The 124,149-nt window shown below is 34.6% G+C and overlaps 15 protein-coding genes and 1 non-coding gene across 30 annotated transcripts; 8 read left to right on the top strand and 8 right to left on the bottom strand.

Moving 5' to 3' along the window:
- Nucleotides 1–4,667: 4,667 nt before the first annotated feature.
- On the bottom strand, nt 4,668–14,995 carry LOC110619104 (putative disease resistance protein At1g50180). Its single transcript, XM_021762357.2, has 2 exons — nt 11,718–14,995; nt 4,668–5,045 (listed from the first exon to the last, which is right to left on the bottom strand). Exons 1-2 carry the CDS (start codon nt 14,581–14,583, stop codon nt 4,912–4,914), a joined length of 3,000 nt encoding a protein of 999 aa, XP_021618049.1. The 5' UTR covers nt 14,584–14,995; the 3' UTR covers nt 4,668–4,911.
- A 2,844-nt stretch (nt 14,996–17,839) lies between these two features.
- TRNAV-CAC lies at nt 17,840–17,913 on the top strand. Its single transcript has one exon. It is a non-coding gene; the product is annotated as a tRNA-Val (tRNA).
- Nucleotides 17,914–17,959: 46 nt separating this feature from the next.
- LOC110618579 (PRA1 family protein A3) lies at nt 17,960–20,889 on the top strand. Of its 2 annotated transcripts, XM_021761737.2 has the most exons (8): nt 17,960–18,115; nt 18,212–18,383; nt 18,602–18,642; nt 18,736–18,814; nt 20,168–20,254; nt 20,336–20,424; nt 20,509–20,580; nt 20,668–20,889. In XM_021761737.2, exons 2-8 carry the CDS (start codon nt 18,226–18,228, stop codon nt 20,769–20,771), a joined length of 630 nt encoding a protein of 209 aa, XP_021617429.1. In that variant the 5' UTR covers nt 17,960–18,115; nt 18,212–18,225; the 3' UTR covers nt 20,772–20,889. The 2 variants fall into 2 exon arrangements, with proteins under 2 accessions (XP_021617429.1, XP_021617428.1); XM_021761736.2 differs by having other exon boundaries at nt 17,961–18,383.
- A 3,244-nt stretch (nt 20,890–24,133) lies between these two features.
- Nucleotides 24,134–27,009, bottom strand: LOC110618649 (phosphoglycerate mutase-like protein 1). 4 transcript variants are annotated; one of them, XM_021761830.2, is made up of 10 exons: nt 26,864–27,009; nt 26,447–26,525; nt 26,263–26,370; nt 25,504–25,583; nt 25,314–25,410; nt 25,157–25,231; nt 24,952–25,040; nt 24,701–24,820; nt 24,513–24,557; nt 24,134–24,432 (listed from the first exon to the last, which is right to left on the bottom strand). In XM_021761830.2, the coding sequence occupies exons 2-10, from the start codon at nt 26,504–26,506 to the stop codon at nt 24,381–24,383; spliced, it is 726 nt and encodes a 241-aa protein (XP_021617522.1). In that variant the 5' UTR covers nt 26,507–26,525; nt 26,864–27,009; the 3' UTR covers nt 24,134–24,380. The 4 variants fall into 4 exon arrangements, with proteins under 4 accessions (XP_021617522.1, XP_021617519.1, XP_021617520.1 ...); XM_021761827.2 differs by lacking the exon at nt 26,864–27,009 and adding an exon at nt 26,719–26,857; XM_021761828.2 differs by lacking the exon at nt 26,864–27,009 and adding an exon at nt 26,719–26,857 and having other exon boundaries at nt 24,134–24,426.
- A 2,128-nt stretch (nt 27,010–29,137) lies between these two features.
- Nucleotides 29,138–32,084, top strand: LOC110619733. 3 transcript variants are annotated; one of them, XR_006351304.1, is made up of 4 exons: nt 29,158–29,497; nt 29,938–29,977; nt 30,737–31,098; nt 31,367–32,043. XR_006351304.1 is itself a non-coding variant. In XM_043958595.1 (3 exons), the coding sequence occupies exons 1-3, from the start codon at nt 29,442–29,444 to the stop codon at nt 31,970–31,972; spliced, it is 702 nt and encodes a 233-aa protein (XP_043814530.1). In that variant the 5' UTR covers nt 29,138–29,441; the 3' UTR covers nt 31,973–32,084. The 3 variants fall into 3 exon arrangements, 1 of the variants encoding a protein (XP_043814530.1); XR_006351305.1 differs by having other exon boundaries at nt 29,170–29,497; nt 30,737–30,834; nt 31,367–32,058; XM_043958595.1 differs by lacking the exon at nt 30,737–31,098 and having other exon boundaries at nt 29,138–29,497; nt 31,367–32,084.
- A 1,071-nt stretch (nt 32,085–33,155) lies between these two features.
- LOC110619320 (delta-1-pyrroline-5-carboxylate synthase) lies at nt 33,156–42,169 on the top strand. Its single transcript, XM_021762678.2, has 20 exons — nt 33,156–33,641; nt 33,800–33,871; nt 33,963–34,066; nt 34,231–34,333; nt 34,486–34,647; nt 35,455–35,732; nt 36,212–36,362; nt 36,545–36,709; nt 36,917–36,994; nt 37,560–37,649; nt 39,170–39,256; nt 39,377–39,463; nt 39,572–39,668; nt 39,771–39,874; nt 40,031–40,106; nt 40,691–40,841; nt 40,964–41,032; nt 41,250–41,316; nt 41,400–41,470; nt 41,812–42,169. The coding sequence occupies exons 1-20, from the start codon at nt 33,579–33,581 to the stop codon at nt 41,951–41,953; spliced, it is 2,217 nt and encodes a 738-aa protein (XP_021618370.1). The 5' UTR covers nt 33,156–33,578; the 3' UTR covers nt 41,954–42,169.
- A 2,833-nt stretch (nt 42,170–45,002) lies between these two features.
- Nucleotides 45,003–48,777, bottom strand: LOC110618496 (uncharacterized protein At2g39795, mitochondrial). Its single transcript, XM_021761635.2, has 4 exons — nt 48,518–48,777; nt 46,687–47,057; nt 45,536–45,876; nt 45,003–45,442 (listed from the first exon to the last, which is right to left on the bottom strand). Exons 2-4 carry the CDS (start codon nt 46,951–46,953, stop codon nt 45,283–45,285), a joined length of 768 nt encoding a protein of 255 aa, XP_021617327.1. The 5' UTR covers nt 46,954–47,057; nt 48,518–48,777; the 3' UTR covers nt 45,003–45,282.
- Nucleotides 48,778–49,451: 674 nt separating this feature from the next.
- LOC110618510 (CASP-like protein 5B2) lies at nt 49,452–58,253 on the top strand. Of its 2 annotated transcripts, XM_021761652.2 has the most exons (3): nt 49,469–49,898; nt 56,698–56,830; nt 57,858–58,253. In XM_021761652.2, the coding sequence occupies exons 1-3, from the start codon at nt 49,768–49,770 to the stop codon at nt 58,056–58,058; spliced, it is 465 nt and encodes a 154-aa protein (XP_021617344.1). In that variant the 5' UTR covers nt 49,469–49,767; the 3' UTR covers nt 58,059–58,253. The 2 variants fall into 2 exon arrangements, with proteins under 2 accessions (XP_021617345.1, XP_021617344.1); XM_021761653.2 differs by lacking the exon at nt 56,698–56,830 and having other exon boundaries at nt 49,452–49,898.
- Nucleotides 58,254–60,380: 2,127 nt separating this feature from the next.
- LOC110619478 (mannose-1-phosphate guanylyltransferase 1) lies at nt 60,381–63,901 on the bottom strand. Of its 5 annotated transcripts, none has more exons than XM_021762956.2 (5): nt 63,723–63,901; nt 62,237–62,369; nt 61,903–61,965; nt 61,561–61,800; nt 60,381–61,446 (listed from the first exon to the last, which is right to left on the bottom strand). In XM_021762956.2, exons 2-5 carry the CDS (start codon nt 62,345–62,347, stop codon nt 60,775–60,777), a joined length of 1,086 nt encoding a protein of 361 aa, XP_021618648.1. In that variant the 5' UTR covers nt 62,348–62,369; nt 63,723–63,901; the 3' UTR covers nt 60,381–60,774. The 5 variants fall into 5 exon arrangements, with proteins under 5 accessions (XP_021618648.1, XP_021618649.1, XP_043814209.1 ...); XM_021762957.2 differs by having other exon boundaries at nt 62,237–62,360; nt 63,723–63,882; XM_043958274.1 differs by having other exon boundaries at nt 62,237–62,363; nt 63,723–63,880.
- A 1,525-nt stretch (nt 63,902–65,426) lies between these two features.
- On the top strand, nt 65,427–69,461 carry LOC122724008. Its single transcript, XM_043958169.1, has one exon. It carries the CDS (start codon nt 65,427–65,429, stop codon nt 69,459–69,461), a length of 4,035 nt encoding a protein of 1,344 aa, XP_043814104.1.
- A 12,697-nt stretch (nt 69,462–82,158) lies between these two features.
- On the top strand, nt 82,159–85,849 carry LOC110619491 (eukaryotic translation initiation factor 3 subunit G). The gene is made up of 2 exons (XM_021762991.2): nt 82,159–82,541; nt 85,022–85,849. Exons 1-2 carry the CDS (start codon nt 82,196–82,198, stop codon nt 85,558–85,560), a joined length of 885 nt encoding a protein of 294 aa, XP_021618683.1. The 5' UTR covers nt 82,159–82,195; the 3' UTR covers nt 85,561–85,849.
- Nucleotides 85,850–86,700: 851 nt separating this feature from the next.
- On the bottom strand, nt 86,701–90,296 carry LOC110618819 (wall-associated receptor kinase-like 20). Its single transcript, XM_021762074.2, has 3 exons — nt 89,294–90,296; nt 87,991–88,050; nt 86,701–87,881 (listed from the first exon to the last, which is right to left on the bottom strand). The coding sequence occupies exons 1-3, from the start codon at nt 90,105–90,107 to the stop codon at nt 86,818–86,820; spliced, it is 1,938 nt and encodes a 645-aa protein (XP_021617766.1). The 5' UTR covers nt 90,108–90,296; the 3' UTR covers nt 86,701–86,817.
- A 4,299-nt stretch (nt 90,297–94,595) lies between these two features.
- LOC110618597 (wall-associated receptor kinase-like 20) lies at nt 94,596–97,844 on the bottom strand. Its single transcript, XM_021761764.2, has 3 exons — nt 96,940–97,844; nt 96,784–96,843; nt 94,596–95,825 (listed from the first exon to the last, which is right to left on the bottom strand). The coding sequence occupies exons 1-3, from the start codon at nt 97,718–97,720 to the stop codon at nt 94,774–94,776; spliced, it is 1,893 nt and encodes a 630-aa protein (XP_021617456.1). The 5' UTR covers nt 97,721–97,844; the 3' UTR covers nt 94,596–94,773.
- Nucleotides 97,845–99,474: 1,630 nt separating this feature from the next.
- Nucleotides 99,475–105,825, bottom strand: LOC110619415 (ultraviolet-B receptor UVR8). Of its 3 annotated transcripts, XM_021762844.2 has the most exons (11): nt 105,473–105,823; nt 104,695–104,768; nt 104,513–104,597; nt 104,226–104,357; nt 103,916–104,140; nt 103,529–103,765; nt 103,247–103,290; nt 101,859–102,041; nt 101,407–101,497; nt 100,662–100,705; nt 99,475–99,882 (listed from the first exon to the last, which is right to left on the bottom strand). In XM_021762844.2, the coding sequence occupies exons 1-11, from the start codon at nt 105,672–105,674 to the stop codon at nt 99,760–99,762; spliced, it is 1,440 nt and encodes a 479-aa protein (XP_021618536.1). In that variant the 5' UTR covers nt 105,675–105,823; the 3' UTR covers nt 99,475–99,759. The 3 variants fall into 3 exon arrangements, with proteins under 3 accessions (XP_021618536.1, XP_043814502.1, XP_043814503.1); XM_043958567.1 differs by lacking the exon at nt 101,407–101,497 and having other exon boundaries at nt 105,473–105,825; XM_043958568.1 differs by lacking the exon at nt 103,529–103,765.
- Nucleotides 105,826–109,779: 3,954 nt separating this feature from the next.
- Nucleotides 109,780–114,925, bottom strand: LOC110619416 (BTB/POZ and MATH domain-containing protein 3). 2 transcript variants are annotated; one of them, XM_021762846.2, is made up of 4 exons: nt 113,918–114,925; nt 112,254–112,602; nt 111,755–112,031; nt 109,780–110,333 (listed from the first exon to the last, which is right to left on the bottom strand). In XM_021762846.2, the coding sequence occupies exons 1-4, from the start codon at nt 114,298–114,300 to the stop codon at nt 110,116–110,118; spliced, it is 1,227 nt and encodes a 408-aa protein (XP_021618538.1). In that variant the 5' UTR covers nt 114,301–114,925; the 3' UTR covers nt 109,780–110,115. The 2 variants fall into 2 exon arrangements, with proteins under 2 accessions (XP_021618538.1, XP_021618539.1); XM_021762847.2 differs by having other exon boundaries at nt 110,062–110,333; nt 111,738–112,031.
- Nucleotides 114,926–118,638: 3,713 nt separating this feature from the next.
- LOC110619414 (probable methyltransferase PMT11) lies at nt 118,639–123,813 on the top strand. The gene is made up of 9 exons (XM_021762843.2): nt 118,639–119,544; nt 120,063–120,212; nt 120,311–120,581; nt 121,124–121,234; nt 121,470–121,629; nt 122,364–122,621; nt 122,704–122,826; nt 123,079–123,156; nt 123,262–123,813. The coding sequence occupies exons 1-9, from the start codon at nt 118,879–118,881 to the stop codon at nt 123,467–123,469; spliced, it is 2,025 nt and encodes a 674-aa protein (XP_021618535.1). The 5' UTR covers nt 118,639–118,878; the 3' UTR covers nt 123,470–123,813.
- The last annotated feature ends 336 nt before the right edge of the window (nt 123,814–124,149 follow it).

Genomic DNA, 124,149 nt, shown 5'->3' with positions numbered 1-124,149 from the left:
GTTATGAACTCAATATTACAATATAAGAGTTCTCGGAATTGTCAACCAAACTTTCTATTGTGATCTAATGCAAATCTGTCGGTAACATATTTATCAATAGACTGCCGTGGATGTTGTTGGTAATATTTTATCAATAGATTTAAGTTCATTGGTAAATTTATAAAAATAAAAATAAATTAAATATTAAATTCAATAATAGATTTATTAATGAATTTCACATCTGTTATAATTTATTATTCTTTAAAACTTCCTTTAAAATATAAATTTAATTATTTTATTTCAAATTAAGTTGAGATTTGTAATTACTAATTATTTCTTTTTTTAAAAAGATTTTATAACAACTAATTGTAACAAAATTAATTAATAAATTTTAATTTATTAGTACTAAAGATGTCTTTAAAATTGAGAGATTTAAAATTTAAACTCTAATCAAAGTTAATTATATAAAAGAAATTATTATAAAATTAAATAAGCAAAGTTGGATCTGGTGGTCATGGAGATTTTTTCATTTTTTTTTTATTTATATTGCTTTTTCAACTTTTTTCCAAGAGCATTTAGCTTTTCCAAAAGGTATTACATAATAGTAATATTAATGTTTTGCCCTTTGTTTTTATTTAAGTGAAAAAGCAATTAGCTTCCTCTTATCCTTTGCTTAAAACAAATGGAAGGCATATCACTTTTCTCTTCTTTTTCTCTGGAGAACAGAAATACCAATCATAATTTGTCTTTGCCTTTTGGCATAGTGTAATAGAGATTTTAACTGACAAAATTTACAGTTTAATCTCAAAATTTACAGTTTAATCTTAAAATTCTTTGTTTATTCAAATGCCAAGTTTCATGCATAGCCGATCTCTTCCTTGGCCATAAGGTTTTGTGTGGAGCAACCGGTAAAAATCTTTTTTTATACTACTAATTTATAGGTAGGAATTGAACAACCACATAATTTAAAAAATAAACAAGAAAAGAAATCAATACACATAGTTCACCAATTTAGTTACGTTCATACCGATTAAGGATTTTTTAATTTTTTTTGTGAGTTTTCAAATATAATACACTAAGAAAATTTATATATTTCTATACTCAGATAAAATACAAAAAAGATAGCATAGTTTTAAAAAAAATTCGTCTTAAGGGCTCTGCACTAGGTGGGAGGCTCCCGCCCTCTCCACCTTCCGGCCAACTCAGTATAGAGTTGGATTTACGACCGTAGAATATATTGTACAATCCAAAATAAATTATTAGACTCCAATAGAGGAAATTTGATACAGGACTATTTAGACTCCGTCAGGAGTTTTAACCAATATCATTTGGCTAAGACGAAATAAGGGAAAAGATAGGTTAGAAGACGAAAAGTCTTATTGAAATTCCTTAAAGATTGAAAAGTGTGTTTCTAATAGCCAAGGGAGACTATTTATAATAGAAATAAATCCTAATCCTAATAGGAGTCTAAAATCCTAATAGCCAAGGGAGGCTATTTACAATAGAAATAAAATCCTAATATGCAAAAATAATCCTAATCCTAATAGGAGTCTAAAATCCTAATAGCCAAGGGAGGCTATTTACAATAGAAATAAAATCCTAATATGCAAAAATAAAAATACCCAAAATATCCAAAAATAATAATTAAAATATAAAAGTTAGCCCCAATCCAAGTCTGCCGTAAAATCCAAGGCTAGTTGCCCCGTGTCAAAATTGTTCTTAGTTGCTACTTTATGCTGTAATCTTGGAATGCATGTGTATACAAGTCCCTAATTTGTGCAAGTGTATCTCTAAGCCAAAAGAAGAAAGGTACCTGAAACGCTGTAATTGAGAAAAGGGAGTGAAAAGCTTCGCCTCAATGAATATTGAACAAGCTCAAGACTAAGCTCAAGACTTTGTATGTGCTGCAGTTAGCAATAAATGCTATTGATCATCCAAACATTATGGGTAGAGATGAAAGATCCATATTTCTTATGTACCAAAAACAAGAACCTGTCAAAAAACTAAAGCACACCCAGTACTATATGAACATTTAAATTATGCAGCATACCAGTTACCAGTCCGCACTCCCCTGATTGCCTACTGCCACAGTAGACCAGATGCCCCCCCTTGAGAATCTAAAGGTAGTTCATACTACAACCTGAAATTAGACATTAAAGAGAAGTTAACATGCCTAACAGTGAAAAATTTTCCTGTCAGTGAACACGCACAATAGTCAAGACTCTGCATAGGCCGCAGCCAGTATTGAATGCCTCTACTCCTAGATGTATCAGGGATTAAGATGCCCAAGCTCAATGGTCTAAGGTTCCCAGCACCTATCCCAAGTTCAGGTCATTGCTCTTTTCTGTGATGTCAATACAAAGCTGCAAAATTATTTTCCTGTATGAAACAAGAAGCCTGGTTAGGTTGTTCATTACTCTCCCAATGAGTAAGAAAAGTTCGAAGTAATTTGTAATTCATTACAAGAATTCAAGTTCCTGGGTACAAAAATAAAAAACGAACAGTCAACACGTTTAACAACAAAACATATTGTGGGAGCACAATTGCAAGCACAGCTTCAACTAGGCCTAACTACTTGACTAATTTCAGCACATCACCGGCAAGATGTAATGAGCCAGTAATAATGCCCTGATGAATCGGGGTAGACAAAATAAATATTGGTAAAGATATCGCAAGATAATTTAAATGCTTCTTACATGCCATCGCCTTGCTGAAAGAAATTCAACATTAAATCCTTTCTTAGTCTTAGATCGCATCACATCATCAATGCTCTTCTTCACCTATTAGAGAACCATGCAAACACAAGCTGTTCTTAACGCAACCGAGACTCATTCAAACACAAGCCATCGATGGCTTAGGCTTGCCTCGACGACGCCATCAAGGACGCAACGACGCTATCGTCCTTAGTCAGTTGGCAGTGATGTGCCATCGTCCCACTGCAAACTGTTCTGATGATTGAATGTGTTATCTATGAGTTGTTGTTGTGACTGTCGTCTTTCCGCTGTGGAATCTGTTGTTTGTGAGGATTGAATTTGTTAACAGTGAATTCTGCTACTGAGAATTTGTTGTATCTGAATTTGGCTACTGAAAATTTGGGAATCGGAATCGTAAGGCAGGGTATTAACAAAGCGACTTTTCCAAAATGAACCGAACCAGTTCGGTTCTTTTCTCTATTCGGTTTTCGGCTGACATTCTTTATGAAATTGATTTTTTTTTTCAAGTTGAATTCAGTCGGAACCGAACCGACTCCCTTCTTCATCCTGCAACAGCTCACAATTTTCCATTTTTTTTAAAAAAATTTCAGATCATCATTTGCCTACATATTTGAACTTCTATCACGTAAGCATGTTCATCTCAGCTTTACAAAAGCAGGATAAGTAAACAAAATCCAGATTTCTATGTGTACCTGCATGAAATTCTTCGCGCTCAACACAATCAATCATGGATTGATATAGTTATTCTGTGATGGAATACTCGACTCATCGTGGCGGTTGTCATCTTTAATGACAAGAGAGGACCATCTTGCACAGATTCCATGCTTTGAGGACTATGAGCTCCATATCCAAATAAAAGGCTAAGATGTCCATCGCTGTTGATATATGGATCGGGAACAATCTGAGCTCCCCCTTGAAGACAAGAAGAAGAGGCCGAGGGAAATCCTCAACCCAAATGGGCATTATATCTGGGTGTTGGCAAGCTTGGCCAGCGATGTGAGCTGCTTGATTGCCTGTTCGAGGCACAAATGACCAGCTGCAGCTTTGGAGACGGGTTGCAAGAGGCAGACAATATGGCATGGATTCTGCTAAAGATTTATGCAGCACAGAAAAGGTAAGTGTTGCACTAACCCGTGCAGTAAGTTCAACAAATCTTTCTTTGTATTCTAGAAGTTTATCATAAAAAAGATTCATTTCAGGCCTTATGTATAAGTTCATATATCATCTGCTCCATGAATCATATGCCAGCAGATTCGCCAATGGCAGTGGCCATCTCGTGCGTCCGTGGATGCTTGACGCCATCTTCGGGTCTGCAGTGGCACAGGTGTTTGTCAGTTTCGTTCTGCAGTGGCACAGGTGTTTGTCAGTTTCGTTCTGCATCGTTTTCCTTAAAGTTTTACTACACTGGATGCATTAATGGGTCCGGGTGGTGTAGTTGGTTATCATGCTAGTCTCACACACTATTGGTCCCCGGGTTTCGAACCCGCGCTCAGACACTAGACTTTTCAGGTTAATTGGCTTAAATTTTATCCCTTCTGCTATGATTTTCAATTTCTGCAGCTTTTCTTGAGAGATGGCATTGCACCTTCTTTTATTTTCTATTCTTCTACTCCTAATCATTCAAGTTCAAGAATGAATCTCAAGCTGAGGAAATCCCAGCGCAGAGCTGAGCAGAGCATTTCAGTTCCCTGGTATGAAGTGTCCACCAAGTATAGAAACCTCAAATCAGGAAGCTTTTTTAGGATAACTCATAGGATCCATAGTTAACTTGGGGAGATTTGCTGGTAAATTTACCAAGTCGTGAGGAAGGGACTGCGGACTCTTTGGTATTTTTCCAAGTAACTCCAGCTTAGTTAAGCGTTTAGCTAAAATGTGTTTAAAAGTAACTTTACTTTATTAAATGGATTAAAATACATAATTAAATGTTGTAATTGTTAAAATTCATGTGGCAGAATAGAATTCATTTGCCCAGTTGTTTAGCAGCACAAGATTAGGCTGCTACAATTCTGCATTACTCAGCTGATTCTTAACACATTTATTTGTCTATCAAAGTTTTCTGAAGAGCATACATTGGATAAGTAACACAACTGAATTACAATAAAAGAATTTGCATTACCTATATTGATTATTCGTCACAAAAAAAAAAAAAAAACCAAAGTATTCAGGAATAGCTACCAATTCATCAATCATGGTGAGTGGTAGATTGTCATGGGAAGTTTCAGGTTGAGATGGAGGGTATGTGTCTTACCTTCTCAAAATCCTCTCCTTCCTCTCCATTTATGACTCTAATTCTCTTGGCAAATGTTTCTGTCATATTAATGACTTTCAATTCTTGGAGATTAGTGATAGGCGGTTGTCGAAGCCGTCAAAAATAAACCTATTAAACAATCAACAATAAACTTGTAGATAGTGGTAATAGGGTCGAACCACAGAGAATTGACACCAATGATTTTCCTAATAATGACTAGGTCAAGTAAATAACAAGTAAATAAAACAGGGGGGGTTTGAGTTGATGAATTAAAACTAAATAGCAAAAGAAAGCAATAATTTAAAGATGAGTAAATCAATAAGAGAAAAGCTTCTAGTTGAAGTATGGATATTATTTCAGATTGTTTATAATTGATCATTGATTCTTTAACTCTCCTATTTATTCCAATAAATTAGTTTTGGATGTGGAAGACGCTTCTCACAATCCAAATTCCTCCTTAGTTCTAGTTTGATTAAGAAACGTTCGCTAATCAAACACTAATCAACAAGTTGCCAAGGAACGTCCTTGGGGCATTGTAGCATCGAACAACTGTTGACTGCATTAAGACTTAGAGAAACCCAATTCTATCCTTGCCAACCGCGTGGTCAAGTTTAGATTATGCAATTTGATTAAATGTGTATTTGAACAACCTAAGCAATTACGGACCTAAATCATTCAAACAATATTACTTAAGCAATTTAAAAGCAATGAACCCTTATTGATTCTAAAAGCAAAGTAATATTTATGGAAAGCTCAAATTGCATAAATATTGAAAATAAATAGAAGTTTAACAATGGAGATTTAAATCTCCCAATTCATCACAAAATCTGAAATTCACCAACTTCAACTAGAAAAGAAGGAGTTTAGCCACTCATGGTGGACTAAATACACAAAAAGATGAAAAGAAAAGAAAAAGGAAGATGCTGGAGAGTTTCTGGCGAGTTCAATTCCTCAGCCGAAGATGATATTGCTGGTTTGGAGGCTCTCCTTTTATAGCTGCAGAATTTCTCTCCATCTAGGGTTTTGAAATCCCTCTTTGATTTGGTGTTTGACTCCTCTTTTGATGTTGATTTTAATTGCAATTGGAATTCCTTGGATGAGAGACTCTTTCGTGACTCTTGGTTTTGTGTTGGAAGTGATTGGATTGGATTTGGACTTCTGAAAATTCGGATTTCTGTTTTCTGCCCATTTTCCCGCTCTGCTGTAAGTTTCTGCTGTCAAAGTGATTTGCCCGGTGATTTGAGTGTTTTTGGGCAAATCACTGACCCAATCACTTCTCTGTGAGTCAGTCCTCTATGTCTCTGCGAGTGATTTGACTAGTGATCTTCGAGTTTCTTGGGCAAATCGCTGGGCAAATCACTGCTGTCTGTTGCCTCCGGGTTTCTGCTTTAACTTTGATCTGGGCAGTGATTGGAGCAGATTTTCTGGTGATCTTGGGCAAATCACTGGGCAAATCATCCTTTTGTAATTTTTCTGCACTTTTTCTCCCATTTTCCAATTTCTTCCTTTTCTGTAAAAACAAGATAAAAACCATAAATTAAACTAAAAAATGTGTAAATAAGCAATAATAATTATGATAAAAATGTGGCTAAATTATGTTTGATCAAATACCCCCACACCTAACTTTTTGCTTGTCCTCAAGCAACAAATAACTTAGCCAATCAAGCCCCCTTTTTCCTTAGAGCCTAAGTACCACTTAATCAGCCCCCCCTAGACTCCTAATCTGAATTATCACAGTATAGAGTACATGCACTAAGGTCATCCTCTCCTTTCCTTGTTTCCTTTCACCCACCATGGTCAAGAGAAAGGTTTTTGGCTCAATCATGCTTATTCCTCTATGTTAGTTTTAATGCAACCCCTAGGAGTGACTTGCCCCTTTTCTTTATTTCTTTTTATTTTTGTTTTTATTTTCAGCAGCACTTATTCTTATCCTTGCCTGAAAAAGTCACTAACCTTTTTACGCGATTGTGTACATGGGTGATACACCCCCGGTTACTCAGTTAGTCACTTGTTCAAGTGGCTACTAGCTCTGTTCATAGTCTAGACCATCAAAACTTATTTGCTTGAAAAAGTTACTGACCTTTTTACGCGATTGTGTACATGGGTGATACACCCCCGGTTACTCAGTCAGTAACTTCTCCAAGTGGCTTTTAGGCACAGTTCATAGTCTTAGACCATTGGAACAGGTTTATGATTTGTGCTTTGTGCTGGTTTTTCATGATAGTTTGGGCAAATCAACTCATAGGGAGTTACACTAGCTTTGTGTTTGCATGCATTTGTATTTTTATTTCTCTTGACCTTAGCACATTTAAGGATTCAGGAAAAGCAGAGAAAAACTCCCTAAGTGAAGGTAACATACTGTGAATGATTCAATTTAGGCTTAAAGGGGTGGCAAATCAATGGGGTCATGAGATAAGGGCACTCTTTCAACCTTGTTATCTATGTTGGGTAGAGCAATTAGCTACAAAATTCTGTGTGTGTGTGCAAGAAGTGAAAAAAATGTGTGCAAAAGAAAAAATTTTTGGTGTGTGTTTATAGGGTAAAAAGATGCAAAAAGAAACAAAAAGAAAGCAAAAGATAATATAATCAATGCAAAAAGAACCTAACAGTACCCCCACACCTAGTCCCAACATTGTCCCCAATGTAAAATATATAAAGGAAAAATTTAAGAAGGAAAGGGAAAGGGACTTCCTGGCCTGGGGGTGATTTGACCAGTGACTTGGGCAAGCACCGGGCAAATCACTGGGCAAATCGCTATCTGTCACGGTGCTGGGGCAGAAAATGGTCCACCAGCAGGTCCAACAGGTGCTCCATGTGCTGCATCCTGTCTCTGATTTTGGTGAGATGAGCCTCCACCGAATGGTCTTAAAGTGCCTTTTATGTTCTCCAAGGTCCACCCAATTGCTTTTTTGTGCTTCCTTAACACATCAAGGAGTTTTTCTTCTTCTTCTTGGTTGAGCTGGTTGGAAATAATTACTGGAAGTGTATTTCCAGCTCCCAAGTAGTCATATTTGAGGTGGCTAGGCAATGGTTTCAGTTCTGGTGCAGTTGATGTCTGTGCTGATTTCTGCTGTTTGCTGTCTGATTTGGGCTGTGATTTGAGCAGATTTTCTGGTGTTCTGGGCAAATCACTGGGCAAATCGCCCACATCCAGCAAGTTACAGCAGTCTGCTGTTTTTTCTGTTTCAATGATGTTGCTGTCCACTTCTCCTCTCCTGCAAAGACCATCATAAAGTAAATTTTCTTGATCAAAATCAAAAATTTCTTGACTTAAATCATCAATAACATCAAGGCCATAAACAGGAGAAACATCATTGGGGAATTTCATGGCATCATAAACATTAAATTTTATAATTTCCCCTTCAAACTCCATGGTCAATGTGCCATCATGCACATCAATTTTTGTTCTTGCTGTGCTCAAGAATGGTCTCCCAAGTAAGATATCAGAGGTGATGTTGCCCTTATCCTCCTTCATGTCAATCACATAAAAATCAGCTGGGAAGACTAGTTGGTCCACTTGCACCAACACATCTTCAAGCACTCCCTTGGGGTGGACAATGGATCGGTCAGCCAATTGGATCACAATGCTGGTGCCCTTGAGTGTACCTGCATTTAACAAGTTAAAAATAGAAAGGGGCATAACATTAATTGAAGCTCCAAGGTCACACATGGCTTTCTTTATCCCCACATTGCCTATCTTGCATGAAATGGCAAACATTCCTCTATCCTTGCATTTGGTGGGAAGTTTCCTTTGAATGACAGCTGAGACACACTCCCCCACACTTACCTTTTTATTTTCAGCAAGTTTCCTCCTATTGGTGCATAGCTCTTTGAGAAATTTAGCATACCTTGGTATTTGTTTGATAGCATCAAGTAGAGGTATGTTGATTTCTACCTTGCGAAGTGTCTCCAATATCTCTTTTTCCTCTTTCTCCTTTTGGGACCTTGCAAACCTCTTTGGGAAGGGAGGAGGTACCTTGAATTTCTCCATAAGTTGTTGTTTCTGCCTTATCTTGAATTTCTCCATAAGTTGTTGTTTCTGCCTTTGACTGGATTCTGCCTGGTCTGTTGATTTGGGCAAATCACTTTCTGCCTTCTCTGGAGAATTGGGCAAATCACTGCTGGACAGCTTAGTTTGCCCAGCGATCAGGTCAGTTCCTATGAGTGAACTGGGCAAATCATTGCCCTGATCACTTTCTGGCAGAATTTCTTCCATGGTCTGTTTTTGCAATTTTTCAGCCCTATTGTCTTGCAACTCCTTTCCACTCCTCAATGTGATGGCACTAGCATTTTGCCTTGGATTTATCTCAGTTTGGGAGGGTAGACAACAACTTACCTGTGCTAGCAATCTGGTTGTGCTGGATTCTCCAGGGGGCTGGTTTGTTTCAGAAATTTCAGCAGATTTTGGTTCAGTTGGGGCACTTTCAGCAGTTGCTGGTTTATGGACAGCAGCAGGGGATGTAACAGGTACTTCGGCTGGTGCTGATTTGTGGGCAGCAGTGGTTGTGGCAGTTTGACAGCAGTTGCTGTCTCTATTTTCAGCAACTTGGACAGCAGGTACTGTTTTTGCAGCAGGAGCTTCGGTTGGTGCTGATTTTTGGACAGCAGCAGGTTCTACAGTGGTGATTTGTGCCGCAGATTCAGCAGCTTGGTCTGTTTCTTCGTCATCGTCCCATAGATCTTGAAGCTCTTCCTCCCTTCTTAATATGTGCGCGTTCATTGAGTTGACCGCTTGATCCACTTGCTGTTGGAGAATTTTCCCAGAAATTTCCAATTTTCTCACCATCTCTTCAAGTTCCATATGGGAGTTTTGAGGTGTTGCTCGGGCTTGATAGTTTTGGTAGTAGTCAGCCCTTGCATAGCCATAATTCGGATTGTCCCCCCAACTTGGATTGTATTGCAGATCTCTTTGGTAGTCATGGTAGTGGTCTGTCCTAGCATAGCCATAGCTCAGATTGTCTCCCCAACCTGTATTGTATGTGTCAAGGTAGGGATTATGTCTTGGCTGTCCATAGAATCCTTCAAATGCATGTGCTTGTTGAAGTTGTTGAACTTGTCGAGCTTGACTATAATTTCTCACAATAGAGGTTAGTTCTGAAATTTGAGAAGAGAGAAAAGACATACTTACCGTAGCCATGCTTGTAAGGTCTTGACAGTGTGTTCAATTTCTGGATCGTAAAGAAGAGCTTCTTTACGATCAGCCCTGATCATAAAAGGAAAATACGTTAGTTTAAATCAATTCCCCGGCAACGGCGCCAATTTTTGATAGGCGGTTGTCGAAGCCGTCAAAAATAAACCTATTAAACAATCAACAATAAACTTGTAGATAGTGGTAATAGGGTCGAACCACAGAGAATTGACACCAATGATTTTCCTAATAATGACTAGGTCAAGTAAATAACAAGTAAATAAAATAGGGGGGGTTTGAGTTGATGAATTAAAACTAAATAGCAAAAGAAAGCAATAATTTAAAGATGAGTAAATCAATAAGAGAAAAGCTTCTAGTTGAAGTATGGATCTTATTTCAGATTGTTTATAATTGATCATTGATTCTTTAACTCTCCTATTTATTCCAATAAATTAGTTTTGGATGTGGAAGACGCTTCTCACAATCCAAATTCCTCCTTAGTTCTAGTTTGATTAAGAAACGTTCGCTAATCAAACACTAATCAACAAGTTGCCAAGGAACGTCCTTGGGGCATTGTAGCATCGAACAACTGTTGACTGCATTAAGACTTAGAGAAACCCAATTCTATCCTTGCCAACCGCGTGGTCAAGTTTAGATTATGCAATTTGATTAAATGTGTATTTGAACAACCTAAGCAATTACGGACCTAAATCATTCAAACAATATTACTTAAGCAATTTAAAAGCAATGGACCCTTATTGATTCTAAAAGCAAAGTAATATTTATGGAAAGCTCAAATTGCATAAATATTGAAAATAAATAGAAGTTTAACAATGGAGATTTAAATCTCCCAATTCATCACAAAATCTGAAATTCACCAACTTCAACTAGAAAAGAAGGAGTTTAGCCACTCATGGTGGACTAAATACACAAAAAGATGAAAAGAAAAGAAAAAGGAAGATGCTGGAGAGTTTCTGGCGAGTTCAATTCCTCAGCCGAAGATGATATTGCTGGTTTGGAGGCTCTCCTTTTATAGCTGCAGAATTTCTCTCCATCTAGGGTTTTGAAATCCCTCTTTGATTTGGTGTTTGACTCCTCTTTTGATGTTGATTTTAATTGCAATTGGAATTCCTTGGATGAGAGACTCTTTCGTGACTCTTGGTTTTGTGTTGGAAGTGATTGGATTGGATTTGGACTTCTAAAAATTCGGATTTCTGTTTTCTGCCCATTTTCCCGCTCTGCTGTAAGTTTCTGCTGTCAAAGTGATTTGCCCGGTGATTTGAGTGTTTTTGGGCAAATCACTGACCCAATCACTTCTCTGTGAGTCAGTCCTCTATGTCTCTGCGAGTGATTTGACCAGTGATCTTCGAGTTTCTTGGGCAAATCGCTGGGCAAATCACTGCTGTCTGTTGCCTCCGGGTTTCTGCTTTAACTTTGATCTGGGCAGTGATTGGAGCAGATTTTCTGGTGATCTTGGGCAAATCACTGGGCAAATCATCCTTTTGTAATTTTTCTGCACTTTTTCTCCCATTTTCCAATTTCTTCCTTTTCTGTAAAAACAAGATAAAAACCATAAATTAAACTAAAAAATGTGTAAATAAGCAATAATAATTATGATAAAAATGTGGCTAAATTATGTTTGATCAATTAGTGACATATTTTAATCCTTCAGGGATCATCTTCAGTTTCCCCAGCTTTTCTAGACGCAAAATCTTGAGACATGGCAATGCACCTTCCTTTATTTCCCATTCTTGTAACGCTGCAAGCCCTTCAAGTTCAAGAATCTCTAGTTGAGGAAATCCATGTGCAGAGCAGAGCATTTTAGTCCCCTTGTATGAATCCTCCCCCAAGTATAGAAACCTTAAATGAGGCAGCTTCTCCAGAAAACTCATGGGATCTTGCATTAACTGAGAATTGCTCCAAACTAACTTGGTGATGCTTCTTGGTAGATATCCTAAGGACTCTGGATCTTCTGGTATAATTCCATGCAACTCTAGCTTCGTCAAACGTTGAGAACGAGAAAGCGGCTCCAAGTTTGGAAATGAGCTTTGCTTTCCCTGTATTTTCAACGAACGAAGACGACCTGTTGAGAAAATTGGAGATTTCATAACCTTATCAATTACTTTCCGGCTCCCAAACTTGATTGCTAAGTTTTGTAGATTGGTCAAATTCTGCATTGCATTTTTCAGAACTAGATTCTGACAATCTGCCCACCTCAAAGTCTCCAGGTTTCTCAACGTATCCATGTGGCAATGCCCCAGAATATTATTATACAGGTCTATCAGCAAATGTCTCAAATCTTCTAGCTTCCACAGTACTTCAGGCAGCCTGACTAAATGATTATCTCGTACATCAAGAGTACATAGTCTCCTCAGCTTACCTATGGACATAGGCAAAGATAGTATTTTAGTTTTTCTTAACCCAAGATACCTCAAATGAATCAGATCACCAATTTCATTTGGTAGATTTCCAACACTAACACCCTTAAGATTCAATACTCTGAGCATTCTAGACTCTCTGAAGAGATGGTTTCTCTGATCATTTGTCAACCAATACATTTGCTCTTCCGGGAAGTAGGAAACAGAACGAAGGCCCCAATAACTGCCTTGCTGCAATGGTACAGAACACTGTCCAGCAAATTCCGGGGATATTTTAGGATGAATAGCAATTCTTCGTGCCACAATATTCTTGCGGTAGTGCTCAAAAACCCCAAGAAAATTCTCCTCTCTAGCTTTCAGAATACACATGTCTCGCATCAGATCATGAACACGACATATTTTGATGCCTATTCCAGTGTGATCCCTTTGACTAACTTGAATCATGCACCTGCCAACAAGCTCTTCCAGACATTGCTCACCTACATCTTCCATGGTTTCTTCTCCTTCTCTTGCCCATGCTTGTGGCACAAATCCTTCAGCAATCCACATCCGAATCAATACCCTCTTGTGAATCTCCCAATCTTCTGGAAATTGAGAAAAATAGAGAAAGAATGGTTTTAGATAGAAAGGCATATCATGATAGCTCAAAGCTAATATGCCATATACTCCTCCATACTGATGATTTTGTTCCCACTTGACAAATTGTGCATTAATATTTCTGAGCACCGCCTCCCACTCCTTCAATGTCTTCTTTGTTGCCAATAAACCTCCAAGTACAACAACTGCTAAAGGCAATCCTCTACATTTTTTCACCATTTCCCTTCCCAGCTTCTCATGTTCTGGTGGGCAACCATGTTGGATGAGAATAGCTCTTGGGAATGCTTTCTTGCTGAGAAGTTGCCAGGCCTCATCATTTGTTAGAAGAGATGGTTCCACCGGAGTGCTCCATGGATCTGCATAAGAAGCAACTTCTTTGTTCCTGGTGGTTAATAAAACTTTGCTCCCTTTCTTGCCCATTGAAGGAAAAGCATGTTTTAAACTGTCCCAAGCTTCATTCTTCCAAATATCATCAAGAACCACCAAGTATCGCTTACTCTTTAACACTTTGAAAAGTGTTTCAACTAGTTTTTCTTCTTTCATCCTTTCCAACATTGAATTAAACATGGGTTCTACTTTCAATTGTTGCATCATTGATCTAAACAATTGTTCTTCCTCTATCTTTTTCTCTTGTTTCAACATGGATTTGAAAATAGATTCAGACAACTGTTCTTCTTTTATCCGTTTCTTTTGTTCTTTAGACAAATCTTGCACTTTCATTGAATCCACGTCATGTTCTATCCTCTCCAACCTCGATTGAAGAAGTTTCTCCTCTTCCAGTTTTACCAACTCAAATTTGTCCTGCTTAGATGCAACTTCCATCAGAATACCAACCAAAACATCCCTTGTGGAGAATTGCTGAGATAAGAAAGACCAAGAAAAACAATCAAAATGCTGCCTCACATGAATATCATTGTATATCGTTTTAGCGAGGGTAGTTTTACCTAACCCTCCCATACCCACTAAAGAAACAACTCTGCGTTGCTCTTCCTCCATCAATAATTGAGATTTCACATTCCTGATGGTTACCCCCAAGCTAATAACATCATCTTCCTGATCATGTGGATATGATCTTCTCAATCGCCTTTGCATTTCACTTTTAGATCTTAACCCTTCTCCTTCTGCATCAAGTTTGATGCCATAATTCTGCATACTTGCAGAGACACTCACAATCTTAGCTTGGATGGATTTGATCTGGGTTCCAATTTCGTGGAGATCAGGAACTTCACTGAAAATGGAGGTAGTCCTCTTGATAAGCCCACATACCCTTCTTCTTGAGCCTGTTTGAGCTCTGTGAAGAAGAAAGGAGTCAATAACATCATCAGCTTCATATGCAATGTCTCTGATTTCAGCTACCCAGTTGCGAACACGTTCATCTTGATCTTGTTTGCTGTCTGCATCTTGCAAGAAGCACCGAATCCTGTTCAATTCAGTCTGCAACTGCTGAACTTCATCCCGCACGCCATAAAGTAAACTTGCTTCACGAACAAGTACATCAACAATTCTTTCAATGGCAGAGGAAACAAAAGCCTCAACCATTTTTTCTTCTTATAGGAAAGATGACAACCAAAGAGTTGAAAATATCTCCAAGATGACTGATTTGAATGATATGCTTTTGATAGGTATTATTACCTAAGGAATTACAGCATTGAAATCTTGTATATTTCATCTTCTTTCCTATCTTTCCCTATCTGCAACCTTTATTGATTCATTGCTATGAACAAGGGCAAGGAACCTGGCTTTGGAGCAGAGCAGAGAAAATGCAAAATTAAAGTGAAAAAGCAATCAACTTTCTCTTATTCTTTGCTTAAAACAAATGGAAGGTACATCACTTTCCTTTTCTTTTTTCTTTGGAGAACAGAAATGCCAATCATCCTTTTAGTCTCTGCCTCTCAGCAGAGTTTATTAGAGATTTTAACTAAACAAGTTTACAGTTTAATCTTAAAATTCTTTGTTTATTCAACTGCTAAGTTCTACGCATTGCCAATTTCTTCCTTGTTGGCGCAGAAGGTTTTGTGTGGAGCAACTGTTAGAATCCCTTTTCATGCTACCAATTTATCCCACACTGTTTCATTATGCCAATGAAGTGATAGAGGAACAAAAACCAGTTTGCAGTTGCTACTTTCTGCTGTAATCTTGGAATGAATGTGTATACAAGTGCCTAATTGTGCAAGTGTAAAGTTCCTATGGCCTAAAAAAGGGGAGAACCAAGTGGAAGGATACCTGAAACAGTGTAATTGAGAAAAGGGGATGAAAAGCGTTGTCTCAATAAATATTGAACAAGCTCAAGACTTTGTATGTGCTGCAGTCAGCTATGAATGCTTTTGATCTTCAAAAAAGTGGATGTTTCCACATAAATTCCAGATATTCAAATGCCATAATATAATGAAAGGTCCAGATTCTTTTTATACCAAACAAAAAGAAAAGGAATTATATTCAAAAAATTTAAAGCACCTATATAAACATTTAAATTATGTAGCATATCACTTACCAGGAGGCACTCCCCTGATTGCCTACTGCCACAGAAGACCAGATGACACCCCTTGAGATCCATCCCAAGGTAATCCAATCTCCAACCTGAAATTGGACATTAAAGAAAGTTTATGTGCGATAACGGCAGTTAAGATGCCTAGCAGTGAAAATTTTCCAAGTAAGAAGTGTGAATAATGTTAACACTTAAAGATAGCACTTGGCTGTTAGTGAACATGCACAATAGACAAGACTCTGCATAAGCCGCAGACAGTATTGAATGCCTCTAATCCTTGATATATCATGGATTAAGATGCCCAGGTTCAATGGTTTAAGGTTCCTAGCTCCTATTCCCAAGTTCAGGTAATTGCTCTTATCTGTCATGTCAATACAAAGCTGCAAAATTATTTTTCCGATTAGAAACAAGAAGCCTCGTTAGGTTGTTCTTTACTCTCCTAAAAAGTAAGAAACCCAAGCTACCATTTCAGAGATTACCATATTTTACAGGTACGCAAAGCTCACTCCGGGGAACCAACAGTTATAAAAGAAACACAGTTTGTACATGTTTATCCTGATGCAAGAATTTCTACTTAGAAGTAATTTTGTAAATAAAAAAACTCTAGCATGATCAGTCAACAGATTTAACAACAAAGCATATTGTGGGAGCACAATTGCGAGCACAGCTTCAATTAGGCCTAACTACTTGACTAATCTCAGCAGATCATCGGCAAGATGTAATGAGCCAGTAACAATGACCTGATGAATCGAGGTAGAGAAAATAAATATTGGTACAGATATCGCAAGATAAATTAAATGCTTCTTACATGCCATCACCTTGCTGAAAGAAATTCAACATTAAATCCTTTCTTAATCTAACACAAGCTGTTCTTGACGCAATGGAGACCCATACAAACACAAGCCATCGAAGGCCCAGGCTTTCCTCGACGACGCCATCGAAGGACGCAACGATGCTGTCTTCCTTAGTCAGTTGTCAGTGCTGCGCCATCGTCCCTCTCTAAACTGTAATCAGTTGATTTGTTTTAGAACAAACTGTTCTGATTATGGAATTTTTTGTCTATGAAGTTATTGTTGCGACTGTCATCCTCCCGCTGTGAATTTGTTATTAGAATGATTGAATTTGTTATCCGTGAATTCTGCTACTGTGAATTTATTGTATCTGAATTTGGCTACTGAAAATTTGGGAATGGGTAGGATTAAGGATAGACATTGAACACTGATATGATTAATGAATGTTTCAAAAATTTAAACATCAACGCCACCTTATTGCATGTTACACTATAAGAGACACAATTAAATAATTTTATTGTTTTGAATTAATGCGACAAAACTTAATTTTTAAATTAATTAAATTTTTAATTAATTTTTAAATTTATTTAATAAATAAATTAAATTTAAACACTATAATATTTTATTTGTTAAAATTTATAAACTAAATTCATGAAATGAATTCATTTTTAAATTTATGAGCATACTCATAAATTAATAATTTTTAAGTAAATTAAAATAAATATTATAAGAAAATTAACTTTAAAATTGAGAATAATATTATAAAAAAATTAAATTTAAATTTTATACAAATTTTTATGAGTTAAATTTAAAATTTTTAAAATTTAATTTTATATAATTTAATTATATTTTTAGACTTTACAAATATTCAATAGCTAACGGCATTTTTCACAAGTTTGTCCGTAACTTATATATATTTATTTATTTAATTGAAATTATTTAATTTTAAATTAAAACTCATTATATTCCTAAACCATTTGAAATTTTAATGAACTATTCCAGACTTAGCTGGATACCAGGACTTATGGCAAGAGAGAGCCATCTTGTACAGATTCCATGCTTCCAGGACGATGAGCTCCATGTCCAAATAAGAAAACTAAGATGTCCATGGCTGTTGATACATCGATCCGAAACAATCTGAGCTCGCCCTTGAAGACAGGAAGAAGAGGCTGAGGGAAATCCTACCCAAACGGCATTTCATCTTGGCGTTGGCATAGCTTGGCCAGCGTGCGAGCTTCTTGATTGCCTGTTCGAGGCACAAATGACCAGCTGCAGCTTTGGAGACGGGTTGGAAGAAGCAGGCAATATGGCATGGACTCTGCTAAAGAATATATGCAGCAAGAAAAGGTAGCTTGCTTTATTACAAGTGTTGCACTGATCAGTTTAACTCTGTGAATTTGGCAAAGCTGCTGTAAGTTCAATATTTTACAGGTACGTAAAGCTCACATATCGTGCGTCCGTGGATAGCTGAGGCCATGGTCATACCATGGTTTTGAATCGAAGCACAATGTACCAATGGGTCTGGGTGGTGTAGTTGGTTATCACGCTAGTCTCACACACTAGAGGTCCCCGGTTCGAACCCGGGCTCAGACACAAGGCACTAAATTTTTGTACTTTTTGAGTTTTTGGTGTTTGATTGTCTGCGTTCGGTTTTTATCGCCTTTTCTACTTATAGAATAATCAACTGCCCAACAGCGCACGGTTTCTTAATCGGGCAGAAGTCTGGAAGCTTCTTCGTGGTCGATCAGAGCAATTGCAGCATTTAGAAGTTTTCTCATACAGGACGAGTTGCCTCGTTAAAACTCGAAAATTTGTGAAATTTTTTTGATTTCTCGATTTTATTTGGTGCGTCCTGTCCAACAATCTGATAAGCTATAATACTGTTGTTTAGATTGAGAAAGAGAGATGGATTGGGAAACTGTAACAGCTGAAGATCTAATCGGTGCTTTGAAGGAAGTAGATTGGTCTATGCCTCCTCGTTCTGTCAATGAGTTCTTCTCTAAATTCACCATCCCTCGATCTTATCCCAAGTGGAACAGCCGCTTCAAATGCAATCTCTATTAGTAAATACTTTCTCTTTCCTTCCGAATTGCTTTTTTCTTCTAGGAAAGATAGACCCTTTGTATTTGTGCTGAAAGATATTATATATATATATATATTTTTTTTTTTCTCTCTCTTTTATTTGTTTAGTTGCTGTATAATCTAAGGATTTTTTTTTTTGAATTGCTGTTTCGGTTTTATTATATATCTGGGTTTGAGATTTTTTTTTTTTTTTTGGCAGCTACAGGACAAATTACTTCATCTTGATAGTGTTCGTTCTTGGTAAGCAAAGAAGCACAGCTACTAATGAATTTTTTAATTTTGGATGGGTCTTCATCTCCTTAATTAGGAGTTTATTTGTACATTTGGTTTCAGGGTTTGCATGTCTCACAAGGCCGATGGCTATTCTTGCTGCTGCTTTTACAGCTTTAAGCATTGCTTTTTTTAATGATAGGTATGCTACTTTCATTATGCGAATTTTTGGTTGTTTGAGATAGTTTGCTGGGCTAATGCCTCAATTATTATCTGTTCCTCTTTCTGGTTTCAAATTGAGTAATTGATAGCTAATAAAATTACTACTCATATGTGGTAACATGGATTTCCCTTCAAATTTTGTTTGAATTGGGTTAATATCTTCATGCTAGGTTGGATTGGGTATAACTTCATGCTACATGACTGAAATTGATTTTGCTGTAGGCATGGACTTTAGAAACATCCAAGTTGTTACTTTTGTATATATTACCCATTTAATAACATGGATTCAAAATTTTTTTGAATTGGATCATAACTTCATTCTATACGACTGAAATTCATTTTGCTGTTGCATATGAAAAGAACCGGAGACATGGACTGCAGAAACGTCTAAATTGTTACTTTGTATCACAGAACATGTTTGCGTGTAAATTCTCAAGGATTACATCATTGAAGTCTCATGCTTAAAGTGGACACAGAAGATTGGGCATTTTTTTGTGTAGTCAATATAAAGGTGGTGTTCCATGAGCGCTCTAGGTTGAACTTCATTAGATTGGTTGTCTACTTTTCCAGCTTGTAGTCTAGCCATGAGTCAAACATAGGTAACCTTACTTGCAATAAAGAAATTACATTTTCAGTGAAGAGAGAGGCATGGATAAAACAGTGAAAAAAGTATGTTACTAAAACTACGTATTTACTTGGTCAAATGTTCCATTTCGTAATTCTTCTTCTAATAAGGTAACGACAAAGACTAGTTTCTTCTTTGGTGCATGTGTCTTAGGGACTATTCCCCATGTAATTTCCTTGTTATTTTTTAAAGCATGGAAGTTAATCTGGTGACAACCTCTTTGCCTGGAACATGATTTATTGTCACATACAAGAAAATTAGGTTTAAAAAGAAATAATTAGTAGAGTTAAAGAATACAAGTTGTAAGAGAGGATGAGCAAGGGCTGTAATTATGTAAAGAGGTAGTAGAAGCTAGGCTGGAGTGTGTTAAGTTAGCAGTGACTAGTGAGCTGCAAGTAGTTAGAGGAATTGGCGGGAACAATTATTCTTACATTTGAGGGCATAAGTTGTATGAATAACAGCTATTAACTAATGCGAGATTATCCAAGAAAATAACAAAATTCCGATCCTTTTGCTCTCAGCTTCTCTCTATCCTTTCTTTGTATTCTCTACGTTCTCCTATTTCCCTCTCAATTTCTCTAAAACTATATCTGTTATGGCTCAATCCTAGCAGATATGTGTATCACTTTAGTTGGTTCTTAATATATGAAGTGGATAAAATATTTGTTTCCTCTAAAACCTGGTGGGTGCTATGTATTTATTTCGCAGTTTTGCAGCTACTTTCAGTGAAAAAGTAACAAAAACTGTAAGAAAGTTCTCTCCACATTTGGCAGCAAAGATGAGGCCTCCTCACATGTTAGTTGGTGCTTAGTTGACCTTCTATTCTTATTTCTGAAATAGATAGAAATTGTTCTTACTACAATTCTAATTTACCAGGCCTGTCATCCGTGGTCGTCCTTCTGCCAAAAAATCAGTATACATTTGTGGCCAACCTCGTGGGGTGTTCGTCTTTTTATTCTCAGCTGGTAGTTAAATTCCTCCGTGTGTTAACTGGCTGTAAAGATTCTAATGCATGTTGCCTGACCAAATATTTTACAAATGTTTTGCAGCCAGTTTTATTCTGTGGTTCACTTCTGGCAGCGTGCTGTCTGTTTTATGGGCATTTGGGATTGGCATCATTGGTAAATTTCACATTTCCTATGTAGTAGTATTAAATAAGTAAAAAAAAATTTTCAGTTGTAATGAGGTAAATATATTTATGGTTGCAGTTACTGTTATTCATTCAAGTGTCAAAACACCTAATCTGAAGGCACGACTTAACACATTCAGGGAAGAATTTCGTGCTGTGTGGCGCAATTATAGTGAGCTCTGACTTTGGTTTGTATGCAATCTTAATCCTTTCCCTTGAATTTCAGTTAAGCTGCACATATTCTTTGTAAATACTAACAAATTTAAGTCATTCGAATGAAAGACTATTGAAAATTCCTGCATTTTATCTTATTTAATTCATTGTATATTTTTCATTCTCTTTGTGCTTCCTGCATGGTTCAAAAGTTTCCGACCATGCCCTTTAATAGCTTATTAAGGTATTGGTTGGCTTGGGAAAAGTAAACTTATTGGGTTGGGGATAAGTAAGCCAAGAAAGTAAATATTTTCTAGGAAGTGCAAAAGTCTCTATTATTTGGTTTACATTTTTAAGTTAATTTCTTGGAAAGTGGAACATTCTTCGGAAGTAACTTAATTCAGTGAGGCTTAGTAAGTTGCAGTTAAGTTTTATGGATTTTACTAATTTATTCTTTAATTTGTTAAACTTGAAATTATATTATGAACATTATTATCTGTTATAATTTGTAAGTAATCTTATTTTTGTGAAGTTTATTTGTATATTAAATATATTTATATCATATTTTTCAATAAGCAAATTTTTTAAAAATATATACTTTTCACAGAAAATAGAAAATTTTGAATCAAATAAGCTGTAAAGGAAATAAAATTTTTGAATTTAATATAATATTCTTTTATTTTTTTTTCCATTATATCAAATCAGACTTTTTGGAAAGTTCTAGCAATTAACTTTTCTTGTGTTAGGACTTAGCTTGGTATTTAAAGAATTTTTTGATATACAACCTTTTTAAAATTTATTGCAATTTCTATGACCTTGCTTTCTTTGTAGGCATTTTCAACCATTCTAGATTTAATTGGGGTTTTCATTACCAATGATTCTCTCTTCTTTTTACCCCTTTACGAGTAACAAGAGTTCATTCTTCGTCCAATTCTACCTCCTTTCCATTGTCTCTTAGTCTAATGCCCTTAGCATGTGATTGATTGTTAGTCTCGGGTTAAGATGAGGTATGAGACAGAGATGCATTACTCAGGATTTGAATTAGTTCAAAAGACCCAATTTTAACATCATGACAGGTAGGCCCACATGCTGATTGATTCTTTCGATAATAATCATATTTGAAGTTGCAGTTTCTTCATCAAAAGTGACTTCCTCTCTCACATGTATCTCCATAATTTTACCAATCAAGATGAAGCACTTTTGCACAGGATGACTAATCTATCAATGATACTTATAATAGCTTGGATCATTCACACAGTCAGCCTCTTCTGAATGTTTCATTCATGACAATTCGATGAGATTAGCTTGCAGTAAATTGTCCAACATTCCTGGTATATGAGAATCAAAGTAAGGATATTGTTTCTCCTGTCTTTCTTTCAAAATACTCTTCTTTCGACTATAACCCTTGGTAGGAGTATTATTTTTTTCTTTCTTCTCTTCCAACTTGGTATTGGTAAAGAACTTGAATGGTGTTATATTGACAACCATAGATTGTATTTTTTTTTATCAAATTTTGAAGAAGTTTTGTCCCCTTGGCAAAATTCATACTTTTCCTTAGCTTTTGCATTGGAAATCCTTATCTTTTACTATAACAATGTTAAGCTCCATGATATGAGTATGAATAGCTAATTCTTCAAAAGTATCTTAGACTTGATACCTTGAAGAATGTAATTCAACTACTAATGCATGTCTTGTATACATATATCTAAAGAGGACGTTTTTGAGAGGCTATCTTTGCAGTTAAGATTTAAGTTTTTTCACCTATGAATGTAATCTATCACAGGTTTTTCTGCCCATTGATAGATGTTTATGAGCTCAATCATGCTAACAACTTGACATGTACTGTAAAATTGATTGAGAAATTTCCATTCAAGTCGCTCCCAACTGTCAATAGTGCCTGGTCCAAGTTAGCATACCAATAAAAGACATTTCCTTTTAATGATTGAACAAACTGCTTGACTATGAGAACTTCTTCAATATCAGCATTATTGTAGCTTTCCACAAAATGGGCCCATGTCTCAGATTACCTTTATCATCAAACTGTTGAAATTTAAGGGGCTAATAGTTAGCAGACATTTTCATGAGGTTAATCCTTTAAGTGTAAGGTTTAGAGTATGTGTAGAAAGGTTGGGTGATACTTATTGATCCTTGAGGATCTCCTTAATGATATTCTTGAGTTGGTTTAGAGGAATAGAGCCACAACAACTTCTTGCAAGTTTTTTGCAGCAGTAGCAGCGAAACTCTCCACGTCTTTTTAATGACTTTGGATTTAAGGTTCCTCAACCCGTCTACCTTGCTCATCAAATAAGCAATCTAATTATCTTTCTGTTTGATTGAGTCAACCAGCATCTCTAAAAATATACTCATTTTGGCAATTTACTCTTCTAGAGAGGTTGTACTAGTCGTCATGATGGTCATAGTATCAAATTCCTTAAATTTATTAGAAGTCTCAATAGTTGCATATGACTTTTTATTTGAATTTTCTATGGTAGTTGTTGTATTTCCTTGAAACCACGGAAGTTAATCTCTTGATTCTTCATAAAGGGAAGAGATGAAAGGTAAAGAGATCTCATTGGGCATGCAATAAATTTATACACACAAATTTCGTGTTTGAAATTAAAGAAAAAGAAAATATGAGCAAATATTAATTTAATAAAGAAAGCAAAACTCGATCTCTAACAATGAATTTCTTGATACAAAAAGATTTGATCATTTGATTCTTTCCTTAGACTTGTATAATTGAAGGAATTGAAAAGTTTATTCTTTAATCGACAGAGAATACTTCTTCTTTTGAGAAGTTTAGGATAGAGAATATTTCTTCTTTTGAGAAATTCGAGAACTTGTAAATTTAATAGTCTTAAAACTTGGATGGACGTTTTGTAGAGTTATTTTAGTAACGTATTATTCTATTGATAGAGTTTTTGTAGCTCGAAACTTGATGTTCTTTATTTTGATTTTCTTTAAGAAGGAAGACCTCTCTATTATTAAGGATTTGGAAAAAAGTCTCAATTGGTGGTTGAGAAGTATTACCAATTATTGATTAACTTGTTCTTTCTTGTTCTTTTTTAGTCGTATGACATGACATTTTTAAATTGGTCATGTCATAAATATTTAAATGAATTTATTTAGTGAAATTAATTTAATTAAAAAACTCACTAAATCAAATTTGTAGACCTAAAAAAATGTGGCATTTTATAATTGAACTTATTTTTTTTATTCCTACAAGGGCCTTTTCCCACCCATTCGAACAAACAGTCTCATCAAACAGAAGCAAGGATAAGAAGATTGCTTCCACTTTGCTTAAGTTTGCAGCAAAACTAGCCATCAAGAGCTTGCTTGGACCTTTATCTTCTTTGATTCTCAAAAAAAGGAAATTAATGGGTTCTGGTTCATAAAAAATGAAGCTTCAAGTTTAATTTCATTGATACCTATGCTGATCCACAGCTCCTTGTAAGACTTAGATCAAGGAACTTAGAGTTTTGGTTCCTTTTATTTGAAGTTCAACAAGTGCAACTAAATTCATTATCAATTACTTGGATCAAATTACTTAAAAATAAAATCAAGAACTAAGGAAGGTAAATGACACATGACAACTTCCTGCAATAAGCCACTCTGCAGCATAACCGGCAAGATCATGTCTTAAGCACGTTCTCCGTTACTATCAGTTGTTGGGGAATTCACCATCCTGCACCTTTTAGGATTTGTAGGAAATCAGAAAATTGAACTGTAATGGAGTATCTTCTTTTTTTCAATTCTGTCAAGTATCCTCACCTCTTATCAACCATGATCATCGAACGAAGCTCACAGTTCGAGAATCTAAACATGAATATTTACAGTAACCATTTTGATTAGTAACAGAAAAGCCAGCACTTAAAGAGTAAAGACTCATTTTTATCAGTTAAAATCAGATTGTTAATAATGAAAGGACTGAACAAGCTAATGTTAACAATATACTTAACTCTTTGCATATTTCACTTCTGAGCGAGGGATGAAAGTCATTTCTTATGGCACTTAAAGTATACTGCAAGAACCTGTGATGAGTAACAACTGCAATTTCTGTCTCGTGGCGTGTCTTTAACCTATAGAATAGACATATTGTTTAAGATCCGGTTAATAATCCATATGCCTTTAGTCAGAAGAGAATGTCACCCTGGCAAAGCAGAGACTCTTGTGTATGCTGATAACTTAATCAAGATAAAGATACATTCACCAGTTCATAAATTTCAAGCCCCTAGCAGCAACTTCTTCTTCAGTCTCCCTAACATCTGCTTTCCACAAATTGTCGTCATCGCTTTCTATCTATAAAGAAAATAAAAGAATAGGTGTCAGAGAAAGAAAGAATTACTAATGTTAGCAGAATTATAACTTGAGACTTCCAACCAAAACTAATAACATTTAAATCCTAATTGACTTGCCAGAGAAAAATCGATTTGAGGGAAAAGAGATGAATACTCCCTAATGGTTTTCCTCTTATCGCATGGATGAACTCCCTGCATTGTGGGAAGATACAGAGAAAGAAAAGCATTCAGATTACAGGGATGAGTTCGGTTAATAGAATGTCACAATACATACCGTACGTTCTCGACAAAGTTCAACTGCTATAATTGGCGGGCACTTGAGACCTGATGATCTTTCTCTACCAAAGACTCCAACTGCTGTTTGCATAGCCCTGCAAAATTTTGAACCTTCAGTCACGACAGATCTGTGTTCTTAAAGAATCAAGGAATATCTATCAGGAACTTAGGCTCACGTGAATTAATACCTTAGCAAAGGGGATGTGATGACCAAATCAATTTTCTTTAACAGTCCAGATGCATAAACATGGTTGCTGAGATTGCTGACCTGTTGAGTTAAAACAGATCATTCTAAAGCATTCTTTCGATAGCAAGACAATAATTACTACCAATAAAATGAGAAATGAAATAATGAAAAATAATGGTAGAAGTGCTAAGCCAATCATCAAGAAGTTCTACTGAACCTCCAATTCTGATTGGAAAATATAGAGGATTATGTGCCAAGAACAACACAAAACACAACAACAACCAATGATAATAAAAGCTAAGCCTTATTCCCAAACTAGTGGCGTCAGCTACATGGATAATTTTTTTCCATGCAGTTCTGTTTGGCAGCAAGTCCTCATCAATATCACAAACTTGTAATCTTTGATGACATTTCTCAATAGTCATCTTGGGTTTCCCTGTCTCCTTATACACTCCATCATCCACATGCGAGGGAAGAGATGGTGTTTATTATTTTGCTTAGCTCAATAATTACAAACGAAATCCCGGATTCTTCCATTAAAATAGATACTCAACAATTAACATACTACAATGGTGCATAACTCTACATACGGAGCAGTGTAAAACAATGAAAGCATAAATATTTGTAGTGCAACTGGCAGCTTCATTCTCATTTAGCAGATACAATCCATGGGATGAGATTTCCCTAACCTAATAATAAACTGATGAAATGTTCCAATAGAGAAACAAAATATCAGATGTAAATAGCAGGTAAATCTTACCTGCTCCAAGCCCAAAGAGGAGAGCGATGCATCAAAAAATTCAGGAGATAATAATGCATCATGATCCTTCTTCCCTGCAACATTGTGATTTGCTTGAGCATGCCTCACCTGTAAAAATATGATAAGATCGAATGATTTCAAAACTGCAAACAATAAGAAGAATAATTAACTAGCTTATGCAAACCAGATGAATAATTTTGGAGTGGCCTAAAGGGATTAGACGTTGAGATGTGGTAGAATCCATATCAGCAGAGTACAGGTAGCTGAAAGAGACAAGAAGAAAACCATAGGATTACAAAGCAAAACAAGAAAATAAGCCCCAGTTCTGATTCTATGAAAAAAAAAACTGTAAAATAGAACAGCACCCCATTAAGATTGGAATTGAAACTCACGAACCCTATAATTAAAATTCACGTAACTTTATTTATAAGACAAACTCTCAATATTTTAGCTTACTGAATCCAAGAACAGAAGGGCATAAGATGCCGCAATTTGCAGACAAGAGACAAGCAAGTGCATGTGCTGTGCGTAATTATATTCCTATCCACGCCACAAGTGGCCATTAACAAGCATTAGATGCTAAAATATCGTCATCGATTACCTTGGCTATGGCTCTCTCCACAATAGCATCTCCTCCTACCTTCATTCCATTGCCAGATGAGAACCTCGTTTTGCTCCTTTGTGTTAGTGATGGACAAATGCCGTTAACGTCGGTTGTCGTTGCACGAAAAATATTTTTTTCATTAAAAAGAAAATTAAGTTATTTTTTAAATTTTAAAAAATTTTATACACAATATTATGTATAAATTTATTAATGTGTTTTTGTTTTTTAAATTAAAATTAAAGTATTTTCCTATTTTAAATTTTATAACATTATTACATGTCAATTTATTTTTTTTATTTTTTAACTTAAAAGTAAATAATAGTTATTATTAGTATAGTTTGTATAATTTTTTTTAATAATATATTTGAGTTAATAATATGAAATATAATAATAATCATAAGATAAATAAAATACAATAATAATTTATGATATGATAAATAGTCCTGAAAAATATCTAGTACAACTGTTTATGAATTATTTTTTAAAAAAATATTTTGAAAAAAAATGTTTTACATATAAAATTTATTTTTCATAAATAAATACAATTTAAATCCCACAATTTTTTTTATAAAAAAAAATTTATAAATAAATAAATTATATTAATTTAAAATTAAATCCTCGAACCATAAAATAAAAGGCAAGTAGTTAACGTAGTGTTTGGATAAAGTGAAAGAGGGGAAAAAGGAAAATAACAGAGAAAAAGTGTGCCTGACAAGACATTTTCCCCTGTTTGGATAAGAAAGGAAAATTCTAGAGGAAGAGGAAAATTATTGTTATTTTCCCCTCAAAATTATCCCCCAAATTGGAGAGAAACTGACCAACTCTGGAGGAAAAGTGCACAGTAATTAAGAAATTACATGAATGCCCCTTTATTATTTTTAGTCATAGTTTGAACCTTTGAAATTTTATTTTTTTCCATAAAATATAAATAATTAGTGATTAGATCATTTTTAAAAAAATATAAGTGTGTCTACATATACGTTATTATGTTCAAAATTAAAAATAATTATTTAACATGGACAATATTAAATAATTTGATTATTTTTTAATTATAATTAATATTGATGAAAATATAATTTTTTAATTTATTGTGAAATAAATCATGATTTGAGAAAAATTAAGTATGATTTAATTAAGTTATATTTAAAATTTTTGCTGATGTATTGTTTAATATATAATTTATATAAAAAGACAATTTAGTATTTTCATATAATTTCTATTCATTCACCTCTTTTCAAATAAAATAAAATATTTTTATTTTCCTTTTCACCCTCTTTTATTTTCTATGTATCCAAACATGAGGAAGGAAAATAAAGTTTGTTTCTCTCCTTTATTTTATCCAAAGAAAGTGTAAGTGTCTACAAATTACCATAGATCGCTAAGCCATTATTGCTATAACTTTCATATCCATTTATTATTTCATTATTTTTTTTAGATCTCTCAGATTTATTCGAATATACTTACTATCAAATTAAGTCTGAGAATGCATTACTTCATTATTATTACTACTGGTATTTTTATTTTCTAAACAGAGCATAATGATAATTTTATCATATCTTAAAAAAAGGAAAAATAACTCATTTATTTGTGGAAAATATTTTTTGTTTAAATTATTTTCTATTGTAAATATTTTTAAAAAATAATTTAATTTTTTCTTTAATTATATAAATATTTTTATTAATTAATTTTTATAAAAAAACATATTTTTTTATAAAACAAACATAGGCTAAAAATGAACTAAAATCTTATAAATATAATTCCAAGTACTGTCTATGGGCATATTTATCTCTTTAATAATGTAAAACATTTTCAAATTAACTTTATACTTGAGTTTAGTGGAAACAAAAGTATTATTCTCATTTAATTAAATATTCAATTAATATAATAAATGAACTTGATTCGAGCTTCATCCAATAACTTGGCTTGAATTCATTTTGAAGTCACTGGGGAATCAGACTTGATTACTTTAATACTCAAAATCCCTAATAAAGTATTTTAAAAAATCCCCAAGTTGAATTATCACCATTTTACAAAAGCTAATTGGCACTAGAAATTATTACATATAATGATTTTGAGAATATAAAGTAAAAATAAACAAAATTGTAAAATTTTAAACAAATTTTATTTTAACTAAACATGTCCTGATGGGACCATACTCTCAGCAAGTGTTGAACGGGCCATAAAATTCGTTGTCCAGTTTGGGCCCAAAGAAGACAAATTTTATCCTTAACACGTGGACTGCCCGAGATCCGGTGGGGACCTGCAAAACGGCAAAAGTACGTGACGTTTTTAATGGCGCATGCATTCGTCCTTTCCCAAAGTTGAGCTCGTACGCTGGTCCCTCGTTCGTCGGTCAGTTCTCTTTCGTCTTCGGGTTTCAGTTTCCTTCAAAACCATGAAAGGGCTCCATTTTCCAATCCAATCCAAGTTTTGGAATCTAATCTCAAGATTATTAATTTCTCTCAATTTTATATTACGTTTAATCCGCAATGGCTATCTAAAATCCAAAAAAAAAAAAAAGTAAATAAAGAGTTGCCTTCTCCCTGTTCTCTGTGCTGGATCTCTGACTACATCTATGGAGGAGTCTTACAGCAACCTCCGCACGAATCTCTCTCTCTCTCTCTATTATGTGTATGTACTTTTATCTATTTAGCATTGCTTAGGATTATTCTTCTTGTTTCAATGTTGCTACTGTTATTCTTTTTTCTATTATTAATTGTTGTTTGTTTGGCATTGTGGGTTTAATTTTGAAGTGAACTTGATCCTAATCAATTGCATTATCTGGATTGGTAAGCTTATGATTTTGTTTAGAGAATTCAATATTTTTTGGCTTTTGAAACGAAAGTTTAAATGTGTTGAAGTCAATGGTAATGCAAGGACAAATGCATGCTTAATTTTGGAATTTTGCGGGTTAAAGAGTTAAATATGAGCTATTCTGAATTGATAACTTCATTTTTATTTCTCTTGATTTAAGTGAAGTGTATGAATCTCGTTTATACAAAATATATTGGGGTAATTGGGTTTTTTTGGTAATAATGTGATTTTTCCCTTTTTCCCTTCTTGCTTTATAGGTTGTGGTCAGCGAAGGAAAAAATACCACCGCATATGAAGGTACGAGCTTTTGCTTGTTTGATAAAAATGTTTGTTTGGATGTGTTATTGTAGATTATTAATTCATGCTTAGAAGTTACTTTATTTGTGACCTAAGGTCAAGAGTTCGAGCCACAAAAACAACCTCTCTGCAAAGCAGGGGATGGCTGCTGAGCCCACAAATGTGGGATTGCTTTATCCACTAGTTCACCTTATTTACTTTCTGCACATCATTTTGCAGATCAGTAATATATATTTGAAATTTTATTTCCAAAATAATATTTCTAGCATGAGGTAGCTGGGACTGTGTATTGTTCTTAACTTTCATTATGTTTACGCAAGTACTAAGTAGGTTCTCGAACAACATGCAAACGAGGATTTGCATTAAATTATCTGCAGAATCCTTACATGATATGCACACATCACATCCTTTGCATTATAGATTTTCTTGTTGGCTTCTTTAGTAATTCTTTTAGCTAACATATGAACAGGGCAATTGTTTTGCATTGAAGCATGAAAACTAATAGCCTAATGCAAAAGTTGGGGTTTTGTCATAATGGTTTTGTAGATTGGCATAGTTAGGTTCTTGGTTTTCAATGAAAGGCAATTTTGAGGATACAAGATAGATATGAAACTTGCTCTCTTTGAATTATCAGCATTGTCTAGTTCATAGTTTCATTTAGAATTTTTTATGTTTCATTGAATTTGAAGATTCTTTATTCAAGTTCTTTGCTAGCTAGTGAGAGGATGCAAAATGTTGATTTCTTATTACATATGGCAGATTGCTCTCACCAAAAATGGAACTACTGGAGGCAATTTAACATCTCTTCTTGCCCCTGCAGAAGGATTTGGGCAACAACCACCAAACAATTGAAAATGGTTATTCAATGTATCTCATACACAAAAAATTTCAATGTGGATACAGACATTGTCATAAACAGAAAGATTGATGCAAAACCCTGAAATATGAGTTTGCCATTTTCCCTCTTCTGCTTGCCAAAAGTATTAGAGAATCTTTTTTTCTTATATCTTTAATATGAGGGGGAGGTGGGATGAGGAATGTGTAATTGTGTATATTCTTGAGGAAGAGGATTTGCAAGTGTGACATCAAAGATTATGCGCATGAATACTGTCAGCATAGAAGTTAGTTGCTTCCTAGTTTTCTAATAACTTAAAAGCTTGAAAAAGAAGTTTAACATGAAATTGTGTTGTTTATCTCTTTTCCTAAAGCACCCCCTTCTTTTATTTCCCTTCCCCCTTTTACAAGTCACTAGTGCTATGCCATGGATGAATAAATAAAAAATCACGAGACTTTGGATTCAACAGTAAATTGGGGTAAAGCATGCGTAGACATATTTCTCATCAGTATTCAGTATGCTAATTCATAATAATTTTTTTTTCCATGTGTTAGACAAGGGTTTATCTGGTTTCCACTACATTGGTCTTTGTGCTGGCCTCTCCCAGCAATTGCAGCACCTACCTCATGCTAAAACACACTGAGAGCTTTGCATCTTGGAGCTTTGACGTTGGATATGTAAATATAGCAGCATGCGCTATCTATAGATATGCCATTGTGGTACCATTGGCATTTTACTTCTTGCTTCCATATCTCAGAACAAATGCTAGCCTTGTTCTGTTTTGTTGTATATGGGGCTATTCACTCTTCCTTTTTATTCTGAGCTCTATAAGTGCATGCCACAACTGTAGTGTTCCTTTGATTTGTTTCTTCTGCCTTTTTTTTTTTTTTACTTTTTTAATGAAGAAACTCATTTGTACCATATGGAATATTTTCAGTTTCTGCTGGTTATTCCAGTGGAGGCACTCTGCTAAATCATTATACTCGATGTTGGGATTGACTCGGCATGTTTTGTTGCTGTCAACCTCAAGCCTTGTGTTGATGGGAATCTTTCAATTGTGGTGTTTGCAACAATCTAGCTCTGGCAATCTTCATCAAAGCCTTGTTCTTTTCCTAAGGCTCTTACTCTTACCACGTGCATCTGCAACTTCAAAACATTAGCCTGAGTAATTTTTCTGGGAGATGAGAGGGCTTTTTACTGTTTTAAATTGAAAAAAATAAAAAAAATTTTCAAACCTTGGTTCGAAAAATTTTTTTTTTGAAATCAGGTGAAAATTGAGTCTACTGCACTTGAAAAGTACGGTAGAATCTAATGCATTCTTAGAGTACGGTAGAGTCTAACGCATTCTTAGAGTGTTGTAGAAAAAAATAAATTAAAAAAAATTATATTACCGCACTTCAAAAAGTATTGTAATGTGTTGCCGCACACATTTTAAATTTTAATTTTAATTTAATTAATATTATATTATATATTATTAATTTAATTTATTTAATTATATATTAAATTTATGTAAATATAATTATAAAAATTATATTAATATTAATTATTTATAATATAATATTATATTTATTATATTTATTTTATTAATTATATAATTTAATTAATTATATATTAAATTTATATAAATATAATTATAAAAATTATATTAATATTATTATAAATGTTAGTTGTTTTAATTTATTTATAAAATAATATTATATTTTTTATTTTATTATTTTTATTATTATAAAAAATCTTTAAAAAAAGTTTTTTTTTTTTCAATTTGAAACGGTAAAAAGCCCGAGATGAGAACCCGACACGTTTTCTTAATAGTCTGAGTTGCTCTGGCAGCCTGATACATTATTATTGTTGCTAATGGAGTTGTTGGATTGTGTTGGATATGGACTTAGCTCATAGCATTTAGCAGAAAAAAGGAAGTAGATGAGAAAAGCTGGTTAGTAAGTTCGAGTTTTGCTGTAATTACCCTTTGTTACCAATCTAAACTGCTGTCAGCTTCAATTTTTCCACACTTGAACTTGGCTGTGTAAATATACAAATGACCCAATTTATATAAGCAGCAAATTGTCTTTGTCTCTAAGCAAGCTCATTCATCAAAGCAGACCAATTTTGCCTACTTTTATTCGTATAGCCAAGGTCTTATCATTATCATCATCGATTGTTGTTACTCAATGTGATAAAATTTGCTACGCAGATCTTTTTCATGACAAAAAAAAAAAAATCTAAAACTATCCCTATGCATTGAACCGAACTTGTATCTGATTTGATTCAAATAGATACCTAGTCTTTGAAATTGAAGCATAATTACACCGTTTAGGCATTTTCACAAACAGGTGTGAGTCACAGGTGCGCCCCATCCCGCCACAAATCTCTCTCGGTGACAAGCGTGACGCAGAAATCATAATAAGAGGTTACAGATTCCTTATTCATGGCTGCAGCTGACGGAAGGCCCACAGATTAAAAAATTAACAGAGTGCCACTGTTATTGGTTAAAAATGAGAAGCCTAACGTGGACGCCTATTGAGAAGCCAAGCAAGAAGACGGGACACGGCTCCACGTTTTTCGTCGTTTTCTTTCTCTATATCCATCGCTTCTCTCTGTTCAGAAGCTCTTCACCTCTTCACCAGTGAAGCCCTTTTCAATCCGTATCTGTCTGTTTGTTTTTACCTTTCCCGAGTCCTGTCGTATTCTTAGCCGAGTCCACTCGGCTCTTACCCTTCCCTTCTCTGAAATTCTCTCTCTAGGAGAACGAAGCTCTGAGTTTCCACCATGAATGGTGGCTTGGATCGGTCTCGCGCTTTTGTCAAAGACGTTAAGCGTATCGTTGTCAAGGTCTCTCTCTCTCGCTCGCTCTCCCTCTTTGTGTGTGTATCTCCATTTTCTTTGATTTTATATTATTTGAAATGAAAATTTTGTAATTGAGCAAATTATAAGGAGGAATGAGAATTTTTCTGGGTATATTTACTGAATTTTAGATTTGGTTATTGAAGGTTGGGACTGCTGTTGTGACTAGAAGTGATGGGAGATTGGCGCTTGGAAGACTAGGAGCCCTTTGTGAACAGGTAATGCTGATAGGTTGTTTGCCTGTGCATGCAGACTGAATTTATTTTGGGAATGTTAAAAATGATCGCTTCTTTTTTCTTTTAAATGCAGATTAAAGAGATGAACTCTGAAGGCTATGAAGTTATTTTGGTGTCATCAGGTGCTGTTGGCATTGGTCGCCAGAGGCTCAGATACCGGAAATTAGTCAATAGCAGGTTCTTCCTCGCCTTCTTTTGGTTCATTGAACTTGGTGTTTGTATAATAGTTTGTTTAGTCTGTGGTAGGGCTATCATTGTTCCATTTTATACAGATTGAAAATAATGATTTCTTTAAGCTATTTGAATTGGATTGTGCATGAAATATTTCGCACACATTGCAGCTTTGCTGACCTCCAAAAACCACAAGTTGAAATGGATGGAAAGGCATGCGCAGCTGTTGGACAAAATAGTCTGATGGCTCTTTATGATACATTGTTTAGTCAGGTGGCTTTTATTATTTGTTCTCTAGTTGATTCTTTTCCCCTGAGCATCTACATATATAATTGTCTACTCTTTTCAATTAACATTTTGTTCGCCAGCTTATCCCCCTTTTCCTTTTTCTAATTTTAAGCCTATCCTGTATGTTTTGGGTGCAGCTGGATGTGACATCAGCTCAACTTCTTGTGACTGACAATGATTTTAGGGATAAAGAGTTTAGAAAGCAGCTTGATGAGACTGTGAAATCACTGTTGTCTCTGAGGGTTATCCCTATATTTAATGAAAATGATGCTGTCAGTACTAGGAAAGCTCCATATGAGGTATGTTACCATCCTTTGTTAACTTTGTTGTTTGCTAAAGTCTCAAGTGCCTCTTATCCTTCCCCTTTTCAGGATCTATCTTTTCCGATGTTCATATGCTTGTGTACGGAAAACTTTCATTATCAATTCCAATATGCAATTCTCAATCATATTAATCAAAGTTAAGAAAATTAAGACTCTTACTTGGGCCAAACACCATGAGATGATAATTGTTCACTACAGATATAACATTCTTAAAGTTTCAGAAATTTTATAATTGGATCCAGAGGTTTCTAATTTATCTCATATTTAGAGCAATGGTAATTTTTTCTTTGAGCTAATCATCTATGAGTGTTATTAGCCATGAAAATCTAGAAATGGAAATTGTAATATATTCTTACCTATTTTAAATTGATTCTTCTAATCGTTTTTCTAATTCTTACTTTTCTTCTTCTCCTCCTCTCTCTCTCTCTCTCTCTCTCTCTCTTGCTGAACTTGAATGCTTCACCTTGTTGTTAATGCCTACAATGGATTGAGATTAGTTATTTTGGGAAGAAATGTTCCTTTTTTTCTTCCCTTCTCTTTCATACATATAAACATTCATTTGTGAACTAGGCTAATTCATGTTTCTCCTTACTTATTCAAGCATGTTTATTCTTTATTTGCTCAGCAAAATGGCAAGCACGTATTTCTTTCCTTGATTTTTTAAACTCTATCATCTTTTTGTGTTTCCTTGATTCTTACCCCTTAAGTCATTTGCAACCTACCCAATATTTCTTGACCTAATGTAGTATATATTTATGGTGGTTATCATGGAAACTCATGCAGGATTCTTCTGGAATTTTTTGGGATAATGACAGTTTATCGGCTTTGCTAGCTTTAGAGCTAAAAGCTGATCTTCTCATCCTGTTGAGTGATGTAGAGGGTCTTTATAGTGGTCCTCCAAGTGACCCACGCTCAAAGCTGATTCATACATACATTAAGGAAAAACATCAGGGAGAAATTACTTTTGGTGATAAGTCTAGGGTGGGAAGAGGGGGCATGACAGCCAAAGTAAAAGCTGCTATCAATGCAGCTTATGCTGGTGTCCCTGTTGTTATAACCAGGTATACTTGTACTCTGTATTTTCGTACATGGTTCAAGGAAAAGAATTTAGATTTTTGTTTGATGTCATAATTTTTCCCTACATTCAAACGGATTGAAAGTATTATAGCATTTGATCACAACTAAAGAAATGCCCTGCCATTACTATGAAACATAAGCTTCATCGTTATTGAAAGTTTCTTTGTTTTTAAAATAGCCAACTCTCTTTTTCTTAAGGCTTGTTAACTTCTTGTTGTTTTACCACATATTGTGCTCTCAATCACATTTGGTGGATGTCCCAATAGAAAAATGGGAGGGAGGAAGGATTGGAAGAGATGTTTGGACATCTTTTTCCTTATTTTTGAAAATTAATGTTTTATTCTGGGAATTTTATAGATTTATCTTCTTAATCCAACTGATTTGAGCGTTTTGCACACTTGATACTGGCTTGAGCTTGTTATTTCCCTGGATATGCAATGATTTCTTGGTTTTCCTTTTGAAGTGGGTATGCTCCTGAGAACATAATTAAGGTCCTTCAAGGAGAGTGCATTGGCACTCTCTTTCATCAACATGCGCATTTATGGACCCCAGTTAAAGACTTTGGTGCTCGTGCAATGGCAGTTGCAGCAAGGGAGAGTTCCAGACGGCTTCAGGTAACAACAATAGATGTCTGATGTAGGCACATACAGTGTTTTTTCTTGTTATAGATATAGGCATATACAATGTTTTTTCTTGTTATAGATATAGAACCTTTTTCCACTTTGCAAATTTACTTTTTTGCTCCTTAACTTTTTAGCATTCAGCAGCTTAACAATGGTAAATTCTTGCTTTATAGGCATTGTCTTCACAAGAAAGGAGAAAAATTTTACTGGATATAGCAAATGCCTTAGAAGCTAATGAACAACTGATCAACGTTGAAAATGAAGCTGATGTTACTGCTGCACAGCTGGCTGGATTGGAAAAATCCTTGATATCACGGCTGGCTTTAAAGCCTGGAAAGGCAAGACACTGCTTGATCTAGTTTTGCTTTATTTGAATTCTCATTAATTTATTTCTCATTATCACAATTGACTTCTGGTTTCTGTCCTGATTGGTTACCAAGTTATGTTGATATTTTACGTAGCACTCCTTTTTTTTTATTTTGTCTTTGTTTCATCAATCGCTATTTCACCTTTTTTGGTTTTGAAAAAAAATATTACCATGACAGATTAAAAGTCTTGCAAATTCAATTCGCGTGCTTGCAAATATGGAAGATCCCATTGGTAATGTTTTAAAAAGAACTGAGGTAATCACTTGTATCCTTTTGGTTTGTGATTTTTTAAGGATCTCCATTCAGGCTTTGGGTATTTTAATGGAGAAAGACGTTTGAGTTCTATCTATAAATGGTAATTGGCACTTCTGGAAATTGAAGTGCCACAAATTAGGTCTTGGAGTGAAGAACTTATGACTCTGTACAAATTGTAAAATGAAATACTGTTTACTCTTGTTTTGTGAAAATAACTTCTATGTGGAAAATATTTTCCAAGAAAATAACTCCTTTCCATTATGTGGTTGCATTGTAAAAAAATAAGGATGCTAATAAATTTATGTATAGAATAACTTCCTTTTCTTGAAAAAAAAAAAGTAATTTCCTCAAAATGGTTTGATTTTCCTTTTGATTATTTGATAGGAAAATATTTTCCGTTAACCAATTTTCCTAAGATCCTTGAACATCAGAAACTGCTGGAAATTTTTTTTTCTGGAAATATTTCCCTTGAAGCAAATGGAGCCTTAAAGTTTTGCAATTAGTTATGAATCACATTGTATTGCTTATTGATTTATGATGTTTTCATTGAATTTTGTATTTTCAGCTTGCTGATGGACTCCTCTTAGAAAAGACATCATCTCCTTTAGGTGTTCTTCTGATTATCTTTGAGTCTCGACCTGATGCACTGGTGCAGGTACATAATACATCTTTGAATATCATTTGCATTAGCTAATAGGATATGTCAATGAGAATGAATTTATGTTTTTTTACTACCATGCGATAATTGTTGGTGTTGGGATGAGGACAGGATAAAGTGAAATTCTCACATTCAGATCTTATAGTTGGTACTCATGTTAAAGATCATCTTGGTTTATTCTTTTCATTTTGTTCCTTGCTGCATGGGTTTGTGTTTGAGTAGGCAGGCAATATTGTGGATGTGTATCTGTCTGCAGGCTGTTATTATGCTGTTGATTTAATAATAAACAGAATTATCAATGTGTTGCTTAAAAAATTGGAGACATGTACCAGCTTATTTATAGTCTTCATACTGACAAATTAAAGAGTAATATTCCACTTTCTTCTGAAGTGTTGAACATTTCATTTCAAATTAAAATAAGGCAAAAGGTTTCTTTAAACCTTTGACAAATTTTCAGTTGCTCATTTAAACTCCTAACTAATCGTTAATTAACAATTAACACTTAAGTATAATGAAAGAAAATCAAATTAAGCAGGGGCAAAACACGTGACCTGCAATAAAGAGACCGTTATCTCTTTCTCTCTCTCTCTGAAGTCTGAAGAAAACTGATGGCATCTTCACTTTCTAGCTTAAACTCTTCTGTGAATTTCTACAGGTTAGTTGGTATGCTTTTTGGAAAATTAAGTGCTTTCTTCAGCAAAGAAGTTGTTTCTCAGTTTCTATGAAGGAAAGAAAAGAAACTGCAGAGAAAGAAATAGAGGAAAATAAAATATATTGTGATTGAAAAGATGAAAGAAATAAAGCATCACTAATAGGACAAAATTCATCAAGCAACTATTAAAGATCATCAATCCACTCAAGTAAAAATTTTAAATTTCTTTTTCAAGGTATGATAATTATAAGCCCCAAAATTGTGACAGTATCAAAAACATTAGCGGGGGCGATCCACTCACCGTTGGGGGAGTAAGGAGCAATGGTGGCTTGAGAACCATGGTTGCCATAGATGGAGATATCGAGGGTTATCGAGGTTGAGGATGAGTATTGCTGGTTGTTGGTGAAGAGGATGGATTTGGCATTTGCAAGAGAATATTGGCATTTGCAGAGGAAATTGGATTTTTAAAGGAAGATTTGAGTGAGAATGGAAATGGCATTTGCGGAGGAACCAATTGCTTAATAACCATGGTTTGAGAGAGGATTGACATTTGAAGAGGAAATGGAGATTTGATTGAGAATGAAATTGCATTGTGCAGCAGGAGAAAGGTGAATAAGCGATCAATAAAGATGGGTAACGGTAGGGTGTAATGGGAATAGACATTTTGGGTTAAGTGTTCATTAATGATTAATTAGGGTTTCGATGGACCAAAAAATTTATTAGAGGTATAAGTGAACAATTGAAAATTTGTTAAGGGTTTAAAGAGACCTTTTGCCTTAAAAGAACTTGTTGTTTGTATATGTTTGCACTATCAGTTCTCTGTATTGGTTTTTTGCTGCTTGTAAACTTTTTATGGTTTCAATAGATATCTTCCCTGGCAATTCGAAGTGGGAATGGGCTCCTTTTAAAAGGAGGAAAGGAGGCCAAGCGGTCAAATGAAATTCTGCACAAGGTTTGGTGCTTTCATGACATGACTACATGATTAACTCTGGAAAAATATAATTGTATTTTATTTGGTGAAAGTCAAACAGAATTATGTCTCATATTTTGTTTTTCTTCATAAAATTTACAGGTGATCACTTCAGCCATCTCAGAAACTGTTGGTGGAGGGCTTATTGGATTGGTGACCTCAAGAGAGGAAATTCCTGATCTGCTTAAGGTGGGTACTCTTCTACAGCCAACTAAATAAAAAATGTGGACTTTTATAATGATGTTTGATACTTAGAAACTAAAACGAAGTCCTCCTTTTTCCTTGATGCATGATCAGCTTGATGATGTGATTGATCTTGTGATCCCAAGAGGCAGCAATAAACTTGTTTCTCAAATCAAAGCATCAACTAAGATACCTGTTCTGGGTCATGCTGGTGAGATGGATTATTTTTGAAATCTTATATATTCAATATGATGCTTGATCAATTCTGGCAATATTATGGATTTCATAGTAAAGCTGTACTTTTGCTACTCAGATGGAATTTGTCATGTATATGTTGATAAGTCTGCTAACATGGAAATGGCTAAGCGCATCATCTTGGATGCAAAAGTAGATTATCCAGCCGCCTGCAATGCAATGGTGATTTTTGTAGCCATGTATTTTATTGTATTCATTTTTATTGCTGACTTTCATGGGTTATAGTTGTGTACCGTGTTTTCTGAATTCACATTTTTGAATGCTCTTTCCTTGTTCATGACTTTGCACATTTCCTTGGCATTGTCTTGCTATACATAGGAAACCCTTCTTGTGCACAAGGATTTGGTACAGGCTGGTGGTCTTAATGAATTGACCTTTGATCTTCGCACTGAAGGTAAGGAGTTTTCCCGGATGAGCAACATCCCTTCATGGTTGTGTTATTTTCAGAGCCTTCACTTCCATTTCTCTTCTGTCAGTATGTTTCTTAGTTCAAAACAGCCTTGAACAGAGGCAAAACATGCGAGCTTGATGACAGTCCAGTTATCAATATACTTTGTTAATCTTTTAGTGGTTAGCAAAGCTTACCTACAATTTTATGATGTGAATTAGATGATATTTTGGGACATATATTTAATGGTTATACAATTACAGGAGGTAGTTGATTGAATTTTATATTTAGGCTGCAGTTGCAGTGCAAGTTACAACTCTCTTCTGCTCTGGAAGACTCATTTCTGTTACTTTGTATATAATGGATAACCAAAGGTTTATTTTCCTTAAAATGGGGGACTCTAATTCAGTAGATTCTAGGCAATATTTGCTTTTATTATTTTTTTTATATCCTCTATTTACTATCCACCACTAATATGTATTGTAAACTTGGATGTGGCTTAACTCTCGAGCTTCTAGAATGAATAATTTACATGATGTACTAATGTTATTCGGAGAATCTGACTATAGCCGACTTTACTTATTTTTCAGGGGTTAATTTGTATGGCGGACCAAGGGCAAGCAAGGAACTGAACCTTCCAGAAGCACATTCATTTCATCATGAGTACAATTCTATGGCTTGCACTATTGAAATTGTTGATGATGTATATGCAGCCATTGATCATATACATCAACATGGAAGGCAAGTTTCAAAAAATAACTAGTCATATTTCTTATTCTTGGATTCTTTGCATATAAATGAAGCTTTGGTTTTGTAGAAGATTTTCTTGGAGATGTTCATATTCTTTCTTAATCTTGTTGCAGTGCGCATACTGATTGTATCATAGCTGAAGATCATGAAGTTGCAGAAGTTTTTCTACGTCAAGTTGACAGGCAAGTATACTTTGCGATTCTTCTGCTTAAAGTTTCTCATGTTCCTCTTTAGTTGTTCGCATGCTTCATGTTCTTCATGTTATCTGGAGGGCAAAATTTAACACTATCTTTGTACTGTCTTTTTATCCAAAATTATTTGTTCCGTGCTAATGGACCATATGTTCTTTCTTTAAAATGGCACATCTAAGTCCTGTTGCTTGTAATTTTATGTTTTCAGTGCTGCAGTATTTCATAATGCAAGCACGAGATTCTGTGATGGAGCTCGATTTGGTTTGGGTGCAGAGGTAAAATATGTTCTCACAATTATTTTGGGCATCAATTAGGCCTTCATGGTTCTCATAATTGATTCACATTGATGACTGAGTAGGTCGGAATAAGTACAAGTAGAATTCATGCCCGTGGTCCTGTCGGAGTTGAAGGATTGCTAACAACAAGATGGTACAGATATCCTTCTGATGTTCATTTGTGTAGTTATGACTTCAATATTCTTGCCATTATCACTGGGAATCACATGGAAAACTCATTCATATTGATAGATCTATATCAAGGAACATGCAGCAGGAGAAATCATAATCACATGATTTCTTTTTCAAAGCAACTAGTTATATAATTTTTCTAATATGCATATCCATTCTTTTATGAGGTTCTTGGTCATTATCTAAAGGAAATTAATATTCGTTTCCCCTAAGCATTCATTTGAGTTTCTTTCTTCCAAAATGAATCGTTTGAGATGAATCTGTTCTGATTTGTAATGTCTATCATCTTACATATGCACGCAGGATTCTAAGAGGGAGCGGACAGATAGTGGATGGTGATAAAGGGGTCATATATACCCACAAGGATGTCACTTATAGTATAGCAAATGGGTGTATACCTCCCTCGCTCCAAAAAGAAGAAAATGGATGCATTCCCACTCACTGAAAATGTTGCCTCTTTTTATTTCAATTTCAGTCAGTCCTTAGCTTGTGCTGCTTCTGAAGTCCCATCTCATACTGTTGCTTCTTGTTCTTGGGCAGTTTACAAGTCCATGTTATTTTCTTGATGTGATTATCAATAATTGGAAATGGCTGTTTTTTTTTTTTTTCTGAAATGAATTGGAAATGGCTGTTTATTTATCGAGTTTCTGGGTTAGCCTTCCTTCTCTTAGCAGGATGGAATCATCATTTTTATACTTTATAAAGATAATTGGAACATTTTGGTGTTCTTAAATGTTCAAGCATTCGACTGTTTGGATTTAAGGCCTAGGCTGTATACAGAATTATAGCCTCATTGATAAAAGCTTGAAGAAGAGGAAAATAGTTATTTCTTGCAAAAAATTGGGGAAATTCACCATGCTCTATTTTCAATTTTTCAATTAGGCTAGTATAAAAATTTAAAAAAAATTCGAGAAATTAAGATTTTGGTAATTTAAAAAAATCAAATTACTGAGATTTAATTTAATTAATTAAAATATTTCTATAAATAAAAAATTATATTCAAAAGTTTTTATAATTTAATTTTGTTAATGATTTACACTTCATTTTCCCGTTGGTTACTGTAGAAAAGATCTAATTAGCCTCATTCAAAATAAATTTCCAAATCAAATTAAGAAAAAACCAGAAAAAAATCACCAATCCAATTCCAAATGATTTTGCTGCCTCTTTCCTTGTCCACTAGGATTCAATTCTCAACTTGCTTGTTGAGTTCTCAACGCTTGTATTCAAGGAAGAGGACTTAGAGGTCCAACAAATTATCGAAGATGAACCTGTTCAATTTATAAAACTTTTGGCAAATCCTCAGAACGGAACAAGATCAAATTCATTTTATTGATTCCTCTCTCTCTCAGCTTGTTTTGATGGACATTCATAAGAAATAAAAAGCAATGGATTTTCTCAGTGTTACTTCCAAAATTATTTGTCATTGCAGTTTGGAAATCCTCTTTATGGCTTTAGAGTAAACACATGGCTTATCCCTCTATTAGCAGCACAATCACCTTAATTTGGTATCTTGGTCTAGTGAGTTCTTGTATCTTGGACCTATGTGCTGCAAAACAGCAGATGAGAGACAGGATAGTGATCGTAAGTCATTCCTTATTCACAACTTAATCATTTGTTGGAATTGCCATTTTCAGAGGCGTTAAAGATGTAAAACATATTAGAGTTAATCCAGATACATAATATTTGGGTGGGAGTAAACATCACAATCATGAAAGATACTTCCAATGCAAGCTCTAAAGTAGACACCAAGATCAATGGATTAGATAAAAAGATTTAGTAAGTGAAACCGACTGAAAGGAATTATTATTGATGAGAGTTGTGCTGCTCATGTAAGTTCTCATAAGTATCACAGGAATGGCTTTTAGGATTTTAATTCTGCTCTAATTATGAATTATAAATAATTTTTTACATTTTGGATGCAGAATGTTATGTTGCCACAATTGGTATTGTTAATGTAGGAGGGTATTGTCGTCGATCCAGTTGGTCCATTTGTTTGTCTCCCACATTTGCTTGGAGAACGACGTGTCCATCATGTGAAAGATCTATTTTTATTTCTTTATTATGGAAAGGGATTTAGGATATTATAAATGTTTCTGATCGAATCAAATTATATCGATTAACAAGAGAAGTTCGTATGTCTTTACTCAAAATTAAATAATAAGATTTTTTTTTAATATAATTTTATATATATATATATATATATATATATATATATATTTTAATCTGTTAAGTTAAAATTTAAGAACATGATGAAAATTTGCTCTAAAAAATTGTGATTCATAATTTTTGAATTAAATGAGAAAAAGAGTTAAAAAAATAAATCAGATTAAATATAGGTTCAAATTACATTTTCTTTTACTCGTTACTCTATGTTCTTATGTCTATATTAGATTCACATAATAACAATCCTTTTAAAATTAGTAGTACCTTTCCTCTATTAATAATATTTTTCAAAAATCGAATATTAATTCTCTTCCTGAAGTGTAGAGGATTTTATTATTATATCTACCACTTGTTGATAGTTTTTTTTTTTTAAATCTTTTTTCTGGTTACTTTTAAAACGAGTGAAAATTATAGTAATCTCTTGGTTCATCAATTTAGTACTTATGGTATCATAAAAGTTCATTTTCATATTCATATTACCACCTATAATCTAACTGATACAATGATCTTAAAAAATCTAAAGAAATAATTCTACTTTTAACTTGAGAAATCTACATAAGATGGCCAAAAAAACTAAAATTGTAAAATATAATTAAATTTATGAAAAAAAAAAATCAAAAGAACTATGCCTATTTATCTAGAAAAAACATTTGAAAAATTGGTGCAGACAAAGAAGGCCTCTCTTATTTCTAGTTTGTCTCTTTGGGTAATAATAAGATTATTTTTAAAAGAAAATTTAAAAATTTTCTAAAAAAACAAAAAATAAAATTTCATGCAAGTTATGGAGAACTAAAAAGATAATAATGAATACTTCCTCTAAACTTTAGTCTTATTAATTATTAAATTAGATATATTACATTATAACTATGGAATGGTAAATTATAAAAATTTAAAGCATTATTATTTAAACTAATAATCAAAATTATTTTAAAATTTTTTTTCTCGTTGCTTTAAACATTTTAGAATATAAATGAAATAATTACATTTAATGCATTTATTAGATTTTAATTAATTATTTAATTATATCCATCTTTGTAATAATTTTTAAATTCGAAAATAATCATTTGTAAGAAAAAGAAATATTTAGTAAGTATTTGAGCCATCAACCTGACTGTTAATCACTTTCTCAAATCATGTTAATGGCGTAGGATACTAGTGCTCTTTATTAGCCCATTATCATCAAACAAGTTGAATAAACTCTGAGCATGCTTTTCAAAAAATTTAACATGACAATTTCTGCAATACTATTCTGTTAAAGAAGTAAAGGCTATGCAGTTGAAGTTTGAAAGCAACAATCTGAAAATAGGAAACCGAGAAAACCTAAAACCAGCTTAAAAGACACAAATTAATCTATAGAAGAATATTTATGCCAGAACAACGTAAATATACTTCCCAGTACTGACGTCATTTCAACATTGGTTCTTGGAATTCAATGAACTTACGATGGGATGCTACTCTACAAGGTGGCTATGGGTGAAGGGTATAAAAGCTGGTTACCATGACAGTGTTTGCAGGGCAAAAAGACTTATGCTTCTGTGAATTTCCTGAGCTTCTTCAGCTGCTCATACAAATTTAGACTTTTCAATCATGTGAAAATTGGTCCCAGAAGATTTATGCTTCAATAAACTTCTTAAGATTCTTCAACCACCCCAAGAATTCTCGACTGTCTTTGTTGATCATGTATTCGTGCAGGAAGTTGGTTGTGCTAGGCTTTATTCCTCTAATCTCCAGGTACTTGTGAAAAGCCTTCCTCAATTTTTCATCCAAGTCACTGTCAAAAAAAATAGACAAGAGAGTCTTGTTATAAAACTGACTGAAGAAAACCCTCACACTGATCACTACTGGTCGAGTAAGTGTAGCTTACTGGAAGTTAGGCCCTGCATATGCAGTTTGATCTTCTTGACTTTCTAGATTGTTAACTGATAAGCTGTCAATTGCAATCTCGTCGGGATAAGCAACGCAATGGAACTCTAGAGAAATTCCACTCCTTTTAGAGACAGTAACAACCAATGGGATGCTAGATCGGGCTGGTTTCTGAATATCATCAATTTCATCATCAATTTCATTTTCTTCCCCTGTAACAAGATCAGGCATTAAAACATCCACCTTTACAAGTTCACCTTCATATTCTCTTGTCAGAATTACAGTTTGTTGCCCTGCATTATCATCAATCTTGAAAGGGAACTCTTTTGGAAGCTCTTCAGCCTATTAAGCACATATCAGAAAACAAACAACACAAATGATCACAAAATGCTATTTTAAATAGGCATATATAAGATTGAATTAGGCCTAGGTTTAAAACAAACTTCTTTCTGAAAAGGACTATGCTTGCTCACCAGATAAGCAAAATCATAAAAATAAAAACTTAAACCCATACTTGACAAAGCTATGTCTAATAGAGTGCTAGGGAAATGCAAATTTCACAAAATTTTTATGGAAGTCAATTTCAGGGACTCCTTTGCAAGTCCATTGTTTGAATCGACAGAAAATGCAATCAATTATAACAACATATTAATTTCTTTAGGAGCCTTCAAAAGGGGGGGATCCTCTCTAGAGGCTTGCATGGATGGTCACCTATCAAAAAAAATGTTCAAATTTCTATGAGATGTAAATATTAAATCCCAAATTTCGATTTCACCTTATCCCTATCGATTATCAAAGACCAATACAAAGCAAAGATTACAGTTCAAAGGTAAGTCCAAACTAAGCTGAGAACTTTGAATTGTAATATTCCAATTTTTTGCAATTCAAGATCAAGTGCAAACACATCATGCAAAATCTCATTTGTTCCCATTTATCTTCAGCAATAGAACACATAATCAAAGATCAATTACATAACTTTCTACCTTTGAACTAAAACAATACACAGAAAACAGAGATAACCGCACAACTGCGCCCTTAAATTGCATAGCCTAAAATCACAGCCCCTTTCATAATTTTTCTTTTAATTCCTTTCATTTTCTAAGCAACAAAACAAAAACCCATAAGCGAGAAAAATCCAAAACAAGTACTTACTCGGTCGTGATCATCAGTTTCCTGAGCCACCTTGATCTCGGAGTCAATGACTCGGAGAAGTAACTCAGTCGAACTCTGCTTCTTAGCATCACTTGCCGTAGAATAGTATTGTAGAACAACAGACGGTACTCTGTGAGAATAACCGGTATGGTTGCTGACTGGGGGGAAGAAGGCAGATAGGTTATTTCCGTGACCTCTCCGAATGATTCGACTCACTACCGGAGCCAAATTGGACGCCGATTTGCGGATAATTGCAGAAAACGCCATTGCCTTCTTCAGGGTTGGGTGTGGAGCCGATGAAGTGAAGCTTTTTAAGGGTTTAGGGTTTATACGTTGAGCTTGCTTTTAGCAGAACCTCTGCAGTATTAATTCTATGGTAGCGAGATAAGTGACCACTACACTGCTGCCATGTCATATTTGAGAGTAAATAAAGAGAATTGCTAGTGTTTTTTTTTTTTAATTTATAATTTAGTTCATAAATATTGTCATTATTAATAAATCAATCTTTATATGTTTTTAAAATTTATTAAAACGTTTTTATATTTTTTTCTCAATAAAATAATTTTTCGTTCTTTTTTATGTTAAAATTAGATAAAGAAGAAACTTAAAAATTTTTAAAATTTAATTTTATTTTAAATAAAATTTTTTATTTAGTCCTTAGATATTATTATTATTAACAAGTTAGACTTTATATTTTTAAAAATTTATTAAAATATTTTTATCTTTTTTTATATCTATTAAAATATTTTTATAGTTTTTTTCCATCAATAAAATAGTTTCTATATTTTTTTATATCTATTAAAATATCATTATCGTTTCTTTTCGTTAACGAAATAGTTCATTCTCATTGTAGTCAACGAAATCTTCTCTCACTGTATTTTTAAAAATCTATTAAAACGTTCTTATCATTTTTTTTTATTAACGAAATAGTCCCTCTCTTTTTTTTTTCTCTCCTCCTAAGAAAAAGAAAAGAAAGGAGGAAGAAGAAGAAAAGAAAGGAGGAGAAAGGAGGAGAAAGGAAGAGGAGGAAGAGGAGGAAAAGAATGGGAGTAATTTAGTTTTTTATTATATTTTTAATAATAAAAATAGATAAAAGAACTATTTCATTGACGGAAAAAAAAATAGAGACATTTTAATAGATTTTTAAAAATATAAAATTTAATTTATTAATAATGACAATACTTAAAAATTAAATCGTAAATATCCCTTTCTTTTTTAATATTTATAAATTTTTAATTAATATATAAAAATAAAATAGTATTTTAAATTTCACTATTTCCTCCAACTTTTTGTGGGGACTAAATCCTTTTTCATTACTTATCCATAATTTAATTGTTTTAATTATTTTTTATGTGGATAAACTTATATATATATATATTCCTAAATCCTATTTTTAAAAAATATAATTTTTAATATATTAAAAGGATATATTTATTTTTTAAACAAATAATAAATATATCTTATTATTTAACCAATTAAAATTTTTTTTTTTCATTCTTTTATTAATAATAATTTCTATTTTATAATAATATGAATATTTCATTATAAAAAAAATATATGAGATAAGAAGTTAGCAAGACGACCTCTGTTTTTAATACAAAAAAATAATATAATAAATTTAATCACAAAAATTGTTAAAGGAAAGGGAAAAAACTATACAGAAATGAATCGTGGAGTAGATTGCCTATCAGAAATGAACACGACAGCACATACGACAATAGAAAAATAGCAGAAACCGAAATAACATTGTTTTTCCGATGGCACATCGACATATGGAATAGCAGCAGCAGCGGCGAGAGAGAGGGATAGAGAAAGCAAGAAGATAACGTACCGAGATAAAAAGGATTGGATTAGTAGAATTTGTTATAGAGAAAGGGAAATCGATCCAAGCTTTCTAGTGTATTTTCTGCTTTTGTTGCTTGGGTATTTGTTTCTACGTCTTCCCCTTTCATCAGTGAGCGTGTCGCACTAGTGAGCTGAACTGACTCATGTACAGGGACGAGGAGCGCGTGCACGCCCATCAAAGCCCACAGAAGCAGGCCCTCGTTGAGCTCTGTTTGAGCCACAGGGTCAGGGTGGCCTTTCTGGAGTGTACAGTGGTTGGTTCTAGAAATTAAGGAATACTGGAGAATTGTCTGTTATTAATTTTAATATTTATAAATTTTTAATTAATATAAAAATAAGATAATATTTTAAATTTCACTCATTTTCTCTTGATTTTTATGTGGACTAAATTTTTTTATTATATTCAAATGTTATTTTTGTTTGATTATATTAATAATATTATAGGAAATATTAATTTTTTTATAATTTTATAAATATTATTAATAATTATAAAAATATAATTGTATTTTAAATAAAAAAATAATGTGGTTATATATTAAATTATAGGTATATATAATAAATAAATTTTATAATTGTAAATTTACTGAATAATAATTTTTATTTATTATAACATTAAGAGGGTAATTGATAAATAATTTGTAACTTATAAATACATAACTTTTATATAATTTTTTATATTTTTAACAATATTATTAATTTATAATATTGAAATTTAAAAATTTAACATTAGAATTCTAGAATTGGCACTGGAACCTAGACTGGCATAAGATTTACAAATTAGATACTTAGTTACAACATTAATGACTTATTTTGTCAATAAAATAATTTATAAATAATATTATTTTGTCAATGATAAATTTTTCTAAAAAATAAAGAATGCAGGGTAGGCATGATAAGCGATAATTAGTAATTTGCCCTATTTTTTATAATAATGTAAATATTGAAAAGCAAGAAATGTCAGTTTTCAAGGATATCAGAACATTCCATAAACAGACCAGAGAGATCCTTAGGAATGAAACCCAAATCCATGTAAATTCCACTTCCACATCAAAGCCTTTGTCCATTGCTTCACAGGAAATAGGTGGTGGTGCTGGTGCTGGTGGAGGTGTTGCATTCATGGAATCTTGTGAAAGATCAAATTGAAAAGCACCCAATACCTAAAAATTCCTTCCTTTTTCAGTCTGTTGTGAAGGGTATTTTATAGAGAGGGAAAGTTTCTTTCTTTTAGAGATAGAGATGAAGGAGTTGTTTGGGAGTCCAGGGAGAGTCAGTGGGCTGGGATTGAGAGTTGGGCAGTTTTCTTTTGCAGCTGCTTCAATTGGAGTCATGGTCTCTGCTCGTGAATTCTTCAACTCCACTGCTTTCTGGTAATTTCGTTGTATCTCGCTTTTTACTGGGTACAAATTAGCTGGTTGCTCTTCGTTTAAGATTATGTTATCTGTTCTAACACATTTTAGCTCGGAATTTATACTGATTCATATATGACTTGCTCAGAGTATCAGTCATTATGCTGATTCATCATAATTGGTCTCTTCTCCTCTGATAATTTTTTGGGGAAAAGTTTTAATATGCATGGGAATCCCTTGTTAATTAGAATAGAAGGGTTTGGTAGACAATTATTTTCTTTTCAACACTATCATAGGATCACATTCAAGCTAATCCCCTTCGTTTGGAATCAAAGATTTAGCAAGAATTCAATTCAATTCAATTCTTTTCCATTAGCTTTGTTGTTTGGAATGGAAGAATTTATTTCTTTTTGGACTTCCAAAATTTCCATTTTTAAAGAATAAGGAAATCATGCATGATTTTGTAAGACACGTGACAGGAGCAACAAAACCTTTTTGGAGTTGTTCCCTGACCAGATGACAATCTATGTCAAGATGCTTTGTTCTTTCATGAAAAACGGGATTGTTAGCTATATGAATGGCTGCTTGATTATCACACCGCAAAGAAACAGGAAATTGCACATTAAATTGTAAGTCTTTTAATATATATGAAATCCATAAAAGCTCACACACGACAGCTCCCATGCTTCGATATTCAGCTTCGGCAGAGGATTTGGAAACTATCTTCTGTTTCTTGGTTTTCCAGCTGATAAGAGAATCTCCTAAAAAAATACAAAAACCGGTAACAGATTTCCTAGAAAAAGAACAAGTGGCCCAATCCGCATCACAATAAGCGGAAAGATTAGACAAGTCGGACGTAGCAGAAAAATATAATCCCTTAGCTGGGTAAGTCTTAAAGATATCTTAAGACATGGCAGGCGGCGTCCCAATGGGGCTTTCTAGGACTTGACATAAACTGACTGAGATAATGAACTGCAAAGTTAATGTCAGGTCTAGTAATGTTAATGTATAACAACCTGCCAATTAGCCGCCTATATTTATCAGGCTCATAAAGTAAATTACCAGTAGAAGGATCAAGATTCAAACCTTTGGGTAGAGGAATAGAAGCATTCTTAGCATGTAACATGCCGGTGTCACCTAAAACATCAGAGATACATTTCCTTTGACTGATGAGAGTACCAGAAGTAGATCTAGCAATTTCTAAACCAAGGAAATATTTCAAATGACCAAGATCTTTAATAGTAAATTTGCAATGTAAGGCACTTTTAATATGATCAATGGTAGGTACAGAATTAACACTTATAATGACATCATCTACATACATTAGCAGGATAGTGAATGTACCATTGTCATCCCGTGTGAAAAGACAATTATCATGTACTGACCGAACAAAGCTCAAGGACTGGATAAAAGATGTGAACTCCAAGTTCCATTGCTGAGAAGCCTGCCGTAAACCATAGAGTGATCGTTTTAACAAGCAAACTTGTCCCGGACTAGCTTTGGAGTAACCTGCAGGAGGATGCATGTATACTTCTTCTTCCAAGAAACCATGTAAAAAGGCATTATTAATGTCAATTTGAAAGATAGGCCAGTTTTTAGAAGTAGCTAAAGCAATAAAGATCCGAATGGTGACAACTTTAGCTACAGGAGAAAATCGATCTTTAAAATCTAATCCCTCTATTTGATTATATCCTTTAGCCACTAAACGAGCTTTATATCTATCAACTTCCCCATTGGGCTTGGTTTTAACCTTATATACCCATTTAGAACCAATGGCTTTTTTTTCCTTTTGGAAGATCAGTGAGAATACATGTTCCATTTTTTTCAAGAGCCGAAAGTTCATGGTCCATGGCTTCAATCCAATTAGGGTCATTGGAGGCTTGAGTGTAAGTGCAGGGTTCATGAATGTGAGAAATTGTATTAAGATAAATGTGATGTGAAGGTGTAAAGCAAACAGACAAACCAATGTTAGGAGTAGTGGATAGATGATTTACAACAAAATCTTGCATCCAAGTGGGTTTACTATGAATTCTGGTACTCTTTCTTAAAGGAAGAGTGGGAAAAGAGACATGTTCCTAGGAATGTGATTGGGAAACAGAACCCGGATGTGGTGGAACCTGAACATTAGAGGAAGAGCTTGATTCGTCATCAACTAAATTAACAGGAAGAACAATATCTGAAAAAGAAGACTCCTGAGAGGGATTATGTCGAAAAGGGAAAGTGGATTCATGAAAAAAAACATCTCTATTAACAAAAATTTGTTTTGTGTCTAAGTTTTGTAATCTATATCCCTTCTGTGTAGTTGAGTATCCAAGGAGAATACATTTGGTAGATCTAGGGTCAAATTTATCCTTTTGAGGGTTGTTATTAATGGCAAAGCACAGGCAACCAATAGTTCTTAGGTGATCATAACTGGGTGATTTATGAAACAAGGCTTCAAAAGGAGTTATCCATCCTAAAGCTTTGACTGGTATTCTATTAATGATGTAGGTAGCAGCCAATATACACTCAGACCAATAATTTTTTGGAAATTGAGCCTGAAACTGGATGGCTCTAGCTATGTTGAGAAGGTGCTTATGTTTAATTTCTACTGTCCCGTTCTATTGAGGTGTATAAGGGCAAGTAGTTTGATGAACAATACCGTATGAAGAAAGCAAAGAAGTACACCTTTTATTAATAAATTCTCCTCCATTGTCGGACCTTATATTTTTTATTTTTGTTCTAAATTGTGTATTGACATATTGAATGAAAGATGTCAAAACAGAATATGTCTGATCTTTAAATCTAAGCATATAGGTCCAAGTTGCTCTAGTCTTATCATCAACAATAGTTAAAAAGAACCTAGCACCAGTGATAGAATGAATAGAAAAAGGTCCCTATAAGTCCATATGCACAAGATCGAAAGGATTGGCAGTAACCATATTACTATTGTGAAAGGGCAATCTGGACATTTTAGCTAGAGGACATAAGGTACACGTGTGATTAGTGTCAACAATCTGCTTTAGCATAGGTATATGAGATATTTTATGACAAGACGAGTGTCCTAATCTAGCATGAATCACAGAGAAACGAATTTTTATTATAGAATTTGCAAGATGTGTAGTTTCTTTATTGCACTTTTGAAGCTCAGCCATTTTTACATTGAGGTTTGGGGCAATTTTATTGCATACAGAGTCAACATAGGACTGGATACTGGAAACAGAGAAGCTATTATTGTCTAAAATGTATAAACCACTAATCATTTTGCCAATAGCTATAACAGACCTATTCTTCTGGTCCTGAAAAAAACAACACGATGAATAAAATTGTATTGTCAAGTTGGCATGCTTAAGTAGCTTGGATACAGACAGAAGATTCATATTAAAATCAGGAACAAGGAGGACATCAATTAACTTCATATGTGTGTTTAATGCAACATTTCCGGTGTGTGTGACCTGTGTGGAAGAGCCATTCGGCAAGTGTACAGTTATTGGAGCAGTAATAGAACATATAGATTTCATATGATGCTTATACGGTGTGTGTGACATGATCTGATGCACCAGTATCAATTATCCATGCTTCTGATCCAGTTATCATAGCACAACAGGCGAATATTGAAGAAATTTTATGAGTAAAAGAGTTTAAAGAGCCATTACCAGAACAATCAGTAGGACTGAAAGAGCTGAAGCCGTTACCAGTATAGTTGGCCGGATTGTGACAGTAGGCTGTGTTTATTGAGGCAACCGTTTTCCCTTTGACCAATCTGCTCATCTCCTGTCGCAGTAGCTCCAGGTTTGTATTGACTTCTTCTATCCTGCTTAATTCATTGGAGGCGATCGGTCCAGCACTTGCCAACGGTGTTTCCGAGATAGATTGTATACTGTGACCTTCAGAATGTGAGATGTGAGCAGTGCATCTCGGCTTGAACGTCCCTGGATTGTTGAATTGCTTGTTTTTGCTCTTAAACCACTTTGGATAACCGATCAATTTGAAGCATCCAGCTCGTGTATGTCCATCCAAATTACAGTAGTCACAATGGCCCTTCCTTGCGTCTTATTTCTTGTAGTCTCGTCTGTTACCTTGAGATCGGATGGCCAAAGCAGCTATCTCACAGTGTTCTGTGAGGTTGGATTGAACTTCTTTCTGAGACTCTACCCGTAGGACCATCGAAAAAGCTTTGTTCACCGTTGGTAATGGATCCGGTAGAAGGATTTGGCTACGAACTTGATCAAAGGTATCATTGAGCCCCATCAGAAATTGCATGAGATGGTCCGCATTGTGAATCTCTGTTGCTAGCTTCTCTGACCCGCAGATGCATGGAGGTATAGGGACAATGTTGGCCAGTTCGTCCCACAGTTGCTTTAATTTGCCATAGTATGTTGTCACAGAGAGATTATTTTGGGAGATAGACGCTATTATTCGTTTGATTTGATAGATCATTGGTCCGTTGCTTTCGCCGTATCGTTCTCCTAGCTCAACCCACAGTTCTCGAGCGGTGGTGGCATAGAGGAAGCTTCCGACGAGGTCCTTCGAAATGGAATTGAGGATCCACGACGTCACCATATAGTCGCATCGTCTCCATTTCTCGTATTCCTCAGATCCGTCCTCAGGCGCATCGATTTTTCCTTCCACGAATGCGAGTTTGTTCTTCGCACCGAGAGCAATCTTCATCGCCCGGCTCCATCCTCGATAATTGATTCCATTTAATTGAACAGACATGAGAAGCATCGCCGGATTATCTGAGTTTTGCAGCATCAAGGCATCATCGACCGTCTTGGAGATCGTCGTAGCCGAATTGCTCAGTGCCCTAGCATAACTGCTTTCTGCCTTTTTTTTTTTTTCTCAAGGAAATATCTGATTGGGGAAAAGAGAGGTCTCGATGAAATGTTTCTGGTCGTGAGGGGAGATGGATTCTGCCGCTTTTGCCTCGTTCTCTTGTGACGATGACTTTCGATTTTGAACCGGAAATTGAAGTAGAAGATGAAGAGGCAGAAACAGCTCAAATTTGAAAAGGATGGAGAAGAAATTCGCCGGTGAAGTTGCAGACGGAAAAGAGTAGAGGAAGCTTGAAGGAGGAAGGAGTTTGGGTCTTCGAGTCTCTGGACGGGAGAAGTAAAGAGGTTAGGTAATTGAAGGCTCTAATACCATCTTGATTAAATGATAGTATCTTGATGATAGTATCTTGACATGTATTGGTATTGTATATTCTGAAGTATCTTTCCAGTACACATACCTCACCTATTTATAGGTGATCCAAGTCTACAAGGTATTTACTAGAAAATACAAGAACCTACTAGAACCTATTAGAAAAATCTCTATACTAACAGACCTGATGGCATTGTACGTTTCCAATCTGGAACATTTATTCAATATTAGTAAAAATGGAGTTGATGAACAGTTAACAAAAAGTAGAAAATGGTCATTTTGCCTTCTGCCTCCCTATCAATATGGACATACCAAATTCTGAAGAGTGCAGGCCATTCAATGGCAGAATCAATTGTAGATGATGGAGAGACAAACAAGAAATATGCTTCACATAAATATTTGATCAACCTCTGATAAACTATTTCTCTGCTAAGAAATACTTGTCTCTCGTCACAATTTTAGAGGGTGTGCTAGCCTGATTGATATTTCATTTTTGGAAGGATGGATCTCTTTATCTAGCAAACTAAGAACGAAGAACAACCATATTATTAGGTGATTGGGGACCTAGGAGGAATCGGTAGCACTGACTAATCTAATACCATAAAACATTTTAGTTCCGGTAACTAATGTATTACCATAAAACATTTTAGTTCTGGTAATTTTTTCTGTTTAATTTTGTAGCGTACTAGCATTGCCAAGTCATATTCTAAATGTATGTCAATTCAGCCTTAGTTCTGGGCACTTAAGCACAATCGGGCAACTAAAATTTTGAACAGACCTCATTATATTACTTCCCTAGCTAGCCAGATAACTTAATTTCCAAGTCCCTGGCATTCTTCTGTGTTAATGACTGGTGCTTTCAGTTAATCTCTATCAATTAACTCTTACATTATTTCTCTGACTCTGCAGAACATCTGGTTTATCCTTGAGCATAGAAAGTAGTGTTTTTTTCTTCCATCACTTTTTGGCCATTCCTGTATTCCCAATCTGGTGGTTTTTGGGTATAAATCCTAACCATGTTGCTTAACCATCTGTGTCTATGGGGTCCAAGATTGTTCCTTTATATGCTTTTTGATTAAAACTGAAGTTTAATATCCATGATCATTGGAATGCTAAGATGTTTGGGTGTTAATTGATGACAAACTTGTATGCATGACTATCCAAATGTATGCATGGATGTATGTTCAAATCTGTTAACAAGGCAGTCTCTGGCTCTCTGCTACTCGTGCATTTGTTATGGCAGAGCCATAACAAGATAGGAAATAGAAAAAATGGGAGAAGGAAATAGAAGAAAGGGAAGAAAGTAGGAAGAATAGAAGAAGAAGAAGAAGAAGAAGAAGAAGAAGAAGAAGGGAGATCGAGAAGGAGAGAGAGAATTAGAGAGAAAGAATGATTGATCTATTTTCAAAAAGAATGCCTCATCCCTCTACAGAATTCAGTATTTATACACTTAGCTAATGGTTATTCAGTTACAACAATCTCAACTGAATCTTGACTATAAAATCCAATGAACATTTGACAACTCAGCTTACATCAACAGATTAACTGAATTGCATAACTTCCTACTCTCAAGTCACAACAGCATGCTGATCTCAATTTTTTTTTCTTTTATGTACTTCTGGTACATTTTCTTAGCAGTGCATCATTTCTTCTATGTGGTGGTACTACAATTTTGATATGTGCATATTGAATTCAGCTATTTGATTGCATCAATGGGGCTTCAACTACTTTGGAGTTTTGGGCTTGCGTGCCTTGATCTGCATGCTTTGAGATCAAAGAGAAACCTGCAAAATCCTGTCTTAGTGAGCCTATTTGTTGTTGGTGACTGGGTAAATATATTTTTACACACTCCTGTTTTTATGCACTAATTTATATATACATGTTTTTTTTCTTTAACGTGTTTATTGCTCAATCCCATATATTAATCACTGAAGGATGGAGCAGCTGCTAATCTAGATTAATTTTTTAAAAACAATTAACATCAAATGGTTTAGGGTATGGGTTTGCTGAATGAATTATTGCACACAAACTTCATGCTCAAGCAAATTTCCTGTTTTTCAAAGTAAGAAAAGCTAAAACTTGTGCATGAAAACAGGATAAAAGTCTTGAATGAGAAGAGGATAAACTCTGCAATCATCTTCTATTGTGTATGCTCCCGTGTGGTAGGGGAGCCTTATCATGAGATCTGAAATAACGAGATAGTTCATTTTTCCTATTTCCCTTCAAACTCACTTTATTGATTTCCCTCAATTAGATGTTTATCAGGATAGACCGCCATCCAAACTATCACCTTATTTGTCTCCTGAACAGCTCTCTTTGATGTTGGCCTTTAAACTTCAAATCAGCAAAAGTTTGAAGATGGAGATGAATGATTGTTTCATTTAGTGTTTTATATTTTTCTGAGGTTCTTGGCTTCTTGATATAGCAGTCAGACATACTTGGTAGACACCTATAAATATGAACAACTTTGGCACCTTTCACAAAATTTCACCAAACTTGTTAGGCAAATCTGGTTATGTGGTTCTTTTCTTTGCAATGCAATAATGTGTCAGAATAAAATTAGTGAAATTTATGAAAATATCACGATGAAAAGAATCCTTGAATTTGAATTATTTGCAAAATCCCAAGTTGTTTGAATTGATTTTGCAGTAATGACACTTTTCCATGTTCCCATTCTCATCTAGTTGCATTACCATGCTGTTCAAGAAGTGGATTTTAATTTTAACAATTGTGTTGCTTCAAAAAATTTGTTAAAATTTGTTAAAATTTGTTTATTTTCTGATATCGATAAATTTTTACTTATTCAATACGTACATAATCAACTAAATGTATTTGTAATGATTGCTCAAATTACAGGTTACATCTCTTCTATCACTTGCAGCTGCATGTGCATCAGCTGGAGTTGCAATTTTGTACACAAATGACTTGCATTACTGCAAGAGACCACCCTTTCTCCCATGCAGCAAGTTCCAAATCTCCATTGCTTTGGCATTCATCTCATGGTTTCTTCTTGCCATATCTTCTCATGTTATGTTTTGGCTTTTGGCCAACGTATGAATTAATCGAATCGATATTCTACCTTTGTAAATATTGCTATTTCTGGAACTCATCTGCTTTTCTTGGTAGCTTCAGAATGATTCCTTTTCAATAGGCCAAGTCATAAGTTTTATTAGTGTCTTATGTTTCAATGGTCTGTTTTGTTGAGTTGACGATATTGAGAAAATTTGAGAGAAGAAATATTGTTTTGCCGCATCTTCTGCTATTTTTAGCTTGCATGATTGATTGCATTTGCATGTGTTGGTAATAAGAAGTCACCAGTGCAACTAGTACAACAGGTAGTCAAGGTTTCAGACTGGTGCTTCCCTGGTTTCCCCTTCCTCTCCCATGTACCCAATAACAAGGCCTAATTGCAACAAACATCCTCACGTTTTTTATTATTTGCACTCTAATCCATTGATTTAATTTTGGCATAAAAACTAATATTTTAAAAATATAAAGATCGATGTATTAATTAAATTAAAATTTGAAAATTAAAAATTAAAGTGTAATTTAATCAAAATTTAAATAAATTTTAGAGAAATTGAATTTGGGAGAGTACACACATCTCATGCTAGTGTGGCATGCCGAAGTCTCTCTCCATCTCTCCCTCACACGCATTAGCGTAAAATTACGATTTAATTTTTTTGGTACAAAAGAGAAAGATGACAAACAAATCGAATCATTATGTGCGCATGATCTTTTTTAAAATGATACCTAATGATTCAATTCTTTTGGGTCTTTTTCTCTCTTATATACTGAAAAAAATGGTGCATAATCCTAGTTTCTCTATATGCTTGGGTCTTTTTCAAAAAATGATGGTACCAAATCCTAATCTATATCTATATAAATATTATAAAACTGCACTTAAAAATAAATTAATGAGTGATGAAGGCTCTCACATTTGCCATGTTGCCTCCTAATTAATGCAGTATTTTCTTGTGTTATTTAATTTGATGTTTGGACGTATTATGTCAATAATTACGTGTATTTATTTTCTTTAAGCATGCTTATACCAAATAATTGGCCTTCCAATTTGTAATTAATCCATTAAGAATTGCAATTTGCTTTGAGTGGCATGGTAGGTAGACTTGTGGAGCCGGTTTTAGCCAGCGCAGCCATGCTTGGCTCCGGAGGAAGTGATTCTTTTGCTCGGCATTGGCTAAGCTTGACTAGTGCTGGTTGGTGTGGAGCGGCGCATCTTTCTCCATGTCTGGTTGATCTGTCTGTGTTGCAGGAAGTAAAAGCTTCTTCTGGCTTGTACTACTTGTATGCCAGACCTTTGGCCTTTGCTGTAAATTGCTCAATGAACTTTAATGCAATGCTAATGCATTTCAAAAAGAAAAATCCTCCCATGAATCATATTCTTTATTTTAATACCGGTATTAGATCCAACTGACTATTAGGAGATTCGAACCAAATCCAAAGACAATAATCCAAAAATTATAACCGAACAGCTTAATCTCCTAAACCTAAACCGTAAATAGAGGAGTCGGACAATAACTCCAAGTCCACATTTGGTCCAAGAGTAGAGAAGCATCAAGTCTCAAACACTTAGACTGAACTCCGAAAAAGGAGAAATCCTGCAATTACTAAGAAACTAATCCAACTTGAATTTCGAGTCCATATCAATTAGGACACTTAATTTATTTTTAGTAAAATAGTTCAGGATCGAAATGGATTTAACAACAGATCTAATCGTAAAAGTATTTACTAGCACATGTTATATAAAGGGCATCAATGTACAAAAACTGAAATACTATTATGTCTAGGGTTAAGTTTTCACAGAGCTGATGATTCGCATCCAGAATTGCAATCAGTGGTGTGAGCAGTGATTAAAGGTTGGAATAGAAAAGCAATTAAGACAAAAGCCATGTATAAATAGGGAGGACCCTTGATGAGACTGCCATTTCTGAAGGAATGAATTTGGCACTACAAAAGCCCGACATTGCCATCAATTTGGGACACCTTTAGGCGTACCTCTCCATGTCGCAATTTCTGTGACTTTTATGATGGCATATTCCCACCTCTCTCCATTATGTTTTTAAGACACTCTGATTCAAGTGAAAGGCATCACTTCATATCCACAGCTTCAATTTTAGGCCCACCATGTGTTCCTCTTGAAACCGCTTCAATGTCCTGACCCACCAGCTAGATCAAGGTCAGAATATGGAAATTCTGGATAAAAACTTCATTTATTTATTTGTATTCACTGAAGGGAAAACGTGACCTATTTCTTCAACAAATTATCACCTTTTAACTCTTGAAGAAACAAGGGACAATGATGAGACAATATGTTCCACTCAGAAATTAGAATGGGGAAATACTGTGTAAATCTGAGAATTACTAAAGAACAAAGTTGATAATTTAGCCACCGACACTTGATGAGAGCCATATTACAGAAATTGTTTTTTAAAAAAAAGAAAGAAAAAAATCCCACCAACAGCAAGAATCCATATTCAGATGGCAGGATGGAACAAAGAATTTGCCATTGATAAATTATAGGAAAAGCCTGAGAATGAGAACATTTATTTCTATGTACATAGCTAAATCACACTTCTCACACCAAGATCAACACTTTGTCTTTGTGCCCTCCATAAATAGACAAACATTCAGCAGCTTGACTCGCATCATTTGAACCAGCAGAAACTGATTTCTACACTTAGAGAAAAGGGAATAACAAAACACATATCATCTCCCTGCCTAAACATATTCTATGGATCGCCATGCTGTTCCCTCACATTACTATCTCTGGCTTCAAAATGCTTGATTTGATCTCTTTGTGAGGCAAAACCACACCTCCATTGCTGTAAATTTCATCGCATACATGGACATCTTCTCCAAGGATTGTCATGTTTTCCACACGAGCCCATTGACCAACAGTGGAGTGCCACCCTATGATGCTGCTAGAAATGCAAGCATGCTTCTTGATGCGAACCCCACGCATCACAGTGCAGCGAGAGAGTCTAACTCCTGACTCAACAACACAACCCGGACCTATTGCTACATCAGGTCCAATCAAACATCCGTCTCCAATTTTGGCAGTCTCATCCACCAAAACATTTCCCACAACATGGGGGCCATTGGCTAACCTAGATGAGGATTTCTTTCTCAAAGAGTCTAGATAGAGTCTCAGACCAGTAATATAATCTCTTGGCTGTCCAATGTCCATCCAAAAGCCTGGGAGGATCATTGCATAGAGCTGTTTATCTGCTGCAATTTTTGGGAAGACCTCTTTCTCAATTGAGGTGGGTCTAAGTTCAATTCGATTAAGAACAGATGGGTTCAACAGATATATTCCAGCATTGATTTTGTTCCCAACAAATATTTTTGGTTTTTCCACAAATCTCTCAACCTTCCCTGTGGATTCTTCCATAACCACCACACCATATTTTGATGGCTCATCCACCTATGATGTAAGGTCAAATGATTTCAATCAATTGACAAATTGTCTTTTAGTTACAAAGCATCTACAGGGAAGAATTTATTGAGTTATACACTAATTAGTTGAGAGGATTGTTACCTTGGTCACCATTATGGAAGCCTCTCCTCGATGGGCTTTGTGGAATTCTATCATTTCTTTGAGTGGGTACTCGCTGATAACATCACTGTTCAGAACAAAAAATGGTTCACCAGAATCATCAATCAATTTGTCCCTAGCCAGAGCCAGAGGACCAGCAGTGCCAAGTGGCTCCGTCTCTTGTGAGCAAGTGATCTTGATCCCTAGCTTAGCCTCAAATTCCTTCAAGAAGTTCAACATTACCTGAAGAAAGACAAAGCAACATAGCCCAACTTCCATTAAACCAAACCACTTGACTTGATGGCGAGGAAAGAGGAGGGAAATAAGGAATCCATTTTTTTTTACCTCTGGTTGGTAGTTAATAGCCAAAACCACTTCAGTCACTCCAATTTCTTTAAGTGCCTCAATCTGCAAGGAACTAAAAGTCAAACCATAAAAAGGAGAGAGAGAGAGAGAGAGAGAGAGAAAGAGAGAGATGCAGACATAATGGTGGTAATAAGTTATTAAGTTCAACAAGAACCTAGACTTCTAAAGATTTAACAAAAGCTTATTGTTTCTCAATTATGGATCTCAAAGAAATGGAAATCAATGGAGCTAGATAACTGAAAGAAATATAAACTTACGAATCTCATTAGACATATATTACAGTTCTAAAGAAATAACACTTGCAAATTTATACCTGATGCAGGATCATAGGTTTGTTGGCAAATTCAACAAGTGGTTTAGGTACGCTGAGGGTCAATGGCCTCAACCGTGTACCAAACCCTCCAACAAGAATCAGCGCCTTCATTGTGGAATGTCTGCTGCTTTTCCTGTGAAATTGAAAAGTCAGAAACTAAGCAGCAGTTTAATAAAGACTAATATTGAATAGAACATATGATATTATCATCAGACAACTACATCTCCTTTTCTATTCATCATAATAAGAAAGCAAAAGATACTCATCAATGATATTTGATTCATATATCTAACAAAACATAAGAAGGAACTCAAGAATTCTCTCTTATGGCAAAGCTGCTAAACCTCAACTAGTAGTTACTAGATACGTGATTGAGCTTGATAAACATTTCATACAGGCAGGAAGAGGAACAATTTCATCACAAGAATTAGGAGATGAAAGACCAGAAAAATATAAAACAAAGGGTGAGAAACTCAGCCATAAACTCTAACATGTGTGTACATAACATAAAATTTAGAGCTAGCAATTCGTGTTCGTAGGTCATAAACAAGCTGTACAACATAAATATATCTGACCCAAACACAATCCGTTGAAGTAATTGTATCCAAATCACCTGGACAACAATTCCACTTTTTATCTATTTAATTTAGAGATACCAGAAATGAAACATAACTTTAACTGTCAAAAAATCAATTTGTGATTAGATCAAATGTCATAGAGTGAAACTAATTACTACCCAATTCTAAAAATGATATGCATAGACACTACTATAAACTCATGATAAAGATAAATGAACACTTCAACTGTGTTTCATTCTGCTGGATTTGGGAAAAACACAAATCTAACACGTACACTGATACGTACATGACCTCTGTGCATAGCCAGCCACTATATCAATATAAATGGGAAAAAAAGAGTAAATCTACATTATTTCTGAGGATAGTGAAATTTGCAAAATGTTGGTAAAAGAGGGATCAGAAAAAGTGAGTGAAGAGAAGGTTGACGAAATGCAGATGCAGAAATAACATGTAAGGCTTAAACCCAAAGAAACTAATCCTGGGATTTTACTCAAATCACTGAAATAATTCCTTCCAGATGCAGGACCCAAAGAGCAGTGAACCCACACATCTGCGAGATGAAGGAAATTTTGTTCTGGATAGAACAGCAGATAATGGATTGCTTCACGGCAGAACAGCTGCGGTAGTGAGCAGCAGCCGTTAAACGACAACTATAAGATGGGAGGAAAGCAATGAACAGTTCTATAGCAACGGCGAATGGGCTGCAGAAAAGAAGATCAAAGGCGAAAATGGGAGAAAGCTTTGGGAATTTGGATTGCTTTTCAGCTAAGGGACTGGAAGATGGGGAGAGGTTGGCCGACGACTACAGAAATGAGAAATACAAGGGACGCAGAAGAAATAAGGAAGATGTTTAGATCTACAGAATCGTAATTAGCAGAACATGATAACCAACATCAAGAAATTATTACCTCAAAATGTCACAAAATCCAAAATTCAGAGTCCCGATCGGAATCCGGAGCGAGTTAGAACGGCCGGAACTGAGTCGACTTGGAGTCTGAAGATGTCTACACGGGGCGTCGGTCAAGAGAAACACAATGGGACTATTTATACAGAGCTGGAAGGAAGAAAAACCATTAACTGCCGTGAACTTGGCGGATGTGAAATAAAAATATTAAATTTTATTTTAAGAGAACTTTCCTTTTTATTAAAGAAATTGCATTTATCCACTTGGGCAAAAATTTTAAATTTACGGAAGTTTCACGGCAGATTCTTAGTTTGGCAGATTCTAGGGAGTAGGTAAAATAGTACGATTTTTTTTTAAAATACTATTTAATTTTTTTTTAAATATAGTTAAATTTACTGATTAATCTCTCTCAATATGTCGAGAGCTTTTTCTCTTGCTCTACGTTAGCAAGTTTTTCCAATCTTATCATCTTCTGATCTACGATTTCCCTTTTTTCTATTTTTTTTTCTTTCTAATCTTTGCAATCTGTTCCTATGGGTAGTGCGGAGGATCGGTTGGTTCAGGAGGTTTATAGGAGATTAAATATAGGAACCAATGATGGGGTGCTTACTTATAATGACCCTATTCAAGCTCAACAACAGGAGGATTCGGAGGCTGGGTGGCAGAATTGTATAGTGGGACGACTATTAACGGAGAAAGTTATAAACTTTCAGATTTTTCAGAATATGCTGGCATGTATTTGGAAACCGGGGAAGGGTATGATGGTTAAGGAGTTGGGAAATAATTGCTATCTTTTTCAGTTCTTTCATGAGTTGGATGTTGAAAAAGTGATCGACGGAGGCCCCTGGAACTACCAGCAAATCCCAATCATTTTGCATGAACTACAACCCAATGAAAACCCTAGGCGAGTGGAACTGACAAAATTGTTAGTTTGGGTGCAGATTCATAATGTCCCGAGTGGATATCAATCTGAACAGGTGGTCAAGGATGTTGGAAATTTTCTAGGAGAATATGTTGCATCTGATCCTAGGAATTACATGCGCATATGGCGAGATTTTATGCGCGTTCGAGTTTTCTTGGATGTACGTGTTCCTATCAAACGGGATATCATTATACAGAGACCAAACTGTCCTGATGTTTGTTTCAATTTCGAATACGAAAGGTTAAACACTTTTTGCTATTTTTGTGGTATAATCGGACATGGCGATAGAAACTGTAAGTTATTGTATGATATGCCGAAGATACCAAAGGAACGCTATCCTTATGGGCCATGGTTGAAAGCAGATTCGAAGAAAGTGAAACACTCTGGTGCTAAATGGTTGCGTTCTGAGAGAGATATATTACAGAGTAGCCGATCCCAAGCTACACCGGTGGATACCGCCGGATATTTTTTTCAACCAGGTCAAACGTCTGCCGGGCAGGGCAATTCAGATAAGGATAACCATATCCCTATCCCAAGTAATCAGGGAATCTTTTCCACAAATAATGCTAATCAAATGGGTAAGGAGGGCGATAATGGCGGGATTGCTGCTCATTTGAATATACAAACGGGTTCGATTTTACTTACGGATCCAAAACGGCGTAGGACTGATGACGTGGAGGATTTGGATACACAGTCTATGGAGGATGACGTCATACCCGAAACAAATGATTTGGGCTCAAAAAACTCTCAACAGGTGGGTTCCGAGTTTGGAATCCACCCAGCAATATGACGACTTTGAGTTGGAATTGTCGAGGGCTTGGGAACCAAGAGACAATTAGGGAGCTTCATGAGTTAGTTACATCTAAGAGACCCAATTTTATCTTTTTAATTGAAACAAAAATTAAAAAAGAACGTGTGTTTAAAATAAGGAAGGAGTTGGGGTTTGCTGGGGGTTTTGCAGTTGACCCGATTGGTATTGGAGGAGGTATTGCTCTTTTTTGGAAGATAGAAAATAATGCACAGTTGCTGAGCTTTTCCAATCATCACATTGATGTTGAGGTTAAGCTAGATGGTTGTACGGGTTGGCGCTTGACAGGTTTTTATGGGTATTCAAAAACTTATCAACGAAGGCTAGGATGGAATTTACTTCGAACTCTGGAAAACAAGTCAACACTACCATGGTGTGTAATTGGCGATTTCAACGACATTTGTTTTCAATCTGAGAAGCAAAGTTCTACAGCTCATCCAACGTGGTTATTAACTGGTTTTCGACAAACTTTAACAGATTGTCAGCTGTATGACTTGGGTTTTGAAGGGGTAAAATTTACCTGGAATAATGGTCGGACAGATCTGACGAGGGAAAGACTTGATAGAGCTGTGGCTAGTAATTCATGGAAAAGCAAATTTCCTATGGCGAAACTGCATGTTTTACAGACAAGTGAGTCGGATCATTTGCCTTTATTTCTTTTTTTGGGCATTACAATTCAGAAATATGTAGCAAGGAGGTTTCGGTATGAAAATGCCTGGTCGTTGGAGATGGATTGTAAGAAGGTTGTTGAAGACGGATGGAGAGTAGAGCAGCATGCAGATATCGAGCATCGCATTTTTAACTGTACACAAACCATTCAACAGTGGGCGAAACATCACCAACAGGAATTTCGAACTCAGTTGAATGATGCAAAACGTCGGATGGACTGGCTTCAACGTCAATCAGCTCTAAATTCTTCAGAATTAAAAAAAGCACAGGAACGGTATAGTATTCTGTTGTTACAGAAGGAAATGTACTGGAAACAGAGATCTAAACAGTATTGGCTTGCTCACGGGGATGCTAATACGAAATATTTTCATGCTACCGCTTCCAATCGAAGACGAAAGAATATGTTCCAGAAGCTGAAAAATGACGATGGTAATTGGGTAGAATGGGAGTCGGGTCTGCCTAATCTGATTCTTGATTTTTACACGAAGCTGTTCACTTCTGAGGGTGGTGACACAGAACCAGTATTAAGATATGTACAGAAGCGGGTTACGGTGAGGCAGAATGAGAAACTGATGACTGATTTTTCTGCAGAGGAGGTCAGAGAAGCAATTTTTTCTATGCATCCGGATAAGGCACCAGGGCCTGATGGTTTAAATCCTGGTTTTTTCCAAGCCTATTGGGAGATTGTAGGTGAAGATGTTACAAAGGCTTGCCTAAAATGTCTTAATGAAGGGAATTCTTTGCCTGGAAAAAACGTGACGAACGTGGTGCTTATTCCCAAAAAGAAAACTCCAGAAGTGGTGGCTGATTTGCGCCCAATCTCGTTAAGTAATGTGGCGGATCGAATAGTATGTAAAGCCTTGGCAAATAGACTTAAATCTATATTAGCTGATGTGGTTTCTGATTCACAAAGTGCTTTCATACCAAATCGGTTAATCACGGACAGCATTATAGTGGCTTATGAATTGTTTCACACTATGAAGCGGAAGACCCAAGGGCTTACGGGTTTTTTATCTCTCAAAACAGACATGTCCAAAGCTTACGATAGAATTGAATGGGGTTACTTGAAGCAAATAATGTTGGGGCTTGGTTTTTGCGAATTGTGGGTGGAAAAAATTATGAGAATTGTAACTTCAGTTTCATATATATTTGTTCGAGGGGCAGAGGAGTATGGTCCGTTATTTCCACATAGAGGGTTGCGACAAGGGGATCCTCTGTCACCCTACTTATTCATTCTATGTGCTGATGATTTATCTCAAATGCTGTCTACAATGCAGGCTCAAGGGAAGATTCATGGGGCTCAAGTTTGTCGAAATGCTCCACCAATTTCTCATATTTTTTTCGCTGATGATGCCCTTTTTTTCACTAAAGCTACTGAAGGAGAGGCGGTACATTTAAAGGAAAGCTTGTTGGCATATGAAATTGCATCTGGTCAGAAGATAAATCTGTCCAAGTCATCAGTAATGTTCACTCCTTGTACACCACAACCGAAACGAGACGTTTGTTGTCATATTTTTGGAGTGCAGGCTGTAGATAATCACGGCAGCTATTTGGGGATGCCCTCAATTATTGGTAAGGATAAAAAACAAATTTTTCAGTTTGTGGTGGAAAAATTGACGAAGAGGATTCAGGGCTGGAAAGCAAAAATTTTGTCCAAAGCGGGGAAAGACGTTCTTTTGAGAACAGTAGCACAAGCAATGCCGAATTACATCATGTCATTATTTCTACTTCCTATTGATGTTTGTAAGGAGTTAGAGATGGTGATGAATTCCTTTTTTTGGAACAATGGCAAGTCAAGCTCCATTCACTGGCTACGATGGAAAAGAATGGTGGTGCCCCAAGCCAATGGAGGTCTCGGATACAGGGACCTACGGCTGTTTAACTTGGCCCTTCTCGCCAAACAAGGGTGGCGGATTTTACGTCATCCAGATTCTTTGATGGCTAAGATTTTGAAACAACGGTATTTCCCTGATACTGATTTTTTCTCAGCTGAAGTAGGTGGAAATCCAAGCCAGATTTGGAGAAGTATATGTGCAAGTCGTTCAATTTTAATGGCAGGTTGTAGAAGAAGAATCGGTGATGGTCTCTCTACAAGGGTTCGAGAGGATCCATGGCTTTTAGATGACAACCCTTATATTCAGTCTGTTTTTTTGGATGATGAGATTCAGTTGGTTGCAGATTTAATTCAGGGTGGAAGATGGAATTCTCAATTCATTTTGAGTAATTTTCAAGCTAGAGATGTGGAGCTCATACAACAAATTCCTTTATCCATGCGCCAACAATCAGACATGTGGTATTGGAATCAGAACAGGCTTGGGGTTTACAAGGTGAAAGAAGGATATAGACTTGCTATAGATGAAGCGGACCATCAGTTTTATTTGAATGATGATATGTGGGAACGAATTTGGAAGGTGAAGGTACCAGCAAAAGTCAATTTTTTTATATGGAGAGTACTTCGTGGGTGCTTACCTTGTAATTTTAATTTGAGGAAGCGTAAGGTTGAAGTACAGGATGCTTGCATTGTTTGTGGTTTATTCCAGGAAACCGAGTTACACCTGCTTCATGATTGTACTCACGCCCAAGCTGTGTGGGTGTCTTCCATAATAGGATGGGAACCCATACATGATCTTAAAATATGGTTTTCTAATCTTATTATGACAGGTACACATACCCAGAAAGAAGAATTATTTATGTTGTCTTGGAGTCTATGGCACAGCAGGAATCAATTATTATGGCAGCAGAAGCATGAAGATTCTTTGGTGGTTCTTCATAGAGCCCGGTCAACTTTACAACAATGGCAGAATGCTCAACTAAAGCCGAAGGAGAATGTAGTGGCATTGGCGCGTAATAGACAATGGATAGCACCAGAAATTGGAAAGTTCAAATGCAATATTGACATAGCTATTTTGACAAACAGCAGGTTCGGGTTGGGTTTTATTCTGCGTAATCATCAGGGGTTATGTGAGGCTGGAAAGATTGAAGCTATTTATGGGAATGCTGACCCAACGATAGGAGAGGCGTTATGTTTCAGAGAAGCACTAAGTTGGTTGAAAACATTGCCATATCATCATGTTACTGTGGAGACGGATTGCCAGGTAGTAACGAAAGCCTTGATATCTCAAGATAATGAGGTTTTATCTTATTTTCAGAGTATTATCGTTGATTGTAAAGCTCTATTAAATGAGCTACCGAATGTGAGTTTTCGTTTTGTGTATAGATCAGCGAATCATGTTGCCCATTGTTGTGCAAGAGCGGCTGGTTCCATGTCTGGTCTTTCTTGGGGGGTATGCCCTCCTAATTTTCTGTATGAGGCTTTGATGATGGATTTTAATAATATGCGCTAATAGCGCGAAGCCAAAAATTTTCAAAAAATAAAAAAAAAATTTACTGATTAATCTCATAATTTTAAAAAAATATATTAAAATATTTTTAAAAAATTATAATTAATATTTTTATTAATTTTAAATATTTATTGCGTGTAATATAAACAAACTTATAAGTAATTAATTTTTTAATTTTAAAAAATATATTAAAATATTTTTAAAATTTAAAAAATCTATTAATTTTGTATCTTTATGAATATTATTTTAAATTTTTTTAATATTTAATTATTAAAATTAATTTAAAAATTAATTAATAATATTTAAAAAAATTTTAATTTATTTTTAAAATTAAAAATCAATTAATAAATTTTTTCATGGACTAAACATTAATATTTTTTTCTGTTTAGAATTTTTAATATACTGATAAGCTGTGTAGGGTTGTTTTTTAATTTATGTAAATTATTATTAAGTTTTTATTTCCATACTTTATTAAAATTAATATTTTTTTCATTTTATTAAATCCTTTATATTTTATAAAATTAAAATATTCGGAATATTTATTAAATTTCAATTCAAAATAATATTCATCAAATTATTTTAACTTTAATAATAGTATTAACTATTTACAAGAGTAAATAATTAATATTATAAAAAATAAATAAGATAAATAATTAAAATATTTTTAATAAAATAATTGAAATTTTGATTTTATAAACTATAAAAACGTTTAAATTAAAAAAACAATTAATTTTGATAAAAATACATGATCTATAAAGGTTATCAAATATTTATTATAAATTAACTACCTATAAGTTAATAGTAATAATATTAATTTTATCTATTTTTACTGTTAAAATATATTAAAAGATTAAATTATTTTTTAAAAGTGTAAAATCAATTTTAAAAATTTTATTTATTATTTATTTTTAATAAAAAGAAAATAAAAAAAATTATTTTATTAATATAAATTAAAAAAATAAAAATAAATTTAAGAAAATTTTAAAAATATAAAAAAAATATTAATAATTATAATTCCTAAAGACTAAATAGTGAATTTCTTGTAATAAGTTAAACGCAAGTGCAAAGCATATGACTTAGTCTCGTTTGTTTTATGAAATCTAATTTTTAGATCAATATTTTTTATTTTTTTATTTTTTAAATTAATAAAATATATTTTCCTAATAAAAAATTTATTTAAAAAAAACTTTACTTTTTAAGTATTTTATTAAAATTTTTATATATAAATTAGTTAATATATTTTATTTTTAAAATTAAAATTAAATAATAAAAATATTTTATATTATTAAAAATATTTTTTAAATATAAATTATTTTCTAAAAAACACCGAAGCTCTCTATAATAATAAGGTAGTGTGCTAAATTTTATTACTTCAAAAATTCTGTAGACTAATTATATGTCTCAATTTAATTGGCATATATACGTGTTTATTTACTAAATAATATGGGAATTACTCGTTATTATTTATAAAAATAAATAAATATATATATTTATATTAATGTGAAAAAAATACTAAAATTCACAAGCTTTGAGTGAATCCAAAATTTTTTTTTATTTTTTAATTAATGATGAGAGTTGGCCACGTAAAGGACGACTTTCAATTAATAAATTATAATTTATAAAATTTTTAAGAAATATAACACGGCTTAAGCTGTTTAATCTGATTTAATTTGATAATTAAAAATTATAATTTATATTATAAAATTAATTTTGAATTACACTCACAGACTTAACCTGATGGTAAGTGCATTTAAATTTCAAATTCGAATCCCTCTCTCCATTTAAAAAAAAATTAATTTTGAACGTTTTGCTTTACCAATCATTTATTTAGAGGGGGAAAAAATGGTCCTGAAAAAGGACGCATATATTCATCTATGGGTTGGCTGGCTTGCGTGGAATTTGAAGACAGACCTTTCTGACCTTGTTGCTGATTACGCATTAACCAATGTATGAATGAAGGAAGGATTCAACCTTTTCATGCAAATCACCTAAAAAAATATTATGAATATTTTTTTATTTTAACTAAATAGTAAAATAAATTACTTTTTTTAAAAAAATATTTCGCATAAAAGTTATTTTCACAAAATAAATGCTTACTAATATAAAGAGAGGGAAAAAAAAACTACCTTAAAAAGATAGGCCATCTTTATTTGATGGCTGTGTAGGAGGTGACGATGGAAAATAAAACTGAAGAATTCGTTCAATCCTCGCTGTACTGCGTTCTACCTTGCAACAATATTTCTAAAGATCATATATATTTATTTGACCAATTGACATGTCTCACCAAATTGGTCCAGATTATGACTTATGATTTTGCACCCTCAACTACATTGCTTTTTCATAAGTGTCCCCAAGTCTTCCTTTGCAAAAGGATTTTTTTAGAAGACTAGTTGATGTTACCTTCAGTTTGCCATACAGAGTCAGAGAAAAGGTTTATCTTATAGTGATGCAGCCTATGGGTTTTAGCATTCGGTTCTCTGAGGCTTAAATTAATAATGTATTTTTTAATATTTAAAGAAGAAAAATAAAAAATAATTTAATTATTTGTTTTTTTTTTAAATTTGGACTTATTCGTTGTTAACTGATTCTTTATTAAAAAAGATATTCTTAGATTTTTTTATGATTAGACATATTGTCAGTGGTTCACTAGAATTTGTTCGGATCCATTGTAAATAGGAATAAGTATTTGGTCGATTTTTTTTGTTTAAACCGAATACTGCTCACTTCTAGCTGTAACCGGATGAGTAGGCTAGATCAGAGTTAGTGCATGAACCTGACCAATCATGTTTGACCATGTTATTATGCATTTATATATAAAATATTATTATAATTTTAATTAATATATGGTTTATAAATTGATTGGTGTATGTATTCAAAGTACTACGAAGTAAGGGTGAGCATTCGGTCGGTTTGGTTTAAAACTGAATCGAACTGAATAAATTGAAAATCGAAATTTTAGTGTTTATAAAAACCAAACCGAATCGATTTTGGTTAGAAACCGAATCGAACCGAATCGGTTTGATTTGATTCGATTTGGTTCGGTTTGATCGGTTTCGATTTTTAATAATTTTTTTATTTTTTACACTTTATTTTTAATATTTTAAAATTTAATTAAAATATTTTAATTTTTATATGATTTAATTTCTCTATATTATTGAAAAAACATATTATTATCACTAATCGGTTCGGTTCGGTTTTTTCGATTTTTTTCTGATCAAAATCGAACCGAACTGAAATAACTGAAATTTTTAAAATTAAAAACCGAACCGAATCAAAATGTATAAAAAAATAAACTAAATTTTTAAATCAATTCAGTTCGATCAATTTTTTCGATTTGAACCGAATACTGCTCACACCTGCTACGAAGCCTTGCTCATTTGCATTTCTTTTTAAAATACTTTATTTATCTAAAATACTCTCTATTTATTTAAAACAAGGGCAAAATATGAAAATAAATATTTTTATTTCGCCCATCAATATTTTAAGTGTTTTTTTTATATATAAAAAATGCAAGATAGCGTGTGATATCAAATTGAGCACACTTCTTTCAAAATTAATTTCAAATTTAAATACAAAATTCTCAATATTTTAAACATTCAATCGTTTGTATTGAAAATAAAGATTTAAATTAATTTATAACTTTATAGAAAAATAGGCCTTAAAAGTTTTTATTTTATTCTTTTAAAAATAAAAAAAAGTATTACTTAATTTCTATAATATAAAAAAATTCACTAGTTGGTCTTTGATTTTTCAGTTTTAAAAAATATATTAATACATTCATAACGTTTTAAAAAATTTATTGATGATCTGAGATCCAGAAAATAGGATTTTATAAAAGTTTTGTGAACTTATAAAAAATTTAGGTTTAGAGGAGGGCAATCCTCCTTTTATCTGTTTTCTTTTATCGGCCAGTGACGTATGACAAACTGTCTATCATTGGACCACCTGTCTCTGCCATGCTGATTCGGGCGTACGAGAATATCATACTCCTGCTACATGCGTAACGGCTTCTGATTCTCCACGGACACGCATGCTGAGGGACCCACCAGACGGATGGGTCGGTCTCCTTCTAGGTTCTGAGCCGGGCCGGCAAATAGGATCAGAGCTGGGCCCCAAGAGGATCTGATCGATGAGCCGTATAGGCTGGACGGGCCTGGTTGAGAAACTTAGACGGAGCACAGTCTCGAGGCTGAGTGGGCCGGACTGGGTCCATGCGGGAGACTTGAGAGCCTCCAGATAATGGGTCATTGTCATGGGCCTGGCCCCAAACCGGGGTGAAGAAATCCAGCGGAATCCAGCGGTCATCAATTTCCCCTTTACCTCCTCGTCAGTTATTACCCGACTGATGAGGGGGTAAATAACGAGAGTTATCATGACCACGCCGCCCAAGGACAAAACTGTTCAAAACATCTTTTCGGCTTTTCATTGTTTCAAATTTCATTTCCTGTCAGTCTCCTCTGAACGTTTGCTCTTCTCTGTTCTACTGCTTTCTTTGCTTTCCGCTGCTCATCCGCCTTAATCGCTTTTCAGGTACGCCTCTTCTTTTACCATGGATAGTTCTAGCCTCCCCGATGTCGTCAACCTAGAGTCTAGCATCACCCCATCCAACATTAGGAGTTTCATCTCCAGGGAATACCTGGATACCCCTCTTTTTCACATCCGGGCTCCTTACCGGAATGAGAGGATCGTTCTCCCTGATCCTTCTCCCCCTGGCCTAGTCGACCCTCAAAGAGACGTCAGTCTGGTCTTCTTCATCAAGCAGAGGGAGTATGGTTTGTCTTTCCCCTTTTCTCCGTTCTTCAACAAGGTCTTTCGGTATTTCGAGATTACCCCTCGAATGCTAACCCCTAACTCTATTCTTTTCATGTCTTCCTTCGAATCTGTGTGTCTGAGCTGGGGGTTCACACCCACGGTTCATCTGTTCGTTAGCTTCTTCAGGCTGGTTAAGGCGAGCCAAAAATTTTACTACTTTGCCCCTCGGGGAGGGTTGTCCATCTTCACGGGCTATAAGGACTCTATCAAAGGCTGGGTAGAGGGATTTTTTGTAACATCCTCTGGGCCCACAACAGTAGATATTGTCCGCTTTGGGAGAGCACCTTCGGCCCATCTTACCCCTCACGGATTTGTTTCTGAGGGTTCACGCAAGCGTCCTTCCCCTCATAACGCGTCTGCTGTGGTCTCTTGGGGCTTGCCCTTATAAGGCGTCCCCCCTCCTTACCTCTTTCCGATGTGGGATACTTTCAATCGGTCAAGGGTTCGAGCAGTGGGGGAGGCGACCTAATTTCCTAAGGGAAATTTGGGCCAAATCCACTTGGGGAAGGATGCGTTTGACGAGAACCCAAGGGGACAAATCCTGCCTGGAACCCGTGAGGGTGAAGGGATGTTAAGAGCTGCTCATAGTGGCTGGGCCCAGAGGTAGGTCACGGGCTGTGAGCGGTAACAGTGCCGTGCGAAAAAGGGCCGGGCTGTTACATTTTTGGTGGTAGAGTTGAAGAAGCACACGAGGTTGGCTTGGGAGCTCGATCTCCCCTGGGAGGATGTCTCTCTGGGTTGCAATGACCTGCCCCAGCTGAGCCTTACCGACCAGGTCAGATTCCTTCGACTGACTTCTATGGATAAGAAGTATGACATCGAAAAGTGCTTGTTCGCGTCCAACCTTCGGGATATTAAGGGCGCGGGTACCTTATTTTATTTACCTGATTTGTTTTATTTTTTTGTTTTTGCTGAGGATTGCTTTTGACTTGTTATGGTTTTGGGTTTTTGCAGCTTCCGAGGTGAAAATGGACCAGATCAAGCCTCCCAAGAATCTTGTACTGTCCCGGGAGAGCATGGACGCCGCTCTAGACACCCTCCTGGCTGGGCAATCAGTGGGAGAGGCTGCTCAAAGGGTGGCCGAAGTTATCTCTTCCAGGTCGGCTCTCCGACCTCCTCCTCCTCCGGCCTCCTCACAAGCTCCTAGGCCAAGCTCCCGACGTAGTAGGTCATCTCGACCCTCCCGCCGCAGCAGATTAAGCTCGGCTCATCAGTCCTCTCAAGCCCCCCGGCCTCGACGTGCCTCTAACGAGGGGACGGAAAAGCTCCCAGGATCATTTCTGAGCTGGCAGAAGACACTAGGCCGGCGAGGTCGGATCCTGCCTTTCCTTCTGAGGAAGCTCCAGAAGTGAGGTTTGAGGCCCCCTTCGTTGAAGAAGAGGTTCCCGAGGTGAGGCTGGAGGTCTCCGTTACTGAAGAGAGGGCTCCGAAAGGAGGAATGGAGGTCATTCTTGTGGACGAGGATGATCAAGAAGTTGCTACTGAGGGCCCTCCTGTCATCGAGAGGGCTGAGTCTGAGCCGGTGGATGAAGTTCTCCCTCAGGGGAAGTTGTTGGTTGCCTCGGAGGGCATGGCAAAGGGGGCTGGGAGCAAGCGTCCTTCTCTCTCCGACGCTCCTGCCCCAGTTCCAAAGTGACCTCGGGCCTCCGGACATGTCGCCCCAGCTCTGCCTCCGCTCGAGAAGAAGAAGACCTCGGTGGTGCCTCTGTTCTCTGCCCCTGATAATGACATTCTTAACACAGAGGACATCACCCATCAATCACCTGCGAGCGTGGTCGTGGAGATAATTCGAGAGCGAATGTTTGGTGGAGTTGCGGAGGCTTCAGATCCTCGCCTGCTGGCTCTCTCTGTCCTCTTGGCCAGCTCTACTCGAGAACAGGTGGCTTTTCGGGCTCAGTCCAGAGATCGGCTTGGGGACACTGCCCGGGAGCTGCTCTTGATGGTATTCCGCCCTCATTTCTTTTCTATTTTAATTGATTTCTATCCATGTTCTCTTTCTGATTATATTTGTTCTTCTCTTTGGCCAGACAATAGGCATTTTTATGGAGATGGATGCCCGAGATCGTGCTCTCAGGGACTCCGTGGACCATCGTATTGAGGAGGCGCGTCTCGAGGAGAACTTGTCGGCAACTAGCGATGCCCGGAGTAATCTAGCCGCGGCCCATGAGCATGCCAAGTCCCTGAAAGCGGAGTTGTCTCACACCCGGAGGGTTCTCAAAGAATCTGACAAGAGGGCAGCTGCAGCTGAGGTCCGCTGTGAAGAAGTCTTGAAGCAGCTGTCCTCCATGGTAGAGACCCTTCGTGAAAAGGACGAGGCTGTGAGCCAGAGAGACGAGGTCCGGCGTCAGTACGAGACCCTAAAGGCTGATTTCGACGGAGCTCAGGCTCATCTTGCCAAAGTGAAGATTCAGATGGAGGAAGCACTAGCTCGGGTTGAGGTTCTCGAGCAGGAGCTGAGTAAGAGTTCTAACCGTATCAAAGATCTGGCTTCAGCGGCAGAGGAGTCTGAACTTCATAATCAAGCGCTCCGTCATGAGGTCAAGACTTTGGAGCACAGATGCTCAGCCCTGCTCGAGGATGCTAGACTCGTTGAAGACAGGATTCAACTCGAGTGTGAGAGGCGTCTGATGGAGTATAAGGATTCCCCCGAGCTGAAAAAAGAGATCGAGCAGGCCTGTGAAGCTTTCCTCCAGGATTACAAGAGTTCTTCTGAATTTAAAGCCAAGGTAGCTGAGGCCTGCGAGGAGCGACTTGCAGAGTTTAAAGCTTCTGACGAGATGAAGACAACCGTATAGAATAAAAGCTTCCGCATGTTCGTCTCCGGATACAACCGGGGATTAAGGACAGCTAGATACACTCCCTCCACCCCGTTAACTAAACTCTGAGTTGTAGAGGTAGACTCTGATGGCGAGGAGGTGCTTTACGGGGAGGACGACAGGCCCTTGCCCAAAGGGGCCTCTCGTGCCGCAGTTGGGTCTTCTGGGGCAGAACCCGAGCTAGAAGATGAAGATGCTGGTCCTCAGGGACAGGAGATCGTGCCTTTCGTAGGCACTGGAGGGTCTGAGCAGGAGGGTGTCGGGCCTCCCATGAGCAGCAGTGTAAATAATGTTAGTGTAGACAGTGCAGATGCTAGGGTAGATGATAATGCCCCTAGGCGTGTAAGTCCTTTAAGGACAGTTTTCCCTCCATCTCGTGTAGACAATTAGAATAGGCTGTAATGTACTTTTCTTTTAATGAAATTTCATTTTCATTTACTGTGCATACTTGAACAGTTCTTATCTCTGCTTATTTTTTCAACTTCATCGGGCTACTCATACTATTACAAGCATAACTTGTTTAATTTGTTAAGAATAAAACATTTAAGCTATTCCCCATAATTTATAAGGGATTGGGCACACAGTCCTTTACTGCTTGCTTTTAAGCTAATCAGGGTTGAAAACTTACCCGAAAACTTGGCTTCTGACTTAATAAATTTCCAATTTCACAAGGGTATTCTTATCTGCAGGCTTTTTCCGAACTGGATTTATCATAAGGATAAGACTCTGAGCTGTGCTCCTTTACGGGTTTTGACCCCATTAGGTCCTCAGCCTGAGCTCGGTTTTTAACAGTTGACCAGTCGTCCTCAATTTTTTTTTCATTACTTCATGCATATGATCTCAGGCGTATAGCCTTTGTATAATCAAAGTAAAATGGATCATGTACCTTTTAAGGTGATGAGCAGGGCTGGCCTTCTTTTTTTTTAGTTCTATTCTGATGAGGATTGGAGCTGGGGCCTTATCTGCTCACGCCATTGGATTTCCTTTTAGTTTATAGGAGGTTTGTTGTCTTCAGTTTGTCTTTGAGCTTTCTGAGCTCGGTTTTCTCTTGCTTGGCTTTCTGAGCTCGTGTTTTCAGGTCGGCACTTTTGGCCTCTTGTTGCCTTTGTCTTCTTAGCTCGGCTTCCCGCGCTGGGAGATCTTGGGGATCCTGGTGTTCTACCTCCCTGAGGTCTCGATGTCTCAGTTCGGTTTATGTTGGTGCCGGGAGATCTTGGGGATCCCTGTCTTCTACCTCCCTGAGGTCTCTATGTCTCAGTTCAGTTTGTGTTGGTGCCGGGAGATCTTGGGGATCCCGGTCTTCTACCTCCCTGATGTCTCTATGTCTCAGTTCGGTTTATGTTGGCGCCGGGAGATCTTGGGGATCCCGGTCTTCTACCTCCCTGAGGTCTCTATGTCTCAATTCGGTTTATGTTGGTGCCGGGAGATCTTGGGAATCCCGGTCTTCTACCTCCCTGAGGTCTCTATGTCTCAGTTCGGTTTATGTTGGTGCCGGGAGATCTTGGGGATCTCGGTCTTCTACCTCCCTGAGGTCTCTATGTCTCAGTTCGGTTTATGTTGGTGCCGGGAGATCTTGGGGATCCCGGTCTTCTACCTCCCTGAGGTCTCTATGTCTCAGTTCGGTTTGTGTTGGTGCCGGGAGATCTTGGAAATTCCGGTCTTCTACCTCCTTGAGGTCTCTATGTCTCAGTTCGGTTTATGTTGGTGCCGGGAGATCTTGGGGATCCCGGTCTTCTACCTCCCTGAGGTCTCGAGGCTGTTAAACCATGCCCGTGTTGGCCCCGAGAGCGTCGTTGGGAACACCTTGCACATCAAGGCATCTGATAAAGTCTGCAATTCCATGAAAGTTTTGTAGTTCAATACGTGTTCCCGGGGGTTCCCAGCTCCGTTATATGCGGCCATAGGCGGCATCATAAATTTTTTGGGAACGATCTCCTGTTGCACCCACATCGAGAAGGGTGAAGAGGTGGGCAGGAGAGTTTGATTCTGATCCTTCGTTCCCAACTCGGCCAAGAGCTGCTCTCTCATCTTTTGCAGCTTTCGGTCTACACTCTCCTCCTCTTGCCTGGGTTTCCTCTCCAGGCGGTACTCCTCTTCCTTCGCTTCGCTTCTCGTTCGCTTGGTTGTTCCGGCAGAATAACTGTCAACCTCATCATTCTCAATCATTTCCCTCGCCCTCCTTCCATGAACTCGAGCCTTCGTCTCTTCCTCTTCTTCGGCTCTTCTCCTCCCGTCTCCAGTTTCTCGGCTGACGGTTTGGAGATGGTTGAAGGTAGGCTGAGGTTCATTGGTCTGGGGCTCTTCTACCACCGGCAACACATTTATTGGGGTATCGAGGCCCCGTTGTTGCATCATCTGCCCCAGCCAGTGGGCTGTGTTTTGTAACTGAAGGGCGATGGTTTGGAGGTCTTGATTGCACAAGGCAGCAGCGGGCACATTCCCTACCAAGCTTGGCGAGGGGTTGAAGGGAATTGGTGTTTGGTTGTTTGGGGTTGTGGGACTGGAAAAAGAAAACTATTGTCCCTCCTGAGCAGAGCTCAGGTCATTAGGGGTGTTGACAAGATTGTTTTCGTTGTGGTTAGCCATCGTGGATCTCAGTGGGTGTTGTAAGAGTGGAACTCCGGCGATGAAAAGATCTCCTTCGTTCCCACAGACGGCCCCAATTGATGATCTGAGATCCAGAAAATAGGATTTTACAAGGGTTTTGTGAACTTAGAAAAAACTTAGGTCTAGAGGAGGACAATCCTCCTTTTATCTGTTTTCTTTTATCGGTCAGTGACGTATGACAAACTGTCTATCATTGGACCACCTGTCCCTGCCATGCTGATTCGGGCGTACGAGAATATCATACTCCTGCTACATGCGTAACGGCTTCTGATTCTCCACGGACACGCATGCTGAGGGACCCACCAAACGGATGGGTCGGTCTCCTTCTAGGTTCTGAGCCGGGCCGGCAGATAGGATCAGAGCTGGGCCCCAAGAGGATCTGATCGATGAGCCGTATAGGCTGGGCGGGCCTGGTTGAGAAACTTAGACGGAGCACGGTCTCGAGGCTGAGTGGGTCGGACTGGGTTCATGCGGGAGACTTGAGAGCCTCCAGATAATGGGCCATTGTCATGGGCCTGGCCCCAAACCGGGGTAAAGAAATCCAGCGTAATCCAGCGGGCATCATCTATTAATTAGCCTTTATATTAGTTTTATTCGTTAAATATTATAAAATTTTTTTAAATATTTTAATATAAAAAAATTAATTAATAAATTTTTTAAAAATATGATATATTAATTAATAAATTTTTTAAAATTATATGAATTAAATAGAACATATTTAATGGCAACATTAACAAATAGGACTTTTTAAAATATCAAATATATTTTAATATATTTTTTAAAATTAAAAGAATAATGGGTAAATTTTACTATATTATAAAGAGTAAATAATAATGTTTTATTTTAAAAAATACAGTCAAATCATTAAAATGAGTGTTGAAGTTTATGTGGTTGGTGAGTTTAGAGGTGGTGTGATTTGCTCATCAACAACTCCTTCATGGCTACTCTTAGCTGGCATGGGTCGATCTCTTCCTTATGAGGGCTAGTTTTTCGATTTTGAAATTTTCAAGGTTTTGATTGATTTTAGAAAAAAAATATTTTTTTTTATTTTTAAAATATAATATAATTAATCAATTTATGTCTATCTTTTTAAAATTTAAAACTTTAATTTTTTAACTTTAATTTTTTAACTTTAATTTCCTCCAAATTTAAATTTTTTTAATCTAAAATTTTATTAAATCAATTATCTAAGTTTAGTGAAAAACAAGAGAGTAAAATATAATTTCAAAAATACTATTATTCTCGTTTTCTCTTATTTCCTTTCTCTCCTCTTACACTTTCCCCTCCTTTCCTAGAGGTGACCACTCTCATCCATTCTCTCGTAGTCATCATCGGCTCATCATTGCCACCATCGAAAGAGAAGCTATTCTTATCGTCGAGAAGCAGCACTCTCTGTCTCCATTAGCTATATCGTAGTCGCGCAAAAGCCCTCATCATCGTTGCTATTCTTATTATTGCCGCTTGAAGAAGCACTCCTGATCATCTTGCTGTCTTAGTTGAAGTTGCGAAGTCTCATCGTCTTGCTGTATTTATTTATTGAAGCCGTGAAGCCTTATCGCTACCGCTTGCTACCTTCATCAAAGTCTCGAAGAAACTCTCGTCATTATTGCCAGTGGGAGTAGCAATGCGAGTGAAAGGCGCAACTAGTGATAGGTAATGTGAACTATGAGTGACAGGCGATAACGCGACGATGGTGGATGGCAGAGGAATATCATTAAGCAATAATGGCGCGAGAGACCTTTGAGTTTGATAAAATTAAATTTCAGAAATTAAAGTGTTAAATTTTAAAAAGAATAATTCGGTTATTTTTCTTGTCACTAGCAACATATTTTACGGAAAACCTTTAATTTTAACAAAATCAAATTTCAAAAATAAAAACATTGGATGTTAAAAATAGATAAATAAATCCTTTGATTATATTATACTTCAAAACAAAAAACTAATTTCCCCTTAATTTTATTTAATTTGTGCCTTTTGTCTTGCATCTAGGTTGTATTGTTGTTTCTTGTACTGCATCTTTTCTCTCTGCTGTTCTTTGGGTATGTGTATGTTCGTTTTTTATACAGGTTTTTTCTCTATATTTCTCTTTTCTCGTTTTGGATGGTGGGGTAGATGGTGCTGGTTGCAGAGTGGTGAGATGCGGTATGGTGAGGCCTAATGCTTTTTGAATTGGGCTGAACTGATGGGAGCTATGCTGGACTTTTAATAGTGGGCTTAAACTTTTGATTACTGTTTGTTATTCTTACTGATCTTAGCCCGTTTGAACCTTATTTAAATGCAAGAGTAAATTAACCAACTAACAACCAACGAAGCTCAGCCCATAACTGAAATGAGGAACAAGCCCAACCCATAATAACCAAGACTAGCCCAACCAGCAAATTAACAAAACCCGTATTGGGTCTAGATTGTGAGGCCCTCTTGGTATAGTTTGTGGCAGCCACTACTATAAATTCACACTCACCACTCAGGCTCGCTCAAACCCTAGATCTCTTAGCGCGAACAATGTCTCTCGACAAATCCGCTCTAAATCAGACCAAGCTCCGGTGGGGTGAGCTTGACGAGGACGACGGCGAGGATTTGGACTTCTTATTGCCGCCCAAACAAGTAATCGGCCCCGATGAGAATGGGATTAAGAAGGTAATCGAATACAAGTTCAACGACGATGGTGATAAGGTTAAGATCACGACTACGACTCGTGTCCGGAAGCTCGCCAAGGCCAGGTTGAGCAAGAAAGCAGTGGAGCGCAGAAATTGGGCTAAGTTTGGAGACGCTGTCCATGAGGATGTTGGAAGTAGGCTTACTATGGTTTCCACCGAAGAGATCCTGCTTGAAAGACCCAGAGCGCCAGGTGCCTTTCTAAATATAATATTTGATGTTTGTTTTAATTTAATTTGTCTTTACTTTGACTGTTTTCGTGCATTGGAAGGTCCCTCTCTCTCTCGCAGTTATGTGTAGCGAAAGTAGTTTCATATGGTGTTTAATATGATTTGATGTGCAAAACATTTAGTTTGGGCTTGGAATTTACGAAATTGCAAATGATAATCGGGTTTGATGCTTTTATGGAAAATCGAGGACAAATAAGATAATTGATATTTTGTTTTTTGGGTTTAGATTTATAGATTGTGAAAGTGATCTTTGCTGTATTGAGTTGGTTGCTTAGATGTTGATTTCTCTTTGGTTGACAGTTTTTAGGAAGTTCTAGTAAAAAGAAGTTTGGGATATTTGGTTATTTTGTGTAGAAATGTATTGGAATTTCTAGAGTTATACATGAGAAGAGTAATTAGTTTGTCTTTAGTTCAATTGAATTCTATTTTTAAAAAAAATTCAATTCAATTATCTTTATGAATATTTACTTGTTTAGAATAATATTTTAAAATGATAGAAATCATTTTAATTTTATTATTTGGAATAGTTGAGAATGTTATGAATGCCCTTGTTCTTATTTTTCCCTTGTTACAAAGAAACAAGTAAACCTTATAGGAGGGATGTTTTGGGTTTTTAATAGATTGAAATTTGCAAAATCATGTCACTTGGCATGAATTCATTTCTTTCAAAATACTTTAAAAAGCTAAAAAGAGTAGAATTCTATCAATAGTATTGAGAAGTGGTCAAATAGATTCCAAATGAATTTAAATTATTTTACTTTTACACTTTACGAATCCACCAATCAGGAACAGGGGTATTTGTGCATAATGAAATGCAGCTGTGTTTTTGCGAGAGAATTTTGATGAAAAACACTCGCCTTATAAGTGAATGCTTTTCATTCAACTATTTCTATTAATATGCAATTTTACTTGTGGACATTAACATGTCGGCCTCTGGGGTTTGAGCATTTTTATGGTCAATTTAATGAAAGTTTGGTGATTTTCCCCCTCCTTTTCCTACTTTCATGTTCTTCTAGCACTGTTTAGTTTTGTTATGTTGTCCGAGTTTAGAGCTTTACTTTATTATTTGGTTATGATATCCAATTTCCCAATCCCATGTTAGCCATGTGGATCATATTTCATGTGAATTGACCAAAACTTACATTTTTGTGGCATCTAATGGTGAGCTAGAAGTTTGGTTTCACTTTTAGGTAATCTACTTTGTAAATGAATTTGTGGGACTCTTGGAATGTTGATGATAATTTCTTGCCCTTTTCCCCTTTCTGTACTGAATTTCAGTGTCTTCTTTGAATTTGGTGTGTTAGGACTTTCGTTTTTCTTTTTTGGGCTAATGGTGGCCAATTAGCCAATCACATATTTCCATGAGATGGTTATTTTATGCGACTGGTCAGTAAGCTCACCAAAAGTGGATCTCTGTTGGTGGCATTTCAGAGTGAACCAGAACTGTGGTTTTACTTTTAGATCATCAACTACATCTCTCAAAATTTTAGTTAGGTCTTGCATGATTAATTTGGTTATGGTGGCCAATTAGCCAATCACACATTGCTGCATGAATTCTGTACAGTGTGAATGGTCAGGAAGCCACCAAAATTAGAAGCCTGTTGGTGTCCTTTAATGGTTATCAAGAATTTTGATATACTCTAGAGGTCATCAACCACATACACAAGATGTTCAGTCTTTTACTGGGACTTGCTTGCTTTATTTGGTTATGGTGGCCAATTAGCCACTCACATGTTGCCATTTGGCTGCTTTGGATGTGAATGGTCAGCGAGTCACCAAAAGTAGCATTGTGTTGGTGGCATTCAATGGTGAACAAGAATTTTGGTTTCACTTTTAGGCCACTAACTACACTCAGATAATGTTCTATCCTAAAATTCCTAGAGGTCCTCATTGAACAGCCTGGTCTTTATATATTTGGTGGAATTGGCAGAAAGGTCTTGGCTGAGTTTATTTATGGAACAAGTGCTGCTTTGAAAAATTTTGCTATGTGCATCTAGCAGGTGCCATTGTACTTGTTGATTTTCCCTCATTTTCCCTCTAGAGGTTCTGCCTTAAAAAAAGCATTTCTTCAGTGCATGAGGTTTCTTCCTCTGCGAGGGTCATATATCATAGGCAGCGCAACTTGAATGACGTGACCTTCTGATCAAAAAGAGCAATCTTATTGTTGTGCCAATGTTGCACTTATTCGACTTAAATATATAACATTACTTAATATTTAGGGTCTTGATTTTGGCCTTCAATAGAACTTGTCATCTGGAAGTTCTCTTTTTTGGAGAATTCATACATTGGCTAAGCATTTGTTGAGGATAATCTCTTGATATACAGCCATCTTTTATTGATAATAGTTTATGTCACATTGTTATATAACTACTATTCAATATATTGGTCTTTCTTGTTCTTTTGCTTCAATTTATTTTATGTTCTAATACTGACATTCCAACAGGTACTAAAGTGGAAGAAACTAAGTTGCCTGGGGATAACTTGGCTCAGTTAGGTAAAGGTGGAGCTGTACTCATGGTGTGTAGAACTTGTGGTAAGAAAGGTGACCACTGGACATCACGATGCCCCTATAAGGATCTTGCTCCACAGCCTGAAGGCTTCATTGATAAACCTGCTGCAGCAGATAATGCTGCTGCCGCTGCTGGAGCCACCAAGGGTGCCTATGTGCCACCAAGCATGAGAGCAGGTGCAGAAAGAACTGGTGGATCTGATATGCGACGAAGGAACGAAGAGAATTCAGTTCGTGTCACCAATTTATCAGAGGACACTAGGGAGCCTGACTTGCTTGAACTATTCCGAACATTTGGTCAAGTGAGTCGAGTTTATGTTGCTATTGACCAGAAGACTGGTGTCAGCAGGGGTTTTGGTTTTGTCAACTTTGTAAACAAGGAAGATGCTGAGAGGGCTATCAACAAGCTTAATGGATATGGTTATGACAATCTAATCCTTCGAGTTGAATGGGCAACACCCAGGTCTAACTAGATAGATAGAGTTGCCCTCTGATATCTTCTGGCGAGATCAGTTTTGCACTTTCCATTCTCTTCTTGAGGCCGCCTTCCTGTTCTCCTGAAGATAAAAGTTATTTATATGTAAGATTGGTTTTATAGGGATCTTGTGGGATCTCAGGAATGAATGCCCTTTCTTTTCTCTCTCTTATTTTTTCTTCTCTTTTGTTTTGTTTTGTTTTTTTTGTTTTTTTGCCCTCATGGTTGGTTTTGGAAATGGGGGCCATGCATTATGAAGTCATTTGGTAAATATTTTGTTGTCTGCATTTTCATCCGAGGTTCCTTTGATTCGTTTGTAGAATGTTGGATGGTACACGGCCGCATCAAATGCTTCGGAAGCTTTTCAAGCCCCATCGTAGTTCAGCACTAGAATGTTAATGGACTATTTAATTAGGATAACGCAAGCTTGATTGGTTGTATGAATCCTAGTTCAAGATCCATTAGCGGATATGATGTAAATCCAGTAATCCACAATATAAATCTGGTTGCTTTATAAAATGTAATGAAGTACAATGTGATTTAGTATTCTATTGCATCATTTAATAAAGGGGATTTATATTTTAATTTTTAAATATTGTTATTATTAATAAATCAGTCTTTATATTTAATTTTATTTTTAAATAAAATTTTTTATTTAATTTTTGAATATTAATATTATTAATAAATTAATTTTTATATTTTTAAAAATTTATTAAAATATATTTATTTTTTCTTATATCTATTAAAATATTTTTGTTGTTTTTGTCGTTAATGAAATAATTTTTCATTCTCCTAAAAAAACGAATGACGATAAAAGAGAAGATGAAGAAAAAACAAAAAAAGAGAAGAGGAAGGTGATGATAATGAAGAAGAAAGAAAAAAATTCTCCTCTTTCTCTTTGAAAAAAAGAATAAAAAGAGAAAAGAAGAAGAAGAAGAAAAATAAAAAAAAGAAGAAGAGGAAGAATCAACGAAAAAGGAGGAGGTGGAGGAAAATAAGGGAGGTAATTTGGCTTTTTACTATATTTTTAACGGCAGAAATAAACAGAATGATTATTTTATTGACGAATAGAAAAGGTAAGAACGTTTTAATATATTTCTAAAAATATAGAGACTGACTTGTTAATAATAGCAATATCTAGAGACTAAATTATAAATCTCATATTAATAATACATTTTATTACATTCACCTCTACTAAGCGTAACCCTATGTTTTATTTGAATCAGCGTACAATGGGAAGGCCTATTCTCGTCAGCTAGTTTTCTACATGATTTGTGGATACTATATTCAAGATGTAATCGATATCCTCGGCAACTTCTTTCATGGAAGGCCTATTCTCTCTCTTTTCCTCCAAACAAGCCAATGCCAATTGTGTTAATGCATTCATGCTATCGAGTTCCAAACTGCTTGATCTTTCTCTCAGCATTGGATCAATTACATCTATCAACCTCCCGTTCTCCGTCATCCTCTGAACATAAGCAGCCAAGTTCACATTATCTTCTCCTCTACTGAAATCAATTGCTCTAAGAGAAGTCAAAAGCTCCAGCAACACAACCCCAAAGCTATAAACGTCACTCTTATCAGTCAACTGAAATTTCCTGAAGTACTCAGGATCTAGATACCCGATAGTTCCTTGTGCACAGGTTGATATGTGGCTCAAGTCACTGTAAGCTAGCCTTGATAATCCAAAATCTGATATCTTAGCATTGAACTTGTCATCAAGAAGGATGTTGCTCGACTTGACGTCTCGATGATATATCGGAGGAACAGCAGAGATGTGGAGGTAAGTGAGACACTCTGCAGAATCCTTCGCGATTCGCAGACGATGTATCCACGAGAGCTGGCTTTTACCGCCAAGTCCTAGACCTTGTAAATGATCAAGAAGGGTTCCATTTTGAATATACTCATAAACTAGGATAGGTTGCTCAAGCTCAACACAGCAGCCAAGTAAACGAACAAGGGTTTTGTGATTGACTTGGCATAGAATGCGAACTTCATTAAGGAGTTGATCAGTGCCTTTAGTGTTACCAATCTTAGCACACTTCACAGCCACAACAGTGCCATCCTCTAGACAACCTTTGTAAACGTCTCCATAGCCTCCAGTGCCTACGAGACAATCTTTGGAGAAGTTGTTTGTTGCTTTCTTTATCTCTTTACTTGTAAAGTGCTTTGCTGCTTTGCTTCCATCTGCACTCAAGATTTCTTCACGGTGTCTGGCAAGACGTTGTTGTGCCTCTCTAATGTGTTTATAGCGTCTGTGGAGTAGAATGCCAATGGAGATCACCAGCAAGAACGTAGCACCAAGGCCGGATGCTAAACCTACAAAAAATTCCACCAGGTATTTTGGGTTCGATACCTTCTTTAAGCAATGCCTCTAATGAATGAATTCTTCCAAATATTTCAAAGTGAAATTAAATTTTGGCAGAACCTGCTATGAGTGGAATCTTCTTTTGTCTACCACATCCTCCGGGACTTTGACACCCACCAGCTGCACAAAATTTCCAGATCCATTTACCACTTGTTTGAAAACTAAAGATTTGAAAAGAATTCAATTCAATTTATTTTATCTCTATTTTTTCAATTTATTTTATCTCTATTTTTTTAATTTTTAAAATTTTTATTTTTAAAAAAGATAAAATCACACATAATTTTATTAGAATTCATTTTTTTTTTTTAGAAATAAATCATAGCATACGAAGAATAGATTAACAGGCTAACAAATGAATTTCCACTATAATACGGAAAATTAGAAATTCTTTATTATTCATTTCTGTTTAAATATTTTTAAAATGTCAAAAAAAAAAAATCCAAACCAATTGTAGACATCTTCAATCTTCCAACAGTTTATTGATTTATTTTTAAAAAATAAGATTTCCTTGCCAAAAGTATTGATATAATTAATGGGTAAATTAGTATATTTTTCATGAAATTTGCTATTATATAATATATAGAAGATTATTCCTATTGTCCAAAAATTAGTAACTTTGATTCTAATGATATTTTAATAGTCCCACATATTACTGCAATCATATAAATAACATAGTTTTCGTTATGCCTTAATCTTTTACATTTTAAACTTTAAAACTTATTGTTTTTTTTTTCAGTTAAATTTACACATTAATATTTAATTATTTGATTATAAAGCATTTTCAGTCCCCTTAAATCTAAAATCTTTTGATAATGTTAATTAAAATTGTTAATTTTATATCAATATATATTAAAAAGATTTGGTTTTATATTTCTTAATGTGGGAGAAAAAGTAAAATGAGGCAAAATTATAAAAGGGAAGGAGTAGTAAAATTAATGATTTGGTCTTATATTTCTAAAATATTTTAATGAACTCTTGTTGTCAATTTTCATGAAATTACTTTGATTTTAAAAAATATATTAAAACATTTTTATAATTTTTTTAAAAATCTAATAATTAATTTATTCATTAAGTGTTTAATTTTAATCTTTATAATATGTAAAAATTCATTAATAATAGTATTTTTAATTTTAAAAAATATATTAAATATTTTTAAAAAATATATCAATTAATTATTCTGTATTAAAATAATTTTATAAATTTTTCTGGTATGTTATATTCAAAATTTTAAAAATATTTAAATGTATTTTAAAGACAGATGAATTCACCAATAAATTTTTCATAAATTAAATAGTAATTTTTTAAAATTAAATAATAATTTTTTTCTTTTTATTATTTTCCAACACCAACAGTTTGAACTTACTTTGGACACAGATTCCCTGGATTGGATTCCACTGAAGTCCAGCCTTACAATAGCACCTCTTTACCGGATCAGCAGGCTTAGGCTGACACGTAGAGTCCACATCACAATCCACCTGAGATTCACACGCTGGTTCCTGAGGTAGCACCCATTGGATCTCCACACCCGGGTTTGGCCACTTCTCTACTGGTGAACCCCAATCCAAACCAACGAAGCTCCTATAAGCTCTACACCCGTTTTCTCGGACCCGTATTTTATGGGCAGAAGCTGATCCGCCTGCTTTGAATGTACAACACAACGGCGTATCACTGCACCGAGAGTACTCTCCTCTCTTAGCATACAAATGGCACAAGCTACTCGCCGAACAATCCAACGGCTGATCGAGTATCGAATCGGAGCAATTATACAGCATGACAGTGTTCTCGCCGGTGATGTTGAACGGCAAGGAAGGGCTCAACTGGATGCCTTGATGGATAAAATCAGATGAAATGCAGGTATTTGGGAATAGATTTGTAGGTTGTATAACCAACCGTTGATTTAATGCGTTGATGGAAATTATCGGATAGGAGTTGTTCAGCGTATTAAAAATGAGTACACCTGCATTGCATCGTATCTTGTATGATTGGTCTCCGCAGGTGGTTTGTGTGCTGAGTGGATATGGAACTGAGTTAGAGCCACAATTGGGGCATTGTTTGGCTGAGAATGCGCATAGAACGACGGACAACAGTAGAGCCGCCGCAAATAAGAGTTGGTTAGATAGTTTTGGCTCCATGAAAATGAAGGCACTAATCAATGAGTATTGTGAGAACACATACATATATGTATATATATATAAAGCCTGAAGAGCATGATGAGCTTAATAACGTTGTTGACGCCATGGTCAAAAGTCTCCATTCAAAAATGGAAAAAAACGCACAAAGGGAAAAGGAGCAGAAAGAGGGGAATGTGGAAGAATATTTAGAGCAGCCACCTAATACAGACTTTCTAGGAAGCACGATTGGCAGTGGAAAATTATGCAGAGCTCTATTGATATTATATATATATATATATATATTCTATTCAATATTTGAATCTCCTAATTCAATTAATTTAAATTTGTATTGATTAAATTTATTAATTTCCTTCATCATTTTTTAAATATTTTATATTTAAAATTTAAATTTAATAAAAAAATCCTTTTTAAAAATTAGAATGAACTTTTTTTGTATTCTGTATATAATAATAATATCCATGAAAAAGTTACACATCAAACGCTATAATTCAAGAGGATTGAATTAAGTTTTTCTTGAATTCATTAGTTGAGTTGGATTTCCATTCTAGAACCAAAACCAATTCAAGAATCGATATTAGTAGGGCGAGAATTTGATCGGTTCGATTTAAAATCGAATCGAACTGAATAAATCGAAAATTAAAATTTTAATATTTATAAAAATCGAATTAAATTGATTTTGATCAGAAATCGAATCGAACTAAATCGATCTAATTCGATTTGATTCGGTTTGAACGGTTTTTTTAATAATTTTTTTATTTTTTACACTTTTATTTTTTATATTTTAAAATTTAATTGAAATATTTTAATTTTAATATGATCTAATCTTTTTATATTATTAAAAATAATATACTATTACCATCAATCGGTTCAATTCGATTTTTCAATTTTTTTCTCATCAAAATCGAATTAAATCGAAATAATTGAAATTTTTAAAATTCAAAATCAAATCAAATCGAAATAAATAAAAAATTAAATTCAAATTTTAAATTAATTCGACTAAGTCGGTTTTTTTAATTTAAACCGAATACGGTTAAAACTCTTTATGTAAACCGAATACGATACGATTAAAACTATTTGGAAAAAGATATTAGTGGTATAATTAAAAAAAATAAGCTCTTATTTTCAAACATTTTTTAAATTTATTTAGACAATAACTTTTAAAATAATATTTCATATTCTAACCCCAATCAATATACCATTTAAAATCATTATAAAGTGATATAAAAGATTGTCTCATTTAACTTTTTAGCTAATAGCTACAAAATTTAAAAAAAATAAAAAAATTACATATATTTATTTACTATGATATTGTTTGTGAATTTTGAAATATTGAAATTTACTGATAAAAAAAATATTTTATTCAATTTATAATTTTTATTCATTTATTCAAATGGACTCTTTCTATGATTTTTCTGTAACTCGATACTCTCATCTTTTTATATTTTTTAAATTTAATTTTTTTTCTATAGAAAATAATCTGCGTCAAAGGTGAAATAACCGAAAATAATGATGTCCTGTGTTAATAGACGAAAACAATAATCGTTCTGTATTGAAACTGCCGAACACTCAACAATTTTCAGACGGTTAATCCTAACAATCCTAGAAAATATTGAAACTTACTGCTAATTTTGAAATATTTTATTTTTCTAATCAGAAATTCAAATGTATCCCCTTCTATTCATTTTTATTCATTATTTTAAATATTTATAAGTGATAAATAAGAATAAGTGTATTTGATTAAAAATAATTTATAAATATATTTATTATATAAATAATTAATAAAAATATAAAATATTTTTTATTAAATAATACTAACAAACAATACTATGATTTATGAAAAGTTTATGCAATTGCTTGTAAAGGGGGATACATTTGAATTTCTCATTAGAAAACTATTAAAATGAAGTAAACTTCAAAGAGAAGTACATTATTTTTTTTCAGTAAAATTCAAATAAATTCTATTTGAACTTTTCTTATTGAATAAAATTTTGAATTTCGTACTCAAGTTCAAATAAGAGCTTGTCTAAATAAAAGATTAATGCAATAAAAATATCTGTAATTTTTTATATAATTTTAAAATATTAATTTTTTAAATGTTTTTTATTCTTGAAATTTAAAAAATTATCAATAATTTTTATTTTTTTAAACGTTTATTTATGTTTAAAAATATGTAAATACAAATTCAATACTAATGTTTATATAAATAGATAACGTGGTCAAGTCTTTTGAAGGCTGTCAGTCAGACTTAAATGCTATAGATTTTACCCCAACAACCTCTCGTCCACCATCAATAAATAACCTATTATATATATATTTTTTTTAAAATTTTATTATTATTTTTTAAATTTATTTCAAAACTATTATATTATAATAATAAATAATCACTTATAAAAATGTAAGAGTGAACTTTTTTTTTTTAATTTATTTGACATAGTTTAAAGTAAATTAGCTTGTGTGTAATTTGAAAAAAATTATTGTAGTATTTTTATATTTTTATTTAAAAATATAATCAAATTGAACTGCACTGATATTTGTAAAATTTAAATTTATTTATTAAAAAATTTTATAAATTCGAGTTGGAGTTCCATTTAAATTTTAATATTAAATTTGAATTAGACTCAAAAATTAAATATTATAATTGAATTTGATTTGAGTTGGACTTGTAAAAAATTCGTTTAAAAAATTTGTTTAAATTAATAAAAAGTCTAATTATAATTTAAATTCAAAAGTTCGATTAAAAAGCTCATTTAAAATAGTAATGAGACTAATTTAAACTCAAAGACTAATTATTAAAATTTAAAATAAAAAATTAAAAGAAATTTTAATAAAATTAAAAATAATTTAATTAAAATCTATTATAATTAAATCCTTAATTCAAAATACAATACAAAATAAAATCCCCCTTCTTTGGTAATGAAATGCATAGATAAAATTTACCTTCCATCTCTAAGTAACCTTCAATACCTCGTTTACGAAAAGTGGATCTGTAATCTAATAATTAATAAAAGGTGATTTTCAAAAGTTTTGAGTTTTGTTACATTTAAAATAAATAATTAAATTTTTTTTTATTATTTAAATTTTAATATCTAATTTTTTATTTTTTATTATTTAGGTTTTAATTTTTAAATATTTATTTATTTATTTATAATATCAAATAATATTTATTATTTAAATACTAATTACAAATTTTTAATTAATTATATAAAATATATTTAAAATAAAATTAACGATATAATACTAAATTTAATAATTATTTATTTAAATATTTATATTATATAAAAAATTAATTAAAATATATATAATAAATATATAACTCTACATATAAACGGTCTGTATAGTGAGAGATAATTTCTTTTTAAATTATATAATTTTTTTAAATTATATAATTTTAATTAAATCCATATAATTTTATTGTTAGTATTGATGAATATTTTTATATTAAATTTATTAATATATTATCATTTACATGTTATTATTATTTCATTATTCATATATCATTATTTATTTTTATTTAAATATATAATTTATATTAAATTATTTTATTGTATAAAAAATAACTATATATAATATAAATATAAAATATTACACAAAATAAATATATTAATATAAGTATAATTAATTTAAATTATATAATTATATATATACATTATACTCAAATTTCATAAATAGAATTATATTAATTTATATTTAAATTATATAAAAAATTTAATTTATAAAATTAAATGAATAATATTAAATAAAAAAATAATTATACAAATAAACATATAAAAATAATAATAATAATAATTTATTAAGAAATTTAATAGTTTAAAAAGAGTATCTATATATATATTGAAAAAATAAATATATAAATTAATAATATAGTTATAATTAAGAGATAGAAATATAAAAATTAATAATATATATAATAAATAAATTAAGTGGCACGAGTTAGTCTTTTAACGAATCTGCTCAACGAGTATCTTAACAAGTCTGTTTACGAGTATTTTAACGAGTCTGGTCACGAATTTTTTAATGAGTCGGGCCATTTAATGAGTTCGTTCACGAGCCTCTTAACAAGTTGGTTCACGAGTCTCTTAATGAATCCGTTCACGAGTCTCTTAACGAATCCGTTCACGAATCTCTTAACGATTCAGTTAATGATTTTTAACGAACTGAATATTATGAATGTTAAGTTTGGCTCATTTAATAAATAAATTTAAAAATTAAGTTTGGTTTATTTTATCGAGTCGAGTCTCGAATAACTCACGAATAGCTCGTGACGGCCTACTTTTAGTTAATATTAATCACATTTAACTATTTTTAATACTCTGAAATTAATATATTTTAGAAATATTTCTCAACAATATAATTCACAGTAATGCTAAATAGATCTTTTTGGGAATTGCATTCTGAGGCTTCATTTGTTTTTGTGGAAAACTTAAAAAAAAAAAATTAACTGTAATTTTTTTTGAAAGCTGTAATATTTTTTAAAAATTTAAATACTTATTAAATTATAATTAAAATTAAATTATTGGATAGATAAAAATATTAAATTAAAATATTTTCATTGCATTATAATTCAAGACACGAGACCTGTTTAAAATCAAAGTGCTTATAAAATATACTTATGAAGTCAATATCACATTCTCATAATTATACTCAAGTATTATACCTGGACCCCAACCACTGTTCACATGGTTGTTCCAAGAATGGCTAAGCTGGCTAGCTTTCAGCTTTCTACGTTCTTTGCCATTGCAATACTCATAATGTACTCAATTTCTTCAGCAACCTCTTTCATGGAAGGCCTATTCTGTCTCTTTTCCTCCAAACAACCCAAAGCCAAAAAGCCCAATGCCTTCATGGTCTCAAGCTCCACTGTCGTCGCTTTCTCTTTTAGCAATGGATCAACTATATCCATTAATTTCTCCTCCTCCACCATTCTCTGTGCATAAACTGCCAAGTTCACGTCATCTTCTCCTCTACTGAAATCTATTGCTTTCATGGATGTCAAAAGCTCCAACAACACAACTCCAAAGCTATAAACGTCGCTCTTATCAGTTAACTGATATTTCCTGTAGTACTCAGGATCTAGATACCCAAGTGTACCTTGAGCACAAGTTGATATGTGACTCAAATCGCTGTGAGCTAACCTTGACAACCCAAAATCTGAAACCTTAGCATTCAACTTTTCATCGAGAAGTATGTTGCTAGACTTCACATCTCGGTGATAAATTGGAGGAACAGCTGAGAAATGGAGGTAAGAGAGACCCTCAGCAGTATCATGAGCAATTCCGAGAAGCTGTATCCAAGATAATTGTCCTCTTCCACCACCTTGTAAATGATCAAGAAGAGTTCCATTTTGAATATATTCATAAACTAAGATGGGTTGCTCAAGCTCAACACAGCAACCCAGCAAGCCCACAAGGCTTCTGTGATTGACTTGACATAGAATTCGAACCTCATTGAGAACTTGGTCAGTGCCTTTGGTATTTCCAAGCTTGGCACACTTGATGGCTACAAGAGTGCCATCATTAAGAACTCCTTTATAGACTTCACCATAGCCGCCAGAACCTAGGAGGCGATCCTTAGAGAAACTATTGGTTGCTTTCTTTATTTCTCTGCCTGTAAAGAGTTTTGCTGCTCTAGTTCCTCCTGCATTTAGGATTTCTTCACGCTCCTTAGCCAGACGTTCTCGAGCTTCTGTAATGCGCCTGTGGCGTCTGTAGAGGAGAATGGCAATGGTGCCTATCAAGATTGCTGCACCTAGGCCAGAGGTCAAACCTGCACAAATTTGTAGTTTTGTTAGAACTTCGAGCACCGGAGGAATCAGCTATTAACCAGTAGCAGTATAGATGAGTTCTAGTGATAATTAAGTACAATTTTTGTCCTAATTTCGTGGCTTTTAAAGGCCTATTTTTTAAATTAGGATCATAATCAGTGGCTAATATGTAAAGGTTGTATATACAAAAGGCCGTATAGAATAATTTTTTTTCCGTATAAATTGAAAGTCATGATTAAATTAGAAAAGAAAACGGTTCTAGACTTTCTGGTTTTAGTTTTGGATGGGTAACAGAATATCAATACTAGCAGTTATGTCATGAAACTTCAAATAATGACACCATTGAAAACTTTTATAAGTTAACATTCTATTTAACATTATCAATTGAATTGTGGTAGTGATAAATTAATTACAAGTTTTTAGATTTTTATTTTAATTTAAATTTAATATTACAAATTGCAAAAAAAATTCAAAACGAAAACTGTTTTTCAACAGTATTTAAAAGAATATTTTCCAAAAAGAAATTTCAATAAACCTTTTTAATTGATATTTTATGTAAAAATAGAAGTCAAACTTAATGGTGTTTCCCACCATGCCATTTAATCATTGGTTTTTGAAATTTATAATTAAAAATTTAAATATGTAGAATTGAGATATTTTAAATTTATTTAAATATATTTATCAACGAATTAAGTTGTGAGTATGTATTATTTAATTATTTATTAATTATTATCGTAGATAGTAATTAGCAAAATGAAATTTATAGCTTCCTTCTCTTTCATTTAATCTTCAAACATATATTTTTTTGAAAAAAAAATCCGAGCAAGTCTTAATTTTAATTAAAATTTGAGCTGATTTCTACAAAGGGTGAAACTTAGACCATCTTTAAGAATAAATATTCAATTATGATATAATAAACTATCATGATTGCGATTTTTTTGTCGTTTTAAAAAAAATTACCAGCTATAAGTGCAGTCTTTGATGATCCTCCGCAGCCGTCAGGATCTTGACACGTCACATCTGTACAAATGCCCAATGTCCACATGTCATCCAATCAAAGCCTTACACGTTTCAGTAAAAAAAACACATTATTACTTCAGTGAGGCCACTACTTACTTTCAACACAAATGCCTTGAATCGGATCCCATCGAAGCCCACCATTGCAGAAGCACCTCTTAACCCCAGTGCTGAGTGGATCAGGACCGCAGGTCGAGTTCCTATCGCAGCTAGCCTGAGCCACGCACAGAGGTTCCTGAGGTAGTACCCACTGGATAGCCACTCCAGGGCTTGGCCACCTACCTACGGGCAAACTCGGGTCCAAGTTAACAAAACTCGTGTAGGCCATACACCCTGCTTCTCTCACCCGGATCATATACGACGTCGTGCCACCGCCAGCCTTGAAAGTACAACAGATCGAAGCGTCCTGACACGGCGACACTGATCTAGCGTCGTTAACGTACGTCTGGCACAAACTGTTCGCCGAGCAATTCAACGGCGATCTTAGCAGCGATTCCGTACAGTTCAAATACATGATAGTATTATCGCCGGTGATGTTGAAAGGGAGTGAGCTGTTCATCTGGATGCCTTGGTTGACAAAATCGGACGTGACACAAGTGTTTGGTAAGAGACTTGCAGGCCGTATCACGAGCCGTTGGATGGAAGGGTTGATGGAAGTGATTGGGTACGAATTATTAAGCGTGTCAAACATGAGTGTACCTGCGTCGCACCGTATCTTGTACGATTGGTCGCCGCAATTGGACCCCGTGCTGAAAGGGTAGGGCACTGGGGTGGAGCCGCAGTTGGGACAACGAGTGGCGGATAAGGCAGGCATGGCGTATGTTAGCAGGAGGAGAGCCGCCGTGAAGAGGAGGAGGAGGAGGTCTGGTAGTGGCCTCATCGTGGTTGGAGGTATTGTGGAAATGAAGAGGACTTGAGAGTCGTTGGTTTATAAAGAAGGATCGTTTATGATTTATCGGTGGCGATTTTTCGGCTGGTTGAGTAGATTCTCATTGGTTTTCAAAGGTTACGTAATAGTCAACTTTCAGCTATGCACAGCCAATTACGTGTTTTGACTTTCATGTGATCGGTGTTTGGAGAAATTATATAATAACAAAATTTATTAAACATTTATCAATATATACACTCGAATCTAAAAAAAAAAAAAGAAATTAAGTTATTACTTCGAATTTAAATTTTTTATTTATATCATAAATTATTTATTCATGACCAAATTGATTTAGTGATGTATGCGAGTTTAAACAGTCTATGCATTTTCATACTCAGAAATCCAATTTTTTACATATATTTTGCCAATCTCTTCTCTTAAATTTATGAATTTAAAATCTAACATCTGAATTGAGATTGATTTTTTCTTTAAAAGCTGCTTATTCCGACAATTAGCCAATCCTTTTTCCAATTATTTTTCATCCTTTTAAGCTTTAGCCAACAGAAAAACAAGAGTAGGTGAGATTATAAAGTGCATGCATATAATAATTATATAATAGAGCAATACTCTTGTTTATTTGTTCTATCATTTTCTTGTACTATTTAATATAAATTTTAATATTTTAAAATAAATACAATAAAGGTCATATTGATTACATAATTGAATAAAATAATTACAACATAATTTATTCATAATTGAATTTTTATTAATTTAATATATTATGATGAAAATTAATAGCCAATAATTCAACATAAACATACCCATTATGAAATTCAAAATCAGACTCTTTTTGTTTTTAAAAAAATATCATTATCTTAATAAATTATTTTGGTTGTTCTTGGAAAGCTAAAGAAAATGATGCAAGTTGGTGGTTTTGACTTTGACAATTGCAATTTGACCATGCAAGTTGAGTGCTTTTGTTCATCCAGAAGACCTAGAAAACAATTGTTCATAAAGGATAAAAAATTCTCTTTTAAAATAATTATAATTTTTATTAATAAATACTTCAAACTTAATGATTTTGAAGTTATTAAAGCATTATAAGAAATACACAGTATCAACATTATGTAAAGGGACTTGATCTATTATGTAAATTCAAGTCGTAATAAACATATATTAAAAAATAAAATATATATTCTTATTTACGTGACATTAATATAAGCAGAGTCAAAATAAGAAATACTCTATGAGATGCCACAGTTGTCAACAATCCTTTCCACATAAATATAGTTGTCAGTCGTCTACCAAAAATTGAAGAAAAAGAGAGTTGTCAGCGTAAAAGTAAATTTTTTTTTTTAAAGATTCAATTTAATTAATTTTTTTTATTTAAAGTAAAAAAATAAAAAAAAATTAAACTAAAAACTTTTTCATTATTTATAAAAATAAAATCATAAATGGTTTTATAAATTAAATCATTCATATTATAAAATAATTTAAGATTTAATTTTAATTATATTTTTTATTGAACATGGGACGTGCCTTAAAGATATATTTAATAATATTCTCCCTAATAAATCAAATTTGCCTTTCATATTATAAAAGAATGAAAAATCTTTTGACAGCCTGGATTACATGCATCTTGGCTTATGAAGTCCATGAGTTGACTTTCATTTGCTATAAAGCCATTAGTTGACTTTTATTTGGGATAAAGCCATTAGTTGACTTTTATTTGCGAGCCTCCTTCCCATCAAATATATAGAGTTGAATTCTAGATATAGATGATTTTCTGATTTTCTATTTGATAAAAACCCATTAATTCTGTTAAGAATATATACACAAAGGGAACTAAATTATGTTGTACATCTGAATTGCAACATATGGCTCTTACAATAGTGTTAAAAAGAAAAAAGACCCAAGGCGAAACTGAGCCAACCAAGAATAAGAACAAACATATGTATATGTATTCCAGTTATTGAACATACATATACATGCATACTCAAAAGTACATCTAACCTAACAAAACTGTGCCATGGCTTGTACAGGTCAGCTACTCAAGCAGGCGATTCAGCCAAAAGTACAGTGTGCCACCACCCACATGCTACGTTTCGAGGGACACAGCCGTCTATGCTAACCAGAGAAGGAATGTTGCGGTCGATCACGTCCCCCAACCCAAGCTGTAACATTCACCCAGGCAGTAGAAGTTACTGTGTAATTTAAATTGTAGAGGCATTGCATGGGGGCCTGCTTCCATCTGGAGCAGGTGGGATGGGATAATGGGAATATCAAAACCCAGCCCGAGAATTATGAGTAATTTTTAGGTGTGGTAGATGAATTTTACTACTTGTTTCATAATGTTCACTAAACTTAATTTTGCTTTATAAAAGTCGCTCAATTTTCTATTTGAATTTCAAACAGTAACTCTCATCAGAATTGCGGTAGAATCTCTTGTTGGGTGTTTACGTGGTTTCTGATTACATTTAATAATAATAATAAAAAAGAAAATTCTTTGTGATGTAGGATTATAAATGCCTATAAATATCTCTCTGACCGACATGGCAAAGATTCTTTTTTTTTTTCCTTCTTTTTTAATTTAATCCACACAGGAAAAGCCACATAAACACTCAAAAAGATCTTTCACCAGATTCTAATGAGAGTTACTATTTGAAATTCAAATAGGAAGTTGAGTGACTTTTATGAAGCAAAATTAAATTTAATGACCACAATGAAATAAATACTAAAATTCAATGACCATGGGAAAAATTACCCGACAATTACATATGCATGATGCAAGCCACAACATTGGAACAGAACGATGCAACTTGATTACTCCATCAATTAAAATGCAAAGAAAGCATTCTTATTTGGCTTGCCATGAAGTGCAGAAATGACATTAACCTAAAACATTTTCAGATGCTCCCTAAATATGATATTTGATGAGTGTTAAGCAGAATACCTGGCCATACTTGTTCCATCCCCAGCAAAACACTTTCGCATCCTCTTCAAGAAACAGAAGCAGAGAGTAGTTAGGCATCAAAATTATGGGAATGCTAAAATCCAAAAACAATTTCACTATCATTACTCTTAGATAGTAATAAAAGGTTAAAATTAATCTGTAAGAGTATGAAAGAGATTTTGAAATGTAACTTTTAAAAATGTAATGGACAAATAAAATTATCCACACCATCTCGAGCAGGGATTTGTGTTGGTTAGAACTTGTATAAACCAACACCTACAATGTCTCAGTTGGTCCTAATTCCAGAGTTCAAACCAGTTATGCCTTTAGCAACTAGAAATTAGTCCACTTAGACCTTCTAACCTATGTCTCTCATTAGCCACATTACACCTTTTAAGCACTACCGCTTCTTAATCCTTCTAATCATCAAATTACAGTTCAAGAAAATCATTCAGATTTTCACTTTAACCCAACCTGAATACTAAGACTCAGAAAAGTTTTCTGCTGACAAGTCGAAGAAGAGACATTGGATTGCAAACAACCATGTGCCGGTGGTTATGGATTTGCAACGCAACCCCAACTATCCACCCGACTCCCCAGAGGTTCTTTTCACATGCTGGTGCACATGCACGCAAAATAATAGCAACATTGAGTAAAGGAAAAATACTAAATGACACATTTGCGGTTTAGTGTTGCAAAAAATATAGATATGGAAGGTTTATTGAGTATGGTATGGTTCACATACCTGTGACTATAGCAGTGTGTCGAGCACCACAAGAGACAATTTTTGCATTCACATCTTCCAAGCTTGGAGCGTCCAAGAGCCTTGGGGTAGTCTGGTTTAGAAATTCAATAAGTTTGTGAAAGTTAATTACACAAACTTCATCGTGATGAAAATCATTTGTTAACGTAACAGTGATGGCCAAGCCTCAAGAGTGCAGAAATAAAAACAGGAAAATGTTCAATTTTTATCTATGTGCACAGGCTCTGAAGCAGTGACAATAAAAAGGATAGGGCACTAATTTTCACAACCTAGATATCTTTTTCAATAAGCTGATTAGAAACCAAAAGAAAAGTCGATTATTTATTATAAACAACAATCCATTTCAGACACGCACCAACATGCCATCACACCAGGATATGAAACATGTTAATTTATTATCTTATAACAAAGTGAAATTGGCATTTGTATGGTACCTCTGCTTGATCACCACCAGTACCCAATTGCCCAAACTGATTTCCACCAAATGCATAAACATCACCATCAGCAGAAATGCAAACAGTGTGCCACAAGCCTGCAGCAACGCCCTCTATCCGTATGCCCAGCAATGACGATACACAAACTGGCTTCAGCTCATCATCTGTACTTCCTTGTCCACACTTGACAAAACAATGTGATAAGGAAAATAATTATATTCCTTGTGTCATGATAGACTAAAACATGCAAAAATGAAAATTTATCACAAGAAAATAGGTAATAAGCATTTTAAACTAAAAAGTAAGTAGATAAAGATCATGTGTCACTAGATGAACCTCATATCCAACATCTACAGTTGTTTATTCTCCAAAACCATCTACTTTATCTAAATGGTGATCCTGAACAACTGTTAATGTCCAGAACTCCAACCACTGCCAGTCCAGGATACAAAGGTAGACATTTTGAACAAGCAAGATGGAGAAATTTACACTTTGAACAATATATTCAGGAAGATTTATTATGCAATCCCAAAGTTATCAATTATGTTGATAATCAAGAATACAAATGTGAAAACAATTTCATGCTACAAACAGGCAAAACGGTTGGTTGATTATATCAATGGTACTATTCAGATGGTATTGGTCACAGAAGGAAGTCAATCTCTTCTCCATCATCAGAGAAATACCTTAAATGACTATTTTATGCAAAAAAGGACCATAAAAGATCAAAAGACTTGATAAACTTACAATTAAAGTCTTGTATTCATATTGACTTATTTGGGATCTATTGAGTATGCTATAATCTTTATAGAGTCCTATATTTATGTTTACTTAGGTCAATTAGTCACTGGTGAGTGCTCGGCCTACACCAAAAGGCATGTCTACAAACTTAGGCTACATTCTACAGTGTTAAAAAAGCCTTCATTTCTAGACTACACCCAGATATTGACAAAATGTTCAACAGAAGTAACTGATCAAGTATTTAATGCTGAAGAACTTCATATGAATGAGTTGGATTCAAAGAACCAAGCTCACATCAAGAAAAGACCATTAATTAGACAATGATAATGCTGCAAATACCATTTACTGAGATGATGCACAGATTGAAGAGAATCAATATTAACAGAAATACAAAACCAATTAACATGTTGAATGAGAACTGCAATTAGCACTTTTTGAACAGCCTGTTCTCATTCAACTATTAAACCATTTTGTTGAATGGCATAGAATTTAACTATTCAAATGAGAACATTTGGAGAAGTCCTAGACTTCTCCAAAGACTTCTCCAAATGTGCAAATTCATTCACATATTGGTATGTATGCGGAAATTATTTAGGGCAAAGAAGAAAAATGTTAGTCACAGTAAAAACTATAGTACTCCATAGTACCTGTCCATAGAGTCCCCAGCCAAAAGTAAGGAGTGCTCCAGCGTCTGTTGCAAGAACATTTATGAGGAAATAAAATGTATCAATATATTTAAGGTATATCAACACTTCGCAATGACGTGGAAGGAACACATGCAATAATTTAATCACATGAAATATTAGGTCACAAATTCTATGATTCTCAATCCTAAACTTTTTTTCTTTTTTACTGATGAATACTTTGTATATCAAGTATGTAGTAAGCAACCCAAGGTCCTAAAAAAGGTTACTTTATTAGATGCATGCCTGTGATTACTGCACTATGTCGCCCTCCACAAGCAATCCCCTTCACATAACTTCCAGGAACTCTAAAACCATGTCTCTCTGAAGTCAGGCCTCCTCGAGGAAGTGCTGCAGTTCTATCATTTCCATAAGAAGAGTCAATGCAAGGTACAGGATGAGGAGACGACACCATGCGTATCCTGGAGCCCAAACCAAGTTGCCCTTCACCTCCATAGCCCCAACCCCACACCTGTCCTATATCTGAAACTTCGGTAAAATTAGGATACATCACGTGTCTTGCTTTACACAAAAGATCTTCCATAGCTTCAAGCTTCATACTGCATATAATGCAGATAGGACTACACAACAGAATTCTGGGTCAGAAAAGCTCTCTTCTGTGATGGAACTAACCTGACAATGCTAAAGTGTGGCGACCACCAGCAGCAACAGTAGCTATCCTCACCCCTGGATTCAACAATACTAGGCATGGAAGTGCTGAGAGTGTCTCATCATTGGAAGATGAGCTTTCAGCTGTTTGTTTTGCAGATGAAAGTTTCCTGCGCTTTGTAGTTTCATCTCCACTTATACGGCTATCTATTCCGCCACTAGATCTTGAGCCTTGAGAACGTGGGCTCACTGCAAGAGAACATTTTCCAAGAATCAGCCAAATAATTACCAGTTAACAGTGTACTATGTTCAAAAATAGTGAAACTAAAGTTACCTTGCTCTGTTAAAAATGGACTCTGTCTTTCTAATACATCCCTTTCCAAGCCCCCAGCTAAAGATGGATCTCCAAACACTTTCCCCGAGGGAATACACTCTTTCCAACCCCATGTATAAACTTCTCCACTATCTGTGCTTAAGAAATCAAAAGGAGCTCAGCCTACCAGTCTACAAAGAGTGACTTTTACCTAAGCAAGTGTGGACATAGATAAATCAGATTAGTCAAACCAAACTAATCAGGCTTCATCTATGCCCTTGAATATAAACTCAGGAGGTCGGCATTACCTGTAGTTGCTACGCAGTGGGCCCAACCAGCTGCAGCTTTTATGACAGCAGATTCAGTTGGGAGAGGGAAAGGCTCAGGAATTTCCTTAACAATAAAAGTGGAAAAGAAAATGCAGGTTAGTTCAAGCAATGTAAAAGATGTACATAAAGTGAAGTTGCAGTCTTATATAGCACTACAGTACCCCGTGCTTCCCGGATGTCACATAGCTTTGACCTAGATCGTCCGTTGAACCCCAAGTAATAAGCTTTCCAGACTCTGATTGAAAAAGAAGAATAAGTAAAAATACTACTATTTCCGAATCAAGGTGGGGAAAAGAATCAATTTCACTGAAAATAACATGGATTAATTAACTTAGAAGGGAAGCAAGAAAAAGAGAACTTTATTCATACGCACAATCTTACACAGGAAACAAGTAAATATTTCAATTGATGGAAAACAAACAGGTTTATGACCAGTGACAACAAAATTAGAGGACAATTGAAAGAGAACTGAAGTTGACTGAAAGTTTTAGTGCATACTAATATTATCGCCAGCATTCAATTTTAATGGAAAGCATATTTATTTATATTGAAGGCTGCCATTAAATTTCCCCCAAAATCAAACAAAATCATGTTCATTTACATTTAACAAAGAGCCACGTATAAATAAAACTGATTTGAACCCGACAATGCAAAAACTTTCCAGCTGTGTTTGATATCCCTATTTTAGCTCCGCTTCAATTTGTTAAAATCAAACCAGCACCAAACATATCACTCAGAATGGTATTTTCCATCCCTTTCCCACCCTTTCTGAGCGACCAAACAACAAACTAATGTACTTAGTTGGAGGGGAAAGAAAGAGTTCCATTTCTATGAATAAAAGAACAAAATTTCCCAAATCCATAGATTCGAAAGCATGAAAACGCAAATAAACCGAAACAATCGAAATCTAGGAAAGGAGAATTTATTTAAAAATATTACCAGAAATAGCCATGGCGAAACCGCAACCACCGCCGCAAACGTCCTTCCAAGTATACCCATCAGGGCGCACAACGACAGGCGACAAAATCGGCGCTCTTTGAGGCAAGGCTCCCGGAAGGTATCCCCACATAAAAACCGACTTATCCTTCACTATTTCCTCCATTTTCAGTCCCTCGTCTACCCACGTTCCCTTCCCATTCATGTCTAGGAGAACAGAAAGGAAAAGAAAATGAAAGAAAAGCAAAGAAAATGAAAGAAAGGAACGGAAAACCAAACAGCTTGCTTTTGTGAGTTTGTGTTTTGGGCTTCTAGCTTGGTGAAGGCGGTAATTTGGAAAGTGAGCAATAGAAAGAGGCCGTATCATTTTCGGGGGACTGGGGATGCCACATAGGATGCTTGCGTAGGCACGTCTGGACACGTGTCTCTATATATACCAGTAGATTATCGATGAATTATAGCCAAGAATTCCCTGGAAGTTTCTGGAAGTCGTTCTAAAATTACCAGAAACAGGTGGGGAATAATTCCCGTGGTAGCTGGCGTGGAGGGTTAGTTTAATGAAACGTGGTCGCCTCATGTACAGGTCCAATCATTATGGTCGAACACGTGTCGGATTTATGAGGAAGGAGTTAATCAGAGCTAGTGTTGATTTGCCTTTGTTTTGGGTTTTGTTTTTAGTTAGTTTGATTTTTAGTTTAAAAATGAAAAATTGAATAAATAGAAATTTTTAGTAAATTAAATTAAAGTAAATTGAAACAAAATTGATTAAACTAGATTTAACTCGGCTAAATTTAATTTTCTTTTAAATTTTATTCATTTCGAATTTGTAATTTTTTATTTTTAAATTTAATTTAATGTTCAATAATAATTAATTAAAAATTAATTCTATTTGATTTAACTTACTTTTTAAATTTTAAATAATATTTTTAAATTTGATATTTATTGGGAAAATATAAGAAAACTAATTTTAAATTGAAACTAACATTTAGCCGACCCTATATTTTATACAAATTTATATATAAAATTTTTTACTTATTTTATATTATTAATAATTATTTTTTAATTTATATGGTAAAGCTAAACGAATTAATTAATTCATTTATTTTTAAAAATATATTAATAATGGTTTTGAAATTAAATTAAAAGGTTTTGCGTTAAGTTTTAGTAGTTTGCCGGGCAATCAACCGAATTAACTGCCAGCCACTAGTTTTTAAGTGGTTTTGATGTACGGACCCAAAACCACCAAATAGACCCTGCATTTTATTTTGGCCTCAAATCCCAGTAAACAATCATATAATAGGGCCCCAACAACACGTGTCTCTCTACTCAATCATTTGATGTCTAAGTAAAGCCATCGTGTGGCTTAGATAATATCTTTCATGAATGTATGTAGGAGGACCCACAATTGGGTAGCTGGTCTTGATAGATTTGGATAGTTAATCATGTGGTTTAGAGGTGAGGTCCAATGATTGTGGTCAATGCTTTTGGAAAGTAGAGTTGGTGGGCGGTTGAGGACACACGTTGCTAATCCAGATAACTGCCACGTAACTGAGTTGCATAACCCTTCAATGATATCATTTGTAGTGGATGATGGCCCCAAAAATTACGTGCTCAGCGATTCTAACCCCGAAAACTACTCAAACCGTGCGCCACTTAGCTCAATCCTCCAACAATGTGCCTACAATTTTGGCTCTAAAACCTCTTCATATCTCACGATATGGCTCTCTCCATGTGGCTCTCTATAGCTCTCTATATAGTTCACTCCATGTGTTTCTCCATCATTTAAAAAATCCTCCTAACCTTCAAATACTCTTTCCCTATATTGATTGATCGTTTATATATCTTTCATATTTATTTGTGTGTGATTGGCTTTGATAACACTTTGAGATCCCATTTACCTAAAATTATGTTTGTTTACCGCTGTGTGCATTTGCAGTCCGTTGATTACTTGAATCAATTCTTTTATTGATTTTTCGCTGTGTTTTGAGAGATTAAGACCAACTTAATTCGACGGACTCAATTAAGAGTTGGATAGCTTGAATGATGTTTGAGATTGAAATTGTCCAACAAATGACACTATCCATCATATAAGATAAAAAATGTTAATTTTGAAGTACAAAAAATATTTAAACAACTCAGTATAGCTATTAAAGGATCTCTTTTGAGCAAAAGTAAAGCGAGCCAAAGTGGAGATTTGAACCAAAGTCAGATAGAATTGAAAGCCATCAGATCTCTATAATTGTATGTGGAAGGCCCCACAGTTGGGTAGGTGGTGATGCTTTTGATTGGGGATCATGTGGCTAAGAGGAAATGTCCCAATTTTAATGTAGCATTTGATGGGTGAGAGTCAGATGTTTCCATGTGCTGCATTAGTAGTTCAAGTAATGATTGATTGTGTTAGTGTTTGTGTCTCTTTTCTCTCTTATCTTGCAATTCAATGATTCATCTTTTATTTCCTCATTTGTTGTCATTATGTTACTATTGTTTGTACCTTAAAATACTACATGAATCTTAAAAACAACAAGCAATATTAACTTCTTTTATTATTATTAATTAATTAAAATTTAAATAAAAAACTCTTAATGCAATTTTACTATCATTAAATTAAAAAAAAAAAAAAAGAAGAGTGTTAACTTTCTATCAATTATTATCTTTTTAAGGATTGTCTGGTATGAGTTGCTTTTTCTTTAATCAAAAGTTTTGAGGTAAATGAATGTTTTATCTGTTTAATTAATAAAAATTATTATTGTTATATAAAAGAGTAAAACAAAAAAAACGCACAAAATGTCATTTTAACGTCAATATTCATAATAATTTCGGAAGATTATTGTTATTTGCTAGCCCAAAAATGAAAGTGGTAAGCGGCTTTGGCAGGCTTTGCAGCCGACAACAAGCCATTGGATAGCTAGAAAAGCCCTGGTTCGCATCAAATTCATGCCATTTCTGCCCACAGTTCACTCACAAACAGACACAATCACACTGTAGAAACGATTAATGCACCTGATGATCTGAGAAGTTACGCCAACTGATTCTCGTGACACCTCTCTCTCTTTATATCTCAATCACAATCCACATCAAGAATCCAACACAAACCCACCACAGTACTCTGTAAGAGTTGCCATGGGAGTCAATAAAACGAGCTCTAGCTTCTTCCAAATGCCTCTTCACTACCCAAGATATAGCAAAAAAGATTACCAGAACATGCCCGAGTGGCAGCTCGACATGCTTCTTGCTGAATATGGATTGCCTGTAAATGGTGACTTGGGTTTTAAGAGAGACTTCGCCATGGGTGCATTTCTGTGGCCTGATTCAAGTAATCATCAAGAACCCAGAAACTCTTGTCATAGTTATGGCTTGAATCATGATTCTTCTCCTTTCTACAACAAGTTTAAGGTACTGGAGTTTTTGTATAGAGTCTTCTTGGGGCATGCTTGAAAGTTCTCTTGCTTATTTTATGAGTTTTCTCAGCAAATAAGCAAGCAAGCTGCTAGATACGTACGTAGCTTTGTTGATGTTTTGTTGAAATGGCTTTAGAATTTGCGTGTGTAAGTAATCTTTATATGTTAATATGTTTACTTAGGTTAATTTGGTAGATGAGAAGAAATCTTAGAAGCTAAAATTTTCCAAGAAGCTGTAGCTCAGTCCTTCTGTTTATATAACTTCATATGCTTTAGCTTATTGGAGTTCATGGATGTATAAAATAATAATAATGATCCATGAAAGTAACAAATGTATAAGATTAACAAGAAAAAAAGGGTTAAGAAGTTCATTTTTGCTTGCAATATAATTAGTACTAAGGAAGAATTTAAGCTTGGATTTGGTAGATTTCATTAGAATGTACCCAGTCATCAGTGATAACTACTGTTAAAATGCAGTGTTGTTTATATTCAGGGATAAAAAACCACTTTTTTTTTCTTAAAAAAAAAAAGGAAACCATAGATATTATTTAAGAAATTAAAGAAAACTATTTTATTATTTTAACATTATTACAACTAAAATATGCTAAATTAATTTTAAATTGTTCATAATTATTATATTTTGAAAAGTATTATAGCAGCAATAAAAATGCCAAAGAGCCTCTAAGAATGCAACAACCGTCGGAGTAAAAAGAGATGCAAACGAATTTACCTGAAGTCAACATATCAATAAATCAAATTTGACTTGTTTCAAAAACAAATCGAGTCAGAAGCAAATAGCTAATCCACAAAGATAAAAGCCTTTTCAGGAAGTTAAAAAGAACAAGGTTGTAATGAAACTTCACATAGTTTGGAGATCTCAAATGAACCTAATCCACAATGGGCATTGGGACATAATAAAAAGCTTTGGTACAGCATTCGCACTTCATTTCCTCAGAGTAATGCACATAAATAAATACAATGTAACATCACATTTGCAGCAAAATATTTAGTTCAAGCCAAAGAAAAAAACCAACTGCAGTGCACCCCACATTATCTTACAATTTTAATTACATCCTATTTTAGATTATCAGAAGCAAATAGCCTAACACAGCAGACCCTGTCAAACTTCCAGACTTTCTTCTCCTTTTCTGTTAGTTTTATCACTCGCCTTTCAGATTTTCACGGCAAATGAAAGCCCCATACAGCATTGACCTGCCCCAATCACTGTATCCTCAATCTTTATACATCCTAATATCGTCTCCTTACTCGCCTGGCATTGGGATTCATTGATTCTGCTGCAGCCCCATCAGCCGCTAGATCTAGCCCATATATGCTGCTCCCGCTCCTCTTCCGACCTGATAACATACTTGATTCCTCATCCACTAGTGCAAATGTCTTTAGCATCTCACACAATAAAGAAGGACAGCTCTCTTCCAAATGTTGGAACCCTTCTGATTGCATTACCGCTGCAAAGCATAAAAAACTTGACATTAGTGTAGCTTCTTAAAAATTGCAAAATTTTGAGAACAAAAGGGGAAGCCCACACGAAGGCAGTTTCACACTTTGTTGGTTCATGCATTTAAACAAAAATGAACAAGCAGCATCGTTTGCATTCCATAACTATATAAACATACAGTTGGAACTATTAAAACACTTAATATGGTAGCATTTTAAGTGCATAAATGATAAGCCACAACGGAAAAATTTTTGGTTCAAGGAAATTAACAGGTTGCTTTCAAAAGCCCATACACAGACCATAACCAAAATCCTCCGGGATAGCAAGGCCAACACCATTCCATGGGCTTAAAAAAATTAAAAGAAAATGAATAGAGAGTCTGATACACATATGATATTGAAAAGGGCAGGGTGCCCAAACATATTCCTATTCTAGGTCCAAGCATAAAATGAAATTCCTACCTGCCAAAACAAAATAATACTAATCCACATAATGTTTAAGTGGCTGACTTGGAACACTGCGTGCCTTGTTCTTTTTCCAAACTTAGTCTACATAACTCGCAAGCAAATATGTCAAACTGCTTCAAAAATGACAACATAACAGAGCCAAGGAACCAGTTCTTATTTCTGGGGGTTTGTTTCAGTCCGAGATTTCATCATTTACAGTTGAAATTATGCCAAACCCAAGACAACCCAACCCTTGTACAACCTTATGAATATACAACTTACATATATCCTTCATTTGGTATGATTCATTTTGTAAGTTAAGAATTCAAATGAATTTTAGCAAAATCGCGCATGATTCCGTTTTATTTGAAAATGAAAAATTTTCAAGTTAAAAAAAAAAAAAATGAATTCTTGCATTTCAAACAAGAAAATTGATAGAAAAGAACTGAATTGAATTCTTGTGAAATTTTTTATTCCAAACAAGGGGATAATGAAATGTTAAATATCATTATCAAAAAGAATTTTGGAATGTATAACATATCTTTCCCCTCATTAAGGAGTCATTATCCCCTCCACAGAGGCACATGCAAACTAACATGGGAAAAAATAGTTTTTCTAAAAAAGAAAAAAATAATCTGAGAGAGAGAGAGAGAGAGAGAGAGAGAGAGAAAGCAAGAGAAAAAGGGAAATCTATCCCTTCAAGAGTAGCTTTAAAGATAAGTACATTTGAGTAGATTTCAAATGCTTATGAAAGCTGTGCAATGATTTACTTCCATTGAAAAATAAGCAAGATCAAAATCAAACTTGTTTCCATCTCAAGATGCAAACCGTATCAGATATTTATAATTGCTTTTGGGCATCTTTAATATGAAGGAATGCACTGCACAGAATACTTCATTTATTAGTTCTGCAGAATAGCAATGCAAAATACTGAGGTTGACATAACCTGCATCTGCAATGCTCAGTACCTACGAACAAAACGCACCTCCCAAGTTTGCTGGATTTGCAGCAAATTTCAAACAGATGGCTTTGAGTTGCGAACAATGATGTTGCTCAGCCAATGCAAGCGTTGTCGCCACTGTATCAGCACTCAGTTCCTCACATAACTTTGATTCACATAACAATTTCAGTCGATCTAAATTGTAAAGGTCAGCAGCAGCCAATAGATGCTGCACCATGTTGGTGGATGTGCACATAGAAGTTGTGCCGGTAATCTCATGTACATCAGGAAGTTTGTCTGTGTATATAAACAATAGCATTGCCTGGAAAAAACAAATGAAGAACCCATTCAAGTAATCAAGAAATGCTGAGATTGAAAAAAGCCTAGGAAATACGTTGCAGAGAACTTCATCTATAATGATATGGGAAAAGTACCAAATTAGAGATAATAACATGAAACATAAACCATATCATAAGTTCAACTGTCCTAGGTAACAAATGTGCTAGAAAATGATGACAAATGCAAGTGAGAACAAGAAAATTACCTTGAAGATAGAGGGATCAATGTCCTTGACAACTATTTTATCTAGGTTGGGGTCCCCAACAAGTCCAAAAAACTGGGCTCTGAAAACAGGAGAACGAGCAGCAAGTATCAACTTATGAGCTCTAAAGTTTTCATCCCCAACCTGGAAAACAATATCACAACCAACTTCAGATTCTAACAGTTCCCGAAGGCCCTGACCCATGTCTGAAGGTGGAAGAGGAATTGAATACTGTTTCGGTCCTTCAAGACGAGTTCTAACAACTCCAACAGTGCAGTTCATGATTAGACAATCATCCTTTATATAATCAGAATTTTCTAAGGTGGTCCTCCTAAAGAAACGCTTGTAACCCCTGGCAACACGAGCAACAAAGTGATATGAGGGAACAGGAAATATGAACTAATGTGATAGCTTTGATGTACAGAATCACACTATTATTATCCATACAAAATCCATCCTCTTCTCTATTCCTATAACAGTACCAAAAAGATAGTTGATTACCAGAAATGCCCCAAAAATATAGAGGAAAAATTAACAGAAAGAATAACTCACTATTTAAGAGTAGGTATGTAATTCCCAAAATAGAAAGACAAATGAAAGAATGTAGCACAAGAGGGGCCACCACATTGCTAACTGCAGTTCATGTGGCCACTTGTAATCACACAGTTGCAACAAGAAGTTGAAATTTTAGAGATTGTATCTTTATTTGAGAGTAAGAATTACAAGATACTAGAAGTTTAAGTGGACAAAGAAATGAGAAGATTTGAAGGATAGCAGTTATGATTGTAATTATATACAGTATATTTAAAGGTGTGCCTGATGTTCCTTTAACTGAGAGTTAAAAATTACAATAGACCAGTATTTTACGGTCGACAAAGAAATGTGAGAGTTTGAAAAGACAGTAATTATGGTAAAATGCATACAATGTTGCTAAAGAGGCACCCCTCAAACTTGAGGCTCCAACCTTGACACCTCTAAAGGAGAAAGGCCAGCAATATTTAATAGGCACTAGCTTTATGCGCCTAAGAGCTCACCCTGTAATAGGCATAAGGCTCTACAAAGGCACACCTTTTCTAGTTTCACCTTGGCCAAGCATTTTCATGGCTAAAAGATATCACTAAACTTGAGACTTGCCTATATAGTATAATCTGGTGTTGCACACCAGCAAGTCATAGGAATTAGGGTTTCCAGTTATAAAAATTGAACAGAATGTCATCAAACTACCACACTGAGAATCACAAACTGCCCGGATTTCCAATTTTTCAATACTCATGCTCTTTAATCTCTCTCCTAATAATTTTTTCATCTTCTCACATTATCTTTCTCAACTTCACCACTTGATGAACTCTGTCTGTACGTATATAAATACACATATTTTCAATATAAGACACCAACGTTCGATTTAGATCATCTGTTTGCCTATATTTCTAATGCCAAGCCAAAAACAAGAGGTGCTATTTGGGTTCCTTTGTGGACATCAAAAACCTGAATTTGGGTTAATCCTGATCCTCTCTCACACCAAAACCACTTACTCCACAATAAAAAAAAAAAAAATCCACCAAAAAACAATCCAGGTAAAAAGATTAAACCCCCAAAAGCTCATACATAAGAAAAACAAAAAATTAGGATAAAACGAAGAAGAAGAAGAAGAAAGATCAAAACTTTACCACATGCTCCCTCTATACTTGAGGGTGTAAGGCCCGCTCTCCAACGCACGATCAAAGTGGCTATGCACTTTGTGCTTGCCATTTCCACTCTGATCCACCAACGTCAACTCGAACAAAGCCCTCACGTCCGTACCCTCGCTAGCGAGGGCAATAAACACCGAAACATACATAGAACTATCCTCGGGGTTTTTTCCATCAGGGTAGAAGTAAATTGCCCAATCGTAACCTCCCACCGTGAAAATATCACTCGATATGCACTTCCCAGCTCCCATCCCTTTCGCCAACGAGTACCCCTTTATCGTAAACTGGTGCGACCCATTCACCGTCTCGTTTATTGACCTGGAACACAACTCTTTATCAAAATCCACCTTGAGATCGCCCATGATCTCATTGAACTCCTCGATTCTTCGCAAAAGCAAGGAAACCCTACTCTTTTATCAGCACAATCACAGAAAAAGCTCAAAAATTCCTCCAAATGGCAGGGCAATTGATACTCAAGCAACCTCTAAAATGCCGATGGGTGTAATACAAACCACGAGGTTATATCTAAACCCAAGGTTTAAGGATCAATTCCACTGAATTACAAGAACTAACAGAAAATGCATCAGATCTTAGGGTTGCAGAAGCAAATTAAAGGCAAAATTGGGTGACATAGAATGGAGATAAGGAAGTGAAAAGAAATTGGCTGCCCAATTGTAGAAATACTTGGTGGGTAGTGGATGATAGAGAATTGGCCGGAGAAGGAGAGAGGTGACAGAGATCAGCAAGGGTTTAGAAATGAGAGCTCTTTTTCCTTGGCTGTGAAAGAATAATTCATAGATGACACACAGAGAGACGAGAGATTTTAGATTCGTTGATTTTACAGGAAGGCGGTGGTGGTGGTGGTGGAGGTGGTAGTGGCGGTGGGGCTGGGGTGGGTTTTGGGCTCTGATTCTCAAGAAGACGTTTGTGTATGGAAATGGAGGAGGAGCAGGCTTTTTCCTGTGGGGTATACTATATCAGAAACCGTGTTCGTTTGACAAACTCGTAAAAAATTGAGGGAATATTATTATTTGGCCCTTATATTAAAATTAATTATTATAATCAGTGAATTTTTTTATATTATAAAAATTAAATAATAATTTTTTAAAAATTTAATTATTTGAGCTAGAATGAAAAGTGCAAAAAAAAAATTGAATTGCTACAATTTGGGATTTTTAGCATGTGATGATATTTTGTAAACAAATCATATAGATTTAAGTCAGTATATTGTTTAAATTATCATTAGTTGCTAATCACATCTTATTACAACAAGATATTATTTTAATATAAATTAAATAATAAATTTTAAAATAAAAAAAATAAAAACACACCATATTTTTTTAAAAAAAAAAATATTTTAGTTACACATATCTTAATTATATACGAAAAATATTATTTAAAATTTTTATAATAAATATATTATTTTTATTTTAAATCGATGTGAAATTTAATATGCTTTTAAATTTTAAATTAAAATTGAGTGTAACGTGAAAAGATACTGTATCATATTAATTTTCAGTCGAATCTAACTTATTTAACAAGTTAGTTTAAAAGAAAAAAATTTAAAATATTTATAAAATACATATTATTTTTATTTTAAAACTGATATAGAATTTAATAAATTTATTAATAGAAAGTTAGTAGTGTTAATAAAATTATCAAAATGGAGAAAAACTTGTCATTTCTATAAAATTAATCACCAATTTTGAAAATTTTCTATTTTGAGAAGCCCTTTTTTCATTATCTTGTTATTGCCAAGGCCCTACGCCAGTTATTGCTTCACGTAAAAGCAAAGGAGGCCTCTCTAATAGATTTAACTAAATAATTCATTCAATTAAAATTAAATTAAATTCTAAATTAATCAAAATTAATTGGTCTAATTTTGTATGAGAATTAAATATATCAAAAAAAATTTGAACATTTACAATAGAATTTTATTAAAATAAATAAAAACAAAAATAAAAATCGAGTATTTCTTTTTTATCTATATTTCTTTAAAAAACTCATTATTTTATGTATATTTCTTTAAAAAAAATTAACGAAAATGTTTCTATTTATGTAAAAATAAGGCCTTCAATTATTCTGCTAGATTTTTTTTTGTCAAGAAAATGTTAGTGAGATTGTTAGAATCCATAGATCCAATAATAAAAATATTTAACCATCAAATAAAATTTTTCTATTTAAGTTACATATTTATATTTAAATTTATATATATTTAATTAATTATGTGTAAATTTTGATATAATTATTTAATAAAATAACTTTGCCGCAATATTCGCCTAATTTTTTTAAATCACATCACAATGAATCATAAAGGAACCTGAAAACCTTGAATGCAGGAAGAATTCTATCTAGAGCGCTTAACTGAAGTCTTTCATGTAAAGAAAATAAATAAAAAGAAAAATTATTAGATTGAAGTTTCTACGCACAAAAATCAACACGTGTTCTAAAGGCAGAAACTCACTATTTTAATTTATTAAATTATATTTTAAAATAAATAAAATTATGTTAAAAATGTTAAATTAATAAATATATGGAGTTAAAATATTTAAATTGAGAATGCACAAATCCACAGACCCCTTTCTCTCTCTCTCTCTCTTTTTTTAAAAAACATATAAATATTTATTTAAAGGTTAAAAGGGCTGCAAGTTGAGTAGCTAGATATTTAATTAACATGCTAATGAAAAATGTTAAATTGAGAATTAAAAAATAGGAAAAATTATTTTTTAATTCTGAAAATTAATGTAATTAATATTTTTATCTCTCTATTTTAGCGACTCAACACTTAAATTCCTCATTTTCTCTTCCATCTAAATTTATAGTTCTTCTATCTAAAATAATTATTTAGTCAAACAGTGAAAGGTGAGAGGTGAGAATTTTTTCCAAAAATGCTATTAACTCTCTATCTTCCTTCTCTTTCGTATCTTTTCTATTTTCTTTTACATGATTTTTTTTCTCTTTTCAATATTTATTCTCAATCATATTTTCTCAATTTCCTTTTAACTTTATTAATCTTCTCATAAATTTCCTAAAACTTATGAAGTGGATTAAAATTCTCACCTTGAAAATCCTTGACATACTTCCCCGATCAGCGCCACCACCATCACTTCCCTAATCAGCACCACTACCATCAATCTTCCAATTCCCATTTTGAAAACCCTTGACATACTTAATAGTATAAGCAGAAACCACCATAGAATCCTCTCTAGGAATTTCTTATCCTCTCTCGCATTTGGAATCTCTAAAAATATGAATATCATAAGCCCAAAATTCAATAGCTGATTCAATCAAAAATCAAAACATCTTATTATGAGAAAGAAGAAGTGGGAAGAAGAAGAATATACTGTGAAGAGGTATTGGGTTTTGATTTTGTGATTTTGAATAGATAAAGTGTTGGAGAAATAGTATGAGAAAAAATAATAAGAAAAATTTATAGTGCATTGAGTTTGGGTTTCATACTTTTGAAATAGAGGGATTTTTACTGATGGTCAATTTTGTCAGTGTTCCAAACGGTTATTTTAGACAGAAAGATTATGAATTTGGATGAAAAAAAAGTGAGGGATTTAAGTGTTGGGTCACCAAAATAGAGAGACAGAAGTGTTAATTATGTTAAATTTCAAGAACTAAAAAATAAATTTTCCTAAAAAATAAAAAAATTATTTTATTCATCATATTGTTTTAACCATGTGAATTTTTTTTTTTAAAGGTGAATATGTATTTCCATTTTTTTATCTGTAATATAATATTACATTTCAAAACGTTAGAAGCACAAGTTTTTAAAATAAATTCAGTAACCCTTATAATTGATATAAGGGCCTTAAATCTCAAAAATGAAGTTTTGCAATTATATCTGTTCGGGGATTAACTTATTAAAAAATATACCAGAAGAAAATATAATGAGGTTGAGAAGACACATCTAAAATAGCAGTCATAATAGTACGAATATTTCATGAAAAATTTGAGTCTTTATAATTAAGAGTATCACACACAACAATTAAATCATATGTACGAAAAGAAAAATCCATTGTAAATGCTAAAAAATAATTTATGATATTCGCTAATTTAATAATCTTTTGAGGTGGGCAATCAAAATAACTGTTTACGTAAACGTGAATCACTATAATTTTTTTATTGATCAATTATAATTTAATTTTATTTTTAATTACATCAAATAGTGCTTATAGTATTATATTGTTAGACAGTAATTTTTTAATATTATTAAAAAATATCGATATGATAACTAAAATATATTTATTAATTAAAAAAATATAAAAAAATTATTATATAATTTTAATTATTTTTAATTTAAAATTTATGATTAAATTTATATTAAATTAATATTTTATAATATAATTTTTATATATAAAAATTATTAATATTGTAATATTTAAATATTATTTTAATATAAATTAAATGAAGCGAAAAATCTATAAAATCTAATACTACTTTTATTTTCCCCATAAATTTAAGACCATCAATTTTTTAATAGGCATGCTTTTGTTATATTAAGGATTAATAGCTTTTTTCTGTATTTAAATTTTCAAATGATTTCAAAATATATTTGTTTATTTATCAAAATTCATTACATGCACGTTGAATAAAAAATAAATTAAAGATAAAATTAAGAAAAGTCACTAATCAACTCATGGGTTTCACGGAGTTCCATCCTATCACTAGTAAAACTAGAACTTATCCGCTCTCTATAACCAGTTAGTTCACCGGATCACCAACTTTAACAATCCAACAAAACCGCAGCAGCTCCTCCTCAGCCCGAACAGTCACTTTCTCAAACTCCGCAAGCTTCCGAGCTCTCAAGATGGCTCTCATGCCCAATTAACCACCCGTAATCACTCCTTCTCACACCCATTATCATCCATTAACAACCCACAAGCTCACGAATCCAAGATCTCTACTTGTATGCTAGCTTCTCTTTTGCCGCCATGAAACCTCTCACCAATGTGGATCTCTTCAAAACTCCTCTGGTTGTCAAGATCACAGCCTGCGTTTTAATCTTCATCACCTTCTTTTACCTGGGTAGGCATTGGTCTTCCAATGGCTACCAGCAACTCATCTTCTTTTCTTCCGCCCCACCAAAATCCGTCGCCATTTCGCCTAACTTCGGTAAGTCGTTTAATATCACTGCTCTCATCTCCCAAAACCAATCCCAATCTGTACCTGACAAGACCCTTTCCCTTGCTCCACTTCCACCGCCGATGACGGGTCAATCTTCGCCGATGGATCAATCTTCGCAGTCTGACACGAATCAGACGTTTGGGATTGTTGACAGTGATGGAAGAATGAACGATGATTTCGAGGTTGGGGAGTTCGATCCAGAGGTTGTAGAGGATTGGGGGAATGAGACTGGAGTTGAGAGTGGTGAGAAGGATGTTAGAGTCAGAGTTAAGAGATTTGAGCTCTGTCCGGAGAGTATGAGGGAGTACATTCCGTGTTTGGATAACGTGGACGCGATAAAGAGGTTGAATTCGACGGAGAGAGGGGAAAAGTACGAGCGGCATTGTCCGGGGGAAGGGAAAGGATTGAATTGCTTGGTCCCGCCACCGAAAGGCTACCGACAGCCAATTCCATGGCCAAGGAGTCGAGATGAGGTATTGTTGATTTATTGATATATTTGTTTCCTCTTGAATTGTATATTTGTTGCAGAGGAATGGAGGGAAAGAAAAGAAAGATGAAAATGAAAATGTTTCAATTGAATGGATTTTCAAAATAAACACCCTTTGTGGTGCATCAGCATTGAACTTATGTTAACAATGTAGGAAATTTGCTGATTGTGATTATTATACCTCTGGTTGAGGAAAGAAAATCGAAAATATACTTGAATATCTAGGTTGTTTTGCATTCCTGTCCAAATGAAAAGCTTAGCTCGAATTAGCTAGTTGTTTCATTAGACTTGGCAATTGTCCTTGCTGTGTGGAATTTGGTGTATTCAAGTATGTGTTATTGTGTTACATTTGCTGAATGAATTAGTCATTGCTGGTGGGTTTATCTGAAAATTTCTTTTTATGTTGGTTGCTGAGGACTCATATTTTAACTTTTTTAGCCTTTTCTTTTTCTTTTTCTAAACTTTTTGGAAGTTCTCTTAATAGGATATGCTACTTCATTACAGGTATGGTATAGCAATGTTCCTCACTCTCGTTTAGTTGAAGATAAAGGAGGTCAAAACTGGATTTCTAAGGAGAAAGACAAGTTTAAGTTTCCCGGTGGTGGTACACAGTTCATACATGGGGCAAATCAATATTTGGATCAGATTAATAAGGTTCCAAAATTTTGAATTTTAGTTTCATAAATTAAACATATAATTGGGCATGCACATATTGTCTAATCCATGTTCAATATCTCATAATTTGTACGTAGATGGTCCCTGATATTGCATTTGGTAGTCATACTCGAGTTGTTCTGGATGTTGGATGTGGTGTGGCTAGTTTTGGTGCCTATTTGCTGTCAAGAAATGTGTTAACTATGTCAGTAGCTCCCAAGGATGTTCATGAGAACCAAATCCAGTTTGCACTTGAGCGTGGTGTACCTGCAATGGTGGCTGCATTTGCGACTCATCGTTTGTTATATCCAAGTCAAGCCTTTGAACTAATACATTGTTCAAGATGTAGAATCAATTGGACGCGTGATGGTATGTCCATTTTATTTGGCACCTAGTTTAAAATTTAAATATCAGAATTAGATGAAGGTGAAGTATAGAGCAGCAGAATAAAGCATCATATATTTGGAATTGGTTGCCAGCTTTGACATAAAACTGCTACATATGCCTCATGCTTCCATAATTAGTTTTTCGATTCTCACACCTTTTTCTTTTCCTCTCCATCCTTGAACTAAAAGATGTATGAATTCTGCAGTTGCTGCTTGATATTGTATGCTTGTAAACCTGCTGCACATGTCTCATGCTTCCATAATTAGTTTTTCAATTTTCACACCTTTTTCTTTTCCTCTCCCTCTGAAAAATGTATGAATTCTGTGGTATTGTAATATCCTTGCGAGTTTTCTTTCTCTATCTCTCTTGCCCTCCCTGTCTCAAAGATATCCTTGCAAGGTTGTTGCTTGATATTGTATGCTTGCATGAAAACAATGCAACAAGGCATTTTTTTTTACACTATTGTTTGATCTTATTTTGTTTTTGGGATATATTCTGAATTTGTGTTTTACATTCTGATGAAGATGGAATATTGCTCCTTGAGGTCAATAGGATGCTACGAGCAGGAGGATACTTTGCTTGGGCAGCACAGCCAGTTTATAAGCATGAGCAAATTCTGGAGGAACAGTGGGAAGGTATCAATTCAATTTCTCAGTAACCAATTGCAAAATAACTGCTGCTTCATATGACTATCGCTAGTTATCCTTAAATAATTCATGCATTCAGCATCCACACAAAAATTCAGCTAATAAACCAGAGATAGCCGCAGAGAGATGAGATTTCTTTAATATTGGCCAAAACAAATTGTTTGCATGCTATTTGTTGACCATTACATCACCTTGACTACTTCTGCATTTGTATAATTTTCAGAGATGATTAACCTTACTACTCGTCTTTGCTGGACACTTGTTAAGAAGGAAGGATATATTGCAATATGGCAGAAACCCTTCAATAACAGCTGCTACCTAAGCCGTGAAGCAGGAATAACACCTCCATTGTGTGATCCAAATGATGACCCTGATAATGTTTGGTAATCATTTATCCTGTCCTAGTTTTTCTGTTGACATCTGTAACATCTGTACTACTGGTTTTCAATTTCCTTACTGTAAAATAATGCCTAATATGTAGGTACACTTATTAATGTGTAGGTACACTTATTAATGGAAAGTAGTGCTAAACCTGAAATTTTGAGTAGATGGTTGAAAACAGTGTAAAAAGGAAATATGGAAAGAAAATATTAAAAGCAAGATAACATATCCATTTCAGAAATGTTTCTTCCATCATCCTGGTTTTTCTGTGGAGAATTTCGTTTGATTGAATAGATAGTTTCACTGGATAATAGCTATACAGTGCTGTGAAGGAGAGTGTTTTTCCTCAATTAGACCTGAGAAACTTTCAGATGTTCCTATTCCCTATTAAGGTTCCAGGAAGGACATTTTCATTTCTTCCGCTTTCTGTCCGAGAAATTCAGCCTGTAGTTGAATCCATAACAATGATAGTCATCAGCATGGTCTACTGCAATTCTGGACCTTGCAATTGGTATTCATACATTTAATTACTTGTCATGGATCGTAACTAAAAGGTTTCTTTTTATTTCTTATTTGTCTGTGTGAGAAGTCAGAAAAAATGCTCCCATCTCTCTTGGCCAGCTTAGGGACAGTCAATTGTTATATGCGGTGAAAAATTAATGGAAGACTTATAATACATTGTGCATCTGAAGTTTTACGAGCTTTAATATGCTTGTGTGGTGCTCAATTTTGTCAGGTATGTTGATCTGAAGGCATGCATTACTCAGATTCCAGAAGATGGATATGGAGCAAACATTACCAAATGGCCTGCTCGTTTGCACACCCCACCTGATAGGCTCCAGAGCATACAAATGGATGCCTACATGTCTAGAAAAGAGCTATTCAAGGCAGAATCAAAATACTGGGCTGAAATAATAGGAGGCTATGTACGTTCTTGGCATTGGAAGAAATTTAAGATGAGAAACGTATTGGATATGAGAGCTGTATTTGGAGGGTAAATCCATCTCAACTTGAGTTTCTTGTCACAACATTTCTTAAAATTTCTGACATATTATGTGTTTTTTGTTTATTTGCAGATTCGCAGCTGCACTAATTGATCAAGGGTTTGATTGCTGGGTTCTGAATGTGGTACCTGTTAGTGGGCCCAATACCTTGCCCGTTATATATGATCGTGGACTTCTAGGAGTTATGCATGATTGGTATAGTACACCTACTTGGATTTACTTTTGATGATATCATAAAGAGTATTTTCACTAAGTACTTGATTTTAAAGAGTAAGGAATTAATTATTCCTGTTAATCATTTGGTCCGCATATTGTTATTTTTAATTAATCACTGATAATATGGATACGTAGTATGCCATTCTATCAAATTTGCCTAAGAGTTTCATGGTTTATCTGTTGCTTCAACATGGTTTAGCACATTTCAAGTATATGAGGTTTCTTTATCAGGTGTGAACCATTTGATACGTACCCAAGAACCTATGATTTCTTGCATGCAGCTGGGCTCTTTTCTATTGAAAGGAAAAGGTATGCTTTACTCTTCGCCCTGTTAGTGGCTGCTTGTAATTAAATCTCCAAGGCCAAAGGTGGCAATTTTTTCTTACCTATTTTCCCCCTTCACTTCACATTTAGATGTAATATCTCTACCATCATGCTTGAGATGGATCGCATACTCAGACCTGGTGGTCGAGCATACATTCGCGACTCCCTTGATGTCATGGATGAACTTCACGAGACAGCAAAGGCCATGGGTTGGCATGTGTCACTGCATGATACATCCGAGGGTCCCCATGCAAGTTACAGGATCTTGACCTGCGACAAACGGCTGTTGCGTCCTTGAGCAAATGACATTTTGAAATTGACTTGTTTTCAAAAGATAGCTGTAAAGATCTGACCAACCAGCCACGTAGAGATGATGAAGAAAGATAGTTGAAAGATGAATCCAAATAGAAGAAATGTTTCTGTAGATGAATCCATTGGATGAATCAAATTCATTGTCTTGTGGTGGATTGTGGATGCTGAAATGGCCAAATCTATGCAAATGAGAGATGGTGCATAAAGAGGAGGTCAGTATCCTAGGAACTGTGTAAAGTGTACAACTTGATCTCATAGTTTCAAAGTAGAAACATTTGTACTTTTTATTCTTTTTATCGAAATGATATGAAAAATACATATATTCTCATATATACACTTGCTTTGATTACAGTTAATGTTAATTTAATAATGCAAGTCAAGTTGGGTGCCTAATTTTCAATTAAGAAGTTAAAAACAGATATTCATATATTTGTGTGAAAGGAAAAGAGAAAATTAAAGATTGATCCATAAGCAAGATGAATTACAGGAATCCTGATGTACTGGATTATATGCTCAATGCTCAGATTATTGAGTGTACTCATTGGTAACACCTTAGCAGCGGCTTACAAAATTTTGGCCATATCGAGAGAGAAATGTGATATTTCTTTTTAAGAAATAAGTGATCGATTTTAATTCAAATGAACAAAAAGAATTTAATGGATTTTT

Source organism: Manihot esculenta, chromosome 7 (genome assembly GCF_001659605.2).
Source record: "Manihot esculenta cultivar AM560-2 chromosome 7, M.esculenta_v8, whole genome shotgun sequence".
Classification (NCBI taxonomy): domain Eukaryota; kingdom Viridiplantae; phylum Streptophyta; class Magnoliopsida; order Malpighiales; family Euphorbiaceae; genus Manihot; species Manihot esculenta.
This window is presented reverse-complemented; position numbering and strand designations above follow the sequence as displayed.

What these genes read in the sequence shown, in the direction of transcription:
- LOC110619320 (XM_021762678.2), top strand. Translation starts at nt 33,579, where the DNA reads ATGAATGGTGGCTTGGATCGGTCTCGCGCTTTTGTCAAAGACGTTAAG. An exon ending in GTCCCTGTTGTTATAACCAG is followed by an intron (nt 35,733 to 36,211) that starts GTATACTTGTAC and finishes TTCCTTTTGAAG; the next exon opens with TGGGTATGCTCCTGAGAACA. An exon ending in ATGTTTTAAAAAGAACTGAG is followed by an intron (nt 36,995 to 37,559) that starts GTAATCACTTGT and finishes TTGTATTTTCAG; the next exon opens with CTTGCTGATGGACTCCTCTT.
- LOC110618597 (XM_021761764.2), bottom strand. Translation starts at nt 97,720, where the DNA reads ATGAGGCCACTACCAGACCTCCTCCTCCTCCTCTTCACGGCGGCTCTC. An exon ending in TCAAGGCATTTGTGTTGAAA is followed by an intron (nt 96,844 to 96,939) that starts GTAAGTAGTGGC and finishes GCATTTGTACAG; the next exon opens with ATGTGACGTGTCAAGATCCT. An exon ending in AAAGACTGCACTTATAGCTG is followed by an intron (nt 95,826 to 96,783) that starts GTAATTTTTTTT and finishes AAATTTGTGCAG; the next exon opens with GTTTGACCTCTGGCCTAGGT.
- LOC110619416 (XM_021762846.2), bottom strand. Translation starts at nt 114,300, where the DNA reads ATGGGCGATCTCAAGGTGGATTTTGATAAAGAGTTGTGTTCCAGGTCA. An exon ending in AAGTATAGAGGGAGCATGTG is followed by an intron (nt 112,603 to 113,917) that starts GTAAAGTTTTGA and finishes TCGTGTTGCCAG; the next exon opens with GGGTTACAAGCGTTTCTTTA. An exon ending in AAATCCAGCAAACTTGGGAG is followed by an intron (nt 110,334 to 111,754) that starts GTGCGTTTTGTT and finishes TATGCTTTGCAG; the next exon opens with CGGTAATGCAATCAGAAGGG.
- LOC110618649 (XM_021761827.2), bottom strand. Translation starts at nt 26,825, where the DNA reads ATGGCCACTTGTGGCGTGGATAGGAATATAATTACGCACAGCACATGC. An exon ending in AACTTTGTCGAGAACGTACG is followed by an intron (nt 25,232 to 25,313) that starts GTATGTATTGTG and finishes CCCACAATGCAG; the next exon opens with GGAGTTCATCCATGCGATAA. An exon ending in GGCTTGAAATTTATGAACTG is followed by an intron (nt 24,821 to 24,951) that starts GTGAATGTATCT and finishes TCTATTCTATAG; the next exon opens with GTTAAAGACACGCCACGAGA.
- LOC110618819 (XM_021762074.2), bottom strand. Translation starts at nt 90,107, where the DNA reads ATGTATGTGTTCTCACAATACTCATTGATTAGTGCCTTCATTTTCATG. An exon ending in CCAGGGAATCTGTGTCCAAA is followed by an intron (nt 88,051 to 89,293) that starts GTAAGTTCAAAC and finishes AATTTTGTGCAG; the next exon opens with CTGGTGGGTGTCAAAGTCCC. An exon ending in GAAGATTCCACTCATAGCAG is followed by an intron (nt 87,882 to 87,990) that starts GTTCTGCCAAAA and finishes AATTTTTTGTAG; the next exon opens with GTTTAGCATCCGGCCTTGGT.
- LOC110618510 (XM_021761652.2), top strand. Translation starts at nt 49,768, where the DNA reads ATGAAGGAGTTGTTTGGGAGTCCAGGGAGAGTCAGTGGGCTGGGATTG. An exon ending in TTCAACTCCACTGCTTTCTG is followed by an intron (nt 49,899 to 56,697) that starts GTAATTTCGTTG and finishes TATTGAATTCAG; the next exon opens with CTATTTGATTGCATCAATGG. An exon ending in TATTTGTTGTTGGTGACTGG is followed by an intron (nt 56,831 to 57,857) that starts GTAAATATATTT and finishes CTCAAATTACAG; the next exon opens with GTTACATCTCTTCTATCACT.
- LOC110618579 (XM_021761737.2), top strand. Translation starts at nt 18,226, where the DNA reads ATGGATTGGGAAACTGTAACAGCTGAAGATCTAATCGGTGCTTTGAAG. An exon ending in AAGATGAGGCCTCCTCACAT is followed by an intron (nt 20,255 to 20,335) that starts GTTAGTTGGTGC and finishes CTAATTTACCAG; the next exon opens with GCCTGTCATCCGTGGTCGTC. An exon ending in CGTCTTTTTATTCTCAGCTG is followed by an intron (nt 20,425 to 20,508) that starts GTAGTTAAATTC and finishes AATGTTTTGCAG; the next exon opens with CCAGTTTTATTCTGTGGTTC.
- LOC110619104 (XM_021762357.2), bottom strand. Translation starts at nt 14,583, where the DNA reads ATGGTTGAGGCTTTTGTTTCCTCTGCCATTGAAAGAATTGTTGATGTA. An exon ending in AGGATTAAAATATGTCACTA is followed by an intron (nt 5,046 to 11,717) that starts ATTGATCAAACA and finishes GGCTTCGACAAC; the next exon opens with CGCCTATCACTAATCTCCAA.
- LOC110619733 (XM_043958595.1), top strand. Translation starts at nt 29,442, where the DNA reads ATGGAGGAGTCTTACAGCAACCTCCGCACGAATCTCTCTCTCTCTCTC. An exon ending in TCTCTCTCTCTCTATTATGT is followed by an intron (nt 29,498 to 29,937) that starts GTATGTACTTTT and finishes CTTGCTTTATAG; the next exon opens with GTTGTGGTCAGCGAAGGAAA. An exon ending in AAATACCACCGCATATGAAG is followed by an intron (nt 29,978 to 31,366) that starts GTACGAGCTTTT and finishes TCCATGTGTTAG; the next exon opens with ACAAGGGTTTATCTGGTTTC.
- LOC110619478 (XM_021762956.2), bottom strand. Translation starts at nt 62,347, where the DNA reads ATGAAGGCGCTGATTCTTGTTGGAGGGTTTGGTACACGGTTGAGGCCA. An exon ending in CTATTAACTACCAACCAGAG is followed by an intron (nt 61,801 to 61,902) that starts GTAAAAAAAAAT and finishes GTCTTTCTTCAG; the next exon opens with GTAATGTTGAACTTCTTGAA. An exon ending in CTTCCATAATGGTGACCAAG is followed by an intron (nt 61,447 to 61,560) that starts GTAACAATCCTC and finishes CTTACATCATAG; the next exon opens with GTGGATGAGCCATCAAAATA.
- LOC110618496 (XM_021761635.2), bottom strand. Translation starts at nt 46,953, where the DNA reads ATGGCGTTTTCTGCAATTATCCGCAAATCGGCGTCCAATTTGGCTCCG. An exon ending in AAACTGATGATCACGACCGA is followed by an intron (nt 45,877 to 46,686) that starts GTAAGTACTTGT and finishes TGTGCTTAATAG; the next exon opens with GCTGAAGAGCTTCCAAAAGA. An exon ending in TATGCAGGGCCTAACTTCCA is followed by an intron (nt 45,443 to 45,535) that starts GTAAGCTACACT and finishes TTTTTTTGACAG; the next exon opens with TGACTTGGATGAAAAATTGA.
- LOC122724008 (XM_043958169.1), top strand. Translation starts at nt 65,427, where the DNA reads ATGACGACTTTGAGTTGGAATTGTCGAGGGCTTGGGAACCAAGAGACA.
- LOC110619415 (XM_021762844.2), bottom strand. Translation starts at nt 105,674, where the DNA reads ATGAATGGGAAGGGAACGTGGGTAGACGAGGGACTGAAAATGGAGGAA. An exon ending in CCACTGCGTAGCAACTACAG is followed by an intron (nt 104,358 to 104,512) that starts GTAATGCCGACC and finishes TCTTAAGCACAG; the next exon opens with ATAGTGGAGAAGTTTATACA. An exon ending in GATGGAACAAGTATGGCCAG is followed by an intron (nt 99,883 to 100,661) that starts GTATTCTGCTTA and finishes TGAATGTTACAG; the next exon opens with CTTGGGTTGGGGGACGTGAT.
- LOC110619491 (XM_021762991.2), top strand. Translation starts at nt 82,196, where the DNA reads ATGTCTCTCGACAAATCCGCTCTAAATCAGACCAAGCTCCGGTGGGGT. An exon ending in TGAAAGACCCAGAGCGCCAG is followed by an intron (nt 82,542 to 85,021) that starts GTGCCTTTCTAA and finishes ACATTCCAACAG; the next exon opens with GTACTAAAGTGGAAGAAACT.
- LOC110619414 (XM_021762843.2), top strand. Translation starts at nt 118,879, where the DNA reads ATGAAACCTCTCACCAATGTGGATCTCTTCAAAACTCCTCTGGTTGTC. An exon ending in ATTTGGATCAGATTAATAAG is followed by an intron (nt 120,213 to 120,310) that starts GTTCCAAAATTT and finishes ATTTGTACGTAG; the next exon opens with ATGGTCCCTGATATTGCATT. An exon ending in TCTGGAGGAACAGTGGGAAG is followed by an intron (nt 121,235 to 121,469) that starts GTATCAATTCAA and finishes TATAATTTTCAG; the next exon opens with AGATGATTAACCTTACTACT.